Source organism: Lissotriton vulgaris, chromosome 1_1 (assembly GCF_964263255.1).
Source record: "Lissotriton vulgaris chromosome 1_1, aLisVul1.2, whole genome shotgun sequence".
Taxonomy (NCBI): Eukaryota; Metazoa; Chordata; class Amphibia; order Caudata; family Salamandridae; genus Lissotriton; species Lissotriton vulgaris.
In genome coordinates, this window is record NC_141685.1 from 826,306,405 (window position 1) to 826,450,583 (window position 144,179).

Sequence of the window (144,179 nt, forward strand, 5' to 3'; positions counted from 1 at the left end):
TGGCATCAGAAAGTGCTACCGAGAGACAGATTGAAAGAACAATCCCATCAATTGACAGAACTGCCTCTGGTTATTTCATCAACTTCGACAACTTCTCTGAAGATCAAAACGACCCCGAAGTGATGCCAGAAACAAAAAAGTCTTTTAAAGAAAAAGCAACAGAACTCTTTCATCAACTGAAGGAAATCTACCTTGTTTCCCCTTGGCTAGAGTTCTGGTTCGGTCTAGGTGTATTTTTCCTCCTGCTTTGGCTCATCATGGTACTGTGTTTGGGAAAATTCATTGAAGGAAAATATATTACAATGGACACAGCAAGTCAGAACATCAACCTAGTCCTGAAACCACACAGATCATCCCACGTGAAGAAAAGAGAACTGTCAACAGTAAATGTCACAGCAATTCCAATACCTGGTGGGGTAGTATGGGAGAAAACAGACTATGAGATCTATGGTCCGGTCGAAATCCTGAGGTATCCTCATCAACTAAAGGTTTCCTTAAGTGACTTTGTGACACCAAGTACATTCTCTGATGATTGGGATTTTAACAGTATTAATGACATGATGTCTGATTTAGTAATGTCAGCTAGATTCACAGATCATGATTATTTACAAGGTTCATCTAGTTATGAGCAGTTTTTCTGTTACACCCACTATGGGGATCATTACTTGCATAAATCTGCACAGCCTAGAAATGTTTTTATGTATAATCAATGGGAACATTGTTCTACACCACCTAAAAGCAGTTCTAAAGCATTTTTTGAGAAATTCAAATACTTCTCAGGGTTTAACACCAGTAATGCTGAAACGTTTTATTATAAACTGTTAGATAAAACAGGAATGAAAACAATGCTGACAAATTCTAAATTGATATATTCAGAAGCATTTTATGACAAAATGATGACATTTGGTTTTGATTATTGGAAAAATAATATTGAAACGAAAACAATCTGGGGTACAAAAGATTGGCAGGTGCAAGGCATAGAAGCACTATTTAGAACCTGCATGATACCAGAACAAATGTTGTTTTTAAATGACACAATACACCAAACATCTTGTCTTGGCCTAGCTAAGAACAAAGACCTTAAAACACCGTCTATACCAAAGCCAATACCTGAGAATGCTACCACAGATATTGAGTTAGACGTGTCACAAATTTTACATTTCAACAGAACACATCCTGATTGGAAAAAGTGGTTAATCTGGCCTACTGACACAAACAGCTGTCAAGATAGATTCCTGAATAAAACACAGGGGTTAAAAATGACCAGATTAGACTCGAGATATTCCCAGAGACAACATCCAGGGATTATAACAACATACAGTGTAGGGAAACTCTGCCTCGAATGGCTTACTTCGTCCACACTGGCTGAAATTAAGCAACACTTGTCTTTACTAAAAGATGGTGCTGATTTGCGCGATTTCATTCTTGGACCACGCAAACAGCGTCAAAAGCGTTTCATAGCGACCAGTATCTATGCTGCTTACAACGAGGCTTGGAAAGTAAAGCAAATTGAAACTGCTGAAAAAATACGAGAAATTGATCGTATTAATTTGGAGAAATCACTTTCTGTAGTAGACAATGGGTTAATGACTCTGTCTTCCAGAATATATTAGTTGGACAATATTGTATCCTCTGCCTTTGATGTGATAGACAGAGATTTGCTAATGTTACAACATGGCCAGTCTCAATTACGCTCTATTATAGAATTAGGCTGGACGCTGCAAAATCTTCGTTCAGGCTATGTGCCTTGGCGTTTAATCAACACAACGTCATTATTTTCCAGTTTTAACCTTACAGATAAACAGATCAGTTTGGCACAGAAAGGAGCAGACTATACAATCCTGAGCATCGAAAAACTCGAGAGATTACCATTGACAATGTCAGAGAGTCCTGTCATTGAATGGATAATACACGGAATTATCACAATTCCGATAACAACTTTCCGATTTAAGAAGTGCCTTGAGTACATACCTGCTGGCCAGTATGAACAATTGGGTAAAGGATATGTAAAATCCGAATGGAAATTACCATACACTCATTCTTGCTATAGTGACAGCGACAAAAATGTATTTCTTAGTGGTAATAACTGTAAACATTCACTAAGCGGTATACTTTTGTGTCAGGGTATTAATTTACACGGAGCATGTGATGGAAATTCAAACAACCTTTCATGCCACCAGCTAGTCACACCTGCAACTCAGATAGAGCCCTTCTTTATGCAACTTTCGAACGGGAGTTACATTCTTAGAACGGATCACAGATGTTGTGGCCTCGTGCCAGGGAAAAGTTATCTAGTAGAAGTAACATCCATGGTCAAATGCTGTATGCAAGCATTGTTTCCGAGTGGGCCTCCAGACATAGTGTCTCCCATCTGGCCTCGTCTGAATCTCTATTCTATACGAATTGATACTTTAAGCAAAATGAAATCTGTACTTTTACAGACAACAGTGCCTATAACGTCATCTAAAGAGACGTATGATCTTCTAGTTGCAAGGACAGCTACTGAAGTTCATGACCTTTTATCAACAAATTGCCCCGTGCATTTCGAAGAAATGTTCAGCCAACTCCTTAACATGTCTAGTGCAACAAGCATCCCAGGCATATTTAAGACAGTCTTTACGGGACTGCTAACACCCTTCCAGGCAATTTTGGGAATCTTTCCTAATTTTGTGCACTCCATTTTTGGCGGCATACCATTATTTTTGGGACTTGTAGCAGGGATTCTATTTTTGACCCTCCTGCTTCGTTATGGCAAGCCTCGGCTCAGACATAGCTCCCATGGGAATGGAAGAGACAATCCTAGCAATGCGCTACCGGGACAGGATAACTAACGTGCTTGGATTGGCCAGGCTGAGAGATCTAAACATGACCTGGTTCCTTTCTTTCAGACCGATATGGCAAAATTGCATTTTACCTGTGCTACGGTGTATGCTTTGCGGCGATGAATGCGTGTTGGACATCTGTCTTTCACTTCCATCAGCAGTACCAACGGACGTCGATACTTTGCTCAGTCCAATAACGGCTCACGCATTGTGTTGTCCCCAGCGGCTACCAATCCTGATGACGGCATTCGTGGAGACTCCTGTACTACAGCCAAGTGGTAACAGTGGAGCGAGTGACAAAAGCAACATCATCCATCGAGCTGTGAGCATTGCTGGTCCTGCCTTCGATGACAGCAATCATTCTCACACCTGCCAAGTTACAGCGCTATCTAATTTGGTTGAACTATCACCTGAATTTGTAGACCAATTCTTTGAGAGCCTGTCTGATACGATGTTCTCACCCGTACAGAAACAATAACTTTTAGAAGCTTTTCCGACACACAGCGTTCCCATGAACTCTGAATTTGGCCTTCAGTTTTGATCAACAAAAACTGCCAAGAGCTTTGGAAATCTATTTTCTTTGAATTGGACAATTTTTCTAATATTGACCCCTTTTTGGCACGAACAATTCTTTGCTTAACGTAAAAACTATTCTTAGAGAACAGAAGCTTCACACTTCTATTTCTAAACACATCTAGAGACATAACAATACTACACCAGCCTCTAGCACACATGTTATTACAATGCATTTTTATGTGATGATTTATCTCGCATTTCTTCTGTCAGAGATACTTCATGTGTAATTCTTTATGCATAATCGTTCAATGATTTTATATGCAATAATCCTGTGAATGATTTCTATGCTTTTAAAAAAAAACGTACAGTACCTAAATCCATGTATTACAAGTACGCCTATTTCGAATGCATTTATGTATTTTGGGGTGGGCAATGTTACACATGCATCTAATTGCTTTAGTTTTAGTAATTTTGATGGACATTAACCCGTGGAGTGGGTGTTGCGTGTTTATCTAGGTTCCTGATCGATACTGTGACCTTATGCCCCTATTCGGCTATAAATCCATTTATTCCCTATATTGGCATAACCGTTCAAGTGCGATTTTCTGAAAAGTCATCTCTGGCCTCACACGAACAGAGCCACATTCCAGCATAGTTCTCTCTGCCACTTCCTTTGCGACCAATTAGTGCAATGACAGAGCAGTAGTCACTATCTGATATTCCTAGATAACACTCCGAGTTCTTCAACAAGATAAAAACTCCGCAAACCTGGAAATCCCCGCTTGCTATGTTTTGATTAGTAATGGAACTCTAATGAGCAACTGATAACTATCACTTCCTAGTGACATCTTTAATTGACGTCTTATGTCCAGCAAACTTGCGTCAAACCCGGCACCTGTCAGGTATAAATATTACCAATGTTGCCTTAAGCAATGAGAGCTGTAAGCTGTGAGCTGTGAGCTGCAAGACCCCGTGTTGGTAAATCTAGCACTCTGTCGCTGCAGCCTGCTATCCTGTGGTGGTGAAGCTGCTGATACCATTATCGCCGCTACAGCGCGAACTATGGTGCAGTACGCTTAAGGAGCTGAACAGCCGTCCCTCTGCGAAGACATCCAGCAGATTCCAGCTGCCCGCGGACGCTGTCCCCCCTCCTTCCTCGACGCGCTGAAGAGAAGCCGCTGCCTTTCTCGTGCAGAGAAATCCAGTCCCGGCGCTTCCGGTTTACCCTCGCGGGTGACTGGGATATCGAGAGAGACCCCTGAAGGAGATACCAATCCTCCATCATTCTATTCAGAGGTATGGTGTTGACTAAACCCTTAGACGAGAATTCTTGAAACAAACCTTGGCAAAACCAACTTAACTTAAGCTACTTACTTACTCCCCTTTCACGTGTTAGGCTTAGGTCAGGCACACTGGGGTAGGCTTAGTTAGAAGCACCAGTTGAGTATGTTAGCCTAATGTATATATGACTGTATATATGTTTTATTACTTTTAACCATTGTATGGCTAAGAAACCACATCAATGCTTTTACAGTTCTATTTCGCAATACTTATCTTACTGTACGTACTTTTTATAATAACAATTATTGCAATTGTGGCAATACATTTCTCTTGTACGAGAAGAAAGACTGTGCAATAAATGTTAACCCTTTATTGACAAACGCCCGTCTCTCTATTCTCTACATCTCGTGAAAGTAAACTGCACTAGACTGACTGAGTGAAATACATGTCTATTGTTTCACACGACCCTAGAGATTGACTCTTGATCTGAGGAGCAAAGTTGTCATGTTGCACGGTTGTTGGAAAACTGAATCCCTTCTTGTCTGTGCCAAGGAAGCTGATCACTTCCTATGCAGAGAAGAAAGTTTCCAGTGACCTCTGAGCTAGTTGGTAACACAACCCAATTAAGTTTAGCATAGTCAGTGGAGGCCTGGAATATCCGCAGTTCCATGTCGATACTACTGTTTATGTTATTCCAATGCGCAGGGCCTAGTGGGAAACTAGGAACTACACTACAACATCTGCATCGGTGAGCGCATCCTCATCCTCTCCCTCCTGGCTCTGCTTGCTCTGTCTTGCCGCTTGCTCGATGCCACGTGGAGTCTGTGCCGGGGATATTCCTGTTTCGTCCGTGCTCGTCTCCTTTCTCACTGTTAGGGCTGTTAAGGCTGCCATTGTGGGAAAAGCCTCGAACAAGATAGGTTGCCGCAGCGCGGCATCTTTGCCTGCAGCATCCTTGCTTTTCCCAACGGCGGTGAGGCGACCTCTAGTACTTTCTTGTATAAATCGGATGCCTTTTTTCCTCCTATACTGTGCCCAGGCTGCTCTTCTGTCACAATCACTGTGTTTTTGGCTGCCGCCGATTTCTTCACGAAGGCCCCCCCTGCGCAGGGATGAAGCAGCCACAGGTTTGGGTGTTGCAGGGGCAGAATCCTTCGTCTCCTTCTGTTTCTTGGTTTTCGCTCCACTCGGTGCCATTGCGGGGATCCGCTGTGTTCTTCCCTGAAAGAGGTAAGCGTTCAGGAAAGCCTTCAGGATCCTTACTGCCGTTACTCTCAGCGAGGCTGCCTCGAGGTCCTCAGGGTGTTTAAGTTGATGCTTCGGCTTTCGGGGATTGTGCAGTTGATGTATAAGCCACTCTGGGGTAAACAGCATAGTCCACAGAGTGCAGATTGCTCAGGGTACAACCTTCGTTATCCCGTGGCGGGAGAGCGAGATAGTGCGACTGCTCCCCTACGGTCTGTCAGCGGCCATCTTGCCTGCCTTGTACTGCTTTCATCTACACAGATATTTCACTGAGGCTAAAGCCATCTTCGCTTTCAGGTGGTGGTAATATGTTGAGACAGACAGATTATGTGTCTGAAAGTTTCCCAAAGCTGTGGTCAGTTGGACCAGCATGTATGCTACTTCTTGGCAGCAGTGCCCCATGCCATTTTGGATGTTCACAGCACTTCTGGTAGAGTGATGGTGGCTACTGCCAATCAATGTATTGATTTTGTAAATGCGTCATAGTGTGCTATGAGCTGCTTGTGCCTGCAGCTTTACATAAGCTGTTCCTTCTCCATAGAAGCAATCTAACACTCTTGACCTTTCAGCAATTGCAGCATTGAACATGACATGCTTTGAAGATGCCTATTCTCAGTTTTTATCTGTTTTGCTTGTGTGTAGTTTATACATTGACACACAGTACACAGTGTAACTTAGGTGTACCTCAGGTCCCATAATGCATTGCCAGATTGCAGCAAACAGGTAAATTGAGTTTTTGTAGATAAGAGATGTTGTACTTGAAGTCTAGCAAAGAATAAGTTATGGAAAAATGTATACAAGAAAATAATTTACTTTGGCTGGAGCAGCAGGATTGGCGGTGTCAAAGTCTGACACTCCCACCACACCTTCAGGTTCAAATTTCCACTCAATCAGTGATTCCATTGGAGAGAGAGTAGGAAGTTTATAAGGGTTACCACCTGTGCAACCAGCATCAACCATTTTTCTGCCACCTTCTCTTTAGTATGGAATCCTAAATTATACCAGTGTTTTATTATTCCACATATACTCTTCTGGGTGACACCAAGATAGTTCACTTTTTATAGGATGCTGTTCCAAATGTTGGTTTTCTGGGCATTAGGTACAGCAAAAGATGATTTTCCAAACAGCTGGTCCATGTGTCTCACACATTCCTCAGTGCAACAGCTCCTGCTCCTTATCTGAAAATGTTACTTTGCGCATCCTGCTGCCAAGGTCTTTATCCACTTTATCCTTAGACATGGTGTTGTAGGGAAAAGTGAGTGGCACTGCCAGTAGTCACACAGGAACACACCTTCCTAGGCTTCTGAGTTGTGGCCACACCCTGTATTTCTAATCTTTCTGGATCTTATATCATTATTCTGCATCCAAATGCAACTTTTCCAAATTGCGATTTCCAAATAAGGAATTTCCTGATTGTGAATCTGATGAAATAGCTAACAGTGGAATACTCTCCTTCGTACATATCATTAGGTAATTTCCAAATACCTATTTCTATTAAATTTCTATTTGGAAATCCCTACCCAAAACTTTCATGCATATGACCCCTAGTTCGTTGAATGATCTATGTTTGACCTTCTAGCATGGACGTCATTATAAATCCATTTGACCCCATACAATCTCTAAGAATGATAAGGCCCACGTCTTGATATGTGAGCTCATGATGAAAAAACAGCCCCTACGATCATCTGCATATCAAACAATGCCTCTCCGGCACTACTTTTAATAAACAAATTCAACCTCTAAAGTCATTTAGGAACTAAACAGCTCCCTATGTAGTAAAATTATAATAACATCAATTTTACAAAATGCCTTGGAGAGAGAAGTGATTTTGCACACCTTGAACTGATGTCATCATAGGATGAGGTGTCACATAGCCTTTAATCTTCATTGATGACAATAAAAAAGGGTTATAGGATCCATTACCCTAATATTATCACAGTTGTGTTTTTACCCAATGGTGTAAGTTTTTAGGGGATGGGAATATAGGAATATAGAACATTATATTTTAAAAAAGCAATTTTATGACCATGGCTATGATTCTGAGATGTACAGTGCTAACAGAGCAATACATTTGAATGCAAATTTATTATTACAGTGCAGTAAATCAAGCTCCAATACATGCAATTACAAGTTAAAACCCATGGAATGAGGAATTAACATTTGGGACCGGACTATGCTTTTGTGTAATTTTCCTGGCGAGAAGGCCACCTGGAAAATACAGATGACGTAATATACATTTAACAGGAAACATCTTTTTAATCTGAATAATAATGAATAATCGAGCAAGTGGCTTTCAGGAGAGAGAGAAATTGTGATTGCAAGGCACTGCTATATGCCTTTCCTATATTAAATTAGAGTGAATTGGTAAAAGAAAATTATCTGGCATACGTTGTACATATTTTGATAGATTTGAAAACTTTATAAACAGTTAAGACTTCAAGCTTGAACAATACAATTGCCTAATTTATTAATTTAATAAGTTATTAAATCCTCTTGCTAGTGATGGAAAGGTACGGTAGTCTTATTACATGGTTTGGAAAATTAAGAAGTAAAACACTAACTTGGTGCTTTATTCCTGTATGCCAATATCAAGTGCAAATAATACACAGGTGTTATTTGCATCTCATTTCATACCTATGCATATAGTAAAAGGGAGTACAAGACGTTTTTGCACCCATTTGACACTGTATTAACCCTTGAGCAAAGGTTTGCCTGGGAAAATTATGGCTGCGTAGGGACTGACGAGTACAATTTGCATTTTAATCCTAATGTGGGTTAGTGCTTAAATGTGCTCAAATGTTTTAGAACTAATTATTTTCATAAATACCAGTGTAATAATACTAATCCATTACAATTGGATCAGGATGATTTTATTCATCTTTAATATACAGGTTTGAATCACATATTTGACTGTACACTTCCACCATGCTGAACACTGCTAAGTACATGTTCCATGACCTAAAACATGGTGAAAGATTGACTAACCCTGCTTGACATATTTAATATTAAATAAGGCCATAGCAACATGAATCAAGAAATGCACCAGCTGTGTAACAGTTATATCTCACACGTGGGCTACAGTGTGCTTTTATATCAATCACACATGACTTAAAATGAATGACAAACAATATCAACAAGAGAGAGAGGGCATGAGTGGACACTCCTTTACCCCTGTCAGTACATCAAAAACAACTTAGGAGTGACTCAGTGAAGAAAAACAATAATAATTTGAATATGTGTTAAGCTGTATTAATCCCCCACCAAATTTTTTCTCTTTTCACATTAAGAGCCTCACGGGAGGGTGCACCTTAGCGCGTGCATACCACCGGAGTGCCATCTGTTATAGTCCTGACGAAAGCTGAGTGATTTTGCGTAATTGACAGCAGAAACATGTTGACCGAGTATTTTATCTAAGGACACAGGTTTCCTAATCTAGAACCTAGTCTTGTCCGAATACACACGTTTTTAATCCCAATACAGGTTGGCCTTTATTAAAGATTTTTGTACAGGTTTCAACCTCGTATTTTTTAATTTTGCACTCACAGTTATATTCACATTTCAGTTTGAGCACTGTTACACACATCACCATCCCGCTACGTTGTAATTCAGGCATTGTAGCATGCTCGGGGGGCATTCGGCCACCCCGGCGGGGACCCAATGATGAAGCATGTCACCAACTAGTGGTGAGTGAGGGTCCTTTTACAAAGAGAAAGACTTGTCTTCCTCTTTCGTTTGTTAATACACAAGGGCAAAGGTTGCCATTTGTGGGTTGCCAATCAGGGGTTCCCTCAAATTGGTTCACCTTGGTTTGGTGGGGGATTAATACAGCTTAACACATATTCAAATAATTATTGATTAAAATGAATGACATCACGTCCACCATTGCAGCCCTGCAATGCTGTTAGGGAAGTAAACAGCACACAAATGTTAAAGGAAGAACTTGTTGTCATTTATAAAGACCAATTTTCAATTGCTAAATCACCTATAATGGTAGCTGGAATCCAGGAAGATCTAGGTGTATAATGTTCGATGTAGACCTTGTTTGACATTTAGATTGTGATGCCCTCTCAATGAAAGTATAAAAAGAGCTCCCTTTTCCTTCCGTAGGCGGTAGTAGCCCTTTTCACTTTGGTAAAAGTCTCCTTAAGTATGAAAATACTAACTTAAGTTTAGATAATGTAATTTTTTTCTATTTTCCTATACTTTACTATGCAGGGTCCTGTCTCGCCCTGGTAAAGTATAGGGCAAATAAAAATTAATAATTTTAACTAATAAATAAATTGCAAATATTTGTATGTTAAATATTAATGTATTATATTTTATTTATTGACATTAAATGCTGAGAAAATATAAAAATGTGACAGTGCTTTTGAATTAATATTGAAAAAAGCTTTAATGAATTAAAATATATTAAATTAAGTTATTTTTCTGACGTTTTAATTGAACAATACATTTGCATCTAAAGTAAAAACGATATTTAATCTTTTTATAATCATTAAAATGAGGAATAGAATTCATTACAACTAATGTAATTATTTTTAATTAGAAATATTGTTACTTTTTTAAAATTTCAAATAATTTATTAAAATGTTTTATAATTAAATAATAAATAGCTACTATTGTTAGATTTTTTAACAATAATTTATATTTGTTTATATGTTTATTCACATAAACATTTACTGAAATTCAGCATTATTTCCTATGAGGTATTATTTAAAGTCCCTACCTCCCCTTTAGGGGAGGGTGTTGCAGTACTAGTGGTTGGCCATATGCAGTCCTGTACTTTCTACAAAAGCGTAGGTGTCGACAAAAGTGCAGTTTTTGAATACTGAAAATTAGTAAACTTACTCAGAAATGTAAACTTACTCAAATGTGCAATTTCTGAATCAGGCAAATAGGGCCCTATTTACAAAGGACCTCTGCGTTCGTGGTGGAAGCCCCATGGTCATGGCGAGACCTCTTCAGTGAGAAACTGCAATTCGTAGGTCCCGACATGACTGTGGAGCTTCTGCCACAGGAGACCATTTGTGAATTGGGCAACAATTTTCTAGGTGGTGAGGCAAAGTGATGGGATACACAAAAGCTTGGTGACTGCTACAGTGCATAGGTACTGGTTAAGGATACCTAGGATGTATATACATAAGAAGGGTCAAAAGGGAATATTTAATGACCATGCATTGCTATCATCCCTAACGTATAGCAACCTGATAAATAGAATAGCAATGGGTCAGATAGGGTAGAACTATCTAAAAACTGTGTGATCAAATCAAGGATACAATCACGAAATCTACAAGGAGTAATTTATGGTGAAAAATAATTTTTCCCATCAGATATCCATCCTGTACCGCCTTACATCATTTGGGAACCTTCACCCGAAGGAAGTGGTAAACATCCACTGTAGATTAGGTAAACTGTAGCCTAATCTGGTGAAAGGAAACTAAGATGTAGTGGCTGATTGAGTGGCATCAGGGAGTGATCTGACTAGCAGTGCAAAACATAAATGATAGTGGTGCAAAGTGCAAAATAACTGAGTAAGATTGGGTTGTGGAAATGGAAGGGAACAATTTTAATAGAATCCTATCCACACCCAAGGCTAAAAACAGAGCTAGGTAGTGTTCAACAAATGACTACTCAGATGGATTGTAGGTTGACATGTTTCTGCAGTTAATGTAGAGTCTAATGATCTCTTCATGCTTCATCAGGACCTTAACATAATGCTACTGCTTAGTGTGCAAAAGGTGAGAAAAATAAGATCATATCACCTGGTGTGCATCCATGTAGATGATTCAGGTGGTCAAGTAATTACAGTGGACAAACAAACAGAAAAGACACACAGTTAATGGCCATAGTCCACAAGAACAACAATTGTTGTAAAAAAAAATCATTTGCTAATGGTTTTTAGGTCAAAGGTTTCTAGTCAATAAACAATTCTGTGTTTGTCATTATATTTAAATCGAGGACAACAGATAAAATTGTATCCACTCACCCAATTTGTGGGGAATATACTCTCCACCTCACCTGGCTATAGCTCAGGCATAAATGGAGCACAGCTCTATAAGGGGAGAAGCAGAAGAAAGGTAAAGGAAGGACTAACAAGCTGTTTTTTAGTAACTTTATTTTGGAAGAAAAATTATTATGTGCCCAGTGATTTTGTATTAGACACAGTGCATGCTACTTTATCATACACTGGCTAGCATTTTAGCCGATGTTTGTGTATAAGTACTAGTTGCCATGTTTGTATTACAAGGCAGCATATACAGACCGTAGGGCATTCGCAAGCGCAAGCCCGATGGTGGTTCGTGTAAGGCGTTTAAAGTTGTAAATAATTTCGCATTTAATATATGCGCCTGCATATAGAACAATCAAATAAGTATAGCGAGGGCTGCCGTCTTTAGCTGATCCGTTAGCCATGTGTGGTGTTTTGCATCGAGTGCTTCGCGTCAACTACACCTCAAGATCTATGCTTCGATTTTCAAAACGAAGGAACGCCGCAGGCCATGTAGAAGCATTGAAGGAGGCACTGTTAAAAGCATGGAGTATTGCTCCACGTTCCCTGGCCGGCTTACCTGTCCGTCGGTACTCCTGACGTCCGTCTGGGCTGTCTTCGTGGGAGGTACCTGGACGGACAGGGAGCCGCCATAAGAACACTACCATTACGTGCCCCAGAGTCACCTGATCACGTAAAAAAATGTCTCAAGGCGTCAGGGTCTGATGGGATATGTAGTTCGTCTGAATTGGGTCAAACGTAATGTGAAAATAAAATAAAATTACAGAGCGAAGAACTATCGTCACAGTGGCATGGAGCTTGTAGTGTACATCTAATTTGTACCGTTTAGGAAATGAAGTTAAAGTGCATGCCGAGAAGATTCTACCGCACCAAGCCCTAAAGTCACGTGATCACGTCATGAAGGCGTCAGGGTATGATGGGGGATGTAGTACGTCTGGGTTTCGTCTTACATCGGGCGCGGTAATAGAAAGGACTATCGTGATAGAAACACCAGACGTGTAATGTAGATTTAAAGCCGCTTAAATTGTCTGTTGTCTTTGCAACCAGTCATATGTAAACGACTCAATATTACTAGTAGTCATTTTTTACTGCCTAGAGAATGCTGCCAATTTATAAAGTGCGTATTGGGGAGCTCTATTGATTCACCCAAGATAAAGAACAGTATTCACACAGTGGTGCGGAGTATGTTTTAAGGAAGGGTAGATGCCCCTGATGTTGTTTCAATAGTGAGAAGAGGTATAAATGACCGAAGTGTAAGATAAGTTGTGAAAATTTTTGTGAAAACAATTTTTTAAATTATTGAGTGATCATTTAGCAGGCACTCTGTCAGCTCATTTCACAATAACCTCACTGTATGCTGCACACTTCAATTGTAAATATACCGGCATTGATGTTGTTTACTTTGCAGGCAGCGACCTGAGAACTGGATTTTATCGGTTTTATCATTACAAATATTGGATTACAACCAGATTATAATGACATCCACGGGATGTCTTCGTTCAGTCCCGTTTTATCGGTCTGCAGTTTGTGCACCTATCTTTGTTCTTTTCTAAATAGAAATGCAATAATGTCTGAGATGTGTGTGGGGGTCACTGGTTGTTCCAACACGGTCCAGCGTAGATCGTGGGTAGATGGTGAACTGATATGAAGTGGTTAGTAGGTCTAGTTGCTTGTTTGTTGCAACGTATTGAACTCTTGTGTTCTGATATCCTTAACTTCACTTTTCGAGTGGTCATACCCACATATCTCTTTTCGCATGGGCAACTGATTATATAGATTAAATTGGCACTATTGCAGTTTGTGAACCTGCGCTGTTCCCATGCTCGTCCGGTGCCAATGTCAATCATTGTAGACTTTGATGTCTGAGGACATGCGGCACATTGGCCACAAGGGTGATGGCCAGTGACTGCAGTCATATCCCATAGGGTACCTACAGCTCTAGGGGTTTCACATCTTGGTCTTGTATGAACTAGTTTGTCCTTCAAATTTTGTCCCCTTTTAAACGCAAAGAGTGGGGAAGGCAATGTATTGTTGCCCGTGTTGAGGATTCCCCAATGTCTCTTGACAATCCTGATAACTTGATTCGAAAGGGTACTGAAAGTACTAACGCATGTCATGCGTTCCGTCTTGGGTTTGGGGGGTAGAATTTCCAATAGGCTGGCTCTATTGTTGTTAGCCGCTCGTTTTTTGGATTGTTTAATCAATCTTTTAGGATATTCTTTGTTCGTCAGATCTTGTGCCAACCCTTTAGCATGTATCTCAAATGACGAGCGGGTAGAGCAGTTTCGTTGGATGCGTAAAAACTGCCCATAGGGCAGATTATCGCACAGAGACTTCAGATGGCAGCTATGATAGTTTAGCAGCGAATTACGTGCCATTGGTTTGCGGTAAAGTTCTGACACCAAACCTAAGGGCGTGCTAAAGGGTTGGCACAAGATCTGACGAACAAAGAATATCCTAAAAGATTGATTAAACGTGACTTTAGGGCTTGGTGCGGTAGAATCTTCTCGGCATGCACTTTAACTTCATTTCCTAAATGGTACCAATTAGATGTACACTACAAGCTCCATGCCACTGTGACGATAGTTCTTCGCTCTGTAATTTAATTTTATTTTCACATTACGTTTGACACAATTCAGACGAACTACATATCCCATCAGACCCTGACGTCTTGAGACGTTTTTTTACGTGATCAGGTGACTCTGGGGCCCGTAATGGTAGCGTTCTTATGGCGGCTCCCTGTCCGTCCCGGTACCTCCCACAAAGACAGCCCAGACGGACGTCAGGAGTACCGACGGACAGGTAAGCCGGCCAGGGAACGCGGAGCAATACTCCATGCTTTTAACAGCGCCTCCTTCAGTGCTTCTACATGGCCTACGGCGTTCCTTCGTTTTGAATATCGAAGCATAGATCTTGAGGTGTAGTTGATGCAAAGCACTCGATGCAAAACACCACACATGGCTAACGGTTCAGCTAAAGACGGCAGCCCTCGCTATACTTATTTGATTGTTCTATATGCAGGCGCATATATTAAATGCAATATTATTTACAACTTTAAACGCCTAACACGAACCACCATCGGGCTTGCGCTTGCGAATGCCCTGCGGTCTGTATAGGCTGCCTTGTAATACAAACATGGCAACTAGTACTTATACACAAACATCGGCTAAAATGCTATCCAGTGTATGATAAAGTAGCATGCACTGTGTCTAATACAAAATCACTGGGCACATAATAACTTTTCTTCCAAAATAAAGTTACTAAAAAACAGCTGGTTAGTCCTTCCTTTACCTTTCTTCTGCTTCTCCCCTTATAGAGCGGTGCTCCATTTATACCTGAGCTGCAGCCAGGTGAGGTGGAGAGTATATTCCCCACAAATTGGGTGAGTGGATACAATTTTATCCGTTGTCCTCGATTTAAATATAATGACAAACATAGGATTGTTTATTGACTAGAAACCTTTGACCTAAAAACCATTGGCAAATGAACATTTTTTACAACAATTGTTGTTCTTGTGGACTATGGCCATTAACTGTGTGTCTTTTCTGTTTGTTTGTCCACTGTAATTACTTGACCACCTGAATCATCTACATGGACGCACACCAGGTGATATGATCTTATTTTTCTCACCCTTTGCACACTAAGCAGTAGCATTATGTTAAAGTCCTGATGAAGCAGGAAGAGATCATTAGACTCTACATTAACTGCAGAAACATGTCGACCTACAATCCATCTGAGTAGTCATTTGTTGAACACTACCTTGCTCTGTTTTTAGCCTTGGGTGTGGATAGGATTCTATTAAAATTGTTCCCTTCCATTTCCACAACCCAATCTTACTCAGTTATTTTGCACTTTGCACCACTATCATTTATGTTTTGCACTGCTAGTCAGATCACTCCCTGATACCACTCAATCAGCCACTACATCTTAGTTTCCTTTCACCAGATTAGGCTACAGTTTACCTAATCTACAGTGGATGTTTACCACTTCCTTCGGGTGAAGGTTCCCAAATGATGTAGGGCGGTACAGGACAGATATCTGATGGGAAAAATTATCTTTCACCACGAATTACTCATTGTAGATTTCGTGATGGTATCCTTGATTTGATCACACAGTTTTTAGATAGTTCTACCCTATCTGACCCATTGCTATTCAATTTATCAGGTTGCTATAAGGATACCTAGGATACATTGCTCAGGATCATATTACATATTTCAGGATACATAAGTAGAGTGAACATAGAGAAGATTTCAAAGACAGTAAACTTAGATAAGCTCCATACAATGTGATTATTTAAAATTGACTGATTAGTCAAAGATAGTCGTCTGTCCAATATATTTAGCTTTCACAGATGACTTTGGTATTGTCTGCGGCCTCTTAATGTATTGTGATTATTGCTTTTTAGAATGATAAAATAAGTGAGTGCACAAAATATATAATATTAGTGATAAGGCAAATTAAATTATCTTGACATTTAGGTTTTGTTCATTGTGATGTTATTGGCATTGACATTAAAATCGCTGGAGTCATTTCAGCAAAATCGCAGGGGCAGCAGAAGTTGCATCACAGAATCTTGATTCCCCATGACATCACAGAAAGCGATGACAAGAAGGGACGTCACATGAAATTTGATATAGAACACATCAAACACAATACGACTTGTTTGAGATCAGAGTCAATGCGTCAAAAAACAATGATACATGTAGAAATAACAACTTCAAAATAAGACCCACATTAAAGGATGGCAGAGTCACCAGGTGAGCATAGTGGCCTGCCATTCACCGAAACATCAGTTACTGAGCAACGGAATTCCATAACATTTTCTTTCTACCGCCTGAGAAAGGAATGGTAACCCCACACCTATGAGTGCTAACTAGTCACCATATGATTTATCTTAAAGAAGAAGGTCTCAGAAGCACGAAAAAGTTTATGTGGCAGAATATATGTTTTTACCAGCCCCTTTGTAAGGATAGCTTAGCAGATTTTCTTTGGTCCTGAGGCAAGGCAGCTTTGAACCTACTTACTAGATTGAGTAGGAGAAACAGACAGGGTGTGACCCACACATCTCCCAAATCTTACCTAGAGATAATGTGCATTGGGTAATGACGAATGTATTCCTGTCAGAGACTTGCAGGAATACATTTTATTTGGTGTGGAATGTTGGAACCCTTTTCCCTGCAGCATTCACACACAAGAGAAATCCACATGTATAGTTTGAAAATACTTTATTAACATATTAAAGTCCACTCTTAGTGTAGAATAGAAGCAGTAGAGTAATTGTGCATATAAGCATTATGGTGAGTAAAGTAAAGGCAATATATCTAAGTACGATAACAATTGGTAACACAATACATGGTATTTTTTTAATAAAATATGTTATGGGATAACTCCCTTCTAGCCCTACCTAATGTCTTATTAGCAAAAAACTCTTGTCAAAATAGGAGCTTTCTAAATGCCACACACTCATACTTCCTCGTTTTTTATATTTTCTAGCCATAACCCTGCTAGGATTCATGTCTGATCTTCATCTATGTTTTGCTAATGTTTATAGGAGAACCAGATAGCTAGGGCCCATGTTAAGCCTTGATGTAGACTGTCATAGATGCTTCACCTCAAATGCTTAGTTCTCACATTCTCTCTGAGAGTCTCCCACATTGACTCTATGTAATATTTCTTAGCATTAATATGAAAAATTAGCCTTGTGATCTGTGATGTAAGATGTGAATAGAAACATGTGAATTTTCTTGCCCATTCATCTAAATCTACTGTGTGTTCCTCTAACTTCCATATTGCATGAATATATGACACATTCATTTTTGATGCATTATTAACCCCTTACGTGCGGGAGTCGGCCCGTAAATGACTCCTGCAGTACCTCCCCAGTATGGCTGTCGGCTAATGGTCGACAGTGGAGCGGCATATGAAGGCCCAACTGGTGCTCTGCACCAGATAAAGCCTTTATTATTTTTTTATCTTGACCTTCTCTAGAAGAGCTTCCCGAACAGCCTGAGACTTTTGTTTTGCTTTATTGCAATTACGATCATCGCACAGGGCGTGCTGACATCATTACACTAAAGTGAATCAATGGGCTCATTTTTCTTTCACTGCATCGGTACTTGGGAGTATATCTAGGCCCGATTACTGATTAGGGTGGGAGAGGTATCATTAGAAAGAGGAGAAGCTCCCCTTTCCAATGATATCAGAACCCAGTGGATCCCCCAAGCGAATGCGTAGCATCCCTGGTTGTCAGTGAGGGAACCAGGGGGGCAGAACAGTAATTCCATCTTGATTAGGATATCAACTCCATGGGCACAGGATGAGTATGAGGATAGCAGGCTGTATGCATCCCATCTATGGGTGTCCCTAAATGGCACACCCAGAGTCAGATGGGTTTCTTGTGTGGCAATGTTAATCTTATGCCAGTCCAGATACAAGATAACATGGCGTATCTTGAGAGGGTTGTTGAGGTGTCTGACTTTGCAGGTTATGCAAGCCAGTGTTACATTCCCTGTACTTTTACTCATATCTAGAGTGATTTGCATAGTTTGCCTGAGCATCTGCCCCATAAGACAGCTAATATATATATATATGAGGCGTGTCATAACAGTAAGCCTCAGTGTCTCAAATACTTTGCCATCGAGTATGTAGCACTTACCAGAAGAGGAGGCGACAGGGAGGCATGTATGCGCAGGCTGGAAACCAAATATATTTTGGAGTTTAACTCAAAGTGGCCGGGAGGTCTTAACACCACGGAGGACCTCCACACATACCTATGACCACTTCAGAATAATGTCACCTGTAACCATATAGCTAACACCATGACATGCCCATAGTCTAAATTACAAGAGGAGTTGGTCCGCACCATGCACTTTTTTTACATATTAATGTTTATATTATAGTATACTGTGTATAATTTATATATTGAGTGTACATAAATTTGGTGTGTGTAAGTATATGAATTGATTGATTTTAGCCGTCGTTTTAAATATTAGGGTAATATGTTTTTTATCCTGATTTTTGATGTGACAGCTGATTTTAGTCATGCTACCGATTCCCTCTTTTTTAGACTGTTTTTATGGTGTGATGAAATTTTCTCTATATGTGCAATATTGATGATGTATGTAAGTATCTTGTCTTGAAAATGGTAAGCTAAGCTCTATTTTAATAGGGTTTAGACTTCCCTTCCCCTCTACCTCAGTACTGTATAACCTCCAGCACCAGCCACTTTAACTGTATTTGCACTGTTGACTGCACGATGTCACTTTAGAGGAAGGTATTATATTTATTTTTTCCAATTGACACGAGGTCACTTTAAATATAAGTGCAATAACATAGCCAAAGATAAGAGTGATAGAATGGAACCGGAAGTAAGTTAAGGCTCCACAATCTCCCCCTTTTTTTGAGCCTTATCTGGCTGGCACAGTTGACGTCTTGAATTCATTTCTTTTTGTTTTGATCCATATAGATAAATTAATTTTCCTCTTTATGGATCTCTCTCTTTCACTACTATCATTTAATAGCAGTAAACATTATTATAATTTGGTATTATACTTTAATACACTAGGGTGAGCACTATTTTTCGCACAATAATTTCTAATAGATTTTGATGGACTATATGGTACACTTCTTTCTCAATACCATCTAGAAGAGTTATAAGCATTTATGCAGTTATCAATTTTTATTAAATTGTTAGTACTCTTCGCACAATGAATTGAAGTAGTATATGTATAATTTTATATCTTTTGTAACATTATGCAAATTGTGACTTATTTATGTATTCATACAGTTATTTCCACTTTTGTATTGGTACCAGGAGAAAGTATATGCAAAATGTATTTATACATATAGTATTTTTTCTATGTCCATCATTTGTTTGACATGTGACTGCACGTTATCACTTTAAATGGGCCAAAAGTAATCAGTTTCGCCATGTGACCAAGGCCGCTGGGACGGCCGAAACGCGTCATGACACACTACCTAATGGCTAAATAAAGAATGCTGAAGGAAAGTTGGTCCTTGCCTCGAGTCTCTTTGTAAGGAGCGCTGCTGCGAGGTATTTGCAGATATATATATATATATATATATATATATATATATATATATATATATATATATTGCTGACCAGTGTCGTCTTCGGCAAGGTGTTTAATTTAGAACAGTACCCACCCTCTCCCACACTGGCAGACCTAACAAACCACATAATTGAACACACCCATCCAAACCACAATTGTCAAAGTGGTATACCAGAGATGTAACAAGACTAGGACTTAACTGGCGTCAAGGGGGCCAGAAGTAATTGTTATAAGGAACTCAGTGCCAGACCTGTGAATCACCAGGGAGGTAAATTGGAAGTGCCCCCAGTGTTATGTGTGAGTAATGCATTTAAGAATATATGACGTAGTATGTAAGCTGTACATTATGAGACACTGCATCCACATGCAGAACAGTAATGTGGAATAAAGTTGTGATTAGCATATAACCAGGAATTGTGTTTTTCTAATTTGTAGGACATTGAGTACATTTTGGCACTCAATAAGTCCGTTTTGGATTCTATGGATACTAAATTGTTTTGAACGGAATGCTAGGCAGCAACAGTGGGGATGTGGTGACGGTCTCCACCCCATCCACACTGGATGCTTAGACTGTTTCCTGTCTTTTTTGTCCATTTTGTGGTGCCAGCAGTGATTCCTCTAGCTCAGGAGCAAGGCCTAATTCTTCCAACTCAGGAGTTTTCTCAACCAAAGGCCTTCCTGGCATCCCTGCAGCACTTGACACAGCGAATCACTCGCAGAGCCTTGACCGGGGAATAACCAGCGCACACTCCACCTGACCCCAAGCATCCTTCCAGGGATCTACTCCACATGTTTTCTCGGCTGCCGGGTAGCCCTCCCCACCCGCGATTATCAGTGAAGACTAGTCAGCAATCCATGCTGAACCACCATTGTTCCTTGGGGATCAGGCACTGATTACTCTGTACAGCTCTGTTGGATGCCGACTCAAGTTCCTATAGATCCAGTAGTTCCTTTCACTTGCCCTTTAGGCTGTGTCTACGGCTATTGAGCATGGATGATGATAGAATGTTCCCTCCAGCTGCAGAGGCCCATTAGGCGCCCCTGAGGCCATCTCCATCTTGGGCATGAAACCAACCAAACTCAAACTGCTGCCATTTTTGGCTGCAATATCAACACACTTCTGGGCTTGGTATCTTAGAAATAAGGGTTTAAGAACAGTATATGCATATGACTTATCATTGTGTTGTCTTTCCAGATAACAAACACACATGGAAAAAATGCTTACAATAAGTCTAACCACTGGCACTGCCAGTCTTGACCTTGCTCTGGTCTTGAGTTGCTTGTGTTATGGTTGAGGGAGGACCTGGTGTGGCAGTTTGAGCTGGACTACTACTACAAGAGCAAGGATAAGCCTGATTTAATATGGCTGGGTCCAAGCTGACGTGGCTGAGTGGGCAAAGAATGTTGGGCTGGAATGCTACTCATAGCGATTACCAGTGGTTAGAGAAAATGCCACCATTCCTCCCATCACATTTTATGTTTTTGATGTACCGCACTAGTGGCAAGGGTAATATCTGTTGTATGTCCCATGCTCACTGTGCCACCCGAAACAAGCTACAACCGACTAATGAGCCCAAACCAGTCTTGGGTTGCTTGAGTTCAGTTCAGGGAGAACCTAGCCTGACAGTTCCAGCTGGATTGTTTCAATTGGAGCAGGTTCAATACTCATTTTACAAATGATGCGGAGACATGGTGGGGAAAGGAACAATGGGTTTGAATGCTACCTCAAGCAATCACCACTGGTTACACTTATTGCAAGTATTCCTCCTATCACCTTTTGTGTGTTTGATGTCTTTCCAGGCGTGACATGTTTGATAGGACAGCAGTGTATCACTGAAATTGATATAACACATGTGGGTAAGTTGTTTGAAGTGGAACAGCTCAGGACTTTTGCTGATATCCACCAAGCATGCAAACTCACAGTTGGACAGTATTTTACACACTAGTCAGTCAGTCAAATATTCTTTATTTTGGTTAATAAATGCCACAAAAGAGATGAACAATAATTCCAATACACAGAATCCAATAACATTATAAAATACTTCAGATAACTTAATAACATTAAGATAAAAAGAATTAGTTTAAAACCGAATAATTGTTTAAAAAAAAGACATTTGTGTTCTCTATTATGATATACAGGACATACTCACATAATTTCAGTGTGTCTCTGGACCCAAGACCAATTCAAGTAGTCTCTTGTTAGATTTAACAACCCCTGCTAATATCTGCATATATAAAAAGGCAAGTCTTACTGGTACAAAACTCTTCCGTCTTAGCAGTGGTAATATACATTGTTTTCTTAACATACAATAGTGATCACAAAACATAACAAAATGCATGGAATCTTTAGTGAAAAGCTACCACAAATACAGGGGGCTACATTTGCATCTTTCTTCCACCACTGTGGTTCCGCTAACAATACATGCAAAAGATTTAGCCTGAATCTTGTTAAGATAAAATGATGATGAGGAATAGTAACCACTGCTTGATAAAGCTCTGTTGTAGGTAACCCTGGGATAAGTATTACGCTGAGCTCGCGTAGTTTGTGAAATGTTCGCGACTTTGCACTACGCAAATTGCACATAGCAAAATGACATCTGGGCAAGCCTTTTTTCTTTGTTCACGATCAGCAACATCAAGTTGCCGATTGTGAGCGTGGAAAATAAACCTCCCGCGAGATTCTCAATGCGGGGAAGTCAGGTTTCTCATTGCCAGTGGACGCATATACTTGCGAACGCTCGCGATGAGAAACTACCAGTCCGCATTGAGAAAGCTGGCGCTCCAGTAGATATCTACTCGAGCGGCAGAAAACGACCGCTTGCACTGAGCAAGATGCAGTTTGCACTGATTGCACAGTGCGGACAAGCATCCGGCACTGTGCAAACAATGCGAACAGCATTTTGCGCAGTGCACTACGCAGTTTGCATAGCTACGCGTAGTGCAAAGTGCACTTCGCATAGCTGCGTGTAGCACTACTACACAAACTACGCACATGGTTAGTTGTAGACAAATAAAGAAAGATGCACAGACTGAAGATTTTTAGAGCTCTCTGGCTTCTCTCTCAGTCAGTGCCACAGAGAGGAAGTGTTTTTAACCCAGCCCAACTCCTTCTTTTTGATTCTTTCTAGGGACCTATATAAGGGGTGTAACAAAGCTTGAGGGGGCCCCCATGCAAAGCACATGGAGTGACCCTCCTCCAGAGTCACTCAGGCCAGGTTACATTGTTGAGGGGGCACCCTGGAGCTTAGACTTCCCTGCACTGCTGGAGCTGCAGGGACTTTGTTACGCCACTGAATTCGGGCTACCAAACTTTCCCAATGTGGATTTATTATAACTGAAAGAAAACAGAAACTGTTTGTTGGGGGCGCACTTTTCACAAGCCCTTATGGTGCTATATATGTTTGTAAGTTTTACTCATTTACATACAATACAATTATTCTAATGCAATCCAAATATATCACTCAAAGCAGTGTAACATAAAACATTCCTTTTACATAATCAAATCAATTGGTTGGGATGCTTCTTTTCTTGTCTTTATTCTTATAAACTTGTTCTAGTTCTTTGTCATTGCATAGAACACGTTCCATACATAAGGATCAAAGGCTGTTCACTACTCCCAATGCATTTCGGTAAGTACCTTAGTCAGGGGAGTACTAAAAACAATGGAAACATTCCTTGTAATCACAAAAAAGTCAACTTATTGCTGTTAATACATAAGTTTCAAGGGATAGACGCGACCGCTCTAACCAAGCGTGTGGTAATGATTGTTTATCGTGCTCCCTGAACAAGGAATCCAACACAGTGCGACCTAATAGTGTGTCTAAAAAATCTCGTAGTGTGTGTAAAAAAAGTCTCATCATAAGTGTGATTAAACCTAAAAGTGCCCTTCAACCATGTGCTCCGTGTGAGTGCTTGTCGATCCCCAAACACTCACCGGTAGTAGAACACTGAGACAAACAGTACCTATAACATAAAAACCAAAAGATATATGGCCTTATACCATAATGCTCAATCTACAAAATGAACTGTAGTATGCTGAAACCATTGATAACCACCTACTTTAGTCTGCTGCATACGATTCTCCGAAAAAATAAACTCTCGAGAACTCAATGTCAATATAAGTTGTTCTGCAAGAATAAACAAAAAGCCATCCGTTAGCTACTGCCATGTTAATTTCCTTGCTCCAAAGACGTTATGCCTTACAACTTATGGCACCGCCCGTACCTCTTTCACGAACGCCACCAGTTCCTCGCTTCTCGCCCTACTTTGGTATGTTCTCCCGCACAAGTGCGCGCGGTACGTAAATTACGTATATCATAACCTGACTAAACGCGTTTGTTACTTCCGCGTTTTAAATAGGTTGAGTAAACAAAATAGAAAATGGACTATACGTGAAACAATTAGCGATGTACTCGGTGCTATGGGTTGTTAAATAAACAAACTTTATTGAATTTCTAACCCGCTTTAAGTGTATACTGCTTACATCTTGGCTCTGATGTCTGATTAGTCAAAGATACCTTTTATTGCCTTACTAAATCACAGGAAGATAATAAAACAAGATGACCAAACCCAAAGACAGGATAATGTGTTCTATTTTTACTGTGCTATATCAAAAAATTTTATTTGAAAACTAAACACAACTTGTGCCAGTATCCTACATGTGTGTGCAATTTCCTCATCATAAACACCTTGTAAAACTCATTGTTTAGTGACCCAGACAAACAACATAATTCAAAGTATATGCAAAACATTTACAATAATACAGTCGCAAATTCTAGAGAGTATTCATCAAAAACACAACATTTCAATTTTATCATTCAGCCCACTAGGTGCCAAGGTCTTTAAAAAACGTATTCAAAATGTCTCTCTTTGTGATAAGTGTCGGGTGGCATCAACATGTTCGGACTCCAACACCTTTTCCAAAATTGTGAAACGTAATTGCGGTATGGTGTGTTTCATTTCACCCCAGTGTACAGCTAAACATGATTTAGGATTTGCAGTTCTTTTTTTAAAAATCTTTTTATTCAGATCATAGGCTCTCTTGACAATGACATAGTACGTAACAATTGATGGCAGGTGAACATACAGGCGACAAATAAATACATACAAGTCAATGCGAACATCATGATTCTGCACAATCAAACTGCAATCCTTACATAACATCATGTCGGCATAAAGACAGTTTGATTATCCATCACTTCCCCTCTATAGCTTCTCCACGCCCCCCCATATCTTGTCCCATTTCCTAGGACACTCCCTACTCTGGTATATCACTCTTTCAGCCCTTTGGCACCAGTCCAGATCGTGTTCCCATTCTTCCACAGTCGACAGGATGTCACTACCCAACAATCGGGCTATGTTTCGCTTGGCGACCATGCTTGCTAACGCCAACTAGATATTATCCCATTTAGGCCAAGTGATGTCATTTGTCACTCCTAGGATATGCCATCCATCTTGCCTCCATCAAAACCTCCACCCCGATCACCTCGGACAATGGCTGCTAGCCTAGACCAGTACGCTCGGATCCTGGCACAGTCCCACAAAATGTGGAAGAAGGAGCCTTCCTCACCACAGTCTCGCAGACAGAACCGTGAATCAGCATACCCAATACGATATTGTGTTGTGCGGGAAGTGTAGGTGCGGTGCAGGATGCGCAGCTGAACCAACCTGAACCTTGCATGGATTGTCACTTCTCGGGGGCTCTGCAGGGCCTCCCACCAGTCATCTTCCTCTAGCAACCCAACATCAGACTCCCATTTTTCTCGGAGAGGCTCCAGGGGATCGGGGAGGTTATTGATAAGTTTTTTATACGTGAGGGAGATGGCCTTGTCTGTCATCGGGTCTAATAGCAACCTATCTTCTAACGGGGCACACTCCGGTAGCTGATCCCCCTCCTGGAGATGTCGGAGGATGGCATGTCGAAGTTGCTGGTAGTGGAGAAACTCCCCCCCCATCTGGAATTCCTTTTGCAAAGTCGAGAACTCTAGCACATCCCCTCTTTTCCATAAGTCCCCCAATACATCAATACAATCAGACTCCACTTGCTAAGGCCCTTCAGTTTTGTCACCTTGGGAAGGTAGTCCCCGGCCCACCATGGGGTTTGAGCCGTGAGCTTCGTCTCCCACCCCAGCAATTTCGTCGCCTTCCTCCAAGCTCCCATAACAGTTGCCATCTGGGGCAGTAGAGGTGATCCACGACCTGCCCCTGCGATAGAGTGCATCCAAGTAGGTACCACTTCCCAAGACCATACAGTCTACTCTATAGGCTGGTTCATCCATCGGGGCGAATACCCACCCGTTAACGTTCACCAACTGTGCCGCCCCATGGTAGAGCCTAACATCAGGGACAGCTGTCCCCCCCCCCATAGTATACCCCTCGTTGAAGCTTCCTCAGTGCGATTCTTGGACATCCCCCACCCCAAAGCAACGCGCTAATCTCCAAATCAATTATCCGGAAAATCCTCTCTGGGACCAGGAAGGGGGTGCTTTGCAAGACATAGAGGAGGCAGGGAAGGGCAATCATTTTGAATAGGATGGCACGTCCCATCAAAGAGAGCAGGAGAGTCCTCCAATGCGCCACGTCTCCACGTAGTCGCTCCAATTGGGCCTGGACACTCAAACGCATGAACTCCTCCTCTGACGCCGTAATCCAGATACCCAGGTATCGGAAGGTCTCCCTCCACACCAGCCCTCTACAGTCCTCAACCAAATCCAGGGGAGGCCCTGACAACTGATGTCCCAGGGATTTATCCCAGTTAATGCGATATCCAGAGTGTTCCCCGAACGACCACAAAAGCAGCATAAGTCGTGGAATGGAGACCGTCTGATCCTGTACATAGAGTAACATATAGAGTAACACATCATCAGAGTATAGCGAGATACGCTCCTTCCAACTGCCTCCTAAGTTAATGCCTCGGACTATGGGATCAGTCCTTACCCATGCTGCCAATGGCTCAAGGGCAAGGGCAAATAGCGTTGGGGAAAGCGGACAGTCCTGCCTTGTCCCCCGCCCCAGCTTGAATTCCCTGGAGAGGGCGCTGTTTACGCGGACCCTCGCAAACGGTGCAGTGTACAGTAGCTTTACCCACGCCTTGAATAGGATTTGCAGTTCTAATCATACTTTTATGCGTCATTCGCATTTTTACTTTTCTGGTCATGCGGCCTACCTATACCAATCCGCACGGGCATTTAATCGCATACACCACCATGCTCGAATTGCAGTGTCTGAGTTTAATAATTTTTCCCGTATTAAGGTAAAACAGTCTTCCACCATAACATTTCCACTATGGCTGCAATTATAGCATTTCATCATGCCTTTGTCGCCTCTGTCTGAACGAGTTACTTGTCCTTTCTTTAGAATTTCTTTAAAATTCTTAGATTTTGTATGGGCAAAATTGGTCTATCCATGAATACCTGTCTAAAATCCGCTTCTTGCTCTATTATCTCCCAGCATTTTAAAACACATTTTTTAATTGCTGGAGCTGCTGTGAAGTATTTAAGCACAAAAACTTCCCTCCTTAATGGAGGTTTAATCAATTTTCTTAACAAATCTGCACGTTGTAGCTGACTTTCTTTTTGCTTTGCGCATTTAATACTGTGCTCGGGTAACCTCTTTGTCTGTAATCCTGAGATAGAATCTCTATTTCTCTGTTACTTTGGGCCTCATCTGAACAGATCCTCCGAACTCTATTGATTTGAGAAAGTGTTAAGTGATTTTATAACGTAGGGGAATAAAAACTGTCATAATGGAGAGCGTTATTCCTGTCAGTCGGCTTCTTGTACAACAATGTCTGTCCTTTCCTTTCAATTATTATATATCCAGATAACTGATTTCAACTGTACTCATTGAATAAGTAAATTTTATCTGGGAGTGACATTGATTCAATGTACTCAAAGAGTTCTGCAATTGTTCTTGTTGACCCCTCCACACAATTAAAATATCATCTATGTACCTAAGGTACAACATAAGATGATCTGTCCATTCTTCTTTATGGAGAATATGTGTATCTTCAAATCTGGCCATAAAGATATTGGTGTATGTTGGTGCCCCCATAAAACTCTTTGAGGTACCCATCTTTTGAAGACAAAATTTGTTCTGCCAATTGAAATAACCATGATACAAACAAAAATGCAACAGTTACAACAAAAATACATTCAAACTTTCATCATAATCATGTTTAAGCAACATCCATTCTACAGCTTCCATTCCCTCATCATGGGGAATGGATGTGTATAATGCAGATACATCAATAGTGAATAACCACATTTCTTCGTCAAGTGATATCATTACATTTTCCAGTTTATTAAAGCAATCTGTTGTATCTTGTACATAGGTAGACCACTGTTGTATCAGAGGCTGTAGAAAGTAATCAAAAAACTACCCCCAAAGGTTCATGTAAGAACCCACAACCAGCCACAATAGGGCGGAATGGTGGGTCCACTGGGTTTTTGTGCATCTTTGGCAACATATTATATGTTGGGTCTCCTAGGATGCTCTGATGTAAGAAATCTGCAGGTCTATTCATCTATACAACCTAAATCCTTAGCCTTTTTAAGAATCTGTAATAATACTGATTGAAACTCCTTTGTTACATCAGTGTCAGGTACAATATAGATATTAGTATTCTGCACATGTTGTTCAGCCTTCAGATTATAGTAGGTTGTGTTTAACACCACCAGGGCTCCCCCCTTATCTGCTGGTAAAATTGTAATTTGTTCATTGGTGGCTAGTTTATTCAGTGTCGCTGCTTCTCTCCCAGTTAAATTCCTATTGTCTATTAGGTTTCTGATGTATTTGTGACAAATACTTCTTGATTAATGTTTCAAACAAATCTAGAGATTTATGGGAAATAGGTGGCTTAATGTACTCTTAGGTTTGAAAACCTTTTCTGTACTCTGAGTGGAACTATCCACTTGTGAATCTACTGACATGTGGTGGAAAAAACACCTCAATCTGAGTTTCCTCATGAATTTGAACAGTGCCACTTCAGATTCTGACTCATTAGTTTGGTAAGTTGGCACAAAGGAAATGCCTTTGTTCAAAACTGCGTAATCATCATTACTAAGTTTATAGTCAGAAATATTCATTACTAGTTCCTCTTGGGATTGCGTCTTGCCCCGTCCTGCTTTTTTGGACCCTTGTCCCCTTCTTGTTCGTTTGATTTGACTATGGTGTGATCATCTGGCGGATGATTGGACATGCGGCCTGATTCTAAAAAAGCCTGCTTAGAAGTGAAGCTAGTTTCTAATGACCCCTCAGTGCTAGTACCAGGCGCTTCCCTAACCGGTGGATGTGTAAGTAAAGTCTCCTGTTCCGTGGCAATGCTTTCCTCTGATGTTGAGGCATCAGGATTTTTGAAGGCTCTTCTCTGTGCATAGGCATCCGCCCATGTATAGACTTCGTCCAGCTTATAATCTATTGTGTCCCTTTTAAATATGAGTAGTTTACGCTCATGGACCTCTTTAGCATGCTCCTCTAACTTAACATTAATGTCTTGTAAAGTCTTATCTAATTCGTCTGATTACATACGTTTAGATAATTCAGATTTCATGTAATTAATTTCTGTCTCAAGTTCTTTGAGAATATTCGATAGTTCTTCAATTATTAAAAGAACCAGATCTAATGAACACTTATTAAGAATTGCGAACCATCTCGTCATGAATGCTTTATTGAATTTGAACAACATGGGTCTCAATGATATCCGTTACCCTCTAGGTATACGTTTTACCTTGTGGTACTGAATGAGAGTCGTGGCATGTAGCCTATGGTTGACCTCTTTACGTAGTGTGTACTGCAACTGTTTAATTAGCTGAATGGTGGATCCTGGTCTGGCCTGGAAATGTTCTTTGAGTTTTATACCTGACAGGAGCTAGTCGGGATTATGGATAGCACCTGATAACATTTGAGTACGATTGATTCAGTGATTATTGAAACTTTTAAGGAGTGCAAGTTATCACTCTTATTTGATTTAATATAACAGCCAGTGGATGTTGTTACCCTTTTCCAGAGAACAGCAATCTTTGGCAATTATTTGATTTAGTTCAATTTAGGGTTAATCTGTATTCTAATCCACTTTAATAATGGGTGCATAGTGCCACAAGATCTGAGATGTACCCTATACGTAACTCCTCATTACCTATAAAGGAGACTGTAGATTAAGGTACTGATAGCAGCCTTTTTAAAAATGTCTTTCGACTGTCTCTAATTCTGGAGCCTCCTTATATCCCCATATGTCACACCCATAACTAGATAGGGAAATTCATTTGGATTGGTACATTTTCACAAGCGCCTGTACAGGTTTGGTACCCAATCTTTTGGCAAAGCCAAAAAACATGGCTACTGCTCTAGCCATGATGTTCCTTTTAGCCTTCCTTAATGGAGTCCAAGAACCCATACTGTCAAAAAGACCCACAACTAGGCAAAGGCCTTAACCCTGGTAATTTCTGTTCCTTCCCCAAAACATTTTGTATAACGTTTATTTTGGGGCCTATGACCATGCTGTGGGATTTTGTGTAGTGGTACTCAGATCTAGAGTTTTCATTAAATCCACAAAGTTATTAAGAAAGTCTATCACTGTTCTAGCCAGTAGCACTGCATCGTCCGCATATAATAGTGCTGGAATTAGCTGTGTGCCAGTGTGAGAGATGTCTCTGCTGGCTTAACATAATAGTGGACCCAAATTATTCATCTTTATTGTAAACAGGAGTGGGGATAATATAAACCTTGTCTTACCCCCCCCTCCTGTGAACTCTAATGAGTGAAGAAAGACTCCCGGTCTCCCACACTATTGATTAATACATATGACCTAAAGACTGTTTGTCGGGTTGGGAATTAGAAGAACCCTGAAGATCAAGCCTTAAAGAAACTACTGACCTTGAGAAAGGGCCAGAAAACCATCACCCAATTAGAAGGAATAACCCTCATGCAGTGGTGCAGGCAGGGTGTCTAGAAACACCTGATGCAAATATAAGAGATGTGGCGCAATGGCCAGGGCGGCTGACTACGGAGCACGGGGACTCACGGATCGATCGCCGGCGGCAGATCAGCCCAGCACTATGTGACTCTGGGCAATAGCTCGCTTAATCTTCCAGGCAGCCCCCAGCACCTTGACCCCTTTGGGCACTTGTTCGCGCTTTTCAAATACTGGGCATTTACATTTACTTATTTCTACCATAAGGTTCCAGTTGTATGCCCCCAGCAGACATCTTCGTTCATCTTCTCAGTTCCTGTCCCATACTCCCCTCTTCCGGTTCACTAGAGAGGGGGGCAGCTCGCTTGTGATTAGAGCTACCACATCCTGGAACGCCCTCCCTCTGGCTCTCTGCGGTATTCAGGACTTCTGTCTATTTAAAAACAATTGAAGACTTATCTTTTTATTTAAATGGATCTCCATGCGTTTCGTCTTCACTCTCCCCCTCCCCAGGCCAATGCCGGGACACTCCTCAGAGTATATGTGCGCTCTACAAGTGCAAATAACACAACATACCATAAATATATTAAATTCAAGCCCCATCTAGAATTTATCCCAATGTGCACAACAGTTACCCTAGTTCTAGAGAAGTAGAATCACATTTTTCAAATATGCTTTAGGCCTGCCAACGAGTGTAGAACTACATGAAATTTACCTGAAACAACAACAAAATATGTTAATTAGACCTCACGCCAAAACTCCAGACATTAAAAGTTGAATGCAAATTTACAGACATTGCAATACAGATAGTCAAAAGGGAAGTAACATTAACATAGAAATCAGCACTGCCATCTAGATTACCTCCAGCCAGTTATCGGCCATCCCACATATGGCCTCACCCTCGATTATATCCTATTTCTTTCCCAATATAGAGTCTGCATGGGTGACACTGAACATCTACCCTTTCACAACAGAGAGTTTGATGCAGAACCTCTGAGTTGTGCAAGACTGTTGTCTTCAGTGAACAACCTAGAATCCTGCCAAAAGACAACAATGTGGTTGGGTAGATGGCATATTATTTACGAATATGCCTCAATGAGTCATTGAGATTGCTGCCACCTCTCTTTACAACCAGGTGAAGGTGAGCTGCAACAGTCATGCTGGAAATGGCACTGTGGCCAACTGTACTCTACATAAGCAATTGCTAGAGTCCTGTCTTGGAGCATTATTATGATGAGTGGCAACTGTGCCCTTCTAGCTCACAAATGCAATTTAATAACTGAAAGGTCAACATACACATGACTGCCTGTTCATTTGAGTGCAGGTACAGTAGGTGTTGCTGTACAGGTAGTACCTAAGGTTCTCTAAATCACTTAAGTGTCTTCCTCTTCATCAGGATGCCTTTGGCAAGATCGTTGAGGAAAATCAGTTTATCATTGTCACAGACAACAGGGTTCGGTCCTCTCAATTCTTCAGTAGAGCCTTCTTCCTTTGGTAAGTAGAAAGTTTCATGCCAATTATCATAACTAGTCTATCTTGGATCCATTATGTGGGCCCCATGGATGCTCACTAAAGGCTAGATGTAGGTAAATAGGATATACCGATTTCAAAATACCGAATTTTACCGATTCGGTATTTTAGAATCGGTAAATCCTATGTAGCTAATAATTCAGTAAAAATGACTGAATCGTTAAGATTCGGTATTTACCGAATCGGTATTTACCGATTCGGTAATTGCCATTCATTCCTATGGGCCTGGAGGCCCATAGGAATGAATGTCAATTACCGAATCGGTAATTACCGATTTGGTAAGATAGGTAAAGAGTCAAGGATGGCAGGGTGTCACGTTGACACCCTGTTGCATCCCTGAATAGTCCTTGTGTGCACATGTGGCACACATACATGCCCTAAGGGCGTGTATGTCTATCACATGGCACAGGTGTAAATGCACAGATTTGCATTTACAGAAGTATTCGTTATTTACCACCAACTAATAGTTGGTGGTAAATAACGAATCCTTAAAGCACAGAAGCACTCTTCAAAGTGCTTCCTACATGTCATTTACCGATTCGGTAAATACCGAATCGGTAAATGATGATTCGGTAAATACCGTATCGGTAAATACTGATTCGTTATTTACCGAACTCTCCTCTACATCCCAAATGCCCAATACCAGTCGGTAACGGACGAAATTCGGAAATTTCAGCCGTTACCGACCGGTATTGGGCCACTTACACTTGGCCCCATGTCTCTTTCTTTTTATTTGAGATTGAGAACTTGGGTAGACAGTATCAATACATACTTGAGGTTATCATTTCCTTCTGCTTCTTTGGCCACATTATAAACCATCTCTACGCCACTTTTTGCTTTGTTCTCAACGTCGTCACATTTAGTTGCTAGGTGTTCACACTGGCTTTCAGGTTCTTAGCTCTATTCTTCTTCTGTACTTCATCCATATTTGAGGTTTCATTCAGGTTTTCCACCATGCTGACACTAATTTGGACATCTTTTTCTCCTAATTTCGACAGTTCTTTTAGAAAATCTGTTCCCAATCTCACTCATTTTCATTATTTTTTTATTTCTTGGAAGCATTAACAAAGATTATATTTTGCGAGCGTTGTGAATTCATACTTAGACACCCTTTTGGATAAAGCAGGCAATTTGTTTTGAGGAACTGAAACAGTGAAGACAGTATAGCATAACAAATCCCAATGTTCACATGTCATTTCAAATTTTCCATATGCCAAAGACTGACCTTTTAGCAAGGTGGGTGAGTCAGTGAGGGCCATCAGGCACTTCTATAGCATCGGGCACATTCGCCACTTTAAATAACAAGGTCTTAAAACTGATTCAGCTCTTTTCTGCTTCATGGGTGATCAAAATAAAATGTACTCCAGTAGCTAAATCCGTGCTTAAAGTACTCAGGAACCACATGATAGATCTGAAAATCACAGAGTGTAGCACCCAGGTGTCATGCAATGGCACAATCAGTTCCAGGCCTCACGGATCACGGCAGAAGTCCCTGAATCTACACTCGGGAGATGTCTGCAATAATTCTTCACTCAGCCCTTTAACCTGCACAATATATGTCAGGTATTCTCAAACCTGAAACACTCACTCCTAAATGTATGTATTTATGTATGTATGTATAAACCATTTTATAGCGCGCTCCGTTACTTGAGAGTATCCTGGCGCGGGTACGGGGGAGGCAGACAGCAAAACAAAGAGAAAGCATCTCAGATTACACTCTTGTACAAATGTGTTTTCAGGTGTTTTTTGAATGCAGCCACTGTTGGCATGGAACGCAGATGGAGAGGGAGAGCATTCCAGGCCCGAGCCACGATCACGGAGATCGATTGGCCACCGAGTCTAGCTCGTTTGAAGCGGGGAAGGGCCAGTTTGAACAGAGTGGAAGATCTGAGAGTGCGTGCGGGGGCATAGCTGGTAAATCTCTTTCTCAGATACAGGGGGCCTTGATCGTGGGTTGCACGAAACGCAAGCAGCAGAGATTTAAACAAAATGCGCTGAGCAACAGGAAGCCAGTGGAGCGTGCGCATCTCAGCGCGGACGCTCTTCCATCTAGGGATGTTGAATAATAGACGGACAGCCGCATTCTGGATAATTTGAAGGCGTTTCACCAGATAGGCCGGAATGCCACTGAATAGTGCATTCGCATAATCCAGCCTTGCCAGTATGAGCGCCTGAGCAACCGTCTCCTTGGCATCCCTAGGGAGCAAGGGGAAAAATTTGCGGAGCATTCTCAGAGTGGCAAAGCAGGTACCTGTAAGCTTTTTAATATGGTCCTCGAATCGGAGGTCCTCTGTGAACCAAATGCCAAGGTTTTTGGCAGGTCTCCCCATCTCTTTCGGGCTGGGAATGTTAGGGGGCCACAGTGTGTTTTTGAACGAGGGGGGGAAGGAACCATAAAAAAGCACTTCCGATTTGTCCTCATTGCATTTCAGCTGGGCCTGCGTAAGCCAGCGAAATACAGAGGACAAACACAGATGAACTGCCGACGTATCCAGACTGTCGTCTGGCCAGGTAAACAGCAGTTGGGTATCATCTGCATACCCTATGATCTTAGCCCCATACTGTTCCGCTAGATAAACCAGGGGGGTGATGTAAACATTGAACAGTAAGGGGCTAAGAGTGGACCCCTGCGGGACCCCTGTAAGCAGTGGTTTAGGCTCAGAGGCGTGGGGAGGCATCCAGACCTGCTGGGTCCTGTCAGATAGAAAAGAGGACAGCCAGTCTAGAACAACCCCCCCAATACCAATGGAGGACAGCCGGCCGAGGAGGAGCTCATAGGGGACGGTATTGAATGCGGCAGAGAGGTCCAATAAAATTAGGACCGCCCTGCCGCCTCCATCTAGGCAGTCCCGAATTGCCTCGGTCATCTCCACCAGCGCCGTCTCGGTGCTGTATGCAGCACCGTGTATGCATGCATGTAAATGAACAAACTGCCATAAGGGAGATAGGAGCTGGAATTGCACTAGGAAAGCTCTGAGGCCATCAATGGGTGTCACCCACCCACATAGCATCCCAGAGGCACAATGCGACAAAGAGTGACTTGGTCCTTCAAGGAGGGCTGCTAGGGTGTCTCACCAAGGCTAAAAGCACCTCATGGGTTTCTGTGACTACTGGTGAAGGCAAAAACTGTTTCATCCTACAGCGGCACCAACGCAATGGGGGCCTGTACATCCTTAAAGGGTGGAAGGGCAGAATGGTAGACAGAAACAGAGGTGGAGTCCAAATCTCCAGAACCATCTTAGTTGCTACTGATGTAATTGCCATTCTCATTTGAGAAGAAGCTGTGTCCCCAAGATCTCCACCCCCACTGGTGAAAGATACTGTGATGTCATAATAGTGGTAGATTTTGTGCTATACAAATGCACATTTTTGTCCAATTCCTTGGCCCCTCCAGCTGCAGTCAGGTGCATCTTTGATCACTTTCTGTGTGCCGCTGCTCTTCTTCCATTATCTGTGTCTCCCACTCCGCATCATAGGCAAGTAAAGGCTAGGCATGCAATGGTAATATGGAGCTTCAGGGATCTGTATCCATCATTATTTTTATGCAGGCCACTACTCTTTTTTTCCATTTTGAAGTTTTGGGGATGATAAGTTTGGTAATTGTGATGACACCTTCAAAGCAGGGTCCTTAATCCCATTGGCATGTCACTGGGGGAAGTGGAGCCATTAGAAGGCACCTCCTTTTTGAAGGCCCTAGACAGCGGCTGACCATTCTGTCACATTTTCAAGCACACCAGGTTTTATCATAGCAGGCACAGACATTGTTTCAGGAGAGTCACAGAAAGAGAGAGCAGAGAGGAAGAGAAAAGGCGAGGGCAAAACAATGGATGGAAAGAGAGAGACAGAGACAGAGAGAGGAGGAAGAGAGTGGGACTCGTTATAACATTTTTGGCTGGCTGTTTTTGATCTACTGATTCAGAGATGGATTGTTTAAGTCTGTGTAATAATATGCACTTATTTGTGACATCCAAGTGATGGTCTTTCAAACAGGTTTGTGTAGTGCCTGTACACCTGCATGTGAACTTGTGTGTGAGTGTAAAGCACCTGTTACTCTAGCATTTCAGATTTTGCCATATTCTTTGGGGTTCTGGGGCTTCACAAAGGATTCAAGGTGAATGTTCTTCATTATAACAGAAATCCTCAGCAGCTTTTTCCAGTTTTATATTGTACAGTTAAATAAAGGATGAGGTAACCCCTGCAGTACATTATAAGGATACTAGCAGCCCGTCCCGACGTTGTCCGGGAGCAATCATGGCTCAGGGCCCCCGCCCGCCCTGACTTTGTGTAACCTGCCCACGTCACTTTTTCCTGCTGTAATGCCCCGTTTGGTACCTGCCCACATCACTGGCCACGTCACTTTTTCATCCTGTAATGCCCCATTTGCTACCCGCTCCATTTTGTACGCTTTTGTCACCTGCACACGTTTCTTTTTCCTCCTGTTAACCTGCCCACGTCACTGCCCACGTCACTTTTTCCTCCTTGTAATGCCCCGTTTCACTTTTTTGTCCTGTAATGGCCCGTTTGCTCCCCGCTCCACTTTGTACGCTTTTGTCACCTGCACACGTATCTTTTTCCTCCTGTTAACCTGCCCACGTCACTTTTTCCTTCCTGTAATGCCCCGTTTCACTTTTTCGTCCTGTAATGGCCCGTTTGCGCCCCACTCCACTTTGTACGCTTTTGTCACCTGCACACGTTTCTTTTTCCTCCTGTTAACCTGCCCACGTTTGTTTTTCCTCTGGTACCTGTGGCTCGCTCACCGCTCCTTCCCGCCGCCGCTCCTCACTCACGTTTGCTTTGCTGACTGGTAACTTGGCGCCCTACCTCATCTGGCGCTGACCGCTCCTCCCCGCCGCCACTCCTCACTGTCTGCCCGCCGATCCTCACCGCCTGTCTGCCGGTCATGTCCGCTGCTCCCCTGATCTCCGCTGCTCCTCGTCACCGCTCCTCCCCGCGCTGATCTCCGCCGCTCCTGTACGCCGCTCCTCGTGTGTACGCCGCTCCTGATGTCAGCACGCAAGTCGCGGCCGGCGCTACTTTGAAGGGACTACTTTTTTTTTAACTTATATTTTTTAATAACGTATTTATTTTCAATTTATATAGCCTATGTCCATCTGCACACCCTGAGGATTACAACGATGTATCAGGTGTGTGGATTGGCGCTGTGGTTCCCGAGCTTACCCGCCTCAAAGCCTCAAAGTTCTTCCTTTATAATAGTAGTATAGATTACAATTCACTAAGGAGTTCCATATCCATATAGAGGAACAAAGGTAAAGGCCGAGTTCCTTTGTAAGATTATGGAACTCCGAGGTGACTTGCATTATACTTATAATGTACTACAGGGGGTACTTTATCTCAAATATTACATGGTCACACTAAGACCTTTCCCACAAACCACTTAAAACTTTGGGGTCTGATTCACAAAGGTAAACTTCGATGTTTGATCTAAACCTAGAGCAAATGTCTAAGTTTACGACTTTGGGATTTCATAAAAGGCATTTAGAAGTACTATGTTTATGTCCGCACTCGGCCACATCTCCGCCCAAGTGCGTACATAAAGATAATACTCATAAATGCCCTTTGTGAATACCCAAAGTCGTAAACGTAGACGTTTGGTCTAAGTTTAGGCCAAACATCTAGGTTTACCTTTGTGAATCAGGCCCTTGGTGTTTAGTTCTTTCATATGAAAGAGTGAGCATGTTTGCAAATATCAAGAATACAAATAAATCTTCTAGTGCAAAATTAAACACATAAAAAATATGCTAGTTATTTGTTACAAATAGATATTAGAAACAGTTCAATCCAGGTCAGTTTTTTTAAAAAAAAAGCTGCTCTAGCTCAGAATTTGTAGAAACATGCAGAAGGAATCCAGCTTTTCTCTAAATAAGTAGTGCAAGAAAAAAACATGTTCTCTCTGCTTGTCATTATAAGTTAAAAAAATAGAGTAATGTTCTGTTTTTCATTGCTTTAAACAGCTGCTTCAGTTATGCTCTGTGACCTGACCTCTTCTTTTTTTTATCTCGGCTGCTGGCTCTTGCAGCAGGCATTGTGACATCAGATCTCAACCGTAATAACTTATAATAATCAAGTTCTGACGTCGTTTCTATATAATCGGGAGCTGGGTGTGTCACAAGTCACACTGGTGTTTAAACAGGTATCACAGCATCCTATGAATTACATAAGGGACAAGGTACCCCTGCCGTCCATTATTAGGATATTGTAAGGAGTTCCAAAACCATAAACAGGAATGAGGCAGAAGGCGAGGTATTTATAAGGTTATGGAACACTGAGGTGACTTGCAATATCCTTATCCTATATGGCAGGGGGTAATTTATCTCATATTATGCATGTTCACACCATCACCTTTCTCACACACCAAATAAAACCTTGGTGCATACCTCTTTCATATGAAAGAGAGAGCATGATTGCAGACATGAAATAAAAAACCTTTATTGCAAAATTAAACACATCAAAAAGCTGTTAGATATTTGTTGCAAAAAGATGTTAGAAACAGTTTCCATTTTTGTTAGAAACATACAGATAGACTTTAACTTTTATACGGATATTTAAAGAATGTAACACAATATTCATGTTCTTTCTGCCAGTCACTTAGAGTTAGAAAAATAGAGCAGAAGAAAAAAAAGCAACATTTTGTTTTCTTTGCTTTAAACAGCTGCTTTGTGACCTGCCTTTCATCTCGGCTGCTGATCGGGCACCAGGCATTGTGACATCAGAACTCGACTGTAGTAATGTATTACAGTCGAATTCTATATAATCCGCAACTGTGTGAGTCACAAGCCATCGGGTAGAAAGAAGTTGGAGATTGCCGATCACTGTATCCCATGTATTTTAGAGAGTTTATCTCATGTAAGCAAACTCCGTAAAACTCAAAAGCTGTTTGTCTTTTTTTACTAGCATCATTTATCTTGGTCCTTCATATGCTTTCTTCTCACGAAACATAAAATTGAAGGCCCTGACCAAACTAGCCTAGTCACTATTAAGGCAGATGAAAGCGTCTGCAGTAAAACGATACCTGTATGGAATTTAAGAAAAAGATTTTCCTCTTCGTGAAATACCTTCCATTCCTCCCCGGGGTCCTTCACTAACGTTTAGTGCTCAGATTAGATTATTCATAATTTTCTTTAATGATTTACTTAACCGCCTTGATGTCAGCGGTCTTCATCTTTAAGCAGATGACGCTCATTTATCATCAGTCAATAATGTGATAGATGGGCCCCAGGTGATGCCAAGCCATATTCCTTAGGTTAATGGGCTTTTGTTCAACAGCAAAAAATGATGGCGCTGCTTTAAGGTAGTTGTAACATCTTTAAAAGGGTTTCTAATGATCTCTTTCAAATTAAATTATGGTTGATGGTCATTACAAAGGAACGAGAGGTTCTTTAAGTGAGCGAGTTTATGTGGGTTGATAGGTGCCACACTATACACGCCAAATGCCTCCTATAATATCAGTTTATTCAGTTTAGATGAGGGTGAAAGATTGAAATATTCTGTTGATAAAGTGCCTTTAAAAAATTCGGTGGGTAGTTCGAGTACATTGTCCAGTGATCAATGTGCACTGAGTTTCTTGGCAGCTAACAATTGATTGGAAAAGGGCAGGACATCTGAAAAGGCAGAGACCAAAAGGCCTTTAATGCATTTGACTTTAATGCATTTTAAGTAACCAGACAGGAGCTCATTGTGGGTTTTTTCGACAGCTGGTAAGTACACTATTAATTATGGCAAACCTAAGTGAATGAACCAGAGTGACTGTGAACCCCATACTGATTAGACTGCTAACTGTGTCTACCTGGATAGAACGGCAGTCTCTGATACTGGCAGAAAGGACCTCCTAACCACTGTGAAAATGAAAATATCCTTTGAATGTCATGATTTTCATGATTTTCATGTATAGGAGTGCTATTGGTATTAAAACCCATACTTTCAGCCAGGCCTACAGGACAGCCTCTTGTATTCAGACCTCCGGGCCTATTCACTCGCTGTGGTCAACACAGTGGGCCAGATGTACGACTGTTCCAATTTGCAAGTCGCAAATTGCGTCGTTTTGTAACTCGCAATTTGCAACTCGAAAAATTGAATTTACAACAGTGTCTCAGACACTTTTTGCGATTCCTAATGGAGTTGCAAATTGCCTGCCTCATTAATATTCATGAGGCAAGTCACAATTTGCAACCCATTGGGAATGACTGGCACTCCAAGGGATAGTGGCCTGCTGGGACTGCTTTCTTAATAAAGCAGTTTTGAAAAAATGTAATGCAGCCCGTTTTCCTTAAAGAAACGTTTCTGTTTCATTTTTAAGAGTAGGCAGTGGTCCCTGGGGCCACTGCCTGCTCTAAAAAAAATATATTTTCACTGCCAGTCACAAAGGGGAAGGAGTCCCCTGGGGACCCCTTCCCATTTGAGAGTGGCTTACCACCTTTTATACTGCAAGTGTTTTGCAACTGCAATTGAAGTCGCAAAACAATTGTACATTGAAGTTTGACTCGCTATTAGGAATGGACGCGCTTGGCATGTCTCTTCCTAATAACGAGTCGCAAACCCTATGTTGTCAGTAAATAGGTTACTGACTCGCAAAATAAGGTTTGTACATAGGGCAGGCCTATTTTACGGTCGCAAACTGGCTAATTTTCTGTTTGTGACTGTAAAAAGCAGTTGTACATCTGGCCCTCAACCTTATAGGTGTCGCTGTGAGGTGTTGTTATCTGCGTACTCAGTTGTATTTGACTCTTGCTATCATTGTTATATTTCTTTAATTGACTGACCTACCAATGTATGTAAATTATAGTACTGTGAGGCTACCACCAGTGGTTTCAGAACTATAAAATCCTAAATAGATAAACACATTTTATTGTTGAATAAAAATCTGAAAAGAATGAAAAGCTTTGCAACTTGTGTAAATTTGTGACTGTGAGCATCTCAGCATTTGAGGGCACTTGTTTGCCCTTTGTGGGCATATTTGGCACACCCACTCTCAGAATCATGTTTTTATTTTCAGCTTGTGTTTCAATTTTATTTAGGCTTTCTCATAGGATTGAGCTAGATTGTGTCATAGCACTGGAGCAATTATTAACTAGCTAAACAATTTAAGGAGAAGTATGGAGGTCCCTCTTTGCGGCCAATTTTATCAGCTTTTAATGCAATGGTCTGCTCATAATTCCAATATGGAGTAGAGGTACTATTTTTTGGTGGTAAATTGGAATGGAACTTGGAGGAGGGTAAGTGTGTGAAACAGCTCCTTGCTCTCCCACCATCAACTATGATCCAGGTAGTGAGAGTAAATGTAAACTTACAGCCTGGAACTTTCAGGGACTGCAAGCTATATTGAACTTCAATATAGCTTGCAGATTCTAAAATATCAAATCTTTGTAAAAGAGAAATAGAGGTAAGTGAACTTAATTGGGCATCCCAGGTTAGGCATAAATTAAATAAGGTGTGTATTAATCTTTCGTTAGCACCAGAACAATGGAAACTAGGGCAGCAGATTCCCAAACAGGTGTTACGTGTTATTATTAATACAAAGGCTCGAGAAGAAGGCTTATGTTATCTGGGAAGCAAATCGTCCAACCAGTTCTTGGTAATTCGGCGGACTAATGATCATATGTTCCCCTACATTGAGATGATGCCTAATCCTAAACTTAGAAATGCGATATTGAAATTTAGGGTTGACCTGAACCCATGTAATGCAGACAGGAAGATACAATCTGCAATGAAAATTGAACAGGGTTTGTGTACATGTGGACTACAAGTAAAATGCAGAGGCCAATATATCTTGCTGGACTGTCTGTGGTTTTTAGAAGAATGGAAGGATTTTTTCAAACCATTTTTTATCACTTATGCAATTGGTAATAGGTGTCAAGCTCTTAGTCTGCTAATAAATATGAGGGGGCAGATTTACAATAAGTGGCGCATCCCTGCATATCAGCAGGTATGCGCCACTTATTATTGTGCGCCATGCCTCTGCCACCGTTGATGCACCGCATTTACAATGCAGCGCACCAATGGGCAAAAACGGCACAGATGCGTGACGCATCTGTGCGTTAAAAGAGGTGCATTGCTGGAGTTGCATCGCAAGCACAAGGCAGCTTCAGCAAAGCTCTCAGTGGCCCTATCTTGCTAATGCTGCGTCAATCCTTACGCCTGCTTCAAGCAGGCGCAGGGTTTTGACGCAGCTTGGGCCCCAAAGTGACTGAGTGAAATCTTGTAGATTTCACATAGCCACTTTTAGCAGGTGTTCCTGCTCCGGAACGCCCCCCCCCCCCCCCCCTGTGCAGGAACGCCTCCTTCTGGCGCAGGTCTTTACAAAGTGACGCATATCCCAGATGCGTCACGTTGTAAGTACCCTGCACCATGGCGCTTTTTTTGCGCCGCCGCTGCGCCACAAAAGTGACGCAACGGCGGTGTAAAATGGGCGCAAGGGGCTTGTAAATCTGCCCGAGATTTTTAAATATTGTATGTGCAATAGGAAGATTTTTAACTGCAGTACAGGAGTCCTTGGAAGAATTGATAATATAATCCAAAATGGACAATAGGGCAGAATTGTGTTTTAATCTACTCTTTGAGGATGTTCAGGTGCTCTGGAAGCCCCTAAACATGCAGAAATGTATATCTTATGTATATGCGATCCTCTGTTTATTTGGTCATGAATTAAGGGCAATTTATTACAGAGAGGTACTGCTGGCACCGTATGTTTTAGTAGGTTTTTATTGTATTCTGTATAGTTTTTATGGCTGCACCTTAATAATATTTACATTTTTAAATGTTGTATTGTGGCACCTTTTATGGCTATATCAGCTGAATAAAGTATATTGAACAACAACTAGCTATGCAAAATTGTTTCGGATTTTGCTGAAGAAAATGTGGCAACCACAAAAAGATAGGCAATATCCACATTCAGCCACAGTGAAGTCTTTTAACATGTGTCAGTATATGGCCCTTTAACCTCTTGGGTGTTATGGGGGTGACCTCCACGGGGCTCACTACTGGGTGCTATGGACATGAAGGTCACATCCAAGCATCTGGCACCAGAGCAGCAGCTGTTGTGTGCTGTTCCGATGCCTCCAGATAATATCCCCTGTGTCAGAACGGGAGACTCCCCTGCTCTGGCCCAGGGGTATGAGATGGTGTTGCATATGATGCATTTGCATCAGCAATGCAATTACATCATTTGCAGGACTGGCATCCAGAAAACGGCTTCCTGGCTTCCCTGTGAGCATGGAGGGGCTGAAAATATTCCTGTTCTATGTGCTGAAAGGAAGTGGAGGTATCCAGCAGCGGTCCGTGCATGAGAGCGGCGGCATAGGCAGTGGGGATGCTAAGAAACGACTGAATAGTATTTATTTATTTATTTCCCCACTCTGTCATCTGGCACCCTCTCCCATCCCCCGCCCCACGGTGCGCAGCTGAAGGTATCCCTGGAGTGCTGCAAAGCTCAGGTTTCCACCACTACCTCTTTTAGCCTACAAAGAGCCTGGTGATCACAATGGGATGAGCCATTTGGGGTGGGGGCCAAACCCCCATGTCCCAATCTGTCCCACGTGGTCCACAGACACCAGGTTAGCAAACCCTCAGGTAAATTAACAGATATGCAAATGTATTTAGACTGAATGTCAGAAACAAAAGTATCACAAGACCAAATATTGCGCCAAGAATATTGAGAACAATAATATTGTGAAAGTAAGTTTACATAGTCAAGCAAAGTTTTACTACATACAACTCCACATATATGTACCTCGAGGATTAGCTTTCCTGTTTGCTCTTACCGTCTCGATATTTTGGTTCTCAATTTTTTTGACATGACATTCTGTCCACATGATATTTTTATTTCCGATATTCTGTCAGTGATTCAATGCAATTCCTATCATCAATGCATGAAAACAGGAATTGCTGCATTTTTCATTTATTTGAACACTTGAAGCGAAAATCATATTAATAGGTTCTAGAACACAGCATAAAACCCAAAAATAAATACTATAAGCAGCAAGCAGTGCAGAGCTGAAGGCTGGTGATTGAGAGATTAACAATAAATGTTTTTACACCATACATCTCATAATTCGACATTCATAGCTGCATTGGTTTCAAAACATTTAACGCAAAATTAATGATGTTGTAAATTGTGGCATTACAACAACATTCAGTTCCCATTTAAAGGATGCCTTTAATGGTTACACAAAATGGCAGAATAGTTACATCACTGCAAGCTTATCAACCACTCTAGTTGGAGAGCTTTCAGTGACTGACGTCCAGTTAGCTGGTCCCCCTTGAAAGACGCAGGGCAACTTCAATATATGTGGGGCAGAGAAGCCGCCAAATCTAGCGTGACTTGTTCACCACAAGAGAAGCCGCCTAATCTAGCGTGACTTGTTCACCACAACGGCAGTGGTGGTACGTTTGTGAAAGATCAACATGGAAATGGTGGGAGACCTCCATAAAAATATAGACGTAATCTCTCATCCGGTTAGGGATAATGCCTACCCGTGTATATTTTTTTGTGCCTCACAAATTCTTGCTTGGCATGCTTGTTAGTAAAATCCATGCTGAGCTGTGGAAAAAAAAGATGGCACCCGCACTAGACACAGTTCTGTCTTAAATCTATCCACCACAGTGGCAGAAGCACATAAGGAAGAGAGAAGCCCACTCAGCAGATAATGTCACAATAAAATAAGGTATCCTAGTCCGGGGGAAGAGGCCAGACCTCCTCTGACCTACTGACCTACGGGCTTCTGGGTTAATAGACCCCATAATGTTCAAAAATAATATTATTACGAGATATAAATCTATGTCAACTTATACTTTTTTCTTATATGAAATATGTGCTTAAAATTGTGTTAGATGACCTATAGGTTTGTAGGTATTTCCTGTTTACTCTTGTATCATCAACTTTAAATACAATCATTGTTAACAGTTCATCTAGAGAAAACACCCTAGAAAACACAGGCTGGAGTGACATGCACTCTTCTTAAAATCCAAACCAACACAGCATGTCCACCTGATAAAAAGAGCTCCGCTGTTTTAACACAGTAACACTGAAATGGAAAAATGTTTATAAGAGTCTGTGATCCAGTTTTACTTTTCTTCTTTAACTCTTTTCTTCTAAGTTTCAAAGTTAAGAACCAAAGCACTGCAAGAGATAAATCCATTAATATTTATGAGGTAATTCAAATTCTTGTAAGTCATTAGAGCATCTTGGCACTATGGAAAATGATCTCTGAGAGTTATCTGTACCTGTGGCTGACTTGACTCGCTGATGATTGGTAGGTGGTAGACATTTGTCATTTTCCTGCCTCCTGTGTATAGGTTGGCATGCCTAAGACAGATGTCTTTCCGTATACTTACAGGAAACTAATTGCTACTCTCATTTTAAGCTGAATAGTGTTACATTATGCAAAGAATTAGGAGACATTGCTCATTCTAATTTTCAGTGAGGTTTTATTTTTGTGTCTAGGTCTACAAATAGACGCTTAAAATGATAATAAGTCAGTGAGTGATTGAATGAAATACTGGCTTCACATTTGGCAGACTGTTCTTGGAGGTTGTAGTTTGAATACATCTTTCAGGTTTGTCTGGGAGGTAACGCACTCCTTGGAGGTGATGATAATTTTTTTAATTTACAGCACCAAAATACACATTTTGAAATCTAAGGGTAACTTTTTGAGTCTACTAAATAACCCTCTTCAGATATGAATGTATGAGTATTTAAAATCATTGCACTAAATAAATATAAAATATCATGACAACAGATAAACTGTTGTGATACTAGGCAACAATTAAACAGTTTAATGTATTTAAAATGTTTACATTCATCTATTTATAAAATCATATATAGCAGTACATACTCCTAAAATTGTAACAAAAATAATCCTTATCATTGAATCGTTCCCTTGAATGTTTGCTTACAGATTTAAAGTTTAAGGTTAAAAATTAGATACTTTTTTAAAAAGCTATTTGTAAGAATTTTACTTCAAAATACATTGTACATCGAATTAGTTACAGCATTTGCCATGGGAGCTGAAGGAGAAGGGAATGTTCTAAAAGAGGGAGTGATCTCATTTAAACAGGGGAAAAGTTATCTAGTGTTGGTAAACACTGATTAGTTGTGGGGCAGTGTCTTCTCAAAATTAAAATATTCCTATTGATTTCTAGGTGTTGTACTCTATGATGTAATGTTCAAGGCTACAGATGCTGTTCTTAGGCAACGGGATGCTTCAACTACGGGAATCCAGTCAGTGGATTATAGGAGGCTGGTGGCAGGCAGTTGCTTAGGATCAGACTGCCAGGGGTCACTGTAAGCAGCTAAATAAGCACCTCTCAGTTATACCCCTACTGTGTCCTGAATTCTTAAAAATGGCGACACGGGTGGGATGCTTAGCAAGAGGACAGAGTGATAGTGAGGATTTTGTGGACTGAGAGCGAGAATCAGGATTCAGGATTCCTATCAAATCGAGGAAGAATACGACCTCTGGCCATAAAAGGGAAAGAATTTCACCCTGTGATGCAGCTCTAGCTCAACCTGCTTCAATGTCCAAACTGAATAGTGTGTGATGAGTGTTCTGCACTGTTTAGGGGCGAGTTGTAGCCTGACGAGAGAGCTTTGCCCATAGGAGGGTGCGATATTTTGCAAAGAAGGATACTCAATACAGTAATAAGTTAGCAAGCTTTATTCCAACTCAGACACCTTCAGACAGCAGGGACATGCAGACACAGCCGCCAGCAATGAGCTCCCCTCTGGCCAATCACCACCGTGGAATCTTGGCACAGACTCAAGGGTAAACACTCTATAGTAACTCGAGCACTAGCTCGAGTACAAGCATAATACTCTATAGTGACTTGAGCACTAGCTCGAGTACAAACATAACACTTCCCCCTCCCACCAACAAAATGAATAAAACAAAAATAATAATTATAATAATAAAAACATTGAACAACAGAGCATAACTGCATAAGGCTACATAGCATATGCATAAATGGATGAAAAGAGAACAAAATTATTTTAACAGTAGAAGTGTGTAACAAAGTCATAAAATTTTCTAGGTTTGGTGCACACATATTTTGTACGAGAGACTACCACCCCCTTGATATTGCATGGATTAGAAACTCAAACTCTGGACATAACAGTACTTTGCTTACTTCTTGGGCTAACCACAGGCTCAATAGGAATATTGATGGTATATTCAGGTGAGCAAAATTCTTTGGTATCACCAACATCATCAACCCAATCATATCTACATGTTTGTGCCGGTGTATATGCATCATGTTTTAATTCAATACGCCCTTTAAACAAGGCAATTCTATTAGCGTTCCACATTTTACCAACACTCAAAAGTGCTGCACTGGAAAGGATTTTAACAATTTTTAAAGGAGTCGAATACTTACTCTCCCCTTTGCGTACAAGTCTACCTTTCCAGACCTTGACTATGTCACCAACTTGTAAATTGACTCACCTTCCTTTTTTGGTTACAGAACGCTTCTCCACTAAGTGGTTCTGATTGGCTTCTAGGGATTGCTTGACTCCTTTAATAGACCACAAGACAATATTAGTGCAACTAAGCCATCACATGTTATCTTGAGATCAAGGCAAACGTCCTCTCATGAGTTCAAATGGAGAGTGTCTGGTGGATTGACATTTGTTGATTCAGTAAGCACAAACCATTTTCCTCAATTCATTCTCCCTGTCTTTGCCATTACTGTTCGCTAGTTCAATAATGCCATTGATAACTCTATTGAAGCGCTCAACACTAGCATTACCCTCAGGGTGGTAAAGAGAGGTTGTTCTATGTACAATGCCAGTGTTTTTAACAACGTTTTAAAAACTCTCTCCCACAAATTTTCCACCATTGTCGGTAACTAAGTCCTTAGGGAGACTTTCCCTTGCAAAAACATCACCCAGGAAATGTAACAAATGTTCTTAGTCGGACTTATCTACACTTTTGTATTCAGGCCATTTGGAAAAATGGTCTACAATGACAAAAATGTATTTAAGCATACCATCTTCAGATCTAACAGGACCAAAATGTCAACTCCAATCCAATCCCATGGCATATTGGGTACAATTATGGGGTGTAAAATAGGCCTGTAGGAGGTCAAACTCTTATCAAAATTAGCACACTCTAAACAATCATGGACAATTCTTTCAATGTCCTTGTTGAATCCAGGCCACCAGTAGGAGTGTTTGATTCTGCATTTCGTTTTGACAATTCTCAAGTGTCCTTCGTGGCACAGGTTAACTACCCTCTCACAAAAGATTTGAGGAGAAACTAACTTACTGAGTAACAATTAATTTTCGAAAGAAAGTTCATTACTTACTTCCCAAAATGGAACTAGCACTTTGAATAAACTAGACTTTTCTGGCCAACCTTTGTGAATGTATTCACTTACTTGCTGTAAATCTTCATCAAGGGAAATGTTCTTCATACAGTCATCATGAGGAATGCTTGCAAGTTCACTGCTAAAAATGCTTGCGCTGAACCAATGGTCCCAGTCACTACTAGTGTCTTCACACAGGGGTAGGGGACACCTGCTCAAAAAATCCGCAATTCTATTGTGAATTTGAGGGACATACACTACTTCATACACAAAATCTAAAAGTTAGACAGAGAAGAGGGTAATTCTGGGTGAGGCATTATTTAAACCTTGTGAAGTGAGGACTTTTGTAAGTGGTTTATGATCTGTTCTCAGCGTGGCACAAGTTCCCCACCCAAATTGTCAAAAATGTTAAAGTCTCCATAAACAACAAAGGGCCTCCCTTTCAATAACGGAATATTTTTCTTCCGTGGGTGTGAGTGCCCTGGATGCAAACACCACCACACACTCCGTTCCATCTCTCTGTAGTTGAGATAAAACTACACCAAGGCCCCTACCACTAGCGTCGGTTGTAATAATACTTTTGAGTTTGGGGTTGAAGAAGCCTTGGAGTGCAAGAGCTGAGCAAATGTCTCTTTTTATATTTTCCATACACACTTGATACTCATTGGACCAATTGAAGGTGCTACCCTTTTTTAGCAGGTTTCTAATACAGTACATTTTTCCTGCAAAGTTGCAAACAAACTTAGAATAAAATTCCGCCAGGCCGAGGAAAGACCTGACTTCCTCTTTATTTTGTGGAGTGGGAGCTTTCTTTATGGCTTCAATAAGCTCTGACTTAGGACGGATACCAGAAGCACTTATTTCGTGTCCAAGATAAGTTACACTTTTCATGGCAATTTTACATTTGGACTTCTCGTGGTCAAACCCTTCCTCCCTAATTCTTGTAAAACTTTGTTTAAAATGATATTGTGTTCCTCTCTATCCTTCCCCATCATGAGGATATCGTCCTGGGAGTACAGTACGTTTTTCATGTCTTTGAAAATGAGGTACATAGTACGTTGCAACATGGCAGCAGTTGATGCCAACCTGAAAGGAACGAGGTTAAATTGGTCGATACCAATCTGGGGGACAAAAGCTGTGAGATGTTTACTGTCCTCATGAAGGAGAACCTGATGGTAGGTGGCTGTTAAATCAATTGTAGAAAACCATACCATGCCCTTTGTAGCTGAAAGTAACTCTGAAATTTTGGGAACGGGGAAGACATCAATAAAAATATTTTTATTAATTCCCTCAAGTGCACACACAAGTGGATTTTATTATTGGACTTGCGTGCGACGACGAGGGGGGGCGACCAAATCCGAAGATTCTATGCTCTCAATTATGCGCTTGTCTACACGTTTTTTGATCTCCCCAACAACTTCATCCTTAACACCTAAAGAGATGTTCCTTACTTTATGAATGCAAGGCTTAGCATTATCCTTAAGGAATATTTTATGTGAGAATCCTTTGAGCTCACGATCTTTCCAGAGAAACCCTTTGGAAATTTGGTAGCAAACTCTTCGCGTAGGTCTTCTAGAGTCGGACTCACAACCAGAACAGGGTCTTGACTATTGGGATCCAAGCTTATACCCAGCTCACCTTGGTCCCACCAACCTAAAACACTGGGTCCAGCCCTGGACACATACAACTTACACATTGCTACTCTACCTTTAAACTCAAAGGTGAGTTTCCGAAAACCAAGGATTTCAATGGGTTCGCCCGTGTAGCTTACAGGATGCACATCAGGGTTTTCTAGGTTAGGACCAATAACAGCACTAAATAACTCATCCCATTTGTTTTTGTTCACAGTGGTGTAAGGTGACCCAGAGTCAGCCATCAAGGTCACCTGCACTCCACCAGCTACTATCTCACAAACAGGTTTTTTCCTTTGCTTACCAGAAGTCAGATCCTCAATGTCACGAATGCAACATACCTTATTGTCCTCACACTCAGAGTCAGCGATATCATCCTCATGTTCATACTCATCAACAATACATTTCACAACTTTGGATTTACGACAAGCTCGTGCAACATGGCCAGACATTTTACAATATGCACATCTTTGACCTAGGGCTGGGTATTTTTTATCATTAGCAAGGTGTGAAGAGCTACCACAGTGGTAACACCTAACACCTCCCTTTGGTGTCCACTGACTTCTCTGTACGTTCCTTGTTCCCACCTTTCTCTTTAACTGGTAGTTTGTCATTTTTCTTTTTGACTAGTTTAGGATGGACATAGTTAGTTTTCATAACTTTCACCATCTTGTCACAATTATCTCCTTTAGATTTTGCAATGACAGTTTTAGCACATCTTGACGTTAGTTCGGCTTTGCTGATGGTGGCAGAAATTTCCCGCAAACTAGCATCCCCATTAATCCTACGTTTATGTTGCAGGATTTGATTGTTACAGTGCACGATTAAATGATCACGTATTAACTCTTCTTCAAAAACTCCAAACTTGCAGGACAAAGCTAATCTTCTTAGGGAAGTAATATAATCCTCCACCTTCTCATAGGGTTCTTGCTTCCTATGATAAAAATTGTATCTATGTACAGCTTTACATACGGTGGGCGCAAAGTAGGCATTAAGATCAGCAGTGGCCTGAGTGAACACATTGACTTCCCTACCAGCTAATGTTTTTTTTTCAATTGTATTGTAAACTCTTAGCCCGCCTGGACCTAGACAATTTAATAGAATACTTTTCTTCCTTTCTGGTCTTAACTATTTGCTCTCAAAGGTGTCCAAGTAATTAATCAAGTAATCTCTCCATTCTTCGCATCTCTGACTAGAAACTTCACAATCTTTCACCATGAATTTTTGTGGGGCAGGTAAATTCATGTTAGCTACTGCCATGCTAATTAGTCTTGATAGAGATGGAAGTGGAAGTAAATGTGAAGAATTATAAAAAAAACTACAATTGGAGCGTACCTTGGTTGATACGCAGTGTGCGTATCACTGTTGAGACTAATTAACAGAAAACGCTGAAGAAAAAGGAGTAGAAATGACGGTTTCCTTTTAAAATACGTGAAAAAAACTCCGGTTCAGCAGACGAGTCAATTTTCACATAACTGTTTTAAATTTGACGAGACACGGGTGCGTCAAAATGGCCCCACACAGTGTCACCTCAGCGTGACCTCGTATTATGCGACGTGCGGTACATGTGTATTCCGTCAGCAGGAGACTGAACAGAGGAACGAGGCTGCCACGAAGATGCCGTCTAGAAAGCTGTTGCCACTCGAAAGATGCGGCCGGTAAGCAGCTACCACTAACAGCCACCCTGCAGAGCCCACAACCAAGTTAATAAAGTAGAAACAATACCTTTCGTGTGGTAGGACTGTGACTGCCTTCCGGTTCCTTCTGCTGTCGCAATTTGGTATTCGTTCCCTTCCTTTTTATTTTTCCCAGAAGTGAGAGGGTAAATAGCAATAAACACAATCCCCCACATGCATCAAGCACTTTTTCATTCGCAAACGGTGCGATTCCTTAAAATCGGCCGTTTGCGAATGCAAAAGTGCTTTTTGGGATGCATGAAGCAATTTTAGAATTCGCAACATTGTTGCGAGTTCTAAAATTGCGGGTGCTTTTAAGAAGTCGCAGATGTGCGACTTCTTAAAAGCAATGCATCATCACTTTTGACAAGTGAAAATTCGCACTTAGGGTTCCAAATTTACCGAGTGGTTGAACCACTCGGTAAATTTGGAAAAAGTGTTTAAAATGCTTTAAATGTTTTTTTTTCAACATTCATGTTACGGACACACATGTCCTTAGGACATGTGTGTGTGCAACATGATGCGAAAAATACATTTCAGGGGTGCATGGGGGGGTCCTTTGGACCCCCCCCTGCACCCATGAAATTTTCTAAGTGCCACTCGCAATTTGCATTGACTCCTATGGGCCTTTTGGCCCATAGGAATCAATGGAAATTGCGAAAATTAACTTAAGAATTCGGTATTTCTTTGGGATTCGGTAAAAAATGCGATTTTTACCGAATCACAAAGAAATACCGAAAAAAATGATGCATAGCATTTTGCATTTCCTAAATAGCGATTCCTTAATTTTCGCTATTTAAGAAATGCAAAATCCTATATTGATGCATGTGGGGGATAAATCCAAGGAATTTAGTAGCGTGGGTTCGTGGGGTTTGAGTATCTCATCTCCGCTGTTGCGAAGAAGGATACTCGATACAGTAATAAGTTAACAAGCTTTATTCCAACACAAACCCCTTCAGACAACAGGGTCGTGCGGAGGCAACTGCCAGCAATCAGCTCTCCTCTGGCCAACCACCACTGTGGAATCTTGGCAGAGACTCGACGGTAAACACTCTATAGTGACTCGAGCACTAGCTTGAGTACAAACATTGTTTCTTTGTTATTGCATGGGTGTTATATTCTATGATGTAATGTTCCTGACTACAGATGCTGTTCCTAGGCAACATAGTGCTTCTACTACTGGAATCTGGTGAGTGGATTTTAGGAGGCTGGTGACAGACAGTTGCTGAGAATCAGGCTTGCCAAGGGCCTGCGTAAGAAGCTAAATAAACACTTCTCTGTTTTATCCCTACTGTGTCCTGACTTCTTAAAACTAAGACTATGAGCCATATGTTTCAAGCACATTTGCGATCGCAAACGCCGAAATTCTCAGAATTTCTGCGTTTGCGATCGCAATTTTGCTTAGTGGTATGTATGAGGCAAATCTGCATGCAAAATAAGGAATCGCAAAATTTGCGATTCCTTATTCCTTATTTTATCCTGGCCAAAGATGCACAGAGCGACTCCTTTCATCCAAGCCACATTTCCTCGGATGAGATCCATTTGTAAACATGCATTAGCATAGCCAATAGGTCTCACCTTTGGGACCTTATAAGTATTTAGGTATGCTCTATTACTTACCGGTAATCTTCATTACTCCAGGTCCCGTTGTCCTCGTCCCATTCATTACTATGTGGAGATAACCATCTCCCGACAGAAAAAAAGATCAGAAGAATGCTGGGACAGTAACCCCGCCCCTCCCACCGGGAGTACATAAGGGGTACTTACCCAGCATTCCACCTGAACAACCAAGCCCTCAACAGGAAGGCCGGCCAGCCGAGAGGGAGGGCGGTGCGTATGAATGGGACGAGGACAAGGGGACCCGGAGTAATGAAGATTACCGGTAAGTAATAGAGCATTACCCCCTGGTCCCTTATGTCCTCGTCTCATTCATTACTATGTGGAGAATACCAAGCAGAAAAGCCGGCATTCCCAAACCAAACAGAAGCCAACCCAGGAAACCACACCAAGGTAGCAACCGCAGGAAGCAAAAAGCAGAACTGGCGAAACCCCAGGCAGAGCCCCCGACAAGAGAGACCCTCACCAATCCAGCACGCACCCAACAAAACAACGGGAGCACAGCCAGACGACCAGACCATCAACCACAGAGGCCAACCAGCCCATAGCAGGAAAACCCCACAGCCAACCAGAGATGGTGAGAGCATGGACACACAAGCCAACATAGGCAAGAGGAAAACAACAGCGAAGAGGCCACCCAAAGAGAAAGGCCAAAAGCCACCAGGCCAGCGAGCCAGAACTGGGAGAAGGAGCCAAACACAGGCACAGAGAACCCATGCCAGCCAACCCCAGGCCCTGGAAAGAAAAGAAACACCCAGGGGACAAGCGTGCCAGAGGAACGCAAAGTCCCAACCAATAACAACCAAAGCCAACCCCGGGAAACCAAAGGGCCGAGAAGCCCACCAAGGGCAGGACCAAACCAGAAGAGAAGGGAAGCAAACGACCCGACCCCAGAGAGAACAGAGGACAAACCCCCGGAACCTCACGAAAGAGCAGCAGGCCACAAGAGAAAAGGGCCAGCAGCAGCCACTAGTCCACCAGCACCCAGCCCGGAAGGCGAGACAGAGCCCATGAACAAGGAAAGAGGGAAAACCAAGGCACCAGGGAATGAAGAGCAAACCCCGGAAGCCAACTCACAAGGCCCAAAAGACAAGGAAACAAGGCACCAAAGGGAACCAGCACCTCCAGGAAACCCGAGCAGCAAGAACCAACAAGGGCAACCAACCAGGATAAAGAGACCCGTAAAAAAAGAGGAAAAGGGAACAGGAGGAACCACAGGAACCCCACAACACACCTCCAGCCAAACCGGAGCAGGAAGCAACAGCCCGAAGAAGGCACAACCCGAACACTAGAGAAAAAGCACAACCCGGAGAACCCAAGACGACAGCAAGGGAACCCGAAGGGAGCCAGCAACAACCACAGCCAAACCCAACCAGAGACAGGCCAGGCAGAGACGACCCCAAACAGCCCAAGCAGAAGGCCGGGGCAAGAAAAAAACAGAGGCCAGCGAGACCGAGGGACAACAACCCCAGAGGACCCCACAGAAGCAACAGAAGCCAGGGAGGAACGCACAAGCAAACCAAACCCCACAGCCCGGCATGACCCAAGGCAGGGTACGTACAGGGGACGAACCCCCAGGGCACAAAACGGCAACCGAGGACACAGCCAGAAAGCCAAAGCTGAAGCCAAAAGCAACCCGCAGGTCCAGAAGGACCCGAAGGCCCAACCCAAACCGGGGGAAGGCCAAAGAAGGGAAGGCCCCAGCAGAGCACAGGCCAAGAGAGCAAACAGCCCCGGCATCGCCCCAACTACACCCAAGAGGAGGCAAACAGGGAAAACATGAGTGAGCGACAGACCCAAACAGGCACAGCCAGAACCAAGATGCTTATAGGAACACACCACACCCGCAAGGAACCGGAACCCAACAGCAGAGGGACCAGCCACCCCACAGGCAGACAAGACACCCGCAAAGAAGTGCCAGGCCACCCAACAAACCCCTAACACAGCCCCAACAGGCAGCCCAGGACTGCAGAAAGAGCACAACCAGGCAACCCGGAGCGGGTCGTACCAAACAGAAACCAGAAGACCAGCCAAGAACAGGAGCCAACAGGGAGGAAGGCCGAAAGCAACAGGCAACCACAGGAAGTCACCACTGAAGGACAAGCAGAAGCAACCGCAAGCCTGCAAACCAGGAGCGACCAAAACACAGCCCCCGGAACAACAGGAGACCAGGGAAAAGCTGAGGCATAACTCCAGCAATAGAACTATCAGAAATAGTAGGGACAACACCCCCCCCCTCTGTAAACCAAGGCAGAAAAAAACACTGCAGGGCAGAAGAGGCCAACAGTACCTGGGGAATCCAACCAGGCATCTAACAACGTCCATCCAGCAGCACCACCGAAACCAGACAAGACCAGAAGAGGCAGGGAGGAAAGATCGAAGGAAGAAGCACAGCCATCAGCCAAGAGGCCAAACACAAGACACCCGAGGCGAAGCCAAAATCCACCAAGGCACCAGAGGAAAACCAACCTCATCCAGAAACCCAAGCGAGCGAGCGACCCCACCCATGAGAGAAGCCATCCCCAGGGAGGAAAGGACACACGCAAAAAATCCTCGGAGGCCAGGACTGCAACAACCAGGCCCAGGACACAGCCAAGGAGCTTTAGTCAAAAGTTAAATTCTCTTTGGGCAACTTAATGTAAAAACAACAAACTTTCACATAGACAGAAACATAAAAACATCAGTTCACATTTATGAGATACCACACCAAAAAAGCAATGTAAAATAAAAAAAAATCATAAATTGATGCTGTACAATTTATTTATATTGAATTACATTAAAACATAATATAAAAATTCCTTGATCAATAATCAAAGGAGCAACTCATTTCCAGAGTACTATAAAAAATAAATTAACAATAAGGGACCGACATTCAAGTAAGGAAAAATTCAAGTTCCTATTTGTAAAAAGGAGATACCAATAATGTAATCAATTCAGCATAGCGTCAGAATTGTTATAATTCAGTATTAAACGTATTTCTCCTTTATCTTTAGCATCGACGCGTTTCGGCGGACCTTAGAATAGAACCATCTTCATCAGGAATACAATTATTGCCATCCCAGTAAATTCTTAAAAATTATTATCTGAACCATTGAATGGGGCCTACACCTCCTTTCTTCTGGCCGTTTGAGATTGGGAGTTGAACTACATGCGGTACGTTTGTGAGCTGACAGCCACAGATGGCGTGAAATTATAAGCGACTACCGTGAGACTGGTTTAAACAAACTCTCAGCTGGTGTTTTTCGCATTAGAGTAAGAGAACTGAATCTCTTTGACTCTAGCTTTAGAGGTGGCATCTTTATACAAACACAGGTGAAAGATACCGCGCCTCTACCATACGAGATATCGTTTGAATGAGATTATAGAGATCACCGGGCGTACATGTGATATGGTTACCTTAAGAACGTGAAAAATTATTGACATAAAACGTCTCGCTGTGTGTAACCAGAGGTGTTAAATCCTGCTATTGTACTCACTAGAAATACGTGAATTGAAGTCGCAGATACGACCGGTAAACATTTTAACCCTCTACTCGCTGGACGAAATTATATTTACTGAAGAAAGCAGGTGTAGGCCCCATTCAATGGTTCACCCGCCGTGCAAAGCCTGTACCAGCGCGAGACGAGGCACAGAGCCAACCTGCTCGTCAGGAGGGGAGAGAGGCACAGGGGCCGCGAACACCCACCCAGGGCACAAATCAGTGGCAGCGCTGGAGGAGCACTCCCGTCGGAGTAAGTGTAGGCAGGCAGCATGACGAAGGTTTCCTTAAATAACTGAATGGAAAACTACATACATGCAAAACGGGGACTCAAACCCAAAGTCTGTGAGACCCAAGTGTGCCCCCACCGTATCATGAGCAACTGTTCTCAGTGCAACATCAGGGAGAAAACAAAACTAAGCATGGGAGGAAAATCCGTTCCGCTTGCGGATTTTGCGGATTTTCTGTAAATTCGCAATCCGTGAACTCTCGCGAATTTACTGAAAATCCGCAAATTCGCACGCAGCGGATTTTTTTTCTTGGTGATACAATATTGCAGCGTTCAGTTGCCGTCTTTCAGCATTTGCCGAGTTGTTTTTCTCGATATTTTGCGAGTGCTGCGCCATTTTGGATCTTGCTGCGGGATCCCGCGGGAGTTTGGCGACGCATCGCGAGAGTTCGCAATTGCGAACATGTAGGTGCGGCGGGCAGCAACAATCTCGCACTCGCGAAATTACAAAAGTTGCAATTCTGCACAAGAAATCCACTAGCAAGCAGCATGGACCTTCTGAAAATGATGATTTTTATCAGAATAACTCCTCAGGTTGACGTTTGCCTGCACTTTTTGGGATTTGAGGCCTTTTGATTTTCTTTGGATCACTTTTGGATTAGAAATCAACTTTCACAAGTAAGTTTGTTTGGGGCATTACAGTTGCTGTTCTGCAGAAAAACAAGTTTTGCAAAACTGAAAGCACTCAGCAGGTGCAAAAGTTCACTCATCATTAGTAACCATTCCCTGTAGTACTTCCTGAGGGGCCCCTCCAGAGTTCAGTTGCCTATGTTTGTTTGGGGCATTACTGTTGCTGTTCTGCAGAAAAACGAGTTTTGCACAACTGAAAGCACTCAGCAGGTGCAAAAGTTCAAACTCATCATTAGTAATAGTAACCATTCCCTGTAGTGCTTCCTGACTGGGGCCCCTCCAGAGTTCAGTTGCTAGTTGCAACAATTCTATGACCCTACTCTGACCATCACAGCAGGCTCATAGAATAGCTACAAGTAGGCCACAATGGTCCTGGAAAAAAAATTGCACTGCAACAGAAAGCAAATTACAGATAAGGAAGCAGGTGCCAGACTGGAATTTTAAAACAGTGACACATTAATAAATCAACCCCAAATGAATTCATGTCAGCTGAAGCAGAGCAGGTGTGCTTGCTTTTCCCCCCCATAATCTACAGTGATGATGAACCAGAGGGAGGCATTGATGTACCAGAGGGTGGCATGGGTGAAACAGAGGGTGGCAGTGGTGAAACAGAGGGTGCTGGGAACCTGTGATGATGAACCAGACGTAGAAACAACATAGTCGCGACCGTTGCGAGCCGACAAGTAAGTTTGCAATTGCGAACTGGTACAAAACCCTCGCGAACTGGCAGAAACCCTTGCGAACACAAAAAAAAAATCTGCAAATTCGCGAGAATTCGCGGATTTTGCGGATTGCGAGTTTGCAAATACGCAAATTCGCGAACGCCAAATTCGCAAAATTCGCCCATGCTTAAACAAAACACCACTACGCTGGACTCACCCGGAGTGGGAGCCAGAGCACCAAGAGGAACAAGGCCCCCACTCCAACATCCGGCTCCGGAAATCCATGAGACACCAAGCGGAGCGCGTCTTCCACCCGGCCAGGCCACAGCCAGACGAACTCAGCGACCCGGAAGTAACCGGGAGGCGGCGCACCAGCCGCAAAAGCCCGGTAACCAGGAACGGCTGTGCCTCCCAGCAAGCCCGGCAGGCCGGGAGACAGACCAACACAACCCCCCCCCCCCCGCCCGCCCACGAAGCCAGGCAGCCTGGCAGGGGGAGGAGAGAAGAAGCACACGCCACCCCAACCCAGCAGGAGCAGGTACAGCACCAGCATCCAAGACCATCCTGTCGACAGACAGAAAAAAGAACAGGTGGAATGCTGGGTAAGTACCCCTTATGTACTCCCGGTGGGAGGGGCGGGGTTAGTGTCCCAGCATTCTTCTGATCTTTTTTTCTGTCAGGAGATGGTTATCTCCACATAGTAATGAATGGGGCGAGGACATAAGGGACCAGGGGGTAATGCAGCACAATATCCTTGGTGCAAAAACATCAACTGTTGCATGGCTAAACACTTATAACGTCCCACAGGCGAGACGGCTATGCCAATGCTTGTTTTCTTTTTCTCTTTTGCTTTATTTTTGGGGGCAAGTTTTTGGGCCTTACATTCCTTTATTATAACATTGAAGAGCTACATGTAAAGTTTGCAAAATCGAAGGATTTAGCAATGAGTTTGGCTTGATGGGAGAAAAGAAGCAGTTTCTTCATCAATAATTTTTTTTGATTACTAGAATGCCGAAACATTTGGGCTGATAGATTCCTAGGCAAATTTTCAACATTTCCGAGGAGGAGCCCTTTTGTAAACTATTGGCATTGTGACGCTTGTTACACCTCCAAAGTAAATTACAGGTATGATGTCTACACCACTATAGACTCTGTTTATTGGACTGCAGCCTGGATCAACAATTAAAATCATTAGTGTCTTTGACTTGAACCAAGCTGGTGCGGAGCCCATTCTATGGTGAATGAACATGGGCTCGTCATGCGGCTTGTGTTGGATGATAATGGTATTTAAATAACACATTTATTAAACATGTAGAAAAGTTGTCAGTGTACTATGAGATGATCAATATCACAGTGAAAGTCACACAGAAGAGGAGGCACAACAGCAAAAAATGCGCTACGCTAGGGTAATTGTTCCTTACTTTTCTTATATTTTTCATTTCTATTTGAAAATGTTCTTTGCTGTAATTTACATATTTCTTTGGGGCTAGTTACAATTTGCTAACCGACACTTCTGTTTTATTGGCCAAGGTTAATTTAATGTATTCGTAGCATAGCTAGTTCTTCATCCCTGATACTCTGAACATATTGAGGTCCAAAGCTTGTGTTTGTCTTGTGTCAATTGACAGCTATTTCTAATTGATAGCAATTGTATGAGTAATTTTGTTGTTTTCTTTTCAACAGGGAAAGTGAATCGCAGTGGAAGTGTGTAGCCTGAGGTTGCACTGCAACTGCCTGACGTCCAGACCCATAAGAAAATTGTGCATCGGCAGGGGGCTATTTAAAAAAAATGATGATGGAATTTAATTGCTCTTTATTCTTTTATTTTGAGAACCAATCAAAAGACTAGCTGTAGCATCTGAGAACGTGTAAAGGCTAAAAGAAGAAGCCCCACGTGAATCATAAGCAAAGAAATCAATGCAAAAAAAATGTTAGGGCAGTGGAACACACATCATGCATCAGTTGTCTCTGATGACATTACAGGGTATAATCCTTCATCCTGGCCTAGATAATCTGCAAATAATTTCTATAGATGGGGATTCAGTAAAGGCATGGAATGGAAGGTAAGCACAGTTAACAGGGCTCACCAGGTCCTGTTTCATTTCTGATCATTGTGCGAACTGGCTGCTCCCTGAGACCAGGGACTGGAGGCCAGTGCCAGGGGCACCAAAGGACAAACCATAGGTAGCAACAACTAGTTGGCGTTGATGAATACAGTTAGAACCCCCGTTAATCCTAAAGGTGAACTGTATGGGCAGTTAGAGGCAACTATTGTAGACATAGGGCCTGATTTAGAGTATGGTGGCCGCTACTCCGTCAGAAATATGACAGTTATTCTGTCTGCCCAGGGCCGGACTGGCCGTAGGGGGTACTGGGAGTTTTCCCAGTGGGCCGGAAGGGTGGGGCTTATTTTTGGCTAGTGGAGGCTGGACTTGTTACTGGGGGCAGTTTAGCAGCAGTGCTGCACTATCGCCCCAGAGGCACAACTAGAGACACATTTCGAGGGGGAAGGGGGCCTAAGAAAAAAAAATTGGGGGGGGCTGAATCTCTAAGCCAGGGGTCTCCAAACCGGTCCTGGAGGGCCGGATCCATTCCAGAATTTTTGGATATCCCCATTGAGATACATGTGGTAATTTTAAAAATCTGGCATGGACCGGTTTGGAGACCCCTGAGAGTCTAAGCAAAAGGCAGTGGCGGCAGTGCTTGACACTAGCACCCCCATTTCTCCCTCCCCCGCGGCCGGTCAAGTGGAATTGCCAGTGATAGTTTCTGTTTTCAGTCCGGGCCCTGTGGCTGCCTCATTACTAGTAAATCAGAATATAATGCACTTGCAATAAGGCGGACGGGATGACCATAACGCTTGTGATGGAGTAACCTCTGCCGACCTCTAAATCAGTCTCACATTTTCCAAGCAGACCAACAATAAATTCCCGCCATAATCTGAATCGCAATGCAGCATCCGCACACGCGCTGCTTCCGTTTCATTGCCGGATAACAGCTAACGCATCCTTGATTCTCAGTCAGCCGTTGATTGCGGAAATGAAGCTGGCAGCATTAGCATACATTAGGACGAGAGTTATGGAGCCGGATCTGGCCTAAGGTTTCACTCGTTAAACAGGGTGAACTCGACAGCTACGCATGACGGAATGACCTGGCAAAGCCCTACCCTCTGGTTCTATCATGGCAAGCACAGCTGTAATCCTTTATGAATATTAATCATATGCAAGTCCTCTGTTTAGATTGGGCGTTATTAATGTGTTTGGAGGGGAGAGATAATGTGGCGGTGACATTTCTCAATTCTGAGCATGATTCAGCGGCTCCTTGGGTAAACAAAGGCAGCGGAGCTAATTAAATGCCTGAGCCCGGCTTTAATGAAAGAAACGTCTACTACAAATAAGTGGCGATTGTTGGAAATTAAAAGCATGAAGGGGGAAGCCAGGTGCTACCTCAGTTGCTGCGCTCATAATCCTATTTAAACTGCATTGATAGTTTTAATTAGCTGTAGCTAAGAGGGGAATTGAGGCTGGTCCCTGCTGGGCGGGAAAGGGATATGGCATTAAACATTCCGCTAAGCCGCATGCGCCTTTATCTGCAGCAGCGAGAAATGTCAGCTCAGCTCAAGAGGAGCCCGGACATCACTGCCAGCGCGCGCCATTGCTAAGTGCTCGCGAGGTGTGCATAAATCCCCCGCTGGAACTGTCTGCGGCACAATGGAGGGCACGGGAGCCTGCCCTTCATGGCGGCTCGTTTTGGAATTTTAATGGGGGTTCCACTCAGCGTGCTCAGATTTTCAAGTCTGAAGGCTGAAAGGTTGAAGCATATACACATTTTACGTTCTGGATCCCATCAAAACTAGACCAAGGACAATGACTACTAGGAGCAGGAGTACCTGAAAAAGTGTTTTGATGCCCATGTAGAGCACGTGCAAAATCGTGAGGTAAAACCGGATACCAGCAACACGGCTATTTATCTCTGGGCATTAGCACCACAAGGGATACCAAGGAAACATATTTAAATGCGTAAATTGTAAAAAGAAAAAAAATGAAAACGAAAAAAGATGAGGGCCTAAAAGTTTTCTTATGGTCAAGCTCTCGGCGAGGTCGAATACGGGAGATGCCGAATGCTAAGGGCCTCAAGTCTTTTAGGGGCAGATTTACAAGCCCCTTGCGACACTTTTACACCGCCATTGCGTCACTTTTGTGACGCTGCGGCGGCATAAACCATGCGCCACATTGCAACTTATTTACAACGTGACGCATCTAGGCAGATGGTCACGTTGTAAAGCCCTGCGCCACATGAAACCAGCGTCAGGTTTCATGTGGGCGTTCTGTCGAAGGGTGGGCGTTCCCTCGCAGGAGAGCCACGTAAAAGTGATGCAGTGAAATCTCCAAGATTTCACTGAGTCAGTTTTACGATGCTGCTGCGTCAAATTCTTAAGTCTGCTTAAAGCAGGCGTAAGGAGTGAGGCACCATGTTGAGTATGGGGGGCCCCTGTGCATTGCAGGAGTTGCATCGCGCTTGCGACACAACTCCAGCAATGCGCGGCCCGTGCGCCTCAAGATGCGTCACGCATCTGCCCCTCCTTGCACCATGGTGCGCCGCATTGTAAATGCGACGCATCTGAGGTGGCGCAAGGGGGGGATTACGTGACGCATCTGTTCTGGAGCATCCCTGCTGATTTGCAGAGATGCGCCAGAAGACGTAAATATGCCCCTTAGTCTTTATTTCAACGCATGCCTTTTTTCGCACCACCTTACACTGCCCATCTCTTTATCTCACATCTTGCATGTTGCTTTTAATCCCGCTTTCCCCCTTGCCACTTTCTCTTCCTCCTTCTTTCTCCATTTTTTTTACTGTTGCAGTGATTCACAGTAATCACTGGCCTTGGTACCCAAACTTCAGCGCAGTTGTCATTTGCACCAATTAAGCACTGGGCAAAGCATACATCCTCGCTCCCCCCAAGTGCAATCAGCGTTTTGCAGGTGGGAAAGGTACAGGCATTTACAGTGCTGTGGAGTTATTTTACTGCATTATTGATGCAGTGAGACATCATCAAACACAGCTGCGTTCTAAATGCACTCAAACTGTAAAGTGTACACAAGTTGGTTTGTGCATTCAGTTCCAGAAAAACCTTTACCAGCACAAACGTCTAAGGAGTTCATCCATCATCCAGAGCCTTCTGAGATAAAATTAACTTTTATCCCCGAATATCCAACAAAGGGGACGCAGGCCATTCTTAACCGAGGAAACCTGCTAAAATTGTTTAATGAAACACCAGCTCTAAAAGAGATAACTTCCCAGGACCTTTTTTCCGTCGAATTTCGTCTAAACGAAAACAATGCAGACATCGAGGAAACCGTCACAACTTGGGCCTCAAAGGACCTGGTAGGAAAGACTTATTCTGCAAGACACCAGTTTGAATCATGGGGCATTTGCATAACACGACACAAGCGTCCAAGGTAGGTATCCCTATCCTTTACAAAACACTACATGTTACCAAAAAAAGGGGAAGGAAAATAGAGGATGTCAATCCACCTGTCTGCGAGGCGCTCTGGCTTCCTCTCCAGCAGCTTCAACTGTAAGGAATAGGGTCCCCCTATCGGACAACTCGCAAACAGCTGGTCATCCTGGCCTGGATAGAACGGATTGGTCTTGGATACGCATGGTACTGAGTAACAAACCTACCTAACCCAGACTCAAATTTCTCCAGGGTGATTTCTAACAGGAAGCACCTCCTGACTTTAAAAAAGCCACCAAGAATTTCGTTTTGCTCATGGAATGTGCATGGCTTCCAAGAAATGGCGCACGACCACGAAACGCAAGTCTTCTTCCAACAACAAGACGTAATCTTGATCCTGGAGTCATGGAAATTAAAACCCACTTCAATCCCAGGATTCAAAGAACACCACATATTTGCAGAAAGTTTCTCAACCTTTGGGCATCCCCGCGGTGGATTATCAACCTACATAGCCCAAAAATATAGTTGGGTATCAGAAGATCTGGACGTGGGTTTCAATTGGTTTCAAATGATTAAAATTACCGAAACCCCGCCACCCGGGACTCAACAGTGGCAACTTTTAATCATCAATGTCTATATACATCCTGACAGGAAGTCACAAAAAGAAAAATATGCAAGCCTATCCTCATTGATCAAAGTAATTCAAAGAACCTACTCGCAATGTCCACTGCTCATCTCCGGTGACTTCAACTACAACTTATTGGGAAAAACAAGTCGAAGGCGAAGTCGACATCAAATAGTAGTGGCAAAAAATGTGCAACTATCTTAAAAGAACTAGGACTGTCAGTTTTGAATGGCAATACAAAGGGGACAGGCCAGCAGGCATTACATACCTAAGCGGCAGGGCCCATTCAACAATCAACTACACTATTGTAAGCGATGAGCTAATTCCCAGCATTGAGTCATTTCAAATTGAACATCGTGTAGAAAGTGATCACTTCCCTCAAATAACAAGTCTGAACATTGCGCCCACCACAGCGCCAAGAATGACCTCTCTCTTACACCATGCATCAAAGTTCAACCTAAAAAAATTAAAATGGCACGGAGAAAGGTTGGGCAAAATTGTGGACACTTTTAAAGCTCACATGGCCAACCTTTGGACCGAAAAAGAGGAGGAACGGGTACCCAACTGGGAGAAAATGATCCTGGACATATTGTAAAAGTTTCCAGCAAGGCCAGGGAACCAGAGTAATATTAACATCAAGAAAGAGCCTTGGTTCAACATGGACCTAAGATAAAAAAAAAAGAAAGGTTGCCAAGGAGGTCCGAGCACTTGTTAGCCAAAAGAAATTGGGGGCAGTGATAAACAAATCGAACTTGAAGGAAGCCAGGAACATCTATAGGAAGTCATTGGGGGTCGCGAAGTCCTCATATAAAGAAACGATCTGGAAGAAACTTCTAACTGCGGGAAAACACCCTAATAGTCGGGACTTCTGGGGAATCATTAATGACCTAAATAAAGGGGCAAAACTCCAACAGGATGCAGGGGTCGGAGCTGAAACTTGGACCCTCCATGTGCAAAGCTAATACTGTGATACAGACCAAGGCACCGCTAACGGTTTACAGGCGATACAGGTATATGAGGAGAAAATAAAAGGAGTCAAGAGTAAGGAAAACAAAGAATCCGAGACCGAGGAAGATCCAAAGGGGCCCACCGAACCGGTCGATTTAACCACTAAGAATGAACTGAGCAAGATTATATCAAGATTGAAGTCAGAAGGAGCAGCAGGCCTGAACGGGCTGCCAAACGCGATCTTTAAGCACGATCCGGACCTGTGGGCAGAGACCCTAACCCCTTTATTTAACCATATATACAAACAAGCAGAGCTCCCTGCCTCCTGGAAAGGTAATATTATTCACCCGATAATCAAGCACGGAGACCATTGCAATCCCGCAAACTATAGGCTGATATCATTAATAGACGTGGAGGCCAAACACTACGCCTCCTGTATTCTACTTGAGCTACAAGCTTGGATAGGAGTCACAAAGATAATTCCCAAGTTTCAAACCGTATTCAGGCAAGGAATGGGAACGATTACGAACTTAACCTGTCCATCACCACCCCCTTTTGTACCGCTTTTGGACGCCATAAGTGTGGCAGGGTATGCTCAGACGTGAGTCCCTTGCTCACTTTGCCACTGGATTCAAGCAAGCCGGGCTGAAGACGGCTGGAATGCCAGAAACCGGTCCTCGGAAGCTTGTTTCCGGTCCAGGGAAGACATGGCTTTGCAGTTCGGGCTGGACTGTTCCCATGAGGTGCAGGGTCAGACTGATTTGCATATAGCCATGTCTGAACTGGGGTGGCAGAGTGGGCTAAAGAACGGTGATGGATTAAACCCAGATCTTTTGACTGGGTGTGTGTGTTTGATTGATTCAGATGCTCCGTCCATCACCACCCCCTTTTGTACCACTCCTAATGGACATAGCGGTAGCCAAGGGAGCCCAGCTATACGCCTGTTTTATCGACATCAAGTCTGCTTTTGACCGGGTGAACAGAGAGCGCTTGTGGGGAAAATTAAAGAGCTAGGCCTTGCCATACCAACTTTTAAAAGCTATAAAAGTCCTACATAAGAACACCTGGGCAAGAGTGAAACTGGGTAACGGATGTAGCACAACCATGAGTATCCCAACGCACCAATGCCTAAAGCAAGGTTGCGTATTAGCCCCTACCCATTTTAATCTTTTCCTCTCCGACCTCACAAGCGTGCTGGAATCGGCTGAAAGTCATCCACCATCATTGGCCAACGACCTGATACACTTTTTACAATACGCAGATGACTTAGTATTGCTGAGCAAAACACCAACCGGCCTACAAAGAGCAATAAACAAATTAACATCTTACCTGGAACGGGAAAGGCTGGAATTAAACAAAGAAAAAACAAAAGTGGTCCGTCTAGTAGATCCACATAAGCTCAAGTAAAAATGGACGGCGAATGGGGCAAAGGTTGAAGAACTAGGGTCATATAAGTACCTGGGAATAACAATAACAAAAGGAGCGAAACTCAAGGAGCATAAAGCAGCAATTCAAGCAAAAGCTCAATCTTTAATCTTTGCGTACCGTTCTCTGAAAGCAAAAAAGGACTGCCCTAATTATAAGCAGTTACTAAAAGTTATGGCAGCCCAAATTATGCCCACCTTATCTTACGGTCTAGTTACTTGGTGTGGGAAGGAGGCTGATCTATTAAACGACCTACAGATCAAAATTTATAAAGGTGTCTTCAATCTTCCAAAATCCGCCTCAGCATCACAAGTCAGGCTTGAATTTGGACTGCAAAATCAGAAATTCCGGAGCATGAGCGGCTTCGTGAAACTCTGTCATAAACTTCGATCTGCAGACCCAGACACAATGGACTGGCTGAGCTGGGAAGAAATAAAAAAACAGGCGGACATTGAAACCCCGAACACCTGGGGAAAGTATCTGAAAATAAGTGTGAAAGAGCTGGAGTTGGAATTAGCCTGTTATCTGGGACAGACAAAGCATGCCTAAGCAGACCAGCCAACGCGGCAGCAAAAAGGAAATCCTTTTTGAAGGATAAATACACACTTGCAAAACGTCGGCATGGTTGGACATCATTAACTCCTTCACAACATCAAAACCGCTTGCATACCTTTCAGCCCACTTTAGCGGTTACCTAAAAAGAGCATTTATAGATTACCGTACAATTTGCTGACCGTGCTGGTTGCTGCTGTGGCGTTTCTAGCCCTTCTTCTTCTGCCTCAACTTGCGGTACCCGCTTCGCGGGTCCCGCAGCGTTTCTTCTGCCGTCAGGAAGCTTTGTACAGTGTTTGTAGGGGAAGCGTGTGCAGCGCAGGGCTGCGAGCGTGTGGGACCTGACTTCGTGTACCAGAAGCCTCGGTAACCCGCGCCTCCCGTCACCTGGCCGCTCTCCCTGATCGCCACGCCCCGCCTTCACATTTTAAAAGGACTTGGATGCAGAAACGCACTGGGACAATTTGATGACCGTGCTGGTTGCTGCTGTGGGCGTTTCTAGCCCTTCTTCTTCTGCCACAACTTGCGGTACCCGCTTCGTGGGTCCCGCAGCGTTTCTTCTGCCGTCAGGAAGCTTTGGACAGTGTTTGTAGGGGAAGCGTGTGCAGCGCAGGGCTGCGAGCGTGTGGGACCGGACTTCGTGTATCAGAAGCCTCGGTAACCCGCGCCTCCCGTCACCTGGCCGCTCTTCCTGATCGCCACGCCCCGCCTTCACATTTTAAAAGGACTTGGATACAGAAACGCCCTGGGACAATTTGCTGACCGTGCTGGTTGCTGCTGTGGGCGTTTCTAGCCCTTCTTCTTCTGCCACAACTTGCGGTACCCGCTTCGCGGGTCCCGCAGCGTTTCTTCTGCCGTCAGGAAGCTTTGGGCAGTGTTTGTAGGGGAAGCGTGTGCAGCGCATGGCTGCGAGCGTGTGGGACCGGACTTCGTGTACTAGAAGCCTCGGTAACCCGCGCCTCCGGTCACCTGGCCGCTCGCCCTGATCGCCACGCCCCGCCTTCACTCTACTGGTCCACGTATTTAAGAGAAGAGCTCTCCTTGCGGCGCGGGAGCGTCCCGGGAGAAGCCCGGGACAAGGGCGGGACCATCTGTGGCCGTCCGGGGCTGGAAGAGGCTGGGCTGGGCCCCCCCTCTGATAAGCTCTGATTTTAGTCTTTTATTTATTAATAGGCTTGTACTTCTATCTACCTTTGAGCTCCTCTGACAGTAATTCATGAAATAGTGTGTTTTTAATTGTTATTGGTTGATTTAACTTGCCCACCTCCTGTTTATCACCCCTTTTTTTCCTTAGGCATTATTTAGTACTGTATTGTTAATTAAGAATGTCTAGCTCTACTCCCAACTCTCTTCCTAATTGTGTGGGCGTATCCATTCTCGGCCCCCTTGATACATTTTTTACTAGAGCCACTAAAGATATTGATAGAGTTAGCTCTAGCTGAAAGGAGGGCCGAGCGTCGCCTTTCAATTGAGCTCCTTAAGAGACAGGCACCTTCTAATCATGAGAAGGTTGCTATAAACACTTCGGTACATGATAGCACGTATGTTGAGGCCGATGCGGAATTGTTTAACACAGATAACATTCCCTTAATTTTTCAAGAAAGCCCGCCATTATTGGAAGGTTTGGATGTAGCTGTGGAAGGTCTAAGTAACTTGTCCACGGTCGCATCCAATAATCTTATAGATCTTAATACCCCTTCACCTTTAGATGCTGTTCCCCATTCTATTAGTAACATCTTACCTCCACCCCTGAAGATCCAAACTGAGGTAGTCTCGCTGCTTGATCCTCAATCTACTATTAAAACTAGTATGGCACGTGACAATCAAATAAGTCAAGAGAGCATAGGAGTGGTATGCTCTCCAGTTAGGAAAAGAAGGAGGAAGGGAGGGAAAAATAAAAGTGGGTCTGGCAACCCGTGGAAGCCGCCACAGGTAGCTGTCCCCAAAGAAATTCCACCAGATATAGTGGGGAAAGAAGTAATAGTGGGGAAAGAAGTAATAGCAGGGAAACTTGTTACGGACTATAAATCTACTCTTAATGATGGGCTTCTTGAGGCTGTTGAAAGTCTTCTAAAGGCTCTTATTCTCCCTCTCGTTGAGAGGCTTAAAAGGCTGGATAAAAAACTGGATCGCCTCTTACCAGAGTTTACTCCGCCATAGAACCCAAATCCAACTACTCCAGCTATCCCAATTGAAAACAAAACTATAACTAAACAATCTGAAAATAATCAATGTAGGCAACACACTCCCACTGTGAAACCTAATAACGCGCCTGCTAATAAGAATCCCATTAAACCAGTAGGCACATCAGATACTACAGTTATGAACGCCACAAGTAAAGAAAAGACTCGTTCGGTGGTTCCGAAGCCCGTTCACACTAATAGATTACCCACCACCCAAATAAATTCTTCTAATAGAGGTAAATCTAATTATAAAAACATAGTAGATTTGCCCCCGGACTCATCTAATTTTGTTATTATTTTAACAGGCGTTCCTGTTGTTCCAGAGGGAAATGTGGAATCAAATATTAGTTTAAAAAACAAAGTCATTCACTGGTTACGTTTGAATAGACCATTACCTTTACACTTGAATGGAGACATTGTCTCAGTTAGAAGGTGTTATTGGGTGGGCATATGCCCTAAAGACATAGAGGGTGATTTGATTATTGTTAACTTCGTGATCATAGGGTGGTCACTTATATTAGTGACTGGTTTCTGGGTGGTAGTAATGGAGGAGTGTCAACCCGAAATCTGACATATTTTTACCCGGAAAACATGATGTTTTCCTCGATTAAACCTCTGATGAGACATGGTTTGGATTTCCCTTATCATCGGAAACAATTTACGAACCTGTCTATCCCCACCAATTTTAACAGAAATGTTAATTCTTTCCCTCCGCTAAATCACCCTAATATGTACTCTAGTTCAAATAACTACCTCCCTACAAATCCAAAGGACTTCTGGAATAATCCTTTATCGAATATGTTCCCTCCGCTAACTCCTATGGATTTAAATGACTTACTGAATCTAACTCCCCTACAAAAAATACTAGTCCGGGACAAAATGTTTACATTTCCTTCTTTGGTTGAGGAGGTTATGCCTGCCCTGGTGTCCCACCATGAATCTTCCTCGTGGGATGATACGAAGACAAAAACTAATAATAATACAAATGATGTAGAGGACCCTTGGGCTAGTAATATACCCCAAAACCACTGTAAACAACAAAATGATTTTGTAGTTTATGGCAAAGATGGTGATGATGTTATTCATGGGAATACGGGATCTATGTATAAATCAAACCTTAATCCTGACTTAGATCAGCGGTGTGGAGACAACCCTTGTACACTTAGAGATATAAATACTCTTGATGCTGATGTGGTAACAAATGGTATAGAAAATAGGGTAGATGGGTGTTATTTAGCTCATCCTAAAGAGAAACCACTACAGGGAAAAGAAGGTAATCGGGTGGAGGCTAGCTGCTTTCGTTTACTTTCTTGGAATATAGCCGGCCTTGGGCGAAGACTAGAGGATCCTGTCTGGTTAGACTATATTGAATCTTTTGATATTGCCTGCCTCCAGGAGACATGGAGTACTGTGGATCAGAGCTTGGATGGTTTTCAAATGTTTAATGTTTGTGCAACACCATCGCAAGCAGGGAGAGCCAAGGGTGGGCTTATGACAGCTATCTCTGTAAAGCATAACTTAAGACATGTGATCCGAGTGGTGGAATCACCTTGGTACCAATTACTTATGATCAAGGACCTATTTCCGGTAACCCTTCTTCTTATAAATTGGTATTATAATATATTTGATCCCCATGTAACCGTAGTTATTGATAACTTACAGGAGGAGATTGTTAAGGTGACAAACAGTGTCTTCCCTCTTTTTATTATATGGTTAGGTGATTTTAATTGTGAGCTATGTAAATTCAGCGGATCTAGGGTGTGTGGTGTGATGGATTTAACTGACCAACCTATGGCTCATTTTACCCACTCCAAACAAGGGGAGGCTCTAAATAGTATTTTCATGAATAATGATTTATGTATCCTGGATATGTCTAGCTTTTCTGGTGCATTGAATATACCCACCTTCCAAGGTACAGGGGGCACAATGAGTACAATTGATTTTGCCATGGTATCTAGGGGTTTCTCTCATCTTTTGAAAGATTTTAAAATTGAGGCGAACCCAGCTAGTGACCATAACCCCCTAATTTTGAGCTTTAATCTGCCTCTTGAGAAGAACCAGTTTGTGGAACAACCTATAGTATATAGCCAAAATCAGGGTGTCACTTTGAGGTGGGATAAAGTACATTTGAGGCAACTCGAAGCGGACATCTTTAAGGAAAATAAGGATAAGATAGAAATTTGTCTGACACCCATATCTGACCCAGATCGCATAATTAAGAATTTTGAATTGCTACTGGGAAACGTTGCTTCACACCTTGTAAAGACAGGGGGGAGGAAACAAGATCGAGGGCCTAAATGGTTTGATGCGGAATGTTCTTCTGCTCAAACACATTTAACAAAGGCATTACGCCAAGTCCCACGTGATAGAGAATTGGTTAGATCAGCTAGGAAAAGATATAGTGATGCAGTCTGTAATAGGAAAAATTATTTACGGACCAAAGCATGGGAAGATTTGGAAAAAGCGGTTGATCTAAGGGATAATAGTCTTTTTTGGGAGATAATAAACAGGCCTTTTTTTAAATCAGGGGAAGAGAATACCATCCGAGTGCATATATCTGAAGACTCCTGGGTAGCTCACTATAGCAAAATCTTTAATCCAAATGAGATACTGCTGGCTGCTACCACGGGAGTGGGTGATTTTAATTTGAATATGGTGTCAGCAAAATCACTTAGTGATTCATTAACACTTTCAGAGGTAAAGATAGCTTTGACCAAGGGGGCTGCTTTAAAGGCCCCAGGCCCTGATGCAGTACCCTTGGATATTTTTAAACATAATTTGGAGGTCTGGTTCCCATTACTTTTGAATGTTTTTAAGGCAATAACGTTGGGGCCCATTCCGACCTCTTGGAAAGAGGCAGTTGTGATACCTATTTTTAAGAAGGGTGATAAGTCTGACCCACGCTGCTATAGGCCAATATCATTAATAGACGCGTCATGTAAGTTAATGGGTAGGGTGATATTGGTTCGCCTTGAAACATGGGCAGAGTCAGCGGGGTTATTGTAGAATCCCAATATGGTTTTAGAAGAGGGAAAGGAACTACTGAGCAGTGTTTAAATCTAGCACTGATTATGGGCAAGTACATGGGTGCCAAGGATAGTTCTATCCATTTGGCATTCATGGACTTGTCCAGTGCTTTTGACACGGTATGTAGGGGTAAATTTTGGCGGATAATGGAGTCTATGGGGTTTGAGGAGCCTTTGGTTACTCTGCTCGGCAGGCTTCACGCCGCCACAATGGTGAGAATTAGATATGGCCCTGGGGGAGAGAAAACTAGACCTATATTATCTACCGAAGGTGTCCGCCAGGGATGTATTTTAGCCCCCTTTTTATTTCTGGTTTATACTAACGGACTAGAAAGTTTTTTGTTAGAAACCGGTGCTTATTTTCCTCAGATCAATGGCAAAGGAATTCCAATGTTGTCATATGCAGATGACACTGTCCTAATGACCCTTACTTCCAATAGCATGCAGATTTGCCTGAATGCTTTTGATATGTTTATGGGAAATTTAGATCTTGGGGTCAATTTTACTAAATCTTTTGCCATGACTTGCGGTCCGAAAAGTGTTAAAACCTGCAAGTACATGGTGAGGGATTCAAATATAGAGAAAGTTGATAACTTTAATTACTTGGGAAACCTTTTTAATAAAAAATTGAACTGGGAACCTTTGATATTAGCCCGGGTTTAAAAGGTTACACAATCAATTGAAGCTCTTTTTCGCTTTGCCAGTAAATTAGGACAACAACGTATAGCAGAAATAATATCTTTGTATAAAGCTAAATGTGTCTCTGCTATGACTTTTGGTGCTGGTGTCTGGGGGTCACAAAATTGTGAAAAGTTACAGATTATGGAGGATAAATTTATAAAACGTCTCCTATCTGTTCCATCGGGCACGTCAAACATTTTTTGCCATGGGGAGGTTGGTATTGAGTTTGCAAGTGACATGATACATGTAGCTCCATTAGTAGTTTTGGTCTAAAATTTGGCAATCTGAGGAATTGATATTGACAAAAGAAATCCTACAAGATTGCCTTAAACTTGAGTACTATAGGGAAATCCCATGGATTCGATATGTCAGAGATACCCTTTATAAGATTGGGTTAGGCAACATGTTTACAAACCCTGGCATGATCAATAAAATAAGTATGCTAAGTTAACTATTAAAAATGCCTATAGTTCTAAATTGGGCTCCTTAAGGAACAGTGAATATGTAGTACGTGTTCGGGGCAAACTATTGCGACCCTTTTATTTATCATATATTATGAATACGCAATGGCGTTTCTATCTGACAAGGTTTCGCCTTAGTACTCTACACTTCCTTTTTGCCTTTCCAAAGCAGGGGGGGTGGAGTGAGAAGCTACCTTGTTGCCCCTGTAATGATAAGGTCTCGCAAAACACTCTGCACCTTATTCTTTTTTGCACTTTGTATAAGGTCCCAAGAAATACTTTTATTAAACCATTACTATTATCCTTTGGATCATGCTATTATAAAGAAGGATATGAATATTTATTATCTTTGTCAACTGCAAACATCTGCAATGCTGTACTGAGTTTTATTAGATCAGCTCTTGTTATTAGAAACCGATATTGAATGTTTATGAAAATCAGTATTATGTAAATATGTACCGTGGTTTTACTGTAGCTTGTGTTCTTATATTGATATATACTTTTATGATTTCTTTGTGGAATCGAAATAAAGTTATTTGAAACGAAACGATTACCGTATGGGTATGCACGTCTCGAAGAACTTACTACCATCCTGGAAATACTCCCACCAGACGGAGCAATGTCGACTCTGTGGTTATAAAACCGAAACCCTAGCCCATCTTCTCTGTGTATGCCCTGCACTCACGGCACAGAGGCGTCGATATCTGAAATCCATTTTTAATGAGCTAAACATCAGTTCCTGCAGACATGCAGTCACAAGCTGGCTGGGAGGTCCCTCCATTATTCTGGCATGCCGTGGAGTTAAATTCTTGGCAGAGGCAAGAACATGCTTAGGTCAACTTGAGAAGGGGAAATACTGAGTTCGTGGGCCATCAGGGCCACCCTAACTCCAGGGACTCACACGGAGATCATAAACAGAGACTCTGAGACGAACGGAGCAGTGCCCTACGAAGTTTTTATAAACCGCATTGCCGCCTATTTTCTAGACATCGAGAAGCAATAAATCCAGAAAACGTATTAACTTTGCATTGTTATTTTATCATGTGAATATTTGTAATAATTTTAATTAATTATGCAATAAACCTTTTTGACTTTGACTTTGACTATCATAGTACTTGGAGGAAATACATTTTATGCTCTGGAATGTTGTTAAAGAATTTTTCACCTGTGTTAATGTAATGTATCAATTGGATATTTAAAGTTTTGTTGGTTTATTAAAATAAAATAAAACGTTTAGTAACATTAATAATTATTAATGTTTAGTGTTGTGTAATAAAATTGGTTTATTTGCAATTGTTAATTGGTAAAATTAAAAATGTATTGGGAGATAATTTGCGTTGGGGCAACATTTTGACTGCCTAGGGGCCTCCACAGGACTTATTCCAGCATTGGTCGCATTAGGAAGGCTCAAGGTGCAGCTGGAAAGGGAAAGGAATGCGGATAAGGAGGGGTACTAAGTAAGAGAAAGCATATTATTTTGCAAATCAACCAACATTTTTAAGTCTTTCCAAACAGAGAGAGCATATGTGCGTTTTTGTTTGTGTGTGTAAAATCTCAGTAGATATGGTGCTGTCCTTCTCCTTCTCATGCATTTGTGCCGGTGGTTTCCAGTGCTAAGCACCAGCACTTAATTGTCAACACCAGCACGTATTACTGTCTGCCACATGGTGCACTGATTGTTTAATGTAGATAAAAGAGCAACAACAGGTGTTTATTAATTTAATATAGATACAAAATTACTAATACCTGCTGCCTAAGCCATTTGTATTGCTTTGTCGGACTGGAATAGTCAGAACTGACGCACTTGTAGTAGTGTGATGGTTAGTAGTTATGTTGTTACTGTAATTGGCAGTGCTGACAGTGACAATGAGTGGTGCAAGTAGAAGCAAACTCCTAACAAGGGCCCTGGCAGTAATAATTGTACAAATTAAGCACTGGTTAACACATAGCATAATACAGATAACTAGGGGTAAATGTATGAAGCTTTTTTACAGTTGCAAACAGCTCGATTTGCAGAATCGGGCCGTTTGCAAACACAAAAAGGCTTTTTCTAATGTATCAAACTCAACTTGCAATTCAGTAACACATTTCGAGTTGCAGTTTAGGTTTCTAACCTAATAACGATTCGGTATTTGGAAGGGAATGTTTAGGGCATCCCTTCCAAATACCTAATTTTTGTGGTGTGTACTAATGTTTTACAACCAATATGCAGTCACAAAACATTCATACTTAAACATCAACTCAAAGTTGGTAGTAAGCCATTTGCAAATGGAATGAGGTCGTCTCTTTGGGACCTGTTCCCCCCTGAGAATGTTTACAAAAATATTTTTTAAGAACTCCTACTCTTAAAAAATAGAAATTAAACATTTAAAAAAAATAAAAATAAAAATATCCTGTTTTCCTCTGAGGAAAATGTACTGCATTAAAAAAATGATTGCTTTATTTAAAAGTAATCACAGACCTGGGGGTCTGTTGACTCCATCAGGCTACCATCCCTTTGATGGCAGCGAATCTTAGTGGGTCACAAATTGTGACCTACCTTATTAATATTCATGATGTAGGTTGAATTTTGACCCACTACCATTAATCAGTATTTGCAAAACAACATATTAGTACATAGGTCGCTTTGACAATTACCACACTGGTAGCAAAAGCACTGGTCGCAAATTGCGACCAGTATTTTGCAACCAGTTATATGCTCACCTAGCTCTAGATGGCCAAAATACATTGAGAATTAGCCACTCATTTCCAAGGATGTGTACAGCCTTTTGTAGAAGTTAATACTGACATCAAACTATGTGCAGAATAATTTTAAACCTAACTGAGAGAATATAATGAATGGCCAACATAATCAAGATTAAAACAAGAGGCAACATTTAAAAATAATTGCATCAAACCCTCATCTAGTGACTGGTATGCTTGTACATAACTCACTATTGTACCTAATGCTTGCCAAGCTCTAGAACATTCTTCCAACACTTTGATTATTAATATCTTATAAATATGAATATGCAGGTTTGCAAGTACTGATATAGTCAAGATAAATGCCCCCTTTGATTCTCCCTGAACTACTGAATTGGTTTTGTCTCTTGGTGTTTGTTGGTATATGTATATATAATCTACATTAACCATGCATAAGTAGGGCCTTGTTTAGAGTTTGGTCTGTACACACATGTCAGAGTATTGTGTTTGCCAAACCTAAAGAGAAAACGGAAGATGTGAGGTCGAAGGCTACGAATTTCCCGGCATCCTCTTGAACTCTAAGGAATCAACATATATAACCACTGTAAAGAGAAGTCAAAATTGGAGATTTTTTAATCCCGAACATACATGGCAGAAAACACTGATCTTTTTAACAAGAGAACACTGAATATATTAGGACCAATCTTAAGCTCTACCGAGTGAGCTCTACATTGATAGGCACACCTAAGAAACGGATGGGTGGCATTTGATCTTGAGGAGCCAGTTTTCCAAGAGTTACCGTTGAATTGATACCACATCATTATTACTGATTTGAAGTTGTGGGAGACATTGAGTCTTTTTCCTGTAGAAGGTCTTTGGATTATTCAAACCCACGAAACGCATTGCTGGTTCTAGAAAGCACTAAATCAACTTTATCTTGGAAAAACAAGAGATTGTTTACAATAGGGTTTTGACAAATGTATTTCTGACTGATTAGTGTGCAGTAATGACAAAAACTAATGTCTATGATATTTTCCCTTTTTATGAATGTATTTGAGTGACTTTTTGTAACAACGTGCATGACTTGCTGAAAAACGTGGGTAAGCCTCTCTGTAATGATATAAAGAGCCAGTCTGTTTGGGCTTACAAATATCTACTGTTTTATTGAATGTCATTTTTTTATGTATAAAATTGTAAACTAATTTCTATCAAATAAAACATCAATATTTCTTAAATTAAAAGTAACTAGTATTTCTTAGTGATATTGATGTGTCTGGGATGAATGTTGTTTGATTTGACATTGGATTCCTTTTAACATACCCAAAGGGAATTGTTTATGTGACTTCTGCCAAACCTTTAGCCTGCCCACTTTATTTAGGCGCACAGTGTTCAGGTCCTCTTTTTTACTGTTTGGGTCCGCCTGAAAAAATGTGTTAACCCAAAAAGGAGGTAGAAAACTTCCATGGTGAAATGGTCATTCATTTCTTTGTTTTACTAATACAAACTCCGAATTTTGAAGTATGTTTTTGTAAGAACAAATGTTTGCTGAGTGCCTCATGAAATTGATGGCTACTCAGCAAACTTTTAATGTCTTCAAATGACCTTACTCCCTTTGACGTTCCAGCTCTAAATTTCAAAATCACCATTTGCAGAACCAGCTAGTTGTTATTCAACAACAACTAATTCATCACGTTTTTGGTGTGATGCATGTCTTTTGGTGAGTCATTAAACAGTGATTTTACTTCTATGAATGTGTGACGACTTTATCAATTATACATCAAGACTATGTAAAAGTAACACCTCAATAAACTTGAGAGTTTTGAAACCTTCTCAAAACTTCACTGCGGGTGAATATTCCAGCAAAAAAAGGTGTTGTAGGAGAAAGTTTGAGCAAAAATCTTTTTGCAAGAAAATACACCAACTGAAAATAATGTTTGTGTGGATTGTTTCTTTGTAATATTTTTCCTCAAAGTTTTTCTTTGAGAAAATACTTCTTAACTTTTTAATTTCACAAAGCTTATTAGTGTTTTTTTTAACTAACACAATTACTGCAAATTTAGACATCCCTTTGTCTTCTTGGAATTTGCTTGACATTAAAACAAACTATTTTTCTCTTCACCACACTAAGCAAATCCAGCCACTACAGCCGTAAGACTTAAGAGTATGTACCACAAAATAGAAACAATTAAATTGCACAAAGGATTATATGATAACACACAAACACAGAAATTAGTATCCTAATTTAGTTTTATATGCACAAAAACTTTAAAACAGGCAATGCAAATGTGATGATTTTGAAACAATCAATAGAAAGTCTTTGATAGAAGGTGCATTTGCTGTTTTCAGGTATTGTATTGTATTGTATTGTATCTTAGATTTATATAGCGCACACTATCACCATATGGCTATCCTGGTGCTGCGACTTGCCTAGTTGACATTGTATGTGAAGATGGCTTGTTTATCAATATGGGTTGCTCGAATATCTAGTTCTTGGGAAAGAGCCATGTCTTCAGGTTCTTCCTAAATGAAAGTACAGATTTGATTTGTCTGATGTTCAGGGGAAGATCATTCCAGAGTCGTGAGGCTGCTACCCCAAAGGCTCTGCCACTTGTCCTGGTCTTCTTAAATCTGGTGGTGGTTACCAGATTTGCATTTGATATTGGACCTAGTCCATGTACTGCTCTGACCACCATACAGAGAGATTTAAAGTGAATTATCTCATTTATGGGCAGCCAATGAAGGTCTTTCAGAGCTAAAGATGTTGAAGATCTACGCTGCCTCTTTAGCGCCAGTTTGGCCAGTTTGGACTGTATCCTCTGTAGCTTCCGTAGTATTGACTGCAGCTCTCCCAGATATAAGAAGTTACAATAGTCCAACCTGCTCAGTATTAGACTCCCCACAACCAAAGGTCTGGAGGTGGCGGGCAGGAGCGGGAGGATCTGGCGTAGTGCTCTTAGCAAGAAAAAACAGGTACCACTGTTTTGTTGACTTGTGACTCAAGTTGTAGATTGTCGTCCATTAGGACCCCCAGGTTGCGAACTGTTCTGACTGGAGTCAGTGGTTTCCATATTGGGGTAAGTCTAAACTCGGTGTGATAAGGCCGGGCGATTTTGGCCGCTGAGCAGTAGACTAACTCGTTTTTTTCTCTGTTGAATTGTAAGAAATATTTCCTAAGCCAACTGGAGGTTCTGAGCGTGCATTTCTATAATTTCTCAAGAGATACTCCATGCTTTTCATTCCTGAGAGAATACCAGTTGCGTATCGTCTGCATAATTGACTATGTCAATGCCAAAGGATTTATTAATTGGAATTAAATGGTGCAAATAAATATTAAAGAGAATTACCATGGGTGGCTATTAAAGTGTTAAATTATAGGCTGCATAATCAGAATATTTTTTTACTGAAATTTCACAAACAGTTTTGGTTCTTTGTCCTGCATAACATATCTATGCAAAGGAATGCCTTGTATAGAAATAGTACAAAAACTACTGCAGGAGAACAATTTGAGTAGAACCTATCTCTCAGCTAGACATTTCCTGTCACAATCAATCTCAGTGGGGTAAAAAATTATAGAACACATTCTGTTGCATAAAATGTCAGAACAATTGCACATATTTTGCATAATACAAAATTTGGGTCTTACACAGGATTGTACCTGCCGAAATAAAACTGCATGTGGACCTTTTTATATGTGGGCTTCTATACAGCAAAGGAAACAGACATTTTAGGCAAGATGTACGAAGCCATTAAGTGGTCGAAATTCTGCAAACAGCTAAATGGCTATTTTAAATGCACTAAACTAATTTTGCCATTTCATAACAGGTTACCAAATTGCAAAATGGGTTTAGGAAGGTATAACCAGTTGCTGTTTAGAAGTATTTTTAGAGTGATTCTCTATAGCAATTCGGTATGGTATGCATCAATGTTTTGTGATCAAAATCTGGTTGCAAAACATGAAAATTTTTCCAGCCCCTGGGTTCTGTTGGTAACATGTTCGAAAAAGGGAAGTTGTCTCCTTGTGACCCCATCCTCTTTGTAAATGTAAAAATACGTTTGATGGGAAGTAGCTAATGGTCCGGGTAACCACTGCCTTCTCTCAAACTCTTAAAAAATAAACTTTCTTATACAATGCAATTCGGTTTACTGTAAGGAAAACGGGCTACAAAAAATGGTTTATTTTAAAACTTTTACAGACATGGTGGTATGCTGTGATGACATGAAAATGTAGAGTCACAATTTTCGACCTTTCTAATAAAGACTAATGAGGTTAGATTCTGACCACTTTGGTTCAGATTTTGTGAATTGACCTATTATTACCTAGGTCGGTTTGCCAAATTCTCTTCTATTCACAAAAAGTCAGTAGGCAATACATCGGGCCCTTTGTTTTGATAAGCAGTTTTTTATGAAGGTAGAAAATACATTATGGAGGGAAAGGAGTTACATTTGGGAGAAGAGAGTCCCACGAAGCTTGGAATGTTGTGTCTGAAGATCTAATTAATTTTCCATCACCCTAGTACACTTAGCTAAGTTGAGCACCTAATGCAGCGATTTGGGTGTATCCTGTCGATAACATTGCTGGATTTTCAAAAGCAAAGAAACATCGTAATAGAGAAAAGAGTATGAATGGCATTCAAAGTAGGTCCTTATCACATTAGGATCGTGGGTTCAAAGCAATGCTCGGGATATATATGCACATTTATTTGTAGACTGAGCATTTCCTCAAATGGTCCTTACCCGGTAACAAGAATGCATATATTTTGGTGGGCTAGGAGCCTGAGGATAACAAAACTTGAGGAAGTGGCTGCAAATTAAGTGGAGCAGCCCCCTTACAGCCAGATAGACCTTCAGGGTTAAGATGATAGCTGGCCAGGAGGGCACCCCCAGGATGAGCCCTCTCAGACACCCATCATCTTAACCTTGAACGAGAAGCCAGGCACCACTGAATTGTGGGGATGCAGGGGCCAGTGTAATTGCCCTTGGTTGGAGCAAGGTAGAGGTCTGGGTCCATTTTCATATTTGGGGACAGATTTTTCAAGGTTTTGTGTCACCCTTGCCACGCAAGGCCACCTTATAGAGTAACAGAAGGCAGTGCAAATCGCTGCCTTTCATTCATCTGCAGCAGGGAGGTGTTTCATTTGTGGAACTTGGGTGTTCCCACATATCTATACATTAATTTAGGAGAATTTCTAGATTTGCCATTAGTGGCAGACCTAGGATTGCATCAAAATGCTACACCTCCCCAGGTGAGGTGTAATGGGAAGAAATATTTTTATTTCTCCTTGTTTTTTCTTCTGCTGCTTTTTGCAATACACATAGAAAGAGGAAAATGCCTCTCATGATTGTTTTAGTGCAGAAAGGTGTTCCTTCCTGCACAAAAACAATCCTGCCTACAATGGCGGGCACACTTGCACCATGACTCGAAAGTGCCAATGTTGGCGCTAGACACCCAAAGCGTGACAGCGGTAGGAAAGGACAGGAATATGCATTTTTAATGGTAAATACTGTGCATTCCCTGCCTTTCACGCAGCGCAGCAACATTGCTTGCTGCGTTGCACTGCACAAAAGAATTATAAATCTGTCCCAGGCCAATCACTGATTCTGTAATTTGCATGGAAATGCCCAAATGCAAATACATGTTTTAATCCTTTTAAAGGCAATGGTGGAGAAAATAAGTAAATGCTCAGCTACCTCAGTGATACCAAATGTGAATTTGAATGTAAAATGCTTCCAACTTTAGGAACTTTCCTTTACATTAATACGTTATGTTATATGTTGTTTATAAATCACATATTTACCAATTTTTTGGCTTCTGAGTGCTACTCACTACCAGGTCTATGATTGTGGAAGTGGTCACGAATAAGTGTTTTAATAGGGTGTTAGTAAACAATCTCTGTTCCAGATGCATCGTATGAAAGGGATATTAGGATTTCCTTTTGGTTGAGTCCCATGGGATGGGAAGGTCTTGCACATAGTCCACCAATTCTACCCTTTCAAATGATGGGGTGATAAACAAGTGAAGCCATGGAGTGTGGCCGGGGCTTTGGGCAATGAAAGCTACTGGGTAGCGGAGCAGCCACACAAAGGAAGTGAGGAACGCCTTTCAATCTCCTGGTGAAGGCGAAAACGATTTAAAAAAGGAATCTAAAATTGCAGATTCTCTACAAATGAGTAGGAATCCCACCGAAAACCCAAGGCCATCGAGTAGTTTTAGCTATTCTTACTGATCACCATGTGAATACAACTAATTATTGGGTGCCATGTGAAGAGTGATGAAAACAGCGGCCCAGTGTAAGTTAGAAGGTCAACTGGCCAGCAGTCCAAACCTGTGTGGAGCAGTGTTGCTGGAACAATTTTCAGAGTGGGGTTTCTGCCATCAACATTACTTCACATAAATCATAGGGATTGCAAAAAATCAAAGTGTCGCACTAAGAACAAAGCATAGCAAATGAGCCACACCCATTCGGTAGGAGAATGCTCAGGTTCTTGTATTTCGGCAGTGATACAATATGGAACATACTGTTGCCCATACATTACTAAAGCATGGTGTGGTAGGACACAGTCATTTACAGGTAGCACATTTTCCATAGAGATGGCTACTAAATGTGTACAGACAATACAATGTTATTGATAAAACCATATAGCACACAAACAGATGTGTGTGGAAATCGAGTTTCAGAAATATTTTTCATTTGCGCATCAACATGTTGAGTGCCTTGATTTGTTTTGATCATATTAAAATATGTTTCCATCACACTTCAGAATTTCCCAAAAATTGTCTTCAGTTGTGCTTTCCTAACTGCTGATACATTTTGAAAAATGTGTATAGTTCATTTACAGGTCATCACATTTTGTTGAGCGTTAGAAAAAATGTACATCCTACACCCATTCCTTCCACACTGCCTGTACCCCAGCAAGATTGTCACATAGTTGACTTTACAAAATCCTCTCACTTTGCAGTCACAAAGAAAGAGAATTGCCTTTCTCCAAGTTAATAGAATAAACAGCAATTTGACAGAAAATAGTGCCTGACATTTGACCATTATCGTAAGGCAGTGCAAATATGGCAAGATAAAAACAAAATGTAAAGGCATTTATTGCTCATTAACTGTCTGAACGTCATTGTGGTTATGTTGGGGGTGCTGCAACACCTCCTGCATCTCTACTTCCAGCACCTATGATGTGGAGCTGTCTCTTGCTGCGGGTTCAGGCCTTCTGACACGCCTCCTAAAATCTGTCAGCTGTGAAGATGTAGTCCATTGGTTAGGGGTCTATATATAACATGTGTTCTGGTTTGCTGACATGGTGTAAACAGCTGTATCTTGAGTAAAGGGTCCTTGATGTACAGGGATAGAGGGATTTTGAACCAGTCGAGTTCCCCTAAATAACTAAAAAGCAGAGATTCAAATCTAAATAAATGTTAACACTTCAGTGATCAAGTGGCAAAACATATTTGTATAAGTTCTGCAAACAAGCAAGGAAAAAAATATTTTGTAGTTGTTGACTTCAGATTCTAAACCTTATCTCCTCTTGCAACTCTGACAACTGCCTCCCTCACCTTTCAGTCCCACACGCAGACATTCCGCCACAAGTGATAAGATAAGCACTCTTGAGGAGAAGCCTTTATATTTTTATAAATTAGAACTTTAAAGGCAGTATTAGTGAAGAGACAGAAGCACATTATCTGAGCAATGAGGCCGAAACATTTTAAATTCCAATGTTACCAAGTAATTACTCTAAAATGTATTTTGATTGCAGTCAGCTTATAATTATTGATTTGTCAATTTTGTGCTTAATTCCTTATATTGCCCTAAATTGGAGAGTTAAGAAAAAAATATATACATCTTAATCATAAATGTGTACTGACTGTACAACACCAACATACTATTCCTAACTGGACTAATAAACTGCTAAATGAAATTCGCTTCATAATCGTCTACGCCACAAGGGAATAAACGTTTCGGGCCAAGTTCACAAAAACCGGGCCACACGTTTGTGACAGGCAAAATGACGGTCGCAAATGCGTATCCACCTTTTCTTTGGCGGGAAGTTCCAATCCATCAATGAGATCTGCGGCTCTGAGGAAGGCCGGCTCGCAAGCGAAAATAGTGCGCTTGCGTTTCTCGACAGACTCTCCTTGCATGACGTAGGGTGCACGCCCTCTATGGATTATGTATTTACTCCCTTGAGGCACGTATTTTGACTAGATCAGCCTGATGTCAGAATGCTCCGACCAGCACACTCGTATCATCTTTTGGATCAGCATCGACAGGTACAGTAGGTTGACCAACTGGCATGGGTGCAAATTCAGGACAGCGAGTGTAAAAATTCAGGACAAAGGTTCAAAATTCAGGACAAAAATTCAGGACAGCAGGTCAAAATTCAGGACAGAAATTTGGAACAAAATGTACGTTGTCATACACATCAGAGAAGGTCGTACAATCGTGTATAAGTAAGTAAATAGATAACCAACATAAATACACGTCAACATAAGTTTATATTAAGTTGAGACAATCGTGCACCTCAACGTTTTGGTATGTGCACAGCTTTGCGCAACTGTGCAGCTCTTTTTGTGTTATTTCATATGATATTTTGTTAACAGTTTGGGGTTTCATTAAAATGTTGTCCCACCCGCACTGCAGAGGATGCAGAGACCTTCAGCCTTCATTACGCCCCTTCACCAAAGACCTCCCTCTGCACAGATTCCCTCACTATCCACCTCCCATCGTGCCCCTCATCGCTATATAGACCCTCGCTCATGTGTATGTCATTTATTTTACAGTGCTGCTCCGCCCAATGTAGGTTGTCGAGTGCTTCAGTTCACACACTTAGGGGCCCCATTAGGATGGCGGGCGGGCTTTGCCCGCCCGCCATCCTATCGGAAATCAGGACCGCCCGCCCTAAGGGCAGGGGGTCCCGCACACAGCATTAGGATGTGCCCGCCACAGTGGCGGGCACATCCTGTATTTATAGTATTGTGGCGGGCGGAGCTCTCTGCTCCACCCGCCACAATACGAAAAATGCTTAGCAGCATTTACGTAATCAAAGCGGCAGGCACCGCGCGGTGCCTGCCGCTTTGATTATGCAAATGCAGGGGGGTACCACAGGTACCCCCCGTGTGCCACCCCCCTTTGGCCTTCACTCCGGGGGCCCACAGGGGGCCCCCAGATTGAACACTGCCTTCCTTTCCGTGGCGGCATTGCCGCCGCGGAAAGGCATTGCACACTTGCCATTGTAATATGGCTGGCGGTGTCTCATAGACACCGCCACCATATTAATCATTTTCCGCCCCGGCCGCAATGCGACCGGGGCGGAAAAGTGGCGGGCGGTGTTTTGCTCCGCCGTGGTCCCCCCGCCATTCTAATATGGCGGGGGGGAATACAGGGAAGGATGGCGGTCGGATTTCCCCCGCCAGGCTGGCGGTGGCTACCGCCAGCCTGGCGGGGGCAATCCGCCCGCCATCCTAATGGAGCCCTTATTGTCCAGAGACAATGACTCATATAAGTATGTAAATCAATGTATAGGAAATGTTATTTAAGGCAAGGAGGGCTGTGTAGGAGTCACAAGGCATCCATACTGTTAGGTACTATATGCAGGGCCACTGGAAATATGCAGCAGGGAGGGCTGAATTATGCTGCAGGGTTGATTAAATTATTTTTTCAAGAAAAGTGAATTTATGCAGTGTAATGCTGCAAATTTTGTCATAGTATTACCATATTTTTTTCTCATTTGTGCACATTAACACTTTCTGGTCATAGGTTGAACCTTATTAGTACCCGTATAAAACTAAAATATAGTAATATGCAAAGGAAGGTGACCAGTCAACCTTTACAAAGGGCCTTTGCAAAACATCACTGCCCTTTTCGTTATTTTTTAACCATTTGAGGTAGCAACTGTTTTTAAATTAGAATCTTCAGATATATTCAGCTAATGGTGGATTATGTGGCACATGTGACAAATCCATCCATCATGCGAAAACTGTCGAAGCCGCACAATTGCACAATTCCAGTGACCCCGAAATACAAACTGAGGATATAACACATAACATAGTGGTGGGGGTTGTCTATACAATTATAATACAAATAAATACTTTACTCTCCATGTTACACTTTGTGCCTTACAAGAGATGCATAATGCCTCTATGCTTCTTTATAATGAGTCAAAACCGGGATTAGTGAAACATACATTTATCACCAGAGTTAAAGAGACAATTTTTTATGGCCCAAAAATTCAGTACTGCAAAGCACTCAGAAGTCTTTGCCTTTCATCCTGTTGGATATTTCAAAATGGAGCTCAGTTCTCCAGCACGACTCTTCCACAAACGCAGCATGCAAGTGCCCTAGGCCTAAGCAGAGGACAGCACGCCATAAGCTGTAACTACACAAGGGCCCATTGCAAGGGAGTAGCCTGAAAAATAAAATACCCACACTTTATATGGCACTAAATAAAGGAGAAAAGTGAGCTATCCTGGTCTTTCATTTTGAAGTCTGTGAAAATTGTTCCCCTGATAAAAGTTTGAAAACATAATGCAAAATTATGTTTTTTACAGCAGGAAAGAAACTTGGTCAAAAAGTGCATTTACCTATATTGACGTCTGTCTTTTATTCTTTCCGTCTTTAAATTGTCTTTCTTTCCTTATGTCCTTTTTTCTATCCACCTTTGTCATCTACTATCTTCTTTACATCCTCCATTTATTTTCTTTCTATCTTTCTGTCTGTGCATCGTTTCATTTATGCCTAGATGCATCAACCTTTTTAGGAAGTGCAAACGGTGCGATTCGCAAAAATCGGCCTTTTGCACTTCCTAAATTGGTTTCTGGGATGCATCAAGCATTTTTGGAAAATCGCTATTTTTAGCGAGTTCCAAAAATGCGATTGCTTTTAAGGAATCGCAAATTTGCGATTCCTTAAATGCAATGCATCATCCTCAAAACATTTGCGATTTTACAAATTGCAAATGCAAATTACCACGAAGTTGAACTTCGTGGTAATTTGCAAAACTGTTTAAAAACGCACAAAAATGCATTTTTTAAACTGTTAAGTTACAGACACACATGTCCTTAGGACATGTGTGTATGTAGCTTACAGGTAAAAGTCCATTTCATGGGTGCAGGGGGGGGTCCTTTGGACCCCCCTCTCCACCCTTGAAATGCTTTGTTGAATTCCGTTTTTCAAATTGCGAATTCACAATTCCCATTCATTCCTATGGGCCTTTCAGCCCATAGGAATGAATGGGAATTGCGAATTCGCTATTTGAAACTCGCAATTTTATTGCGATTCGGTAAAAATTGCGATTTTTACCGAATCTCAATAAAATTGCGAAATAAATGATGCATTGCCATTTGCGATTCCTTATTTGCGATTCCTTATTTTTCGCAAATAAGGAATCGCAAATGACAACGTTGATGCATCTACCCAACAGTTTCAGTCTCTCTCTATTCTTTAAATTCATATTTCATTTTCTTTTCATATTTCCATATTCCACATTAACATTCATTTGTTTTCCATTTTTCCATTTGATCATCCTCTTGTCCTTCCTTCTATTGTTAAATCTAAATCTCCCTCCTTCTTTCCAGCGTTCTTTCAGTATTTGCATTCTATTCTTCCTTCACTTTCTCCCTCTATTTGCCTTGTGCTTTTTTTTATTTACCATTATCATAATTTTCTTTCTGTCACCGCTTTTGGCTACTTCGGCACCCCCTGCCCCTCTGCGCTCCCCCCACCCCCACCCCCCACACACCCATGCTGCGTTACAGTTATTATTCTAGCCTTATTTACTTGTTTTTTACTCTGCCCTGTGCTGATCTGCGAGTCACAGATCAAAGTAAGGGCCATGAAACACTTTTCAGACACCCTCCCCACGCCCCCATCCAACCCTGTGCTTTCCTACACCTTTGGCCATTGTCATTCTTTAGGTGATAATCAACCAGATCAGAATGACAATGGGCCCGTACACAGACTGAGCGAGGTCGGGGGGGGGGGGCTGCTGCTGCTGCCTCAGAGAAGTGCGAGCTGGCACATCCTGCTGCCATCCCCAAAATTACAGACAAAAGGCGTCCGTGAAAGAAATGCTCACGGACAACGGACCCAAATAACAGGCAGTCCGTGAAATTTACAGACAGTTGGTCACCCTAAGGTACAGGTCTTAAAGGGCTATTCTCTACCAATGCCTAGATTTCCACTTCCAATCCGACTTTAAGGATGGGTATGCAGGTATGGACTCCACCGCATATGTATTACATTGGCGATGGAGTGCAAAATCTACTAAACAGATAAGGAATGTTTCTGTCCCCTACTTGCATTATGCCATCACTTGCAGCAACACAACTTTAACTTTGAGTGGGGCCTACTGTTGTTTTTATACAAGGAGCTTCTAAATCTATGAAGAGAGAAACATTTCTGGGGAACAGTTTAACTTTAATGGGTAGCTACTGTATTTAGTACTGCCTAGTAGTGAGACCCCTGCGCTGCTTCATCATGACTTAATAGGGCATGCCTGTTTTCTACTCTCTAAGTACATTTTGAAACAGTAGCGCGGGGTCTGAAAAGTGTGTGGCTTAAAGAAGAGGTTCTGAGCCTACCTCTTATAATGACTGGCCTAGAAGGTACTGGTTGAATCGCGGGCCAAAGCCATTTTTTTCCCTTTGTGAATGAGAAATGTGCTGAAAATGTGACCTTCCACACCTCTTGACACGCTACAAGCACCAGCGTTGCACAGAGAGCAGATGCTATATACAAGGCAAATTGTGCATATACAGTGGGCATAGTCTTTTACACTAGCAAATTAAGGGGCCCATTAGGATCGCGGACAGACTTGCGTCCGTCCGCGACCCCAGAGTAGGAGGGAGCCTCCGCATGGCCTGCAGAGTTCCCTCCTGTGAAATTAGGATGTGACCACCACCCTGGCGGTCACATCCTCTATTTTTACGTTTGCGGCGGGTGCGGCTTCAAGCTGCACCCGCCACAATGGTAAAACTGCATACATTGCATTTGTATGCAGAAAGCGGCAGGCACCGTGCGGTGCCTGCTGATTTCTGCATACAAATGCAGGGGGGTACCATAGAGACACCCCATGTGCACCCCCACCCCCCCTTCACCCAGGGGGCCCGCAACGGGCCCCTGCAGTGAAGTTCCACATGCTTTTCCACAGCGGAAAACCCGCCGCGGAAAAGCATTTTTTAAAGCCCATCCTAATATGGCTGGCGGTGTCTGAGAGACACCACCACCATATTAGTGCTTTTCCGCCGCGGTTGTAAGCCAACCGTGGCGGGAAAGCAGCGGGCTGAAACCAGGACCCACCAGCCATCCTAATGTGGCGGTGGGTCTTTGGTGGGTCCGCAGCGGATTTTTTGCATCCTCCGGACCGGCGGTGGCTTCCGCCAGCCCAGAGGATGCGGAAAATCCGCTATCCTAATGAACCCCTAAGTTTGTAAATGTGCACATGCACAAAATATGTACATGCATAGATGTATGTGCAGGTTAGGGAAACAAAAATGCGGGTCAGTTCGAAATATTTAAAAAGTGTGTAACTATTAGCCACGAAACAAAATCATGCCTATAGCAGTATAAGTGACATCACACACCCTTTGACCCTGACGTTACAGAATGTGGTATTACACGACAACTGACCAGCAATGATAGACCATGTACTTTTTAAATAATTGTAGCTCCTGCCAACCCCTAAACGCACCGCTGATTCCTTGATAATTTCATAGACATCTGATACTTTGAGTGGTGTTTGTGTTCTGTTATTTTTTTACAAGAACTACTTCATAATGTATTTTTGGTAGTTCTGGTATACTAGGTGTGCAGCTCCTAAATGAGCTTCAAGGGTAATCCCACAAATTCACCAATTGATAGAGTTGGGCACGAGAGAAGAAGGATGAATCCGTCACACCAATTGGACATCTACGTAGGTAATCCACAATGTGATCCCTTACCCACTCAACTATCTAGACCACTCATGTATGAATATGTTTCTACATTCCCCATATGAGACACAGTAAGAGCGGAAGCTATAGAGTGCAGGCACTGTCAATATATTATATAATGGATGCTAAATGAAAAACACCCTGATAGAGCGCTTATAGCACTCTAAATTATATGGGTGCATTATATTCATGGTTTAAACTCACATATATTTTGTCGTTTGCAGTGTTTCATGATTATTAAAATGCATTTATTCAAGTCACATAAACATTTGTAATGTAGTATGTAAATTTAAGAAGGATTGTGTATGTATTAGAAAAGTTTAGTATTCCTGTATGTATAATGTGCAGGATGAAATTATATTCGTACAATGTAACTGTGTGTAGTTCAAGTTGCTTGCATTGTAGGCCCAAATTACAAGTTGTTTTGAATTTTGCTTCTCTTTGGTTGCTCAAGAAATAAATAAATGAATCCTTTTTGTATGTGAAAATAGTATGTTATCATCCTACTGCAGGTGCAGGAATTCGACCTTGTTATTCTTAGATTAAGGAGATTTGTGCAGAGGGGACACAGGGGTGGTGACTCAGGTAGGAGAAGAAGCTCCACCAGAGGACACCACAGCACATTATATGGCAACGAATGTGGGACTCCATACTACATTGTGGCTGCAAAATTGGCATAAAATTACAGAGAAAGAGGGAGAATTGGCTTTCCCTCACTATGGGTTATTTCGAATGGAGGTGTTGTACCGGCTAAGAGGAGTGATGGCTTCTCTGAAACCTCCTCCTAGACCAACACAATTTGAGGCATTAGATGTGTAGATGAGAGCAGCAATGGCAAAAAGAAGCTAAGTATCACAAGGAAGAATTAAAAAGGCAATGAAGGCATATCTGAATGCTAGGTGGGATGCACAATTGAAGAGATGGAGAGTAGGCACCATAGAGGGAGAGTGCTTATATCCATTCAGGTTGCTAAAAGGAGGGTCTGAAGGAAAGAGTAAGACAGAGGAAGACAGTGATACAGATGATAGTTTTTTTAAAGACTGCTATCAGAACGTCCTCCACCTTGTGACTCCAGGTTGGACTTGGAGAAAATGCAGCAAGTGGAAGACACTTTAGGAGTGAGAGAAATGGGTTCAGAGGAGCCTACAACGGAGTAAGAGGGAGAATGTCAGAAAAAGAATTCCAGGAGGATCAGGAGGAATAGGGTACGCAGCTCCTGAGCCAGATGGCACAGCATGTGCAATGCGATTGCCAGAAGCTTTTACGTTACCAGTTACTATTGGACCTGTAGTTATATATAACCCTAAGGAGAGGACAGGTGGAATTCAACAGCAAACAGGAGAAGGGGAAAAGACCATATCTGGAGGGAGTCTTACAATAAGTGGAGCAGGGATGGCTCAGATGCCAGTGGAAGCTAGTACTCCACTACCAGCTACAGCTGATCCATCAAGAATGGACAGTGGGTCGGAAATGAAGACGAACAGGACCTTTGGCAAATTCTAGGTCAGATATCAGAATGTGGGTCTCACCGGTGAGGGAGTCAATGATACAGAGAGAGGAATTGGATATTAGACAAGAAGCACCTAGAGTACTGTTCGAACCACAGAATTTATGTGAGGGTAACCATTGGAGAAGTCGAAGTTGTGAGAGAGAAAGTCGGCCAGTGTTGAGAATGGAGGAGAGTGTAGGTCCAAGGAGAGCACACAGTTGTGGTAGGGAGGAATCAGGAAGCGAAAGAGGTCAAAGAATTATTCAAGTTGTAATGAAGGCACCATTGATGAATGCAGTAAGATTAAAAGCAGAAATAGATGAGGTGATTGAAGGGAATCTGCCATTGGAAAGAATTGAACCATATGACCCAATCGAGTTACTATTTGTAGCTATGGATGTAACTAAAAAGGCAAAGGGAGCTCATGAAGCATTAGTATAGTTGGCACGAAGGTATGAAGTGGATTTGACCAAGACAACATTGATGCAGGGAAGCTGCAGATTGAATTATACTGATCAAGACTCAGAAGAAAAGCGAACAACAGGACTAAAGGCACAAATTAGAGACTTGGCGATAGGGATGCAACCGTGGAGAGAATTAGACAAATGGGAAGAAAGGTGGTCTAAAAAGAAAAGTGCCAAGAAAGTGATAGGAGATACTCTGACTCCGGGTGGAGGGACAGGAGCAGCAGGAAATTTCCCTCTGAGAGAAGTACAAAATGGGGGGTATGTACATGTACCATGGAGCAGGGGTGGTTTGCCAGCATTCACTAATGATTTTCCTTGGCTGAGGGAAAAACTCGCTGACTGGTATTAACAGATTGACCGGTTCGTCAAGATTTCGAAGGTGTTATGGATTGATTTGAATATTTGTTTGATATAGTGGTCCCGGATGACTTGTGGGTGGCATGCAAGGTTGCCATTGATTGGCCCAATGCAGAACCAGCTAGAGATGAGGTGAATCATGGTCCTTCACTCGAAGTAATGAAGAAATATGAACAAGTAATCACATGGTTACAATCAAAAGTAGCTCCGCAGACTGTTGATTGGCTAAAAGTCGATCGTACTACTCAAGATCCTAAGGAGTCGGTACGTGATTATTATGAGATACTTTTAGTGGCTTTTAAACAACATAGTGGATTGGACACCATTGAGTAGAAAGACATGGGACAGTTTGTCTCAAAGTTTGTGTTAGGATTGAAATCTGATATTAGTTTGATGATACAGCATCATTTGATATGTTGGCAGAATAAGTCAGTGGACAAAATTCTGCATTATGCAAAATACTGCAGTGAGCAGGTAGAGGCAGCACAAAAGAAAATGAAAGATCAATTGATGTTGGTATAGTTGAGAAAAGCTGAAAGGCCTGTTTGGATGCAAGGGGTTGGAGGAGCAATGGGTCGAAGAAGAGGAAGTGGTAGGGGAATGAATCAACAGATGGTACCTCAACCTGGACAGGGAAGAGGAAGGGGTATGGATGCAGGTACGGGAGGTGATTGGGTGGCGAAACAAAAGAAGGTCACTGCTTGTCATTATTGTCATAAAATCGTGGATTGGTAGCACGAGTGTTGATTAAATCCAGCAAATCAAATGCAATATGAGGGAGAGGGACAGATGTCTGAGGGTTTGAACACTGTGACAAGACCTAGATCCATGTATGGGGGAGGTTGTGAGTCACAAATGCAGATACCTCAGCCTCCACAAATACCCATAAGTAATCAGGTATATCATCAGATGCCTTATTTTGAGATACAGGACCGATTTGACGAAACTCAAAGTCCTCATAAGTGTCAGAGGGGGGTGCAGGGAGAGTGCACTTTGGGTGCTGCTCTGGAAGTAGAATAGAGTGCACCGTTTGTAGATGCAGAGGTGAATGGATATCCTGTTACCTTTTTGTTAGACACCGGAGCTGCGCACTCCACAGTAAGGACAGAAGTGGTCCCAAATGTATCTCTTTCAGGAAAATCGATTCAAGTGGTGGAAGGTATCAATTTGAAGATGACTACCCTGTTGACAAATGAGTTACCTGTGAGAATAGGACCTTCCGAGACAAACACCAATTTGTGGTTTGCGATTCAAGCCCAGTCGGTCTATTGGGATGGGATCTATTGTGTAAGCTAAATTGTACCATATCTTGCACTCCGAGGGGTATAGAGTTGCAAACCTATGAAGACGATGACAATGACGATTTTAAAATGGCCAATATGAGTTTGTGTGCAGAAATGTTCTTGGTTCTCACGATAGAGGACTTACCAGATGATTTGAGAGATTCAGTTTCTCCGAAAGTCTGGGATTTCACAGGTGAGGAGATAGGATTGATTCGAGGAGTTGAACCTGTTAAAATACAGGTCAAACCAAATTCTGAATTCCCATCAACTCCGCAGTATACATTGACTCCAGAAACTGTGGCTGTAATTGAGTCCATGATTGCGCAAGGCATTCTGAAGGAGATAAGAGGAAGTCCTTGTAATTCACCTATTATGAGACTTCAGAAGCCTAGTGGCAAGTACTGAATAGTGCAGGATTTACACAGGGTTAATAAAATAGTGATCCCATGTTGTCCTGTGGTACCCAATCCAGCTGTTATATTATTTCAGATACCATGTGAGGCAGAATGGTTTACCATCATTGATTTATGTCAGGCATTTTTCTCCATACTGCTCCATGAGGATAGTCAGTATTTATTTTCATTTAGGATGGATGACCGTGTGTTAACATGGTGTCATATCCCTCAAGGGTATACAGAAAGCCCCTCTATCATTAGTCAATGTTTGAAAAAGAATCTTGAAGGGTTGGTGATGCCCCAGAGCTCAGTCCTGGTCCAGTATATCGATGACCTTTTGGTCGCCTCAGAGACTGAGGATGCTTGCAGGATCGACACAGTGGCTTTGCTGAATCATTTGGTAGAGAAAGGACACAAAGTGTCCCCAAACAAACTTCAATATTGTCAAACAGAAGTGCAGTATCTAGGTCACTGAATTGAGAAGGGAAAACAAAGAGTGTCACCAGATCGCATAGAGACAATGCTGCAAATGAGAACTCCGAAAACACAGAAAGAAGTCTGCATGTTTTTGGGAATGGTCGGCTATTATTGGCAGTGGATCCCAAATTTTCCCTTGCAAGCAAAGCCACTATTGAGGTTGACCCGACAGGACATTAGTGATCCGGTACCATAGAATAAGGATTGCTTGAGAGCCATCCATGAGCTGGGAGAGAGCCTATGTCCCGCTCCAGCTCTGGGAATGCCAGATTACAACAACATTTTTTCGCTCTTCTGCCGTGAGAAGGAAGGATGTGCGTTAGTGGTCTTTGTACGGACACATGGAGGTGCCCGTAGACCAGTTGCTTACTTTTCCGCTATGTTAGATCCTGTAGCTTCTGCGTTTCCTGGAAGTCTCAAATCCGTTGCTGAATGGGTATCAGCATTGAGAGATGTGAAAGCATAGTGATAGGTTACCCACTGATTGTTTATGTGCCAAATTCAGTAGAACTGTTAATGACAAGAACTCAGACACAGTATTTAATGAATAACAGACTTACAAAGTATGAGCAGGTTATATTGGCTTCCGAAAATGTTACCCTGAAACGTTGTCCCACCTAGAATCCTGCCACGTTGTTACCTCTTCTACAAGAGGTAGGAGAGGATTGTGTAGAGCATGGCTGTCTAGATGTTACTGACCTATCTACCAAAGCCAGACCTGACATTGTTGATGAACCATTGCTTGAAAATGATTTGATCCTTTTTGTTGATGCTTCATGCTTGAGAGATAATGAAGGGTGTCTGAGGGCAGGGTTTGATGTGTGCACCATCTTGGGGGTGGTGGAAGCTGCCTGTTTGAAAAAAGTATACTTTTCTCAGGTGGCCGAGATTATTGCTCTGATAGGTGCCTGAACAATCTCGAATGGAGTCTGAGTGACTATCTATACAGACAGCCAATATGGGCTTGGAATGGTTCATGACTTTGGACAATTATTGTCACAAAGTGTATTTTTGACGTCCTCAGGATCCCCTATCCGTAACGGAGAATATGTGCGCCAATTGCTGGAGGCTTTGCAGAAACCTAAAGAGATAGCTGTAGTAAACTGCGCAGCCCTTGGGAGGGGAGAGGACTTTGTTACTAAAGTAAATACTATGCTGATGAAGTAGTTCGTTTTTGTGCTATGGATGCTTGTGTTTTCAATGGCGAATATGTAGGAAAGAGCACAGAAGAGACCAAGCTCAGCATGATGTTAGCTGTAGCCGATACTTGGGATGAGGTGAAGCGGCTGCAGGATGAGGTCCCAGAGGAGGAAGCTGCGTCATGGGTTGGAGCAGGCTGTGAAAAGAGAGAAGATGGCATTTGGGTTTCGACAGATGACAGAGCAGTACTACCCAACTGTCTACTAAGCCTGATGGCAAGACAGATTCACAGAGCAGTTTATCTTGGAAGAGATGCAATGGTGTGAGTGTTTAGGCAAACTTGGCTTAATCCACGATTTCGTGTATATGCTGAAGCAGTCTGTAACAGGTGTGTTAAGTGTCAACAAATGAATGTTGGAAAGAGAACTGTGGTTGCGATAAGCCACATTGGAAGATCAAGAGGTTGTTTCAACAGGATACAATTGGATGTTAATGAGATGCCAAGGTGCAATAGGCTGAGATATGTTTTGGTGGTGGTGTATATCTTTTCACGTTGGATTGAGGCATATCCAACTAGATGATGTGAAAGTCTCACAGTGGCGAAACTGCTCTTAAGGGAACTGATACCACGTTTTGGATTTCCAAACTCAGTGGAGACAGATAGAGGAAAACACTTCCATAATGAAATCATGAAATTATTGTGTACAGCTTTGAAGCTTGATCAGAGATTGCACTGTAGTTACAGGCCTGAAGCTTCTGGTCTTGTGGAGCAGATAAACGGCACAATCAAGATGAGGGTGACAGAGGTGTGTTTGTCGACTTCATTGAAATGGCCAGATGCTTTGTCATTTGTATTGATGAGTCTGCGTAGTACTCCTGATAGGAGGACAGGGCTCTCTCCCCACGAGATATTGATGGGAAGAGCTATGCGATTGCATATGGTGCAAGCTACAGCATTGATAAGCATCACAGATGATTTGGTTATGGATTATTGCAGGGGACTGGCTGGTGTGGTTAATTCTGTGTCCCACCAGGTCGAGGCTGTGAATGTATCCACTTCGAGAGACTTGCTGTATGATCTTAACCCTGGTGACTGGGTGATTGTCCGAAAGCACGTGAGGAAGAGCTGTCTAGATGGTTGCTGGCGAGGACCATATCATGTGATTTTGGTCACAAGTACGGCTGGGTGGAGGAATGCCAAACTGGATTCATGCTTCACATACTCCTAGAGGTCCTGAGCCAGTTGAGAAAACGTCTTCCCTAGTTCCAAGAAGTGCAACTGAGAATGCAACAGAACCAGAAGGAACAGGTCAAATCATGCGAACTCTTGATGAGGCTGAACAATCAACCGAGCAAGAAAGAATAGATCAAATTGCTCCAGAGTTGAATTCAGATTCTGAAATAGATGAGATTGCAGAAGTGAATTTTGAACCAGAGCAGAGTATACAGACTGGCACAGAAGAATCAGATCGAGAGGAAGAGAGGAAAGCAGATGCTGCATCAGCAAGGTGGCCAACAAAGAAAGAAAGGTTGGACATAAGACTTGCATCTGAGAAGAATCTTGCTCCCATTCCTGAATCATCTGAATCAGATCAAAGTGAACCTGAAGAAAGACCGGATGGTCTAAGACAATCCAGAAGAGAGAGGGTACTGTCTCAAAAGTATGAGTCGTTGTTGTTTGTTTATTGATTGATTATTTAAAATCTTTACAAAGAGCGAACACACAATATAAACATTTCAATTACGGAAATACAGTAAAAAAATTGCTTTAAAAAAGAAACAATAAACTTTAGCGATAACACACGTGAATTATAAAACTGTTTTGAGTATGTAAATTTATATGTTTAAAAGTTAATATAATCAGTATGACAATTAATATTATAAAAATTCGATGCAAATATTAAGAATTTTGAGAAAGCAGAGTTAATGAGTATATCATCTGGACAAAGACACTGTGGCAATGCTTGTCTGCAAGTCCTTATTGCTCTTTTGTTGAATAACCTTTTTAACAATAGTAGCCTTTCATGTTTTAGTTCTGGACAAAGGCACAGTAGGTGTAAAATGTTTTCTTCTCCTGTGTTACACAACTGACATGGTTATTTTCGAGCTTTATCCATGGTAGAGCATGAGACTCTCCGGGTAGAATTCCGAATCGTGCTTTCATGAATATATTTTTATTTTTCCAAGACCAAGCTGTATTCAAATATTGTTGAGGGCTCTTTTTTTTTTATCCATTTCTAATGGACCAAGCATGCTTCCTTTTAACCAAGGATTCCTTGTCACTTATCAGCGATAAAAGATCTGTTGTTTTGTTCACAATTTTTTTAAAAGATTGCTGGGGAATAGTATTATACCAAATCCCCTTAAGTCCAAATTCATCCAAAGCCTTATCAAGATAATTCCAAGCAGATGATTTGTTATTGCCCTCTATTTCCTTCCATAAAAGCTGTGAGATTCAATTCTCCTTATCATTTTTTACTCTGTTCCATACTTTGATTATGTGAGCCATTTGAGCATATGGTTGGTTATTCAGGCCGAATTCCAGTCTAATTTGGGATTGTGAAGCATTTTTAGGTAAACAAAAAAGAGATCGAAAACTTTTTGAGATTTCTTTGTTTATTATTATTGCATCTTTTCCGTTTAACGCCTCACTACCATAGGTTAGGGAAGGTAACAATTTTGCAGATATGACTTTAAGTAGAGGTTGAAAAGTTACGTTACTGGTAGACTTTTTTATAGTCCCAAATGCACCTGTTAGGGAGTTCGCTTTCCTTGCGATGTCCAATTTCTGGGGTTTAAAGTTACCATTATCATCAAAAACCACTCCCAGGTATCTATAGGTTTTAATTTGCTCCAAATTTTCCTTACCTAAGAACCATTTTGTGTTGTACTTCCTTCTTAAGCTTCTTGAGACAACCATAACTTTGGATTTTGATTCATTTATTACCATTTTGTTTTTTATCGCGTACTCCTGTATGCATTTCATTAACCTTTGCAAACCTACCTTTGTTCTACTTAAAAGGATGACATCCTCTGCATATAGCAGATTTGATATATGTTTATCTGCAAGCTTAGGTGGGTGTGCGTTTATGTTGTTCAAGGCCTCAGTTAAATCAGTTAAAAACAGATTAAATAATAAAGGTGCCAGTACACAGCCTTGCTTTACTCCACCTAGCGTTGGTATTTCCTCAATTAATGAACGGCCATTCCCAATACGTACTCTAGCCCAAGTTTTTGTATGCAGAAGACTGATCAGATATATTAAGAGTGAGGGAATCCCTTGTGCATGTAACTTTTCCCATAATAGTTCTCTACTGACACAATCAAAAGCTGATTTAAAATCAACAAAACATAAAAATAATGATTCATTATTTAGAATTGCTTTTTTCAATTAAAATGGATAATGCCAGGATATTGGAGGTTGTACCAATACCTTTAATGAAGCCAGTTTGGTTTGGCGGAAGAATGCTAATCCTCCTTACATATGCGGCTAATATTAATAACAGATGGGCTGCAAATAGTTTTGCATCCGTGTTCTGAAGGGTTATTAAATGATAATTTTCCGAAAGCGACCAATCTCCTTTTTAAATATTGGGGATATTAAAGAACCTTTCCAGCTTTCCGGTATCTCCCCTTTACTAACTACTTCTTTAAAGACCTTTACAAGAATTTCTGCCCATGCATCCGGATTCTCTTTGTATAAAGCAAAGGGTATCCCATTAGGTCCTGGTGCTCCATCTCTCTGTTTCTTTATTAGCTTAACAATCTGTTCTTGTGATATTTCTAGGTAGGGTTTTTGCTTTGTCATTGCAATTTCCTTCCATGCACTATGTTCTTTGGTTCCATGTATTGTTGTGTGTGGATTTAAGTGGTGACTCAGAAATTTTACCCACTCTGTTTCAGTCAATACTGATAAGACTACCGCTTTATCCGGCCTTGTTAGACTATTAATCATCTCCCAGAACTCCCTTGAGTTTCCTTGGTTACTAGCATGAAATATCCGAGTCCAAAGAATATTATTAGCTTCAGTTTTTTCATTCCAAATGATCTTCTTTATATTTTTATTTACCTCTTTTAGAGCGGTTTTAGTTTCTTCTTTATTTGGGAATTTGGTCAGCTCTTTCCTTAATCTATTTCTAGTTCGCTTCATTTTCTGAACTGCGTATGGGAGATTAATATGGGAAACCCTTTTCAATGCTCGAGTCACATTGCTATCTCCTATATTTAGATTCCCTTTGCAGATAGGTAATCAGGAAGTGAAAGTGGCCCACTGTTCAATTGCTGATGCAAATGGTGCCTCTTCGCTGCATTTCCTGACCTGTTTTAGTGCCAATTCACTTGTTAATCGATTGTTTTGTGACTTTGTTTCCCAGAATAATTTTTTATGATTAATGGTTCCAATTTGACCTACCGTTGTTAGATAGATTTGATGATTTATATTTGTGAATGATGTGGTGATGATTTGCTGGCTATGATCACTCTCCTGGACCTTCTTTAGATGGTATGATGTACAATTGCCAAAAATATTCAATTATACCATAATATAGTCAATATGGGATTTAGTTCTTTGGGTTCATTTGAAATTTGAACTTTATTGTTTAGTTAATTAAAACCATAACAATTTCATGTACATCAAACAACCAATATTAAAATTTTTAAAGTACTCGTTAAAAAGAACAATCACATAAAAATTTAGTATGAACAGGGATAAAAACTAGATAATTTTCCTCCAATTATTCAAGTCATGATAAAAGGGAATAAGACAATAAGAAAAACCAATAGCAATTATGGACTTCCTGTAGTTTTGAGGCGTTTCACGAATGCCTGCAAGAATTTTACCAGCTTGCAGTGTATTCGAGGGGCAGTTGAGTCCAAACCTCCAATAATGGCAGATCTACATGTCCGTAGTCTCTTAATCTGGAAAATTTGTTTTAAAAAGTATGTCCATTCCTTGGTCAACATCTTTCAATGACAAATTATATGAATTAAATCTTCTTTGGGACTACCACAAAGACGGCAGGTAACAGCTTCATGCTGTTTCCAAGCAGGTTCCTCAGCTAAGGTCGGAAATTTACCAAATCTCAGTGGCATCAGCTTTTTCTTGATAAAGATAGAATAGGTTGTTTCCAAGTAAAGTGCTGGTGTAAGTGACTTATAACCGTTGATCACGGCCCAAGAGTGCGAACGAAGGGAATACATTTCTTTGTCCGTAATCAACGAATGAAATTTAGCCACTTTATTTAGTGCCTGTTTTAATGCAGCAAATGGCAAGTTTTGATCCCAAAGATTTGTAGAGCATGTTACCTCCAATGCATGCGAAAGGAATTGGTTTGCTTTTGATTTTGTATGTGTTTTCTACTCCTGCCATAGGAAGGTATTAAGATTATTGTCAGTTGCTTTTTTCTTAATCTGGTACCACACCTTGATATATGAATATAATCTTCCCAATGTTTCGTTTTTTAAGCCAAATTCGAGGGGCATTTGCACTGGTGAAGCCATGTTGGGTAGTCGAAGTACATTGTTATAAATGTTAGTTATTAGGCTGTTTAATAGGTCCGCATCCTTTCCGTGCATTGATACACTTGCATATGTCAGGGTGGGAAGAACCTTATTCGCCATCACGATTAATAGTGGTTTTAATGATGGACCTTCCAATTTCTTCGACAGACCAAATATTAAGGCTCCTGCTTTTTGCGTCAGATATTTTTTCTGGAGAACAAAGATGAGCGCGACACTGCTGGCCTTTCCACCGGATCGCCCCTCAGCATTCTGGTATTAGTAGTGCGAGTAGCACAAGGAACCGGAAAGTTCAAAGTGTATCACCTTGGTTGGTGCAAATCAGTTCTAGAAAGTTTGTTAATCTCTAGACCTGAGAAATGGCCCGGGTTTCGGGATTTATATCCCTCATCAGTAGAGATAAAGTTCAGGGGTGGTGAAGAAAGCTGCTGTAGTTCCGTCAAGGGCTTTGTTGCCTGCTCGGCACGCAAGTGCGTTTCCCAAAAAGCCCGTCGGCTTTGGAGGCTCGCAAAAGCCTTAAGTAGAGAACAAAGATGGGCGCGACACTGCTGGCCTCTCCACCGGATCGCCCCTCAGCATTCTGGCATTAGTAGTGCGAGTAGCTCAAGGAACCGGAAAGTTCAAAGTGTATCACCCTGGTTGGTGCAAATCAGTTCTAGAAAGTTCGTTAATCTCTAGACCCGAGACATGGCCCGGGTTTCGGGATTTATATCCCTCATCAGTAGAGATAAAGTTCAGGGGTGGTGAAGAAAGCCGCCGTAGATCCGTCAAGGGCTTCGTTGCCTGCTCGGCACGCAGGTGTGTTTCCCAAAAAGCCCGTCGGCTTTGGAGGCTCGCAAAAGCCTTAAGTAGAGAACAAAGATGGGCGCGACACTGCTGGCCTCTCCACCGGATCGCCCCTCAGCATTCTGGTATTAGTAGTGCGAGTAGCACAAGGAACCGGAAAGTTCAAAGTGTATCACCTTGGTTGGTGGAAATCAGTTCTAGAAAGTTTGTTAATCTCTAGACCCGAGACATGGCCCGGGTTTCGGGATTTATATCCCTCATCAGTAGAGATAAAGTTCAGGGGTGGTGAAGAAAGCCGCCGTAGATCCGTCAAGGGCTTCGTTGCCTGCTCGGCACGCAGGTGCGTTTCCCAAAAACACCGTCGGCTTTGGAGGCTCGCAAAAGCCCTTAAGTAGAGAACAAAGATGGGCACGACACTGCTGGCCTCTCCACCGGATCGCCCCTCAGCATTCTGGTATTAGTAGTGCGAGTAGCACAAGGAACCGGAAAGTTCAAAGTGTATCACCTTGTTTAGTGCAAATCAGTTCTAGAAAGTTTGTTAATCTCTAGACCCGAGACATGGCCCGGGTTTCGGGATTTATATCCCTCATCAGTAGAGATAAAGTTCAGGGGTGGTGAAGAAAGCCGCCGTAGATCCGTCAAAGGCTTCGTTGCCTGCTCGGCAAGCAGGTGCGTTTCCCAGAAAGCCTGTCGGCTTTGGAGGCTCGCAAAAGCCCTTCAGTAGAGAACAAAGATGGGCGCAACACTGCTGGCCTCTCCACCCGATCGCCCCTCAGCATTCTGGTATTAGTAGTGCGAGTAGCACAAGGAACCGGAAAGTTCAAAGTGTATCACCTTGGTTGGTGCAAATCAGTTCTAGAAAGTTTGTTAATCTCTAGACCCGAGACATGGCCCAGGATTCGGGATTTATATCCCTCATCAGTAGAGATAAAGTTCAGGGGTGGTGAAGAAAGCCGCCGTAGATCCGTCAACGTCTTCGTTGATATTTTTTCTGGTCTATTAAATTGAGCTTATCATTTATAAAGTAACCCAGATATTTATAATTTGAGACTTTCTCCAACGGTTTTCCTTCTAGTTGTGATACACGGCGGTTGGTTATTAACATTGTTTTAGTTTTTGTAACATTTAGAGCCAACTTGTTTACCGACAGGAAAACTGAGAGTTCTGTTACTAGTCTAGTTAGACCCACCTTCGTTAGACTCATGAGAACAATATCATCAGCATATGCCAGATGTGTAAGCTGTAAATTGCCCAGTTTCGGAGGATGTGAATTGCAGATATTCAATTTCCTGGAAAGATCCGAGATGAAAAGATTGAATAGATGAGGCGCAAGGACACACCCTTGCTTTAAGCCAATCGATGTAAAGACTTTTCTCGATAACCGGGAACCATCCCCTATTTTAACTTGAGACCAGGTATCGGAATAGAATAGCAACAAGCCCCTTAAGATGCTCTCAGGTATAGACCATGCTCTTAACCATAATAAGTTTCGGTCTATTCTATCGAAGGCGACTTGGAGATCTATAAAACACAAATTCAAGTCCTGTTTACTGCTCATGCATTTTTCTGCTATCATGCTGATGGATAAGATATTTGCTGTTGTTGCGATCCCTTTTCTGAACCCTGTTTGAATAATAGGGATCAACTCTCTTTCACCTGAACAAGTTACCAAATCGTTTAAAAGAAGCGATGCAAAATTTTTTGCCTCTACGTCCTGCAGCGCTATTAATCGATTATTGATGGGATTAGATCTTTCACCGAATGTCTGACATAATATCGACAGACAGAATATCGAAATACAAAAATATCGGCACAAAAATATCGACATCAAAAATATCGGAGTCATATCTTCATAAAGGTAAGTACAAAAATATCGAAAAAATAATATCGTAGTACAAAAATATCAAAAAAAAATATCGTTTTTTTAAATGTATTAATAATAATGTAAAAATAATTTTAAAATACATATCATTTTACAAATATTAAATAAAAATATTAAAACAAAATTAAAACTAATACATATACATTTAAAATAAATAAAACACTTAATAATTTAATGTAATTTTCTTTTTTTTAATTTCATTTAATTGATTTAATGTAATTTTTTTTTATTTTTACCCTGTACGCCTGTACCCCAAAAACCCAAAACTGACCCTGAACCCTAAAAATATCCCTGTACCCCAAAAACCCAAAACTGACCCAGAACCCTAAAAATATCCCTGTACCCCAAAAACCCAAAACTGACCCTGAACCCTAAAAATACCCCTTTACCCAAAAACTGAAAACTGACCCTGAACCCTAAAAATACCCCTTTACCCAAAAACTGAAAAACTGACCCTGAACCCTAAAAATACCCCTTTACCCAAGAACTGAAAACTGACCCTGAACCCTAAAAATACCCCTTTACCCAAAAACTGAAAACTGACCCTGAACCCTAAAAATACCCCTTTACCCAAGAACTGAAAACTGACCGTGAACCCTAAAAATTCCCCTTTACCCAAAAACTGAAAACTGACCCTGAACCCTAAAAATACCCCTTTACCCAAAAACTGAAAACTGACCCTGAACCCTAAAAATACCCCTTTACCCAAGAACTGAAAACTGACCCTGAACCCTAAAAATACCCCTTTACCCAAAAACTGAAAACTGACCCTGAACCCTAAAAATACTCCTTTACCCAAAATTAATTAATATTATTTAATTACCAATTAATTATTAATTAACAATAACAATAAAGTAAATATATTAGCACATCAGCTGTAATTAATTTAATTTAATAATAATATTATTTTTCCCAATTATTAATTAACAATAACAAAGAATTATATATAAAAAAGTACTCTAATTAATGTAATTAACTAATTAATATTAATTAATTACCAACTAATTAATAATTAAAAATATGTACAAAATTATATTAATTAATTAACTAATTAATATAAATTAATTACCAATTAATTATTAATTAAAATATGTACAAACATATATTAATTAATTAATTATTATTAAATTACTTCCCACCCTATTCCCCTATAAACCCATAACCCGCTACAGAACATATTTATCAATTAATCAATTAATTAAAATTAATTACAAATTAATTCTCAATTAATTATTTAATAATTCCTACTAATTAATAATTAATTTAACATAATTAAATTACTTCCCACCCTATTCCCCTATAAACCCACAACCCCCTACAGTAGTAAAAGACAATATTTAATTAAATTACATTAAAAATACATAATAAAACATAATAAATACAATATAATATACACTAAATTTATTTAAAAATTGATATTAGTAACATCGAAGTTATTTATTTCGATATTATTGACATCGATATTTAAAACTTCGATATTACTGATATCATACTAATATCGATATTAAGACTGTCGATATTACTTACCTTCGATATTTTGTCCCATCGATATTTAAACTTCGATATAATTGTATATCGAAATTTAAAACTCGATATTTTGTCTGTGTACCCTTTCACCACCTTTATATATTGGCACAATTATAGATCCTTGCCAGCTTTCCGGGACTTGATTATAAATTTGCATGTCTGCAAACAATTTCGCCAGTCGTGGACCCCAGAATTCTGGTGCATATTTGTAAGCTGCTTGTGGAATGCCATTTGGGCCTGGCGCCCCATTAGATTTTCCTTTTTTTATTATTTGTATTATTTCGTCTGCTGTATATGGATTATTCGAGATATCAGAACTTAATAATTATATAGATTACTGGTGGAAGGCTAAATCACTTGTTCTATAACTGTGTACGTTAAATTTAGATTTTTTGGGAGAAAGTTCACTGCCTGGAATTTTTATGGAGGTATCAGTAAATTTTGTCGCAAGAAACGTAGTCCACTCAGATTCCTGCACATTCGATGTTAGTGCATTAGAAGGTCTTGTTAGCTGATTTATGATTTTCCAAAATTTATTTGAGTTCTGGAGTTTTGAGCTAAAAAGCAGTTTGGACCAAATGCTCTCGTTAATCCTCTTTTTAAATTCCCAGACCTTATTTTTGTATATATTTCTTTGCGCATGAAAGGTGACTAACTGACAAGCACCATTGCCAGCTGACTGCAACTTCTTGCGAGTTCTTCGCAGAATCCTTCGTAGATCTTGTAGTTCTTTTGAAAGTTTTCTCTGCGAACCGTCACTGTTGGTTTTTATGACGGGTAGCTTCATTTTTTGTTTTAATTTCTCCAAAAAGAGAGACCATGCTTGAATCGTATTCATTGGTGCAATCCCTGGACCATTCAACGTGGCCTTTATTATCGTGTACCACTCGATTTCATTTGAGTTGGACCAGTTTATACGTTTTAGATTAACTGAACATAGATAACCTTCTAGTGTATACGATGGTTGCAATCTTTCCGTGTTAAGCTTGAATTTGGTATGTTGCATTGCATGATCGCTCATCGGGGTGTATTCAATATAAAAGCTAATTACTAAGGGGATTAATGAAAGACTAACAATTGTAAAGTCCAAAGTTGATTGAGCATGTGGACCATGCTAAGTTTTACTGGGGGGTTGGTCTTCCGCTGTCCTCCCATTCAAGACACGCATACCGAGAAACACTAGTTCTGACACTAATTGGATCGCTAGACGATCCTTCCGAGTTCCTACTCCCACTTGTATCTGTTGAGGAACACCCCAATGGATGTTATCAGCCGTTAGTATATCATCTTCCTCTGGAGATAGTATCAGGTTAGAATTAAAATCACCAGTTATTATAATATTAGACAAAGGTTCTGTTGTGCGTAAATGCATAATTACGTTGCACAATATCGCATTCTTTGTCTTTTTCACCTGGAATTTAGGTTGCGTATAGTAATTAATCAGGAATGTTGACTTGGTGTTGTTAACATTTTGATTTGTTAATCTAATTAGTTGAATACTTGGGTCTGGAGATTGTAGTTCAGAATTAATTTTTAGTGATGTTGACACATATACTGAGAGGCCTCCGATGGCACGGCCATAGATCTTACATTTTTCAGCAGCTACACTATGATGTATAAAGCCAACAAGAGCAATTTCTTCTTGTAGCCATGTTTCCTGTAGCGCGATTATGTCACATCCGCCCCATTCATCCAGTGGCAATCCTCCCTCCAGTAATCTTTTTGCTCCTGCAATGTTCCAAGATAACACATGTATGTCATTGTTACTAGTTTGTTTAGATTTATCTTTAAACGGTCAAATCTTCAGTTTTTCATTTAGCGTACTAGGAAGCCATATCCAGGTATCCTTTATATGTCTGCCCATGCGGGGGGGGGGGGCTTCGCTTCTACCCTTTGCATTATATAGTATTGAGTAGACTGGTTTTTGTAAATTTGGAAGTACTTCAGTGATTTTCCTGATAAGTTGAACACTGCCCAGCTTTTTCAGAGGAGGCGGATAGCGTGGGGAAGTGGGATGTGATATTTGAATGCCCTAGGTTTGAAAAATGTCTGATCTCCCCATTATTGCTTTAGCTATTACTGGCGTTTTCCAAGTTGTCAATGTTTCCTCATTTGTTGTGTCATTAGGGCCTTTAAGAAATTGGACCTGTTCAAGGTCAGTTGATTTAATATCTTTTAGGTCCTCAAATTCAGCCATGAGCTTCAGGATATTGCTCCTGTTCAATATATCGGGGGCGCTATGTGTCTTGTACTCTAGTCCAAATAATTTGGTGCAGCTCTTTGCCGGTTTTAAAACTATTAGAACTATTTGTCCGTGACGAGATGCCAGCTTCCTCCTTTGCTTGTACCGCATCTGTATTCCTTACACAAAATTTTAAAATTCCCTGTGGCGTAGTACTCAATGTTTCTGAGGTCAATCCTGGACGCTCACAGCGAACATTGTCCATGATTACTGGGACATCCGGATCTGATATTGTTTGTGTAGAGGAGACTGTCATTGCCTTTGCCCCATCTTCACTGCACATTAACAATTGTGCATGGCTGATTATACTATCTGGAGCGGTATTTTTACCTACTGGATGGTCAACAACTTGCAATGTTGGGGGTATTGATTGCAATATAATGCCACTTGATTGCAATCGCCCCTCTTTATTATCATTATACGAACCTTGGATTAAATCTTCTGAGGACTTGTTCTTATGATTAACTGCTGACTGCGTACACTGTTCGCCGATTTTATTGCCATTTTCGTCGGGAGTTGGGATGGGCAAATGATTCGTACTTAACTTCTCAATTCACTGGTTTTTTTGGTGTGTAAGGGACTAGTCACAGTGCCTGATAGTTGGGAGCCTTTAGGGACTTTTTTGGTCATCGATTTTCCTCTGTTAGAAATGTCATCACTTACTATTGTGTCAGAATGACTTTCACTGGTGCAAGCATTTTTAACTGATCAATAGTTTGAGTTTGAAAAAATAGGATCTATTCTATTACCTAAGTTTGTGGTTGCTTCGCTTTTCTTATTTCTGGCTTTGCGCTCATTTTTTCTTTGTCTCTTTGTTAAAATTTGCTTTAATGACTCATCATTTCTTGTCTCTTTCTCAGCTGTTGCAATGGTGTCTTCACTCATTTTAGTCTTTCCAAATGCCAGGTTGACTTCTTTGGTAGATAACGCAATTGAGGGATTTTTATCAGCCCGTGGGGTTTGATCAGGTATAGGACTGTTCAGACCGTCCGACTTCAGATCCGCATTGATAAATCTTTGGTTTAAAGTGAGAATCTGTTCTAGGATGATAGCAAGAGAACTCAATTTGTCCAAGACTGGTCCACAGGTGCAGGAGGATTGAGGTTGATATGTATGTGCTTGTGCTCTATTTATTAGACTATTCAAATTGTCCAACTTTGTATTTATCCCTGCAATGTAGGAAGCAATAATATTCATTAAATCAATTTGAATGTCCAACTTATCGGATTGCATTATCAAAGTTGATGTTGTCGTTTGCAGTGCTTTTAAAAGAGGAGCAACCAGATTCACAGACGCCGCATCCTTAGCACCTTCAATGCTACAGGAATTCTCCCTGGGTGCTGAACTCCCTTGAATCCCATTGTGGATGACGAGCTCAGCTCGTCATGAGCACACGAGCAGTGTTCTGCATGACGAGCTGAGCTCGTCATGAGCATGGAAGGGGTTAAGGGCCTTAGACATGAGTTCATCTTTCGAAAGATCATTGTAACTTGTATTAACTGATGGTAAGTGGTCCTCCCTGGGGCCCATTGGCCTTTGTAAGTGTTCTGTAAGACACGCACTGGCCAATTGCTAGGCCTCTTCAGTACACCCATTTGCGGCTTCTACAGCTGTCTCTCCGTTGCCTGGGTAAAACTCAGCCAAATCTTCTTCCCTTTACTTTTGTCTATTGATTGGCTGACAGGAGCAAGAACAAAGGGTTGCCGGCAGGAACGCCGCAGCTCCTTGCAGCTCCTCGCAGTACACCTCGGCTCTCAGCATCTCTGCAGCTCGGCACTCGGCACTCGGCAACACAGTCTGTCTCCAAATCGTCAGTCGGTGTAGTAGGACCATGCTGGGGGTGAGTCTGTTGGAACTCTACCATTCAGTGTTCGTAACCCCAATGATTCCATATCCTTTATAAAATTTATACCCAATACTTAGTGACCTTGTTTATTTGAGGACTCTAGTACTTGGAACGGAATTGACCATTGTTGGTCTTGTAACTGTGTTACCTCGTCCCTTGTGAATGGTATTAAAAGATTAAGATTAAAATCTTCTGTAATGATGAAATCCATAAAAGGGTCCTCCATCCTTTGCTCAAGCAAGTACGTAGAAAGTGATGCACACATATTCTTCCTAGAGCTGGGCGTAGGAGGAATATATATATTGACCAACTTCAATGATCTTTTTTGTTCATACATCCCATACCTTACTAGTATAGACTGTACCTTAGTACTGTTTATGACTATTTCCGCATGTTCCGCATTTAAATCAATTGAGATGAAAGTTGCTAGGCCGCCTGATAGGCGCCCCTAAATGCTTTGCTTGGTAGCGGGTACATGGTATCGTTTATAGCCATGGATTATGAACGGGGCTATTGCTCAGGTCTCTTGCAACAGAATGATTTGATAATTCTTGAGTGATTCAGTTATATTATCTAATTTGCTGCCTATACTGTTTACATTCCAAGAGCAAATCGTTATTTCCTTACTGATTTTATTTGTATTCTTAGCCAATCTTTCTTGTTTTGCTTGTCATTTTGTGTTGTTTCCATGTAACGCACTTTTTATCCATGAATCATTTATCCCATTTTTGATTTCATCGTTAATATCTTTTGCTTGGGGTAAAACATCTTTATCTAATTGTTGGTTTGGATTTCTTAGAACAGAGTAGGTTGGTTGCTTCTTTTTGCTTTTTCAGGACCCAGCGGATTTACTGTTTTCAAAAGTGGTGTGGGGTATTCTTTTGGCATATTTCTATTAACCATTATTAGCCAGCTGCGGAAAGTATCTTCTTCCCTCATGATTTGTTCAGCTACAGCAGTGGATGCAAGTGTTATCAATGTTATCGGTAATTGACCGTCTGGATTTTGTAGGAAGCCAACTCAATCAATATCTTTAGTTGTCAATTTAGCCAGCGATGGGACTGATGTAAAAAGGCACAATAAGTTGCCTCTATTTAAAGTATCTTGATGTCCTCTGGACTCGTATACTGGCTTAAAAATTAATTGATCCTTCCTCCGATTTTTTGTATCCCATGTGTTGTTTGTATTCAATTATTTTTTTACTATATTTATAAGTCGTTTGTTATTACCACTTTTAACTATTAGTATTTGATCTTCTTTTACTACATCGGTCACATCTTCTGTTAGGGAAATTGCTTCCAATGGTTTTGCTGGCTCAATCAATGGAAGTTGTCTTGTATTTATAGTTGTTTTGTTTGGAGTTTGTTTCAGTATTTGTCTTACCAGTTTATTTGATGAAAGTTCATTCCTCTTTGCTTCTTCATTTTGAGCTTGAGTCACTGTTTGTTGGTCCATGTGTTTAGCATATATTGCACATGAATTGTTTTCTTCTTGTACTGTATTACCTATATCTTGTTTTATTGGACCAATTACATTGCAACGATTGAATTGAGTTTGAGTCTGGGTTTTTGCTACTTTATCAGCAGTTTGATCACTTATTTCACTTGTGTGGCAAGCTGTGTCGTTTTTAGGTTTGTTATCTCCCGAAGTAATATTTTTCTGATCCTTATCCGTATTCGTGTGATTTCTATGCTGTGAAAATATATCATAATACTTTTTTGCATTTGATTTTGTTAATAAGTTATTACCTATTTTCCTGGTTGTTTCCTTTGTAGGTTCATGTCCTTTATTCCCCTTAGTGGGTATGTTTTGCAGTGTTTCCTCTAGAGAGCCTTGACCTACTTGTTCCACTAACTTTACTTTGTTTCGTGCTTTGCGTAACTTTTTAAAATTCCTTTTTGACATAATAAAAGGATTCTGATCCATGTCCGTTTTGTCCTCAACTTCTATGTATCCTTTGTTAGTCTCCGCTTCTTGTGTAATTAACTTCTCATTTTCAGTATTTTTAGCATTCTCTAGAGTATTAGTTATTACTCTGTCTGTCAGTTGTTTTGCGGTTTGCAACTCAGTTTGGAATGGCTTGTAGACTTTTTTATTTTGTTTAACTTCAGTTGTAGGACTCGTACCTTTATCATCTTCTACTGTCCAATTTCGGCCCCTATTGAGAGTTGTTTTAACATCTTCTAGTATGGTACTAATAACCTCTGGAATAGTTGTTAGTTTATTAATTATTGGCGCATATGGACATTCTACATAAGATGTTGATTTATCTGCCTGTGCTCTGGTTATCAATGAGTTAAGGGCAGCTAGTTTGAGATCTATTCCTTCAACTGCTTTAGCCATTGTCCCTAAAATGTCAATTTGAATATCCATTTTATTGGACTGATGTGATAATGCTTCAATAGTAAGTGTAGAAGTTTGGTAGAAAATATCCCAAATAGAGGCCAAGTCCTGATTGTCTTTTGGTTTGATGTCTTCATTCTCCCATGTTCTCTGATCGATACTAGTGAAATTTTTTGAGTTGGTACTGTTATAGACTTCTCGGTGTAGTAATTGTACAGGCTCAGAGTTACGTCTTATTTTGACTCTAACCGGTTGTATTGTTTCCATGTCCAGGTTTGCATTGTCCAATTGTTTCAGTGCTTCATTGGAATTAGGATTTAGTGAATCTTTTATTTGCGTACCTTTTTCTCTACTTTCCTTGTTTGACGGTAGCCTGGTGGTTTCCAGTTTGGATGAGACGATTTGTACTTTCCTTAGTTGACTTTTAAATGGGAAACTATCCAGCGTGAGTTGATTATTAGTTGTTGGTACCCCAATTTCTGCTGCATTTTTCCTTATTTCCACATTAACTTCTATAGATATCCTTGATGGCATGGTTACTATACCTGGATCCCCATGGAAATCAACATGTTTCCTCCTTGGTGATCCCTATAGTATCAGATTCCTGTATATTCGTTATATATAAAGGATCCTGGTCAAAGGCATTCATTGTTACTTGATTGACAAGATTGGCCGGATTGTTAGATTCTATAACCACCTTGTTTATGTCTTTTGCTCCAAATTGTTGGGTTTTGATCTCCTGGTTATCAAAGGATATAACATTAATAGGTGTAATGGGTGCCTGTAAGTTTCCTATTATTGGATCACCTTGCATTGGCAATAAGACTCCTGTTGGATCCTTTAGAAAGTCAAATTTTTTAGGAATTTTAGAGCATTTTTTCAAACATTCTTGCAATTAGTGAAATTAGTGTTTGACTCAGCTTCTTAGGTTGTGCTTTGGAATTCTTTATGGCACTTGGGGCTTTGGATTTGCGTGATCTATGTGCCGGGGGTGCAGGTAGCCTTTCCCTCCCAGAACGCATTGTTATTTATGAGTACAGTGATATCGATATAGTGCAGGTTAGCAGCAATCAAACTCCCAGGTAAACAAGCTATGTGCAAATCAGCCTGTAAGTAATATCTTATACAATGCTTTATACAATCCAACGGAATTGTACTTCTTGGGGTTAGATCCCAAAAATGCTTGTGATGTTTCCAGCAGGCATTCAACAGAAAATATTGCAGTAGGTACTTCAGACAGCCTCACCTGCCTGTCTGAGTAGATATTAGATGGGTCTTGCACAGGCTCAGTGACCCACCTTTTCTCCCAAACCGGCACAATAGACCATCTGCCTCCCCTGAATGTCTGCTCGCTGCCTGTACACCCGTTCCTCAACCGCCAAAACCACCAAAACCAACCTGCATAGCAATATGATCTCTGAGCGGACCTCAGACAGCTTAAGACAGCCTCAACTATACAGGTTAGCGGGACGCAATGGCGGATGGCAGACAGTGATAGGCAACCAAGAGCCGCAGCCGTCGGGGAATGGTAGTGACACTAGCAGCTGGTAGGAGGATGGGGGGAAAACATGAAATTGCGAAAATTTAGGAGAGCTGTGATTTCAAATGACCCAATGTCTCAATGTCATTGCCTCGCTGTCACAAAGATTGTTTTAAAACTCTCTAACTCTCTAAGAATCAGGCATTAATTGGAATGTTTTCCGTTAACCTCGTAGTTTTTCTATTTAAACTGTATGTTTTGTCTGATTATTTCCCTGTAGCTTCACTGTGGCTTAGGTCTTTTTTAATCACTTGCACCTCGCCTCTGGTCTCGCGTCTGGTGGCAAGCAAAACCGGGACCGGATGCGTCAAACCTGAATAATGACAGAATGCAAGGTGACAGGATTGCGCTCCCCCACCTTTGTTTTCACCTCCTTTGTGCTGCCGCTGCTCGCCTCACCAGTTACTTGCTGCTCCCCGTAAATACAGATAATTGGGGGGCTTTGCGTAGGAATTGTGGGGCAGAAGGGGGCGGGGGGGTAAAATGCAGCTGGTAGGTGAGTCCCCCTCCGTCCTGCTCAGTTTTACGCTGCACCGAAGGTTTGGGCTGGCTCTCACATGGGGCTCCTGGGCTCTCACCCCTGCTGCGACCCCCCCTCTCGCAGCTCCTCACCTCTCTGCTGCTCGGCAGAGACCACAGCTTTCCATGGGCTTGCCGTTTAAAACTTGCGGTTTCAGCCTCGGGCTCAGCCGATCACAGACTGCCTCCCTCACAGCACCTGTGCCTGTGCCTCTGCAGCGTCTCCCTGGCGTCTCCTCGGAGCCTCCGCCTCCTCCTCCTCCTTTGATTCCTTTGATTCCGCCGCTGCTGTGGATATCGCTACCCTCGTATGGAGGAGGGAAGAAGCGGAGAAGAAGCGTAGAAGAAGAGGATCGGCTTGAAGTGATCAGTGGCAGACAGAGCCGAGTTCGTAGCTGCTCTGCTGCTCTCGACTGAGTCTCTCTGAGTCTCTGCGTTCCACCAGGTTTACTCAACAGCGCCACCTCTGACTGAGTGTCCTCACCTCACAAGCGCAAAATCACGAGTGGACAATGTGTCGAGGGGGTGGGATTACCGCATGGGGTCTCAAAAGTATGTTTCTCCTGAGTGGACGTACCTGGCTGCTGATGCAGAGCCCGGGGAGGTCCGGGAAGTTGGGGACCGGTACAGTGAGTTACGGAGGGAACACTCTGACAATCGATATTCAGTTACTGACCCCTGGAGTTGAAGCCTTCGAAACCCTAACTCTGACAGTTCCCGATCCACCAAGGCTGAGTGGCTTGCGATTCCTGATTCTTAACCAGGTTGCTTTTCCTACCTTTGGTTGACAGCCTACTGCACAGGAACTAGGAGAGATTTGTGAAGAGATTCTACAGCTTGTTCTTACCATACTCGGATCTAATATAATAAACAATGAAGTTTGAACTGTGAAAGAAAACATTATTAGCCTTAGAAAGAAGATAACTTAGGCCCAAGTGGAAGAAGATTTAAAGTAGGGACTTTCAATAGAAGAAGAACTGAGGATTAGTGCTGACTACATCTCTACAACAGGTTTAGTATTATTGGACTGAAAATTGCAATAATCAAATGGAAAATAGAACATAAAAAGACATTGTAAATAACAGGATAAGGCAAGAAAAGAAGAAAAGATACTGTGCTGATTTAATTTTTTTTGCTTCAAGAAACTTAACAGTGGTTCAGAATGGAGTCAGGATGCAAGCAGAAGTGCATCATTGATACCCTTATTGTTGTGGTGCTTATTGTCATAACTATGGTAATTGCTACATCTTTGGTTGGGTCTCACGATGTTGATAAGAATGGTCAACAGGTGACACTTACCCCACCTGCCTCAGATGTAAAAGAGGGTGCATCTGCAAGGGATGAAGATATGATCAGGGAAACTAGTCGGATTTTACACATTGATTCGTCAAAAGGTGATTTCACACTGAATGCATATGCTCGTTAAATATGAGTATGCTGATACAATGGAAGCAAAAGACTGCTATGTGTGTATGCAATTGCCAGCATCAGTAGAAGAAGGCATTCAATATTATCACCTACCCTTGATGTATGGCATCACATGCAGTGTGTTGTTGAGCATGTTTTAAAGTAAGGCACATATTGAGTACTACTCAAATTATGATGTGGTACTCTCAGAAGTTCCAGTTCTTGAGTACATGAATAAATATGATTACTATAAGGAGGTAGAGAGGATGTGCATACATTTTGTGCCTACTATTACCGTAGATACATCTTATGCCCATAGAGACAATCTGACTTGCATGTTGTCTTACATTGAAATGAAATTTGTAGATCAGATAGAAGATCGGCGTAGGTAGACTTTATTTAGATCAGATCCAAAGCATAAGGTTATTCCCTGGACAAGGGAAGAATTAGATCATAAGGCAAAGGGAAGTTCGGGTCCAATAGCTTTGGACTTTCAGCAAAAAGGGAAACTGTGCAATAAACACCCGTCAACATATTATGACAAAATATTTGTGGATGAGAGTGATTGTGAACACATTTTCTTAATTGAGGAGTCAACAAGAAAGGCGCTATTGGATACATTAACCATAGTGACAAATGTGTATTATGTGTGTGGGAAAAGTGCTTATGTGAAATTGCCTAAGAATTGGTATGGTGCGTGTTATTTAGCTATAGTGTTTCCCAGAATTTTTCATGTCGATGATTTATGGCCTTTGGAAGTAAACAGATCTCATAGAGGAAAACGTGGTACAAGTGCTGGAGAAATTGTGGGAGATGTATTTGGAGCCATGATACCTAGTGTGGGTGTGATTCTGAATGATGTCAAAATTAGAAAGTTGGCAACAATAGTGGATAAACTCTCTGTGAATACAGCCCAAATCTTATTACTAGTTGATGGGGAGATGGTTTCGATAAGGGCTATGGTTCTTCAAAATTGTCTTGCTTTGGATGTGTTATTAGCAAAAGCCGGTGGAGTCTGTAAATGATTGAAAGTTCAACAGTGCTGTACGTATACTCCTGACAATTGTCGGGATATACGAAAATATATTAGTAACATCTCAGAGATACATCAAGATTTACATGAGCTGGCTGCAGATGGACTTTGGGAACAAATTGGCAAGGGATTTGGAAAAATTGGGAGCTGGGTTGGAGGTCTGGGACAAGGCATAATGGGGCACATTTTGACACCTATCATAATAGCTGTCATTTATATAATTGTACTATTGGGAGCCATCAAGGCTTACAAATGGCAAAAGGCATGTCATAATGAAAACTCTTTGAAGAAGCGAGAGCAGCAATTAGAACAACTGCAGGACAGTCATTATCTGCACCTTAAAGGGTTAGAAAGATTTAGACAGGGACGGCAAGCTACAACTTCTGTTTAGGTCGGTCTTTTCTTGCGTGGGTGCATTATACTCATAGTTTAAACTCCCTTACATATATTTTGTTGTTTGCAGTGTTTCATGATTATTAAAATGTATTTTTTCAAGTCATATAAACATTTATAATGTAGCATGTACATTTAAGTAGGATTTTGTATGTGTAGAGGTGGGCCTCAACCAGGCCTACCAGTGCTAGGGGTTCGCCCTTCTCTGCACGCAAGTCTTCATAAAAAAGTAAATAGAAGTTGGCACGGAAAGTGAAAGGTTAAAGAAAAGATTTATTAAACCTCATGAGGTGGAACTACATTCACACAACACCCTTCGGTAGTGTAATAAGTAGCACAAGGAGTAGAAGAACAATGGGTCTTTTATACCCACACAGGAGCTCAAAGGAAGGCGGAACAAACACACATAGGAAAGTTACATACATAAATGGTCATACAGAAATGCACAGTCAACAGTAAGGGAGGAGCTAGCAGTTGCTGACTCCGGTAAAATCAACCTGACAGTTACAGACTAAAGCATGTGTATGAATAGTTACAGATTCTTCTGCGCATGTGCAGAGTGGCAGAGTCTAAGTATAGCTAGTCCTCTAAGCAGAGAACAAGGCTAAATGACAGAGAAGAAGGAAAAAACACATGGTGAGCACATGGCAGACAAAATGGCTGCTGAAAACAAGATGGCTTCAGCTAAATGCTAATACTGATCGCTGTCAATGTTCTACATATGTATTAGAAAAGTTTAGTACCGGTATTCCTGTATGTATAATGTACAGGATGAAATTATACTCCTACAATGTACCTGTGTGTGGTTCAAGTTGCCTGCATTGTAGGCCCAAATTGCAAGGTGCTTTTAGTTTTGATTCTCCTTGGTTGCTCAAGAAATAATTAAATGTATCCTTTTTGTATTCGAAGATAGTATGTTCTCATACTACTGCAGGTGCAGGATTTCAACCTCGCTATTCTTAAATTAAGGACATACCCGGAATGTCTTTGAAGAATACTGGAAGGCGAAAAGGGAGGATGCCGTTCGTGTATGGCCTATCTGAGAACCAAGGCCACTGGAGAGGAGCTGAGCAAACTAAGGCTCCTGTGGAAAGTTACTATAATTTTGCAATGAAAAGGTTCATTATGTGATGTATAGTGGGCTGAACCGTATCTTTTTATATGATGTGCATGGACAGATTCGAGAGACTTCTGCTTTTTTGGAGAAGAAGAATCATTGAGGAAAAGTGTCCTTCTTGTCGGCATTTATTTTTTTTGTAAGGACTCCATTATTTTTGATTTGCCATTTCGTGTCACACACCTCTGCACGACCCTCTTGCTTGTTTTTTCTGATGTCTGATGAAATTCTAACTGTCACGACCACCCTGCCCTTCCTGATCCTTGTGGTTGAGCCAATTTCGAAAAAGGGAACAAAGAATTTGCCTCACCACCCTCGGACTGAACTCCTGCACACATCCAACCTGTTTCGCAAGACTTGGTCACACCACCGTCCCAGAACTTGTTTCTTTCACATATCCTGGTGTTCAAGATCTGTCTGTTCGCTCACGTACATATCCTGTTTTGCAAGACCTGTCCGTAACCTTTGTACCATCTGTTGCAGCCCTCGTCCTGCCTGAACAAAGAATGGTATAACTGCATTTTGACTCAGGGATGCCAGGCCCCCACCCAAACTGGTTTCTTAAGGTGGGAAATGTGTATATTAGGCCTGTAAGCTGCAGAGTGAAGCAGCAGCCTGCTCTGTCTTGTCTCCGACGAGCTTGGGACTCTGTTCCATAGCCCGGGCTATTCGAATAAAACTTGGTTCCTCCTGCAGATGAAGGCTCCTGTGTTCCTTTTTCTATATAAGGAGGGTATGGAAGACTTGGGCGGTTCCCCCGCCGCCGAGACCCAGTAAGTGGGTATAAACGGTTCTTCAAATGGCGCTCGAACAGGGACTCCAAGAGCACAAAGGTCAGGCCCTTGGATGTGAGGAGGTGCACAGAAAGACTCCGACGGAGGTACCCTACCCGAGGAATTCTTGCAGTCCGGTAGCCGAACGACTCGCCCGCTGTTCCTCCCCACCCGGTTTGGACCACGTGACTGCGTACTCGCTGGAGTTCCCTAGCAAAGTGATTTCTGGAACAGGACACAGCCCTATGTCTGCAGAAGAGAACTACCCCTGTCAGGTAAGGGTGGATTGATCACCCACCGAGTCTGTATGACTCTGCTGTTATTGACTTTTGCAAAAGCCAAGCCAGCGAGGTGAGTTTTTTTTTTAACCCCACTGTTGTCTGTTATATGTTTACAAGCATGCCGGCCAGTAGTAAGTTTAAGAAATGATGTTGTATGTGTGCGCAGGACTCCGAGCTGGAGGCGGCCTGTCCGCTTCCTCCAGAGGGGACCCCTGGTCACACCATGTATACTAAACATGGTCCTTCTGCTATAATGTTTTCCCCTATTTGGGCCAAATACACTAAACGAAGTCACTCAGAATTACAATGGCTGCCTTATGACCCGCAAGTTCTGGCAAATCTAGAGGAACAGCTATTAAAACGGAAGATTCGTCACTCGATGTTTGAGTCTGTCAGGTTGTGGAGGAAAATATTGAGCACAAATCAAAGAGGGAAAAGGCACTAGAAAGGAAGCGGGAGCGGATGTCAATGGCTGACCATGCTAGGGAGCACTTACAGGATTGAATGGAAAAATCTGTAGAGATAGCTGATAGGGAACATAGGGTGCGGGTATAGAAGTGCTACCCGGCCTGTGAAGAGAAAGGAAAAGGCTTTATGGAAGGGGGAGAAGAGGGCGGTTCCCTGCTCGATACCATGTTGGAAAGTCTCCTGCTTATGCCCCCATGTACCCTGCGCCGACACACCCTGCCCCGCATACAGCTGCCCCAGCCGTGCTGCACACTCCTGCCCCCACTGCCCCTCCTACTGTTCCCCCGTCACACCAACTCCTCCTATTTTGATGCCCATGACACAGACTGCGCACACTACCCCTGTCCTTGCCACGGGAATGACAACAAGTCTGCATCCACCCAATACCTGCAGCTTTACCCCTGCCTGCCCCTTCCCTTCTTCCCCGTGGTCTACGGTTAAGCAGGATTTATATAGATTATTGAATTCCCCCGACTGGCTTCCTTGCGCTCTACAGTCAGCTTTTCGTCCCTTTGAGAGGATGACCTGCAAAAGCAACAGTGTGAATGTTGGATAAATAGTGGGAATATTTATCCATTTAAAGAAATATGGTCCACCTTTTCACAGTGGACGATTATGGAACAGACCACCTGGGCTGAATACATGCGTACCTTGGTTATGCAAAGATTTGAGAATTCATTTATGCAGATACCCACCGGATTACTGGACCTCAGGTCACAAATAAAAAGAGGCGATGTGCAGGGAGAGGGGATGTTTGGCTCTATGTCCGCTTTGATAGGTTACCGTGATATGACCGCCTTCCCCAAATCCCCTCTAGAGACAGCTATGCCAATGAGGGAGGCGGCCCCTGTCTTTGTTAACGCACTCACCGATGCCCAAAATAATGGCCGAGGGCCTGTTGAAGCCCACTGGCGTAGGCTATGGGTTCATGTCCCTTGAAAAAGGTCAGAGGTAATACAGTTGAAAGGGCAGTTACCAGATCCTCGAAAATATCCGGCTGCCTTTTACAAAGAATTAGACCAGATAATATCTGCTGGTACACTTATTCTTGAAGACATCGACTTGCTCTTTGGTACGGTCGTTCCTACTGAAATTTGGGATAAGATTCCACATACTGGCCATGAAGTAGAGCTGGGAGATAAATGGGCTAATCTGGAAGCTATGGAAGACGCAAGGGCAGGGCGGACTACGCCAGAAGCTGCCATCCTGACTTTGCCCGGTAAAATAATAACACTTATGAAAACATTTTTTTCCCGAAACAGTCCTTAACTGGGATAAGATAAATGCCTGTAGGCAACGAAAAGATGAAAGTGTGGCTGACTTCTTTACCTGTTTTGAAACAGAATACAAGGGACCTAGGGCCCGATGTAGGTAGGGCTTTACCGATCGGTATCGGCCGAAAATACCGATTTTTGGCCCTTACCGATCGGTAAACAGCCATCGAGATGTAGGGAACCAAAAACAGAACGAATCGGATAGAAAACCGATTCGGAATGTGTACCGAATGGGAAAGATTCCGATACGTACATACCGAAAATCGGATATGTAACGAATCGGAAAAACACCGATTCGGTCACAAAGACCGAATCGGTCCATGTACCGATTCGTTATTGACACCGAATCGGAAAATCACCGATTCGGTCCTACTACCGATTCGTTAGTGACACCGAATCGGAAAATCACCGATTCGGTCCTACTACCGATTCGTTAGTGACACCGATTCGGAAAATCACCGAATCGGTCCTACTACCGATTCGTTAGTGACACCGATTCGGTAAATCACCGATTCGGTCCATGTACCGAATCGGAAAAAATACCGATTCGGACATGAACCGAATCGGAAAACATGCCGATTCGTATGAATCTCCGATCGGGAAATTCATTGATTCCGACAGTTGGGGAGATGTAGGGAGGCACAGAAACACCGAAAACGGCTCAAAATCGGTAGAATTCACTCGGTATTTACCATGGATTGCAATCAGGTGGTAACCAACTCCAACCCATATAAACAGTCCCAAAATGCATTGCAACTTGCAGGATGGCAGCTTTCTATGTCATTGCGAGGCGGCTACGGCTACAGCAGGAAGGACAGAGGGAATGGCTAAGAAATGAACAGGTCTACAGACAGAGGATAACCCTGTTCATGCTCACTGAGGCTGAGATCCTACAGAGATACAGGCTGGACTCTGACACCATACTTGAGCTCATCAGGGACCTTAAGCCATACTTGGACCACCACACCCCAAGGGCACACGCCATCCCTGCGCACGTCCAGGTGCTATGCAGCCTACACCTGGTAGCGTCTGGCAGCTATCAAAGTGGAGTAGCAGCAGCAGGAGGGGTGAGCCAGAGCAGCCTGTCAAGGTTCTTCCACATATTCCTTGACGCCATGATTGACAGGATGGACCAATACATCTCATTCCCTGCAACCCACGCAGAACTGCTACAAACCAAAGCGGACTTCTACCAGATGGCACACTTTCCCCAAGTCATCGGTTGCATAGATGGCACGCATATTCCGATTTGCCCACCAGCGGACACCGAATACATATACCGCAATCGGAAATCTACACACACCATCAACGTGCAGGTGATCTGCAATGCCAAGTGCACCATCACAGACCTGGTAGCAAAATTTCCAGGAAGTACCCATGACTCATATATATTCCAACAGAGCGGCATATATGCACAGCTGATGGCTGGCGATTTTGGAGAAGGATACCTCCTAGGTGAGCCACATCATCAGACCCCCATAACACATAGTAGGTAGGTGTAATACATGTATGCATGTGTCTAATGTGACCCCTTTCTCTTCCAGGCGACAGTGCATATGCCCTCCGCTCATTCATACTCACCCCCTACCTCAACCCCTCCACACCCAGCCAAAGGAGGTATAACCGGGCCCACATACGCACCAGGAATGTTGTTGAACGGACCTTTGGCATCTGGAAAAGTAGATTCAGATGCCTGCACAAGAGTGGAGGTGCAAGGCAGTATACCCCCATCACCTGCTGCAAGATCATAGCTGTATGTGCAATGTTACACAACCTTGCGGTCAAGAAGGGCACTGAGGTGGAGTTGTCTGACTACGAGGACTATGACGACGACGAAGCTGTGCCACTGACACAGCCAGCTGGGGTGTGTACGCCATGTGATGGCAGATACAGACGTGAGGAGATCACTGAGAACTATTTCTGACTGAGTACAGATGCAAAGACAGCTAAATGTTGCTTGGAAAATTTTTTTTTTAATAAAGATGCACCACAGTTACAGCACTGATGTGCATCAAATAATGGAGATTGTTAACTCAAATAAAGTCCAGGGTTCTGGTTTCCTCATCCCCCCTTGCCAGCCTATTTTTTGGCCCGCTTTCCAGACCCACTGGGGTGTCCCTCGGCCCCCTCCGAATGGCCAGCAGCATCAGCGGATCGCCTGGTGCTCCTCCTTGGCTCTGATGCAGCGCTGGCCGGGCTGCTGCGGCTGCTGCTGTCTCCAGCATCACCCAGGGCAGGATTGGAGGCGGCGTTTGATATTAACATGGCCTCCATGGCCGTGGTGATCCTGGCCATCCCCCTAGTCAGCTCAGCTGTATGCTGACTGAGCGCCGATTCCTGATTTGAGCTGCGATGGCACAGCTGTGCGGTCGCCGCTGCAAGGCGGGCCATGGCCCGGTTGAGCACCCGGGCATCCCTCCTGCGCGCAACCTCATGCTCCTCCTGCCTGGCAGAGGAGTGGGTGATGGCAGTGGTCAGCCTGCCCAACCCTGCTGCCACCTCCTTGTTGCTGTCCACAACAGCCTGGAAACCCTTCACCAACTCCCCCATCTGCAGGTTGTGCTGCAGGAGCTGGCGTTGGCAGGCCATGGTGGATTTGGCCTGTTGGCGCTGGATTTTTACCATCTGGCCCTCCAGGCCCAGGAACACACTGCCCTCCCGTGCTGGTGCAGCAGTGGTGGTGGTGGTGGCACGGCGTCTGGCACTGCTGCCTCCGGCCTGCTGAGTGGGCTGGGGTGCCACTGGTGGTGGTGTGGTGCTGGCCGGTCCCGGAGCCCCTGCTCCCACGACAGGTTGGACGGGTGGCAAGGCCACGGTTGTGGCAGGAGCTGTTGTCGGCGGAATGGTCTGCCTTGTAGGGGAGTTATCAGGTGAAAATTGCAAGGGGGGTGAGCTGGGCAGTACTGGGGAGTGCACTGCCTGGAAATCAATCACCAGGACTCCCTCCATTCCAAGCCCTGGGGTGTCTCCTTCCTCATCCTCATCCTCCTCCTCCTGGCCAGGCTGGCTGGTGCTCGGCCCTGCCACTGCAGTATTTGATGTCGAAGCTCCCTCTGCTGCCACAGTGGTGCTGCCTGATGGTGCCCCTAGGTACAAAGAAGCATTTGTAAACTGAGTGCCGATGTATTACAGGCAGTACAATTATGGCATTCCACATGTCCTTGCATCTCCTTACACCGTGTCACACTGTTTCCTGTCTTGTGATTCTGCACTGACATATTTGGCTAACTTCTGCTGACTACATGTACCATGATGCTTGTCTCTTGTATGTTGGTGACAGTACAGTGCTGGTGTTTGCCTATGCATTGTGTCTAATGGGGAGGTGTCTGGTAGGGTGTGTCATGATGCGCATGCTTCTTACCTGTAGCTGTGGCCATCGCAGTGCTGTCCAGGGTCCCGATCCCTACGATGCTCGCCCTCTCGATGGTGCTGGAGACAATTTCCTCCAGCTCGGTGAGGGGTGGCGCCGGGTTCTTGCCTCCTCCGGTGTGTCCAGCCTGCCTTTGGAGGTCGGCCAGCTTCCTCTTCGTGAGGCTGCGGAGGTCGTAAAACCTTTTCTTAAGTTCCTCAATGGACCTGGGGGTGACTCCAGCAGCATTGACCTTCTGGGCGATGTCGGCCCACAATCTCCTCTTGGTGCTGTCTGGCACGTTGAGGGACAGCTTGCCAAAGAGCTGGCGGTGCACCCTCACCACCTCCTCAACCAGCACCTGCAGTTCTGTGGTGGTGAATTTGGGCTTCCTCTTTTGGGAGGACTTCTGGCTTCCTGCCTGATCTGCCATTTTGCTGCTGTTCAGTCTGCAACCTCCTTCTCCCACTGCTGCTAACTGTGTGTTGGGCTCAGGCAGGCTTTCCAGAAACTTCTAGAAACTTCTTAATTGTCTGCACCTGCCAGGGTTGCCACTCCCTGTTTGGGTGGGGGAGGGGGAGCCACCTCATTGGCTGAATCGCCTATTGCCGAGTCGGCTTTTACCGATTCGGTAAAATCCGATTCGGTAAAATCCGATTCGGTATTATCCGAATCGGTAAAAGCCGAATCGGTTCATGCAATGCATTCCTATGGGCTTTTTCGCCATGGGTCTATGATTGCCGATTCGGTTTTTACCGAATCGGCTTTTACCGAATCGGTATTCGCCGAATCGGAAATATCCGATTCGGTGGTAGCCGAATCGGTGTTTTCCGATTCGTTGTTGGCCGATTCGGTAATTTCCGATTCGGACCGAGCTGAATCGGAACGTACCGAATCTCATTACCGATGCCGACCGAATCGGTTTTCATTCGGTATTTTTTTCCTACATCTCGTTTTCCGATTTCAGAATACCGATTCGGCCCGCCTCGGTATTTTGAAATCGGAAAATCGCGTTTACCTACATCGGGCCCATAGTGGCTTGGACCCCCGGATCCCAGGCTCTAGCCCAGTAGTTGTCGATAAGTTTGTCAACAACTTGCTTCCTGATATTTCGGCCAAGTGCAAAAAGGTTGAGAGTACATGATCTGCCCAGACTATGACTGGTATCTTGGCAATGGCACAGTATCACGAAAATAGGGAGAATGAAGATAGAGAAAAGGAAATTAAGAGGGCTAGGGATCTTAAGTCTAAGGTACTTCTACAGCAGACTTACCCTCCCCTTGGTCCCGATGCCCGTGTTAATTTCAGACCACAGCCCCAACCCCCTGCGAGGGCTCACCAGTCTACCCCCTCAGGCCCTCAACGCACTGGAGCCCTCCAAACAGATCAGTGTGCTTATTGCAAAGGGTACGGCCATTGGATAGATGAGTGTACCGTATTAGCTGAAAACATCCAAACAGGGAAGACTCAGCCTCTTGCTCCTAGGGAGGGGAGGCCAACTAGGGACCATGGCCCGCCCGTACGCAGGACAAAGAGCATAGATCCAGGAATGGCGCCCCTATCCGGCAACGCCCGGACAATAGGTTTGATGGATACGAAGCAACACTCACTTATTACAATGATGATTTTGATGAAGTTGATGAGACAGCGTTCTATCAAGCATAGAACAGCCTGGAAAGGGGTATTACTAGAGTGCAAATTCCAGTGGATCAAAGGGGCCCATATGTTCAAATGTCAGTTGTGGGGAATGATCTGAATTTTCTTCTGGATGCTGGGACCACCAGGTCTTCTATTGCACGTCTATCAGTCCCGGAGGCACCCCTTTCTGGCAACATGAATGTCTCCGTGGGTTTTGCAGGAACACCCGTGACCAGCCCTGTTTCTAGACCCCCTCCCTCTCGATATTGGCCCCACACATGTTGACGCTCCCTTGGTCCTCACTACAGGTTGCAGTGAAAACTTATTTGACCTGGATTTACTGAAAGCTCTGTATGCAACCATATCATGTAGTCCCCAAGGTGTATCCCTAACAATTTCCCCCACCACAGCCTCCTATATGTATCTGTCCGGTCCCCTCCCACCAGAGTTGCAGTCTTTACCTTCCTCCCACTGGGCGTCATCAGATACTGATGTCGGCTGTCTCAATATACCCCCTCGTGTGGTACGTATTCAGCCCGGCGCCATCCTTCCCCGCCTTCGACAGTATTGACTGCTCGCGGAAGGAGAAGCGGCCCTTTTAACAATAATATCTGAATTGATGGACAAGGGCGTAGTGGAAGAGACACGTGGTAATATCTGTAACAGTCCCATTATTCCGGTTCTTAAAAAGACCAATGGAGATGCTCTCTCCCCTAAAATATACAGATTTGTGATTGACCTGAGAGCCCTTAACAAAATAACGATCTCCCAGTACCATGTTGTCCCCGACATTACGGCGGTGACGATGGTCCCTTCTGACGCCACGCACTTTTCTGTCATAGACTTGAAGAATGCCTTTTTCTGTATTCCTATACATTGTGACAGCAGCCGTTTTTTGGTTTCTCCCTTGGTAGGCGGAGATTTTGCCACGCCCCTCAAGGTTTCACCGAGAGCCCCAGTATCTATAGTCAGCTCTCAAAAGTCAACTAGATTCCTTGGAACTTCCTGATAATTCCACACTGCTGCAGTATGTTGATGACCTCCTCATTATTTCAAATTCCGCCCGACATGTAAAGAGGCTACCCTCTGTTTGTTACTCCACCTTGCCCTCCATAACCACAAGGTCTATTTAAGAAAAGCTTCAATTTTGTCAAGAAAAAGTGACCTATTTAGGTCATCTCCTCTGGAAGGAGGAAAGGCAGCTCACCGTTGATCGTGTAGCTGTTATCAATGCTATGGCCGCGCCACAGACACAAACGCAGGTGAAGGACTGGGTTCTTTGGACCCAGCGGTGCCAGGGCACAACACCTGAAACCTTCGTGGGTAACCTGCTCCGGCGTACAAGTCACAGAGACACGGGACACTTCCTTCGGCGTCAAAGAGTCAAGGTTTATTTACTGCAGGGAACACAGAAGTCACAGGAAGTACATCGAGTGTAGTTCGGGGAGACTGCTTCAAATTGTATTTGTGGATCGCTCCTTTTATACAGTTTCTACCCATAGGATAACATGATACACAATAGTTTACAACCTGGTTCCCACAAGTCGCTCTCAGAGGGGTCGCTTAGATCACTTTGAAACACACAAGATCCGGAACATAAGTGCGGAAACATTTGGCGGTTCCCAACTGTAAAAACCCATCTTCCCACCATTAGCAAATTCCAATCAGCAGTAAAGTAGATCGAAACAGGAACGAAGACAGGTGCAGAGGAAGACGGAAACAGTGGGGAGATCGGAAAGGGTGTAAAAGGGGAGTGTCGAGAAGCACGAGATACAGGCATCAAAGGGACGTGCCTAATGAGATGCACGGCTGAGACAATAAGCCCGTGCGGCAAGATGAGCCTCGAGCGGCGCCATCTGCCTTACAGTAGCATCCCCCTCGTCATAAAGACACTTTCAAAGAACATGTGTCTTCCGCAAATATCTTGGAAGTCCCAGGGTCGCGAAGCGGACAGCGTCCGTTCGCTGGCTACTTGAGGGCAAGAGACAAAATGGATGCCGTATCTAAGATGGAACCCGTGGGTACAGATGACAAACCCACATAACAAACGAACGGTTTAAGTTAGCACAGCGAAACTGCGCACACTTGCTAAACTCGTCATTTGCGGTTCATAGATACTAGACTCGACCATATTCGTGTGAGTCGAAAACACCACTTACAATTGTCACGGAACCTCAGACGCTCCTTTTGCCCTCATGTAGGCAAGCACTAGTCGGAATCACACTCGATATTCATCAGACCATCAAGATGTCGTTGTAGCATAGCTCTGTCCAACCGAGTCCCCTTGGTAACAGATGGTTGTCTCATACACGTTGTAGCACAGAGGCCACATAAGGCAGGACCACACTGCACACAAAGGCAACACGTGAACAGGAACACTACCACAACCCCGATGATCGTCAGAATCTTCCAACCCCAAGTCGACACCAGGCCCCAAAACCAACCAAGTAGCGTCCAATCCCCTACATCCACGTGTATGGATTCGGAGATCTTGTGCAACTTCGAGATGGCTTGATAGACAGTAGGAGCATTATCTGGAATGAAAATGCAACAGCTCGAATGGATCACTTTACATACCCCACCGCGATCTGCTAAGACAACATCTAAAACCATACGGTTTTGTAATGTCATAAGTCTCTCCGCCTGAAGTTCTGTGGTGATATTACCAAGGGCACTGGCAGTAATGTTAGCCGTCGATTCTACCACTCGAGTCAAATGTCTCAGGTTCCTACTATTAACCATAGGTCCCCAAAACGGGAGGAAACCCTTGAAAAAGTCTCCTGCCTCTTGACCGGCAGTATCCTCTTCACTAATTACGCCTCGTACAACTCTAGTCTTGTGATAATCGGCATCTACAGTAAACGTCGGAGGCAACAGATTTGCAACAAAACATGAGCCCATGAAGTCTGCGGGCAACCATGTGTATGCACGATCATGACAGATGAAGTACGTACCCTTGGCAGCCAGAAGCACAGGGATCGGGGACATTGACAGAACGTAACTTTCAGTGCAAGCACTTACTCCAAGTGAGGCTTGCGAGCCACGACCCACAAGACAAAGATTACCAGTGTGGGGTACGACCCATATTGGAGACGAGCTTTTAAGCTGCTTTTCATTAGTGAACGTACTATATTCCCCTCTATTCGGTGCCCTATAGGCTTGTACCTCTGCCTTAGGGATGAGATAAGCATCATGGATCTCATCTTCCAAATCCTGTATTATCATCGATACCACCCACTGCCATGAGGTAGGACCCGGTTTGGGGGAACGTTCTGGAGAGGGGTGGAAACCTAGTGCGCTTCGAAGCATTGTTTGGTATGCTCGAGCTGACCCTTGGGAACTATACGGTAACACCAGATATGGAATTCCCTTACCCGTAGTATGTGGCATCAACCCACACACCCAACAATTAGTAGTGTTAACCACTAACTGATGCTGATGGAGGAGCTGGATAAAGGAATTGTTGCGGAATTCTACACGTCTAGCCTGTTCGTGTTCTGGTAACATATGAAAGGAATGAGGAGAAGCAGTAGAAGTAATGTTAGGGTAAGGAGTAGGAGTAGGGGTAGGAAGTAGGAAGTAAGACATAGTGTAATACACCCCACCCGCCAAAAATGCAGAAGCAGTTAAAAACAGTACAAACAATTGGAATACAAAACATTTAGTACGACTAAGTTTCTGCAGCTTGACTCTATATGCCTGAGCTCCTTCCAAATCATTCAGCTTCAAAAATGCCATTTCCCTACGACCGTCCGCAACGTTTCTTGACGCACTTCGTTCTGTGCAGCAATAGTCAATTCCCAGGAGTTCCTAGGAACCGACGGCCTTTAACCTAGCGTCAAGACCTACTGTCCAGAAGGAAGTACGCGCGCGGCCCTACGGCCCTCAATACACAATATGTATTTTATTTAGCACAAATAATTCAGCTGTGGAAGGAAAAAGATACAAGAAAAAAATCTTGATATATGTACAAACAATTTTCAGTGATACGAATTGTTCACAGTTGATCAGGGGAAACGAAGATATTGCAGTTATCAGTTTCAGCAAAGCAAGAAAAAAATTTATTTGTCCTTAGTATGAGAACGCAAAGAATATCGATGTTTCCCAGGACGTGTCTGCTCGTCAAACAAAGGATCTGTCGAAGAGACAGCGTCCTGTTGATCAGTTCGCTGATTTGGTCTTGAGTCTTTTGCTGACAATGTTCCAACAATGGCTTTCTGCTGCGCTGAGTGTTCACCAACAAGTTGTGCGTCACTGAAAGGTACAAACGCCGGCAATGTCGCTGCTTCTGTTACCGCAATGCCTTTCCTCACCCACGGGTCTGCCGGCAAAGGAATAGGGACTCGCTTACAATGGGTAGCATGTACCCAGTTCTTCCGTCCCTCAAGACGAACGGCAGTCCTCGTGGCCAAAAGCACCTGGTGAGGTCCAACAAAGCGGGGGTCCAGATTCTTCTTGCGCGAAAAATTTCGGGTGACAACCCAATCACCAGGCTGGAGCTGGTGGCCTGGACCCTCCGTCTGCGTCGGCAAGGCGTCGTAAACCTGTTGATGAAGTAACCTCAGTTTAGCAGTCAAGTCATGTAAGTAGTCAATCAACATCGGGTACTCAAGATCAACGAATATACCTGGCCTAGGAACCCCCCACACATTCGCAGGACGGCCGAACACTATTTCATAGGGACTAAGCCCTATTCGGGAGTGTACAGTCGCCCTAGTTGACAGTAATGCTAGAGGCAAAGCGTCAGGCCACGAAAGTCCAGTCGTAGCCTGGATCCTCGCTAATTTTAGTTTAAGGGTGCCATTGTACCCTTCAACCAATCCAGCTGACTGGGGATGATTGGCGCTATGGAATTTCTGATTAATTCCAAGGCCCTTACACACACTCCTCATCACACTTCCAACAAACTCACTTCCGTTATCTGACCACACGACTCTAGGCATTCCATACCGAGGAAAGTATTCCTTCAGTAGGATTTTCGCAGTAGACAAAGCAGTATTATCTTTGAGGGGATAGGCCTCGATCCATCGGGAGAATGCGCAAACCACAACCAAAACGTATTTCAGGTTATTGCATCGCTCCATATGGATGAAGTCCAATTGGATCACCTCAAAGGGATACGAAGGAGGAGCAAAACTGCCAGGGGGAGTTGGGGTTCCTTTGCCAGGATTGTACATTATACACACCATACAATTCTTCACCAAACGTTCAGCACACTTAGTAATTCCATCATTCTTCCACACATCAGCCAACAACTTGCAAATACCTTTCGCGCTAATATGTGCTAACCCATGTGCCATTTGCACAACGGCCAGTACATACGCATCAGGCAACATCCATCTTTTCTGATCTGACAAATCAATCCAGCAACCATTCACATCCAACCTTCCCGTACTTTCTTTCCACTTCATCTTTTCAGTGTCGGTGGCCTCATTCTGAATTGCTTTCACACTCTCTATAGTATTCTCACACATACTTGATTCTGTAGGCCACCTAACCGAATTCGTCACATACATTCGAGTGCTAAGGTTCCGGGCAGTCTCCTTAGCAATCTCATCTGCAAACGCATTACCACGACCAACATCATCCGTCACCTTACGATGCGCACTACATTTAACAATTGCAACTTGAGCAGGCAAAGTCAATGCATCCAAAAGATCGTTCACAAGCTGGCCATGCTGTATTTTCGTGCCATGTGACGTCAAGAAACCACGTTCTCGCCACAATCGTCCGAAACTATGCGCTACACCGAAAGCATACTGACTATCGGTGTACACATTCACACGTTTACCTTTTGCTAATACACATGCTCTAGTAAGAGCGATCAGCTCTGCAGCTTGGGCAGAATTCTGATTCAATCTCGCAGTCTCAACAACAGTATTCAATGTCACCACAGCATAAGCAGTAGTCACATCACCATTCGGCAATTTAAAACATGACCCATCCACATACAGGATGCCATCCGGGTCTTCCAATGGGGTGTTTTTAAGGTCCACACGACCTTTTGTTTCCTCCTCTGTCCGCAAGTAACAGTCATGTTCTGTTACTGCATCTGACTCTGCACTAATTGGTAACAAAGTTGCCGGATTTAGGACATTACAACGTTTTATCTGAATGTGGCTTGCCAAGAGCGTCAATTCGTACCCAGATAACCTCGCACTCGTCAAGTGCTGAGTTTTCGTACGGTTCAAAAGAGTATCGACTGCATGCGGAACCATCACCGTAAGCATATTATCCATGACCAATCCTGCTGATTGTCGGATGGAGACCGCAGCTGCCGCAGTTGCTCTCAAACAACTCGGCAATGCTCTAGCTACTGGGTCTAAGGTCGAGGAAAAATATGCACATGGACGTTGCTTACCACCAAAAGGTTGCGTTAAGACGCTTAAAGCACAACCTTCCCTCTCGTGAACATATAACGTGAACGGCTTGCTGTAATCAGGAGTACCTAACACAGGGGCCGAACACAATGAATCACGTAATTCAGAAAAACTTTTCTGACATTCTTCCGTCCATGGTAAAGGAGTCGAAACATCCTTGCACGTAAGAGCCACCAATGGTTTCGCTAGCAATGAAAAATTAGGAATCCACTGCCTGCAGTACGATGTGATACCTAGAAAGGCACGCACATCTCTTTGGGTTTGTGGCACAGCCATGCGCGCAATCGCTGCAATTCTCTCTGGGGTCAATCTCCTTCCCTCCTTTGACAATAAGTGACCTAGATAGGTTACTTCTTGACAACAATATTGGAGTTTAGAAGGTGACACCTTGTGATTTAACTCACAGAGATGTTGCAGCAACGACACTGTAGCAATTTTGCAAATGTCCTGAGTATCAGCAGCCACCAATAAGTCGTCGACGTATTGGATTAAAGCCGCACCAACCGGCAACCTAAACGCATCTAGTTGACCCTTCAAAGCTTGACTGTAAATCGATGGACTTTCACAGTAGCCCTGAGGAGCGCGTTTGAACCGGAAGCTACGTCCACCAAGAGAGAAACCGAAAAGGTCCCTGCTCTCTTCGGCAATCGGGATGCTGAAAAACGCATTTTTCAAATCAATCACCGAAAACCATGAAGCCGTAGCTGGAATCAGAGTCAGTAGCGCCGTAATGTCAGGCACAACAGGGAATTGAGGAACCACAATTTTATTCACCTCCCGTAAATCAATAACAAAACGATAGACAGGGGGTTTGGTAGGATCAGTACGTTTAAGAATGGGCAGTACAGGACTATTGCACACGTTTCCCCGAGTTTCTTCAATGACATCTTTCTCGATCAAATCATAGATGATCGCTAACAAAGCTCGTTCACCATCCAGGGAGATACGATATTGGGGAATACGTGGCAATCGCACATTCGATTTCAACTGAACAACATAAGGGGAGATATCAAGTAGGCCCACGTCGTTTGGACCCGTCGCCCACAAAGATGCAGGAAGAGAACTCAATTCCGGTGGAAGCTTATCGAGGGACAAATACATGGGAGAGACTACTTTCTCTCCTAACGTAAGCTTTACACCCGCCGGAGAACAATACAAAGTCGCATACAAGCGTTTAAGCAAATCCAGACCCAAAAGATTTTCACCACAACCAGTGGTTAAAATCAATGGAGCTTCGAGCTCACGTGGCCCAATTTTAAGGGGCAAAGGGCGCGAAACTGTATTGCTAACGGGGGCGCCAGAGAATCCAACGGATACATTTGTTAAGCCAGACAAAGGTGCGCCAGGGAGTTTCGAATGCATGATAGAACTTTTCGCTGCACCAGTGTCCAACAGAAAAGGCTCAACGACGCCCGATGTAGCAACTGCGACGTAAGGCCCTCTCTGATCAACCGGAACTGATACCACTCCCTCTCCTTGTCTTTGGCTGTCCTAGTAATTACTATCGTCAGTTCCCTGGTCGACGTAATAATCGTCTACATTGTACTGCGCAGATCGTCCTTGCGATGATCCACGTTGGTCGAAACAATTATTAGAATTTGACGAGTTATCAGAACGGTCGTTCTGAGCACCACGACCTCTACCACGTGATGCGTGCTGTGCACCACCACGACCTCCTCTAGACGAATTACCACCACTACGGTCATTTAAAGCAGGACAATCAAATTTAATGTGTCCCTCCTGTCTACAATAAGCACATTGGTTGTACCCCAACGAAGATCTCTGAAAAGATGAATCATTACGCGGCTGCGATCGATTCGATTGCGACTGCGATCTATTCTGCTGAGGCGCATTCTGATTAGAACGCGGCGGATATGCTTGTTGTAACAACACTTTAGTTTTCAGCTCTTTCGTCTTTTTATCGGCACGGTCATTTTCCTCTTTTTCTCTATTTTCGTAATATTGTGCCGTAGCCAGAATCTGAGCTGAGGTAGAAACGGCCCACGCACTCTCTGAATTTTTTAATTTATTGCACAAGTCGGGCAATAAGTTCGATACAAATTTATCCACAAACAACCTCTGTCCACCCTCAGTACCCATATCCTGCCCACTATGATCGACGAATGTTTCCTCGAACCTCGTAAAGAAGTCTGAAACACTCTCATCTTTCTTCTGCTTACAGGCTGACAACTTGTCCCAATTTACCCTCATAGCTGGCATAAGCGTTTTCATTAACGTAATGATTCGCTGGGGAAGAAGTTCAATCAATTGATCGGGTTTAGTAGCAGCCACTTGTCCAGCGTCTGCCGCTGTAATGGCAGCCCAATCACCACCTAATTCATTCGCGTGATCTTGGTGACGAATCTTGGCCCATACCGGTTGCGGTACGACATTGCCAAACAACATGTCGATATCGGCCAGATTCATTATCGTAGCGTCTACGAGCTGCGATAATTCTTTGTAATACCCCGCAGGATTTTTGCGAGGATCAGGCAAAGTTTGTTTCACCTGAAGCACTTCCGATCGTTTCCAAGGGAGGTGTATCCACACTCTCTGGAAATGTGCTGGTATTGGAGCATTAGCATTAGTATTATCAGCGGGTACCCAAACTGGCGGAACTTCTCGCATAGGATATTGGCCAGACCCATCTCGTTGTTCAATGTCCTCAACGAACAATGCATGAGGAATAGGAGCGGGACGAAGAGATAGCAACCGTTCAATAGCACGTCGGACATTAGTATCGACTATCAGTCCAGTTGCGAACTGAAGCCGAAGATTAGACAGGGCGGTCAGCACCTCGTCAGGCGCAACAGCCGCTATCTGATCATGTAAGAACTTGCACATTTCATCAAACACATATCTCTGAGTAGGTAAGTTGAATTGATCAAACGTTTCGAGGACAACACGAGGTGGATTTCTAACAGGGTTTATCATCCAACCCATCGCCATATTGTATAGCGCAACACGTTCTCTATTACCAGGAAGCTGGCTACGTCTCTGTGGACCATCAGAACCAGCAGACCCAAAAACAGGTCCGAGCGACTGAAAGAAGTTTGTCGCAAGGGGAGAATCACGATTACGAGTAGAAGGAGAAGAGTAAGACACAGGACTAACAAGAGAAGGAGTAGAGACGTTAGCAGCAACAGGGGTTAACAACACAGGAGCAGTAGTGTGAGTAGGAGTATGTGGAAGCGGAGGAGCAGTAGGAATAGACACAGGCACAGGAGCAGGAACAGTCGGAAGAGCGGGTGCAGGTTGAGGAATAGGCGGAGGAATAACAAGTGGGAGAGCAGGTACGGCAGGGACCACAGGAACTGCGGTACCCTGTACGTACGGAGGTGGCGACTTCATAAGATAGGACATTAAAGAATCCTCAACTGCCTCTTCCTTCTTATCCGACTCCGTAGGCAAAACAGGATAGCATTTGTCTATGGACATACGCTGTAATCTCTCAAACACTTCCTTATCCTTATCCTCCTTATCACGCTGAAACTGCTCAGCTTTCTTCACTATAGTAGCAACAGTATCTCGCTGACTACGTTTATTTTGTCTGATCTCTTTCTGTCGGGCTTCTTTGCGCCAGAACCGAAAGGCATCAAACATGGCCGGCCTTGATTTACGTTCGAACAACTTTATTTCCAAATTATCTAAGATCGACGCTTCGAAGCTACCGTGAGGTGGCCAACGAAGATCGCCGTCTTTCTTTGTATATTTGATCCAATAATCGTTAAAAGCAATCGGGCCTAGCCCATGTTTGCTATATAGGTCATAAGTAGGAGTTCCAACCGGAGGTATCGGACATGAGTCCTCCAGCAGGGAATCCGCACCACAAGGTCTAAAGCAACTGAACAAAGTACTGCGACCAGGCATCTTGCACACTAGCCGAGTTTCACAAACTTCAAGGGTTACGGGATTTACCAAGTCCCAGCAAGAACAAAACCCTCGGTCTTTGGCGGCTGCAGTCGTCAAACAAATACAACAACAACAAAGTACGCTAGCAAAGTGTCACCGACAAAAACACTCACACAGCGTGTACAACAAAGACACCCGCTAAAGTGTCTACAACAAAAACACTCGCTAAAGTGTTTACAACAAAGAACTCTGGGAGCGACCCACAAATACTTAACTCAAAGATCAATGGCGTCCTCAGGAAGGCCCGTCTATCGTCTCGCTATACCAAGGTCTACGCCAGGCGCCAAAACAGGTCTACAGTCAGGGTAGCAGTCCGTCGCAGCCGTTAGGAGGCGGGAATCTTCGCGGGAAAAGTCTTCGGGCCACTTATTTCGACAACAGGATCGATGAAGCGGGGTGCACCTTCCCTCGGAGATTTCACACGAAGTTCCTCACGATCGTCAGGCTTGGACCGGTACCACTGATGCAGCCCCACGTTGGGCGCCAACTGAAGGACTGGGTTCTTTGGACCCAGCGGTGCCAGGGCACAACACCTGAAACCTTCGTGGGTAACCTGCTCCGGCGTACAAGTCACAGAGACACGGGACACTTCCTTCGGCGTCAAAGAGTCAAGGTTTATTTACTGCAGGGAACACAGAAGTCACAGGAAGTACATCGAGTGTAGTTCGGGGAGACTGCTTCAAATTGTATTTGTGGATCGCTCCTTTTATACAGTTTCTACCCATAGGATAACATGATACACAATAGTTTACAACCTGGTTCCCACAAGTCGCTCTCAGAGGGGTCGCTTAGATCACTTTGAAACACACAAGATCCGGAACATAAGTGCGGAAACATTTGGCGGTTCCCAACTGTAAAAACCCATCTTCCCACCATTAGCAAATTCCAATCAGCAGTAAAGTAGATCGAAACAGGAACGAAGACAGGTGCAGAGGAAGACGGAAACAGTGGGGAGATCGGAAAGGGTGTAAAAGGGGAGTGTCGAGAAGCACGAGATACAGGCATCAAAGGGACGTGCCTAATGAGATGCACGGCTGAGACAATAAGCCCGTGCGGCAAGATGAGCCTCGAGCGGCGCCATCTGCCTTACAGTAGCATCCCCCTCGTCATAAAGACACTTTCAAAGAACATGTGTCTTCCGCAAATATCTTGGAAGTCCCAGGGTCGCGAAGCGGACAGCGTCCGTTCGCTGGCTACTTGAGGGCAAGAGACAAAATGGATGCCGTATCTAAGATGGAACCCGTGGGTACAGATGACAAACCCACATAACAAACGAACGGTTTAAGTTAGCACAGCGAAACTGCGCACACTTGCTAAACTCGTCATTTGCGGTTCATAGATACTAGACTCGACCATATTCGTGTGAGTCGAAAACACCACTTACAATTGTCACGGAACCTCACAGGTGTGAGCTTTCATAGGTCTATCCTCATAATGCAGGCAGTGGATTTCTAATTTTTTCGGCCACAGTCAAACCTCTTCTTGCCCTCACCACTAAAGACATATCGGACAGTTCCTTTCCATGGACTAGAGAGCATGCGCAGGCCTTCCAGGATTTAAAAGGAGCTCTGTGTACTGCTCCAGTCCTCGGTACTCCTGATTATAACAAACTATTTTTTCTTTTAGTACATGAGACAGACGACTGTGCATGCGCTGTCTTGACCCAGATATTCGGAGGTCACCATCGGCCATGTGCCTATTTTTCAGCCACCTTAGATCCTGTTGCGAGGGCTCTCCCAGGATGCCTACGGGCGACAGCTTCGGCCACACTCATGGTCCGTCAGAGTGCGGGGATCGTCATGAACTCCCCCTTGACTCTGATGGTTCCCCATTCTGTGGATACCCTCCTTAAAAAAAACCAAGACACAGTACCTCACTAGCGCACGACTCACAGGATATGAAATGACACTCTATTCCAGCCACATTAACATCAAGAGATGCACTGTACTGTATCCCGCCACCTTACTCCCACTGGATACTCAGGATGCCTGTTTAGATCCACATGACTGTATATTGAGGACAGAGGAGGAGACAAAGGGGCGGGTTGACTTACAGGATACCCCGATAGCAAACCCAGATGGTACACTGTGTCACAATTCGCTCCCTGTCCTCTTGTACCCACCACCAGGGGGCCACATAGTGGGACTTTCCAGTTTTCTAATAAGCTTCCAGACCCTCCCCTGCATGTATATCCTGACGTCCAGCCATTGGACACTTATTGGAAACTAAAATCCTTTCCCAATCCATGCCAGGTTTTGCGAAAGCCAGCCTGCTTATACTTGAAGCCAGCCTACTCATGCCTGAAACTCCATTGCCCAGAATTCTCTGCTCACTGCTTTGTCTCCACCCCTGCAGGCCAAGGATGGGTAGAGGAATTCGCTCACCTGTGGCTGGCTGCTGCTAGCCTGCTCAGACCTGATGCATATGATTATTGTGAGCTCTTTTAAGACCCAGCTACCTTCAGGCCAGGGTTGGTCATTGTAGCTGTATACCGGTGGGACCGATCCTTTTTTCCAGTTCTCCTGAACGCTTGCTGTTCTTGTTTCCTGAGCTTTAGTTATGCCTTGTTCCTGACCTGCTGCTAGCTTCCTTGTTCCTGAATTAGCACTGCCTGCAGTGCTACCCTGACCCCTGAGCCTTAGTATTCCTTGTTCCTGAACTGCAGCAGTTTCCCTTCTTCTGAATTAGCACTGTTTGCAGTGCTACCTTGTTTCCTGAGTTCCTGAGCTATAGCTATTCCTTGTATTTGAGTTAGCACTGCCTGCAGTGCTCTTGTTTCCTGAGTTTATGAGGTATCGTTATTCTGTGTTCCCGTTCCTGGGCTTCAGCTATTTTCTTGTTCCTGGTTTGCACTTCTTGCAGTGCTCTCTTGACTCCTTGTTTCCTGAGCTGTAGCTATGTCCTGTTTCCTTGAACCAGTACTGCTTGCAGTGCTACCTTGACTCCTTAGCTATAGTAATTCCCTGTTCCTGAACCAGCACTGCCTGCAATGCTACCTAGACTCCTGAGCTTTAGCTCAATTCTTGCTCCTGCCCCAGCACTGCCTTCTATGCTACTTTGTTTTCTTGGTTCCTGAACCTGTACTATTCTAGTAGACCTTTGTAGCCCCCCCTTCTCTATATCCCTTTCCAGTCCCCGCCTTTCTTCCCATTTTCTTGGTTCCAGTTCGAGTTTTCTGTCTGTTCTGCTGTCTTGCTTCTGTTGTCTTGTATGTTTGTTACCTGTTTTCTGCCAAGTGTGCCCTGTGATTTCCTTCCATTCCTGTTAAGCACTCCTCCTTGCTAGCTCCTTGTCTACTGTGCTTGTGTTAGTTCTACCCCCTTGCTGTTACTGCCTTGCATGTTCCTGTTTGATCGCCAGTATCCGTGGGCTCAGCTGACTACCTAGGAGGTGTTTCTTGTTTTCTCTGAGTATTGTCTTTCAGTTACATTTATAACATCACCATAGGTATAAGCTCCACAGACCCTGCCTTTGCATGCATATCCTACATGTGGGTATTTGCCGTCAGTATCTGTAACAGCAATTGTGGATGTTGTTTCATATATATGTCTTGCACATTTGTCCTGGGTGTAGTTATTCTGAATGCTAAATTACCTTGTGAGTCCCCTTCCTTTCTGAGTCTTACCCATCTTGTTCACTTGTACAGGCTTCCCCTTTGGATCCCTTTTTCTCCTCAGAATCCCTGTATGATCCTAGCCAGCACTGTACTCCCCTTCCCTTGTAAGGTTTCTACCCAGTTCTCAGTCTTTGCTCAAGTCCCTGACTGTGTTCCCCACATAGTCCCCGACAGTCCCTGACACACTGTATGTGGATAGATCATGTCTCAGAGGGCCAGATGGCAACACATCAGCCGCCTACGCCCTCACAACATTGGGGCAAGTAGTAGAAACAGCTCAGATTCCGCAGTGTTCTGCTCAGGCTGCAGAATTAGTGGCCCTCACTAGAGCCTGTGAGTTAAGCAAAGGAATAACGGTTAATATCTACACTGACAGTCAGTATACCTTTGGAGTGGCTCACAACATTTGGAGACTGTGGAAAGAAAGGAAACTCCTTACCTCACATGGGACGAAAATTCAACATGGCCCCCTATTCACCGATTTTTAGACTCCCTGACATTTCCCAGAAAGGTAGCTATTATAAAATGTAAAGCGCATAAGAAAGTGATGAATGATGTTGGAAAAGGCAATGCCCTGGCTGACCAGACAGCCAGCCAGACAGCTCTTAAGAAAAAGGAAGGAATGTATGTGGGAGGTCCCGCCAGGTGGGTGGCAGAGGGGGGCATGGATGAAGATACAGTACAGAGTGTGATCGATATTCAGTCCCATGCTACCCCTGAGGAGCTGAGGATGTGGACGGAGCATTTAGCGGTAAAGGGAATAGATGGTTGTTGGGCCTGTATCACTATGGAGAGACAATGGATGTTGCCCGACAGTCATGTGCTACCGGTAGTAACGATGGCCCATGGCCCTGCTCACATTAGTGCGAAAGGGATTTGTAAGTTGCTGGAACCCACCTGGTATAACTCAAAGATACCCGCATATGCTGGAAGGATTGTCAAAACATGCATGATTTGCCTTATGTACAACCCGGGAAAAGGTACAGTGATCCCTGGAGGAGGATTTTCCCCTCATACCTTTCCTTTCGAAGCCCTCCAGATGGATTAAATTCAGATGGACAGATATAACAATTTAAAATACGTCCTGGTGTTGGTCTGTACCTTCAGCCGATGGGTGGAGGCCTATCCTGTCAAAGACTGCACCGCTATCACTACCACAAAAATACTATTGAAAGAATACTTCCAATGATTTGGGTTGCCGCGTTTGGTCTGGAGTGACAACGGGACCACCTTTACGGCTCAAATAATGGAGTATGTCTGTTCAGCACTGGGTATTAAACAAAAGTTTCATGCAGCTTACCACCCCCAGTCAGCAGGTCTAGTGGAGGTGTACAATCGCATGCTAAAGACTAAAATGGCCAAGATGGTAGCTGAGACAGGTGTCACTTGGGTTGATACTATGCCCCTGGCTCTGCTGTCTGTCAGGACAACGGCCCATACCAGGATAGGACTATCTCCTCATGAAATTGTGTTCGGGAGGCCTGCCAATGTGTGGGGTGTTCCACGGACCCAGAAACTGTCTGATGTTGAATACCATGTGATGACTGATTATCTGTACAGTTTGACTAACAGTTTTCGTACTCTTTACCACCAGGTGCATGAGGCCATGCGTGAAAAAAGCGAAGGCCCAGGACACGTTATCCAACCTGGCGACTGGGTTTTGATTCGCAACTTTCAATGTACTAAGAGCCTCGAGCCCCGCTGGACACAGCCCCGTCAGATGTTACTGGCCACTTTCACTGCTGTGAAAGTTTAACGTCGGAAGAACTGGATCCACGCAACACACTGCAGATGAGTGCCTCTGCCTCTCCCCTATGATCAGTGGGTGAGAGAAGGACGAGGAGACTCAGAGACAGAAATAGTCCCGACGTTTGTTCCATTCAGTGACACAAGATTACATTTCACATCTACGGAAGCAGAGAGTGACAGTATACTAAAGGGAAAGGTGGAACACTCCCCTCACTCTGCTCAGCATCAGGAACAATTATTCCCTGACCATACTGATCCTACTTCTACCCAATATAACTTGTGTTCCAGAAGGAAGGCTTGCCCTTTACTTCGCTCAGGTACCTATAGGCTGTAGTGCTGTGATCTCCCGGCTAAGACCTGTGCTGGTATGTCAGACTAAGGTACGCCCCTAGGGCTCTTGGCACCTGCATCCAGTGAAGCACCCACCAATCACAGACAGTCGCTGCAGGTCCCTGGCCTAGTACAATGGCAGCCGTCTAATACACCCACGTCCAGAAACGATATGTCAGTCTCCTACATGGCAAGTGCTTCTTGGCCCCCATGGTGACGCTGTTTGTCTCAATCATCTTGTCTATCATCGGTTGGATGTTACTGATCTACTACCCTTTTACCACACCAACTCCTACCCCAACTCCTGCAGAGCATCTGTATTTCACGTTACCCGCCCACAAATTGCTCCGCCGTGCAGGATTTTATAATAACACCTTTGTCCAGATTTTACATCATCATCAGCTGATCATAAATACTTCCAACTGTTGGGTATGTGGACTGATGCCGCATGCTATGACACAACCTGTCCCATTCTTTCCTTATCCTTTTTCCTTTTCTGGGTCCTGTCTTGCATGGTGGATGTTGATGCAGGAGGCCTATACTATCAATGGTACTGCCAATTCTGTCCTTGGAACATTTCGAGATGACTTCTGGCGAAACAGGTCTGGCAATACCAACACCCCTTTTTGCCCGACTGGCTCATCAACATTGCTATTACCAACGGATGAACTCAGTGAGATGGTGATATTTAACTCAACTTCTCGACAAACATTTACCAAATTTTGCGCCAGAAGGCTACTACCTGATCTACGAAACACTCTGAATGTTATAAATGTGCGTGGCTCTGTATGTATCCATGGCTTGGGAACTAAGAAAGTTGGTACTAGTATCTGTGACATCATTAAAACTTTAAACTACGTCTCCTCCAAAGTTGGTGGCGTCCCCCAACACTTATTTTGTATGTGGCACAGCAGCCTACACTTGGCTCCCCATAACTGGTATGGTACCTGTTATCTGGCCTTCCTCCTTCCACCAACGTATTCTACCCATGGAGATTACTACCTGTTGATGAAGGGCACTTTGCGCCGTTCACGTCGGGGTATCATATCGGCTGAGAATACAGTAGGCCAGGAAGCTGGGGACTTCTTTAAGAGTTTCCTCCCATTCTGGGGGCCCATGGCAAACAGTCGGGCTATACCAGGACTGACCAGGATCCGTGAGGCCACCATCACAGAAACAGCTGGTGCCCTCTCCAACATCACTGCAGATCTGCAGGCAAACCGCCTTGTAGCACTTCAAAATCGTATGGTCATTGACATCATCCTCGCTGATTTGTGAAAATTGATTGGTTCCAGCTGTTGTGTGTATATTCCAGATCACGCACCCACAGTATATGATGCCATCCAACGTCTGCATCACCTTTCCTCTGAAATTCTTCAGGATGAAGGCAACTGGTCCCTCACAGTCTGGATCTGGGGCCTCCTTTCCCAATGGGGATGGAGGGTCCTCATCTTCCTTGCCTTGGGAGTAGCTGTCCTAGTCTCCTGCTGTTTGTGCATTCAGGGCCTGCCAATGCTCTGTGCAACGTGTGTTCAGGCTCTCAAGCCTCAACCCTCTAACATTCACAACACCATTATGAAGATGATGCTCCAACAAGAAACAGATGATCTCATGAATATCGACGTTTCCTAGAAGTATTTGTCACTCAATGGCAAAAGGAGGGTCTGAGGAAAAGTGTCCTTCTTGTCAGCATTTATTTTGTGTCAGGACTCCATTATTTTTGCATTGCTATTTCGTGTCAAACACCTCTGCATGACCCTCTTGGTTGTTTCTGCTGATGTCTGATGAAATTCTAACTTTCACGACCACCCTGCCCTTCCTGCTCCTTGTGGTTGAGCCAATTTCGAAAAAGGGAACAAAGAATTGGCCTCACCACCCTCGCACTGAACTCCTGCACACATCCATCCTGTTTCGCAAGACTTGGTCACGCCACCGTCCCAGAACTTGTTTCTTTCACATATCCTGTTGTTCAAGATCTGTCTGTTCTCTCAAATACAAATAT